Source organism: Medicago sativa, chromosome 6, assembly GCF_051527215.1.
Source record: "Medicago sativa cultivar Bolivia chromosome 6, Bolivia_mono, whole genome shotgun sequence".
Lineage (NCBI taxonomy): Eukaryota > Viridiplantae > Streptophyta > Magnoliopsida > Fabales > Fabaceae > Medicago > Medicago sativa.
This window is the reverse complement of record NC_140754.1, coordinates 10,182,009-10,324,954: the sequence shown is the minus strand read 5'-3', so window position 1 is coordinate 10,324,954 and position 142,946 is coordinate 10,182,009. Positions and strand designations below refer to the sequence as shown.

General features: G+C 35.6%; 13 protein-coding genes, 2 long non-coding RNA genes and 1 pseudogene across 24 annotated transcripts; 5 read left to right on the top strand and 11 right to left on the bottom strand.

The window, feature by feature from the left end:
• Positions 1 to 21,867: 21,867 nt before the first annotated feature.
• On the bottom strand, positions 21,868 to 28,626 carry LOC146912726 (toll/interleukin-1 receptor-like protein). 8 transcript variants are annotated; one of them, XR_015016851.1, is made up of 5 exons: positions 28,166 to 28,626; positions 24,909 to 25,988; positions 24,689 to 24,820; positions 22,469 to 24,419; positions 21,868 to 22,339 (listed from the first exon to the last, which is right to left on the bottom strand). XR_015016851.1 is itself a non-coding variant. In XM_085722223.1 (5 exons), the coding sequence occupies exons 3-5, from the start codon at positions 24,816 to 24,818 to the stop codon at positions 21,997 to 21,999; spliced, it is 954 nt and encodes a 317-aa protein (XP_085578349.1). In that variant the 5' UTR covers positions 24,819 to 24,820; positions 24,909 to 25,988; positions 28,166 to 28,626; the 3' UTR covers positions 21,868 to 21,996. The 8 variants fall into 8 exon arrangements, 6 of the variants coding, with proteins under 6 accessions (XP_085578349.1, XP_085578348.1, XP_085578350.1 ...); XR_015016850.1 differs by lacking the exon at positions 24,909 to 25,988 and having other exon boundaries at positions 22,469 to 23,619; positions 23,939 to 24,419; XM_085722223.1 differs by having other exon boundaries at positions 23,939 to 24,419.
• Positions 28,627 to 28,833: 207 nt separating this feature from the next.
• LOC146912725 (disease resistance protein Roq1-like) lies at positions 28,834 to 33,491 on the top strand. Its single transcript, XM_085720774.1, has 4 exons — positions 28,834 to 29,850; positions 30,033 to 30,314; positions 31,037 to 31,751; positions 32,661 to 33,491. The coding sequence occupies exons 1-4, from the start codon at positions 28,852 to 28,854 to the stop codon at positions 33,158 to 33,160; spliced, it is 2,496 nt and encodes an 831-aa protein (XP_085576900.1). The 5' UTR covers positions 28,834 to 28,851; the 3' UTR covers positions 33,161 to 33,491.
• A 1,651-nt stretch (positions 33,492 to 35,142) lies between these two features.
• Positions 35,143 to 45,846, bottom strand: LOC146912724 (disease resistance protein RPV1-like). The gene is made up of 7 exons (XM_085722217.1): positions 45,732 to 45,846; positions 45,521 to 45,641; positions 41,865 to 42,480; positions 40,293 to 41,397; positions 39,751 to 40,026; positions 37,517 to 38,320; positions 35,143 to 36,652 (listed from the first exon to the last, which is right to left on the bottom strand). The coding sequence occupies exons 1-7, from the start codon at positions 45,738 to 45,740 to the stop codon at positions 36,158 to 36,160; spliced, it is 3,426 nt and encodes a 1,141-aa protein (XP_085578343.1). The 5' UTR covers positions 45,741 to 45,846; the 3' UTR covers positions 35,143 to 36,157.
• Positions 45,847 to 51,975: 6,129 nt separating this feature from the next.
• LOC146912723 (uncharacterized) lies at positions 51,976 to 52,563 on the top strand. Its single transcript, XM_085720773.1, has one exon. It carries the CDS (start codon positions 51,976 to 51,978, stop codon positions 52,561 to 52,563), a length of 588 nt encoding a protein of 195 aa, XP_085576899.1.
• A 3,459-nt stretch (positions 52,564 to 56,022) lies between these two features.
• Positions 56,023 to 56,683, bottom strand: LOC146912722 (uncharacterized). Its single transcript, XR_015016854.1, has 2 exons — positions 56,571 to 56,683; positions 56,023 to 56,465 (listed from the first exon to the last, which is right to left on the bottom strand). It is a non-coding gene; the product is annotated as an uncharacterized LOC146912722 (long non-coding RNA).
• A 2,796-nt stretch (positions 56,684 to 59,479) lies between these two features.
• LOC146912721 (uncharacterized) lies at positions 59,480 to 60,649 on the bottom strand. The gene is made up of 3 exons (XR_015016853.1): positions 60,441 to 60,649; positions 60,023 to 60,339; positions 59,480 to 59,808 (listed from the first exon to the last, which is right to left on the bottom strand). It is a non-coding gene; the product is annotated as an uncharacterized LOC146912721 (long non-coding RNA).
• An 849-nt stretch (positions 60,650 to 61,498) lies between these two features.
• Positions 61,499 to 63,781, bottom strand: LOC146912720 (disease resistance protein Roq1 pseudogene; annotated as a pseudogene). Its single transcript, XR_015016852.1, has 2 exons — positions 63,126 to 63,781; positions 61,499 to 62,732 (listed from the first exon to the last, which is right to left on the bottom strand). The product of XR_015016852.1 is annotated as a disease resistance protein Roq1 pseudogene (transcript).
• An 8,709-nt stretch (positions 63,782 to 72,490) lies between these two features.
• On the bottom strand, positions 72,491 to 73,243 carry LOC146912719 (uncharacterized). The gene has a single exon (XM_085720772.1). It carries the CDS (start codon positions 73,241 to 73,243, stop codon positions 72,491 to 72,493), a length of 753 nt encoding a protein of 250 aa, XP_085576898.1.
• Positions 73,244 to 81,281: 8,038 nt separating this feature from the next.
• LOC146912718 (disease resistance protein RUN1-like) lies at positions 81,282 to 86,754 on the top strand. The gene is made up of 5 exons (XM_085722214.1): positions 81,282 to 81,880; positions 82,087 to 83,197; positions 83,425 to 83,700; positions 84,387 to 85,190; positions 86,027 to 86,754. The coding sequence occupies exons 1-5, from the start codon at positions 81,360 to 81,362 to the stop codon at positions 86,501 to 86,503; spliced, it is 3,189 nt and encodes a 1,062-aa protein (XP_085578340.1). The 5' UTR covers positions 81,282 to 81,359; the 3' UTR covers positions 86,504 to 86,754.
• Positions 86,755 to 89,209: 2,455 nt separating this feature from the next.
• On the top strand, positions 89,210 to 92,990 carry LOC146912717 (uncharacterized). The gene is made up of 4 exons (XM_085722216.1): positions 89,210 to 90,369; positions 90,538 to 90,813; positions 90,995 to 91,822; positions 92,181 to 92,990. Exons 1-4 carry the CDS (start codon positions 89,821 to 89,823, stop codon positions 92,640 to 92,642), a joined length of 2,115 nt encoding a protein of 704 aa, XP_085578342.1. The 5' UTR covers positions 89,210 to 89,820; the 3' UTR covers positions 92,643 to 92,990.
• A 1,840-nt stretch (positions 92,991 to 94,830) lies between these two features.
• On the top strand, positions 94,831 to 96,907 carry LOC146912716 (serine/threonine-protein phosphatase 7 long form homolog). Its single transcript, XM_085720771.1, has 4 exons — positions 94,831 to 95,281; positions 95,433 to 96,157; positions 96,241 to 96,492; positions 96,641 to 96,907. Exons 1-4 carry the CDS (start codon positions 94,831 to 94,833, stop codon positions 96,905 to 96,907), a joined length of 1,695 nt encoding a protein of 564 aa, XP_085576897.1.
• Positions 96,908 to 98,986: 2,079 nt separating this feature from the next.
• Positions 98,987 to 105,318, bottom strand: LOC146912715 (uncharacterized). Of its 2 annotated transcripts, XM_085722213.1 has the most exons (10): positions 105,149 to 105,318; positions 103,521 to 103,650; positions 102,767 to 102,905; positions 102,465 to 102,677; positions 102,121 to 102,259; positions 100,302 to 100,452; positions 100,092 to 100,201; positions 99,917 to 100,014; positions 99,700 to 99,769; positions 98,987 to 99,332 (listed from the first exon to the last, which is right to left on the bottom strand). In XM_085722213.1, exons 1-10 carry the CDS (start codon positions 105,239 to 105,241, stop codon positions 99,243 to 99,245), a joined length of 1,233 nt encoding a protein of 410 aa, XP_085578339.1. In that variant the 5' UTR covers positions 105,242 to 105,318; the 3' UTR covers positions 98,987 to 99,242. The 2 variants fall into 2 exon arrangements, with proteins under 2 accessions (XP_085578339.1, XP_085578338.1); XM_085722212.1 differs by having other exon boundaries at positions 99,700 to 100,014.
• Positions 105,319 to 106,699: 1,381 nt separating this feature from the next.
• On the bottom strand, positions 106,700 to 111,494 carry LOC146912714 (protein SPIRAL1-like 3). The gene is made up of 3 exons (XM_085722209.1): positions 111,440 to 111,494; positions 109,799 to 110,164; positions 106,700 to 106,906 (listed from the first exon to the last, which is right to left on the bottom strand). Exons 2-3 carry the CDS (start codon positions 110,129 to 110,131, stop codon positions 106,820 to 106,822), a joined length of 420 nt encoding a protein of 139 aa, XP_085578335.1. The 5' UTR covers positions 110,132 to 110,164; positions 111,440 to 111,494; the 3' UTR covers positions 106,700 to 106,819.
• A 5,152-nt stretch (positions 111,495 to 116,646) lies between these two features.
• LOC146912713 (uncharacterized) lies at positions 116,647 to 117,182 on the bottom strand. Its single transcript, XM_085720770.1, has 2 exons — positions 117,086 to 117,182; positions 116,647 to 116,954 (listed from the first exon to the last, which is right to left on the bottom strand). Exons 1-2 carry the CDS (start codon positions 117,180 to 117,182, stop codon positions 116,647 to 116,649), a joined length of 405 nt encoding a protein of 134 aa, XP_085576896.1.
• A 296-nt stretch (positions 117,183 to 117,478) lies between these two features.
• Positions 117,479 to 118,705, bottom strand: LOC146912712 (uncharacterized). The gene has a single exon (XM_085720769.1). The coding sequence runs from the start codon at positions 118,703 to 118,705 to the stop codon at positions 117,479 to 117,481; it is 1,227 nt and encodes a 408-aa protein (XP_085576895.1).
• Positions 118,706 to 118,840: 135 nt separating this feature from the next.
• LOC146912711 (uncharacterized) lies at positions 118,841 to 121,876 on the bottom strand. The gene has a single exon (XM_085720768.1). It carries the CDS (start codon positions 121,874 to 121,876, stop codon positions 118,841 to 118,843), a length of 3,036 nt encoding a protein of 1,011 aa, XP_085576894.1.
• Between the last annotated feature and the right edge of the window lie 21,070 nt (positions 121,877 to 142,946).

The window sequence follows — 142,946 nt, the reverse complement described above, 5'->3', positions numbered from 1 at the left end:
ATGTGTTTTTTTACTGGACATGTGCATGTGATGATTGGTTGCTTGCTTGGCAAGTTTTGTTTTGTGAATAAATGGTGCAAATAGGTTTAAATTCACATAAAAATGCAAAGTTTACGATGACACTTGGATCCTCATTTTAAAACCTGGGTTTTTATGCCTTGAAAGTATGTTGAATTGTGAGGATTATAGGTCATACTCAAGCCTTGCATTGGTGATGAGATTTTAGGCCTATTTCGCATTGTTTTTGCTTGTTTTTTATGTTAATTTTCATTACTTTTGTTCTTGTGCTACTAACACTTTCATTTCATGTTTCATTCATCCATAAGCATTCCCATTTCATTCCCATCTCTTTCTTCACTTTAATTTCTTGTACTTTAAGTTTCAATTTCATGCAAAAATTAGAATGTAAACATTTAGGAGTTCTTGTAATATTTTACTTCCATGCTTTTAATTTCTTGGCAAAGAGGCCATAGAATGTATCTAGGGTATGATGTAAAGGACAATGGACTCTAATGATGTACACCGACACAAGCACCGACACATGCACACACATCACTTTAGATATAGCTAGAATATGCATGTTTAGATGTATGTTTAGGATTGTATGTTTAGATGTATGCTTAGGCCTTATACTTAGAAAAATCAATTTCCCAAAAAAATGTGAACAACATCATTCAAACTCCTTTTCATAATAAACCTTGGGATCAAAATCCCATTGTAATTTTCCCTTTTATTTTCTTAATCAAAATTCAATGAAAATAATCATGTTTAGACCATATTTTGCAAATGACTAATCCAACCCCACTTTTTACAATCTCATGCCCTTGAGGCCTCTTTCTATTCTTCAAACTCCAATTTTCAAACTTAAAATCAACCAACAAAAACAAAAACATTTTTTGAAAGAGAACTACGGTGGATTTGATCCCTTAATCGGGTACGTAGGCAAGGAACAAAATTCCTTCAATTCAACTAAAATAAAAATCCAAAAACATTCTTCTCCCTCCAATTCTTCATTTAGTAACTTTTAGGTGTAAATAACATTTTCAAATAGCATTTAAAAATAGAGCGCGCGCGTAGAAATTAAAGACGGTTCCTATAGGATACTATAGTCGTTATGGGTGCCTAACACCTTCCCGTAGCGAAAACAACTCCCGGACCTCGATTCTCAAGGGTTTTGCTTACTTTTTCCCTTCCCAAGAAAAAATGAGATATCACCGGTTTAAAAGGTTCAGACGTAATCAATGTTTGACACCCGAAAACCAAGATAAAACAGCTGGCGACTTCACTGGGGAGATTCGAGAGTTACGCCTAGTCTTTATTTTTACGTTTGCGCTTGTATTTTTACTTGCTTCCTTTACTTGCTTTCCTATGTGAATAAATGTTTAATTTCTTGCAAACGTGTGGGGTGAGAATATCAAAAGTCCTGCACCCGGGCTGAGTGAACTTAGGATTTAGGAGGGATATAATCGACAATTCATTCCGGGGGTTGCCTCGTGTTTTGGATTATGCGATCAATCCCACATAGCTGAGGCATTTTGGGGGTGATGTTGTCGGCGCGTGTTGTCGCGTTTAGGCACTTTACCTCTAATTGTTCTATGACGCTATGAACCGTAGATAACCAAACCCATCCATGGCCATTTTTAGGACGTAGTGCGGAGGCTAAACCGAGTGTTGTCTCGAGTTTTAGTCGTCACGCGATACTACACTCAAGTTAGACCTTCCACGGATAATCATGGAGCGAGTGTTGTCTCGTGACACCATGATATACGTCGGAGAGGTTGCAACTTGGGAACCTTTTTTAGAACCCGGTTACTATTTCCTAAAGCCCTAGTTTCACCGGACACCGTGTCCACCCATGACTCCTCAACTTTGAACTTTAACCCACATGTTTTCTCCGAACCTGAACATAATCATGCATTCATGCATACATGCATACATGCATAAACTTTTTCCCATGCATTTATCGGAGGACTTAGACGAGTCATCTTTTGAACATCACGGATGTGAACACCAAGTGATACCATCTCAACTAAACTTCTAGTTTTGCTCAAGATCTTCAAATAAAACCGTGTTTTTCCGTGATGTTCACAACCACTTTGACAAAGTCCTCTGACAAAAAGAGTCTTTTCGCATATGCATTAGCACATTTCATGCATCATATGCATTCATTGGTCACAAAAAACTTCTCTCGTGCTCATTGCCTCCTGGTTTTGTCCGCCGCAGTCTGAAAAGTGGCTCGTGTTCGCAAAGTCTACCAACCAGACAGAATTCATCAAACAAGATTTCACAAGAGAAGAATCATGGCTAACTTTGAAGAAGAAAATGCTCAGCTCCGTGCCGAACTGGCCGCTATGAGAGAAGACTTGGCTAAGGCTCATGACGCTATGTCCACTATGATGGCTGCACAGGAACAACCAGCCACATCTATTCCAGCTACTACTGAAACAATTCCCTCTATCCCACTGTCTACTGTGGCTACTGATGCTCGTTTTGTTATGCCCAATGGGCGTCCTTATGGTCTCTCAGCTTACTATTCTCCTAATACTGCTGCTGGTGTCTCTGGTTTTGCTGGTCAAGGACAGATTCCTGTATCTACTGCTATGCCTCAGGTGACTACCGTTGTTACTGATCCTATTGTACACACTGTGCAACAGGTAATTGATGTCGATACTCCGCGTGGACAAGATCCCGCAATGGAAGCTATGAGAAGACAGTTGATGGAGTTGGCTGGAGAACTCCGTGAGGTCAGGGCTAGCCGAGGAAACAATGGTGCTCCTGCTAAAGCTCGTGATCTATGCTTGGTGTCCCGATTTGAGGTTCCTAAGAAATTCAAAGAGCCAGAATTTGACAAATACAATGGGACTTCTTGTCCACACAACCATGTTATCCGGTATGTCCGAAAGATGGCTAACTACGCCGACAATGATGCACTGATGATCCACTGCTTTCAGAGTAGCTTGACAGATGATGCAGCAGTTTGGTACACTAGTTTGAGTAAAGACAACATCCATACTTTTGAGGATCTGGCTGCTGCTTTTGAGAGTCAATATGAATTCAATACCCGTCTGAGACCAAATAGGGACTCTCTTAAAGCCCTATCTCAGAAATCAGATGAGACCTTCCGTGAATACGCTCAAAGATGGAGAGGGGCAGCTGCCCGTGTTTCTCCTCGACTCGATGAGGAAGAGTTAACACAGACATTCCTGAAGACTCTGAAGAAGGAATATAAGGAGAGAATGATAGTCTCTGCTCCGAACAACTTCTCTGATATGGTTACGATGGGAACTCGCCTAGAAGAGGCTGTCCGAGATGGTATTATTGTCCTTGAGAAGGGTGAATCTTCAAACAGTGCGCCAAAGAAGTATGGTAATGGTCATCACAAGAGGAAAGAATCTGACGTAGGAATGGTGTCTGGTAACCCGTCTGCAGCTGCTACACAATTACCTCTGCCTTATCACTACATGCAATACTCTCAACATCCTTTCTTCCCACCATTCTACCAGCAATATCCTCTACCACCGGGTCAACCACCAATGCCCGTCAATGCTATTCCTCAACAAGTACAACAACAGCCTTCTGCTCAACAGCAACGGCAGCAACAACAGGGTCCCCGACCCAAGCCTTCTTTTCCAACAATACCAATGCGGTATGGTGAGCTACTCCCAACTCTACTAGCTAAGGGGCACTGTGTCACCAGGCCAGGCAAGCCTCCGCCCAATCCGTTACCTCCCAGGTTCCGTCAGGACCTAACATGTGAATTCCATCAGGGTGCTCAAGGCCATGATGTCGAAGGTTGCTTTGCTCTGAAATATATTGTGAAAGATCTGATAGAAAAAGGACGTTTGACTTTTGAGAACAGTGTTCCTCATGTCCTTGACAACCCGCTTCCAAATCATGCTGCTGTTAACATGATTGAGGCCTTTGAAGGGGTTCCCGTTCCTCAAGAGGATCCCATGTTGGATGTCCGCAATGTCGTTACTCCTTTGGTGCCATTACATGTCAAACTTTGCCAGGCTTCTCTGTTCAAACATGATCATGATTCTTGTTCAGAATGTCTTCGGAATCCTATGGGCTGTTATGTTGTGCAAAATGATATCCAGAGCCTGATGGATGACAAGTACCTGATTGCCAGTGATGTATGTGTGATTGTGCCAGTGTTCCATGACTCTCCTATTGAAAGTGTACCTCAGGCAAAAAATGTTGAACCTTTGGTGATCAGGTTACCTGGTCCGGTATCTTATACCTCTACCAAAACAATTCCTTACAAATACAATGCAACCATGATTGAGAACGGAGTGGAGGTGCCTCTGATATCCCCAGCTACAGTTGACAATGTTGCCGGTGAAGTTACAACTCTGAGAAGCGGAAAGGTCCGTCCACCTTTGTTTCAAAAGAAGGTAGTTACACCCATTGCCACGGTAACTCCACCAGTTGTTCCTCCTGTTGACAAGAACACCGGCCCAGCAGGCCAATCTATTGAAGAGTCCAATCTGGACGAAATCCTGAGGCTTATAAAGAAAAGTGACTATAAGATTGTTGACCAGCTGCTACAAACCCCATCAAAGATATCCATCTTGTCTCTACTTATGAGCTCAGAAGCTCACAGGAAGGTGTTAATGAAGATACTGGAGCAAGCTTACGTTGACCACGAAGTCTCTGTGGATCAATTTGATGGGATAGTGAGTAATATTACTGCCTGCAACAACTTGGGGTTCGGTGACGATGAGCTCCCCGAAGCAGGGAAACACCACAACTTGGCTCTACATATCTCGGTGCACTGTGGGTCTGATATGATATCCAACGTATTGGTGGACACTGGATCGTCTCTGAATGTAATGCCTGAATCCACACTAAGGCAATTGAGCCATCATGGAATTTCTCTGAGGGGTAGCGGCTATCTGGTTAAAGCTTTTGATGGATCCCGCAAGGATGTTCTCGGGGAAGTGGACTTGCCAATCACCGTTGGTCCCGAGACATTTCAAATAACTTTCCAAGTCATGGATATCAATGCCTCTTACAGCTGTCTCCTCGGAAGACCATGGATCCGTGACGCTGGAGCAGTCACGTCCACTTTGCATCAGAAGCTCAAGTTCATGAGGAACGGTAAGATCGTCACTGTGCATGGTGAGGAAGCATATCTGGTTAGCCAAGTGTCATCTTTCTCTTGTGTTGAAGCAGGATCTGCTGAAGGGACATCATTTCAAGGCTTGACCGTGGAGGGTGCAGAACCCCGAAGGGCTGGTACTAGCATGGCTTCACTGAAGGATGCCCAGAAGGCTGTTCAAGCAGGGCAAGCTGCTGGCTGGGGCAAAGTGACTCAGATTCTGGAAAACAAGCGTAAAGAGGGCCTTGGGTTCTCCCCAACCTCTGCTATTTCAAAGGGAACTTTCTACAGTGCTGGGTTCATCAATGTTATTGCTGAAGATGCTGCTGAAAGAAGTTATGTGCCAACATTTGTTGTACCAGGAGGCACTGTGAGAAATTGGGAAGCCATTGATTTTCCTTTAGTCATGCATGCTTCCATGTAATGTGTTTTGTTGCTCATGTTTTCTTGTTTTCAAAATAACAATCCTTTCGCTCTGCCCAAGGCGAAAGTGATATCATTGTAAGGGCGTGTTTGTTTCGGCATTGCCGTTATCAATAAAAGTTGTCGTTTTTCTCCCGACTCTTTGTTTTTTACTTTTTAGTGCCTTTTTCTTGGAAATAATGGTAATGCCAGAAAAAACCAAAACATCTGTATTTTTCTTATTAATTTCAAAAATCTGCATGAAAAACTTTTTCTAAAATCATCCCAATCATATTATGCAGATTGAACCATAATAAACCCGTTGAACACAGTGACCCTATGGTTCCTCCAAATTTTGAATTCCCTGTATATGAAGCTGAAGATGAGGATGATGATGATGAAGGGATACCGTATGAGATCACTCGACTGCTTGAGCAAGAAAGAAGAGCCATTCAGCCTCACCAGGAAGAGATTGAGCTTATCAACCTGGGTACTGAAGAAAACAAGCGAGAGATCAAGATTGGTGCTGCACTTGAGCCAGAAGTGAAAAAGAAGATCACTCAGCTTCTCCATGATTATCCAGATGTCTTTGCATGGTCTTATGAAGATATGCCGGGACTAGATCCCAAGATTGTGGAACATCGGATACCGACAAGACCTGAATGCCCTCCTGTCAAACAGAAATTGAGAAGGTCTCGTCCAGACATGGCTCTTAAGATAAAGGCTGAAGTACAAAAGCAAATTGATGCGGGTTTCCTCATGACAGCTGAATACCCTGAGTGGATTGCCAACATCGTGCCAGTGCCAAAGAAAGATGGAAAAGTTCGAATGTGTGTTGATTACAGAGATCTGAACAAAGCCAGTCCAAAAGATAACTTCCCATTACCTCATATTGATGTGCTTGTTGACAGTACTGCTCAATCCAAAGTGTTCTCCTTTATGGATGGTTTCTCTGGTTATAATCAGATACGAATGTCTCCTGGAGATAGAGAAAAGACGTCCTTCATCACTCCGTGGGGGACATTCTGTTATAAAGTGATGCCGTTTGGTTTGATAAATGCTGGTGCTACCTATCAAAGAGGTATGACAACTCTGTTTCATGATATGATTCACAAAGAGATTGAAGTATATGTTGATGACATGATTGTGAAGTCAAGTGATGAAGAGCAGCATGTGGTGTATTTGAAAAAGATGTTTGAAAGACTGAGAAAGTACAAGCTGCGGTTGAATCCTAACAAGTGTACATTTGGTGTAACATCTGGAAAGTTGCTAGGCTTCATTGTCAGTCAAAGAGGCATTGAAGTTGACCCCGACAAAGTTCGAGCCATCAGAGAGATGCCGGCCCCTCAAACTGAGAAGCAAGTCAGAGGTTTCCTCGGACGTCTGAATTATATTTCAAGATTCATATCTCACATGACTACCACCTGTGGACCAATTTTCAAATTGCTCAGAAAGAATCAGCCTGTTGTATGGAATGATGAATGTCAGGAAGCTTTTGATAGCATTAAAGAATACCTGTTGGAACCACCTATCCTTGTCCCACCAGTGGAAGGAAGGCCTTTGATTATGTACTTGTCAGTGTTAGATGATTCAGTGGGTTGTGTTCTCGGTCAGCAAGACGAGACTGGTAAGAAAGAGCATGCTATCTACTATCTGAGCAAGAAATTCACCGACTGTGAGACTCGGTATACGATGCTTGAAAAGACTTGTTGTGCTTTAGCCTGGGCTGCCAAACGCCTGCGTCATTACATGGTGAATCATACAACTTGGTTGGTATCCCGAATGGATCCAATCAAGTACATTTTTGAAAAGCCTGCTGTTACTGGAAAGATTGCGCGTTGGCAAATGTTATTGTCTGAATATGATATTGTGTACAAAGCTCAGAAAGCAATCAAAGGAAGTGTCCTTGCTGAGCATCTTGCTTGTCAGCCTCTTGATGATTACCAGCCAATTAAATTTGATTTCCCTGATGAAGAAGTTATGTATCTGAAGGCAAAAGACTGTGAAGAGCCACTGATCAATGAAGGGCCAGATCCCAATAGCAAATGGGGATTGGTGTTTGATGGTGCTGTTAATGTTTATGGTAAAGGAATTGGGGCCATCATTGTAACCCCGCAGGGGCACCACATTCCTTTCACCGCTCGAATAACTTTTGAATGCACAAACAACATAGCTGAATATGAAGCATGCATCTTGGGCATTGAAGAAGCCCTCGATCTGAGAATCAAACACCTTGACATCTACGGAGATTCTGCACTTGTTATCAATCAGATAAAGGGTGAATGGGAAACTCATCATGAGAAGTTGATCCCATACCGTGACTATGCAAGACGTCTGTTGACATACTTTACAAAGGTTGAACTGCACCACATCCCTCGGGATGAAAACCAGATGGCTGATGCTCTCGCTACTTTGTCTTCTATGTTTCGTGTCAATCACTGGAATGATGTGCCTGTAATCAAAGTGCAGCGTCTTGATAGACCCGCTCATGTGTTTACTATTGAAAATATGCCAGATCAGGCTAATGAAGATGTGAATGACAAAAAGCCTTGGTATTACAACATCAAGCAATTCTTGCAGAATCGTGAATATCCACCTGGTGCTTCCTTCTGGACGGAGAAATCCTATACAAGAGGAACTACGACATGGTCTTGTTAAGATGTGTTGACAAACAAGAAGCTGAGAAATTGATGCATGATGTACATGACGGTACCTTTGGGACCCATGCTTCGGGTCACACCATGTCAAGAAAACTGTTAAGAGCCGGCTATTACTGGATAACTATGGAGCGTGACTGCCACAAACATGCTAAAAGATGCCACAAATGTCAAATTTATGCTGACAAGATTCATGTGCCTCCACATGCTCTCAATGTTATATCTTCCCCATGGCCTTTCTCTATGTGGGGCATTGACATGATCGGAAGAATTGAACCAAAAGCTTCCAATGGACATCGTTTCATTCTAGTGGCAATTGACTACTTCACCAAGTGGGTTGAAGCTGCTTCCTATGCAAACGTGACCAAGCAAGTGGTTGTGAAATTTATCAAAAATAACATCATCTGTCGATACGGTGTTCCCAATAAAATCATCACTGACAATGGTTCCAATCTGAACAATAGCATGATGCAAGCTTTATGTGAAGAATTCAAGATTGAACATCACAACTCTTCTCCTTATAGACCTCAGATGAATGGTGCAGTTGAGGCCGCTAACAAGAACATCAAGAAGATTGTTCAGAAGATGGTCACTACTTACAAAGACTGGCATGAAATGCTACCGTTTGCCTTGCATGGTTACCGTACTACAGTGCGCAGCTCAACCGGGGCAACCCCTTTCTCTTTGGTGTATGGTATGGAAGCAGTTCTCCCTCTGGAAGTGGAGATCCCATCTCTTCGAGTAATCATGGAAGCAAAGTTGACTGAGGCTGAATGGTGTCAAAGTAGGTATGATCAGTTGAATCTGATTGAAGAGAAACGTATGGATGCTATGACTCATGGACAGTTGTATCAAGTACGAATGAAGAATGCTTTTGACAAGAAAGTCCGACCTCAAGAATTCAAGGAAGGCGAACTTGTATTGAAAAGAAGAATAAATCAGCAACCCGACCCAAGGGGCAAGTGGACACCTAACTATGAAGGTCCTTATGTTGTCAAGAAGGCTTTCTCTGGTGGTGCTTTGATTCTTACACACATGGATGGTGTTGAACTCCCAAATCCTGTTAATGCCGATATAGTCAAGAAATACTTTGTCTAGAAAGAAAAGAACAGCGTGGTAGGTCGAAAACCCGAAAGGGCGGCCTAGGCAAAAATGCGCTTCCCGGTGGATCGAAAACCCGAAAGGGCGATCCAGGCAAAAGTTAGGGACAAAAAAAATGAATATGAAAAAGCTCGCTGAGATTGTACGCAACTCAGGCAAGAATGAGCGCCTCGATGAGCCGAAAACCCGAAAGGGCGGTTCATGCAAAAATGAGGTTGACAATAAAAGGCAAGTAACTATATCTGGCAAATCACCATCACCCTTGGGGCATCTGCAACTGTCAATGATCGTCTTCATCAGAGGTTTCTGTACTTGTGGATTCAAAATTTCTATGAAATGTAGCGGTCATCGTGTTCAATGTATCACCAACCAATAAAATTACCATTTTCCAAGCTTTGTAAATCTGTGAAGTCATGCCTTTGGCTGACCCTCACTCTTCTACATCAATTTGAGCCTTTCTACTGTTTGAAACTCCATTTTTCTTTCTACTTTCAATGCTTTATACACAAAACATTTTCTTTCTATTTTGATAATGTCAATATCTGAAACAAACATTTTTGAAAAATTGAAAAATCTTTTTCTGTCTATTTTGAAAGCAAACCTGAGCAATATGGTACATTTCAATGAGACATGCATGAATAAATGAGTGTCAATGTCTATTTCAATACATGTTACAAGCACGTTACTCCCCAGGATGATCTGTGGTCAATGGCAAGAATGAAAAAAACAGAATGAAAATGAAAAATGAAAAATGAAAAATGAAAATAAAAAGCTCGCTAAGTTGAAAACCCGAAAGGGCGGCTTAGGCAAAAATGAGCACCCCGCTGATTGACAACCTATGAAGGCAATTCAGGCAAAAATGGGGCAATGAAAAGAATCTTTACTCCCCGGTGAATCGAAAACCCGAAAGGGCGGTTCAGGCAAAAATGGGGTTTGAAAATGAAAAATGGAAAGAATGAAATATTGAAAAAAGCATTGACCACAGATGCGAACATCCAATGTTTACATAGCACTGACACGCCTAGCAGCGGCGACCTGTATCCAAGAACCTTCCAAGGGTCCTCCTTTACAAGCTTTATTGCCCTCAGCCATGGTTTCGATACGTCTCTCAATGACGGTCTCTCCAAAGAGGTTTTCCCCTGTGAATATGTTGCTGCACGAGCCACTACGTGCCCAATCTTCCAATGTTTCGTCTGCCTTCGTGAAACTTCCTTGTCAAACTGCCAATCAATCATGCATTCCAAGCATTCATACATGCATAATCATGCATTTTATGTGCTCATACATCCAATAATCTTGCTATACCATGCATACATGTTGCATATCCAACTGTCAACTGTCAAATTCAATTTCAATTTCAATTCCAAATCCAATGTCAAATTCAATTCAATTTCAACTGTCAAATTCGATGCAATCTCAACTTTCCAATCTCAATTTCAAACCATGTCAAATGTCAAATTCGAAGCAATCTCAATTTCAATTCAATGTCAAATTCGAAGCAATTTCCAATCTCCAATTTCAATTCCAATTTCAATGCCAATTTCAATGTCAATCTCCAATGACAATCTCCAATGTCAATATCCAATGTCAATTTCAATGTCAATTTCAATGTCAATATCAATATCCAATGTCAATGTCAATGTCAATGTCAATGTCAATGTCAATGTCAATGTCAAATGTCAATATCCAATGTCAAATGTCAATGTCAAATGTCAATATCCAATGCCAATGTCAATGTCAAATGTCAATGTCAAATGTCAATGTCAAATGTCAATATCCAATGCCAATGTCAATGTCAATGTCAAATGTCAATGTCAATTTCAATTTCCAAGCCAATGTCAATGTCAATGTCAATGTCAATTTCAATTTCCAAGCCAATGTCAATGTCAATGTCAATTTCAACTTTCAATGTCAATTTTCAATTCAAATCAATGTCAATTCACTCTCAATTTACTCTTGGGCCAACAAAAATGGTCATGTCTATTTTCAAATCAAGTCAATGACAATTTACCCTCAATTGGTATCTCGTTAAACCAGACTTTCAATTTGTATCTTGTTACTGGTCAAGTGCAAGGTTCAATCCAGAAAGAACCACTTGTACCTGCTTATATACCTATGCTTCCGGACAAACGGCAAGTTCGATTTGAAGAACAGTTTGTACCCAGCTTATGCTTTGTTATCGGTCAAACGGCAAGTTCGATTTGAAGAACAGTTTGTACCCAGCTTATGCTTTGTTATCGGTCAAACGACAAGTTCGATCTAGAAAGAACAGTTTGTACCCAGCTCAGGCTTTGTTATCGGTCAAACGGCAAGTTCGATCTAAAAGAACAGTTTGCACCCTCCCACATGACGTGGTGATAATCCAACAAGCAAGTTCGATCCAAAGAACAGCTTGTATCAACCCTTTTGTCTATAGCTCCAGCCAAACGGCCAGTTCGATCCGAAGAATAGTTTGTGTCTGTCTATCTGTTTGTATTTTCAATCAAGTGTCAAGTTCGATCCAAAGAACAGCTTGTATCTGCCTATATGTCTATGTTTCCGATCAAGTGTCAAGTTCGATCCAAAGAACAGCTTGTATCTGCCTATATGTCTATGTTTCCGGTCAAGTGCCAAGTTCGATCCCAAGAGCAGCTTGTACCTATCTCTTGTCTTGTATTCCTTGGTCAAGTGGTTAGTTCGACCCAAAGAACAGCTTGTACCCTTTTTCTATCCCCTGGTTTGTCTACCCGGTCAATGTCCACCTGAATCCCCAGCGACATGACAGGTTCCATAGACTCCAGTTGGTTGTCTTGCATTCATAATCAAAGTGTTGCATGGCATTCATATTTTTGAAAATCTGAAAGCGTATTTTTATGTCCAAAAGCAGTGCAAATGTTAATATTTAAGTATCTTCGTCCCGTCAACTCTAAGACTTCGTCTCTTGACTCTCCGGACAAAGAAACTTAAATAGGGGCAGCTGTTATACCCTAATTTTGGACCTAAAAATACTTATTCAATTCTTCTTTTCTTGCATTATAAGCCATTTAATCTGTCTCTGATCAATTACATCTTTCTCTGCATTTTATTTCAATATTATTTGCAAAATTCACATAAAAGGGTATTTTAGTCATTTCCTGCATTTAACTCATTTTAATCCTTGAAATTGTTTAAGTCTTTTAAAGTGGTTTGTGTAAGTCCTTGTTTCAATCTCATGTCAAAATTCATTTCAAAAAATATCAGTTAGGTCATTTTCTTTAGTCAATTTAACCCCTAGGGACATTTTAGTCATTTCCTGTGTTAAAATTTCTTTCAGTCTTTTAAAAATTTGGTTGAGTCCTTTCAAATAGTTTGAATAAGTCTTCATTTCAATTATATGTCAAAATCCATTTTTAAATTGCATTTGAAGTCATTTTGAGTCAGTTTTGCCCCTAGGGGCATTTTGGTCTTTTCATGTGTCAAAGCCCTGTTTAAATTCTAAAAATTGTCTCTGAGTCTTTTAATTCGCTTGTATAAGCTCTTGCTTTAATCCCTGTTAAAAAATCATTTTAAAATTTCATCTGAGTCATTTTTAGTCGTTTTAAGCCTCCAGGGGCATTTTGGTCATTTCACGTAAAATTGCTGATTCATTTTAATCTGCTTTGTTGTTTTTAATCGTCTCGCTTTACGTTAATTTTCATTTTTACTTTTTCAATTCAATTTTAGTTTTAATTTTCATTTTAGTCCGCGCACTTTCGTTATTTGCATTTTAATCCCTTTTAAGTTTGTTAGAGTCCAAGTGCCATGTGTCCAAATGCTATTGGTCCTTAAGAGTTTGTTACAAGTCTAGTGCCACATGTCTCATTCCAATTGGTCCAAGCATCCCTTTCATCACCTATATAAGTCAAAGTCTTAATCATTTTTTTTACATTAATCATTTCACAAAAACTCCTCAAAAAGTCACAAAATTCATAATTTATTTCCTCTCAATTTTCCCTCTCTTCTAACAACTTTCCTCCACCACTTTCAACCACCCTAACTAACTTTCTCATCCTCTATCTCCACCCTAACAAACTCTAACCACCACCTCTAACAAACTTTAACAACCTCTATCACCACCCTAACTAATTTTCTCCACCACTTCCACCACCCTAACAAATTTCCAACCACCACTTCAACCACCATAACCAACTCACACCACCAAAATTCATCACAAAAACCTCTCAAATCCTCATCCATGACCGATTCCACCTTCAATTTCGACAATCGCAGCTGATTCATCTGTCATCTTTCATCATTTCAGAATCGAATTCACCGATGGTTTCACCTTAATCATCGTCGTAACGCCGGAAAACGAATCAAGCAGCCGTTTCGTGTTTTCAATCAAGCAACAACCTCAACACACAGTTCCAAACCGAACGAAAATCATTACGAAACTTTCTCTCAATTCCGATCAGATTCCATTCTTCTTCTCCTTATCGATCATTTCACCATACGCTTCCAAGAAAGAGACTTGGTGAAGGAGAAGTTGTTGTAGAAGAACCGATTAACAACAACAGCAACAGCAACTTAGGTTCAGTTAAGAAAGTGCGGAACGGCGAATCGACGGTGAACGAGAGTGACAAGAGTTTCAGTAGCGGCGGCGATAACAGTAACGGTACCGGAAATTCGATTGCGGCGTCGAGTATGGCTGTTGGAAATTCAAACGCGCATAAGATTGATGAGGATTTGCATAGCAGGCAGTTTGCGGTGTATGGTAGGGAAGCTATTTGTGAAGCTGTACGTGAATTCAAGAGGTAACACGTTTTCTTCCTCTCTTCTTCCGATCTGCGCTGCTGCCATTGTTCTTGTGTGAATTTGAGTTCATAAAAGTGATTTTAATCCCTTCCATATTTCTTCTTTGACTGGATCTGCACTGTGTTCTTCATTATTGTGTGAATCCGAATACATGTTGAGAGAAAGTGAGTTTTTGGTGTAATCATTTTAGGAAGAACTTGTGAACAAATTGAACAAAGAAGAAGAAAGGAGTGTTTTTACGTGAAAGTTGAGGAAGAAGGGGTATTGACCCACTGAACCGGTTCGACCCGCTGGGTTAACCCATAACCCAGGCCCATCTCTCTTTTCTTGTGTTTTAAAGAAATCACTACAGTTTTGTTGTTCACACCCCCCTATGTCTGATGCTTTTGTTAATTTTCGCTATTTGCACCCCTGTCCATTTAATCTTTTCATGAAAAATCCTAAAGATTTTTTCTATGTATTCTTGGTTTTTCTCCTTAACATTTTGGTGACATTTTTTTGTGCTAAAACTTGAGAAAAGTATTTGAAGCATTTTTTTTCCATTTTTGTTAGAATTAGTAATTTTCTTGCACTTTTTAGCCTAAAAAATCCTTTAAAAATTCCTAAAAAATTCCTATGTGTTCTTAATCATTTTCTTGATATTTTTGTGATATTGTCATATGTTGAATCTTGGTTAAAAAATGTGTGGTATTTTCTTGTCAATTGATTGCTATTTTTGTTAAAAAATTGTGAAATTTTATGTGTTTTTGTGTTTAAAAATTCTCTAAAAATTCCAAAAATTTCATACATGTTTCTTGATAGTTTTGTGGTGTCATTGTGATAATTGTTGCATGTTAAAAATTGACAAAAATAATGTGGTTAATTTTCTTACTATTTTGTGATATTTTGTGCTAAAAATTGATGAAAATTTGCTCGTTTCCAATTCCAATCCTTGATAAATGTTTGTGGTTCATGATGGATGATTTTATGAGGTTTTTACTACTGTTTGAATGTGTTTTTTTACTGGACATGTGCATGTGATGATTGGTTGCTTGCTTGGCAAGTTTTGTTTTGTGAATAAATGGTGCAAATAGGTTTAAATTCACATAAAAATGCAAAGTTTACGATGACACTTGGATCCTCATTTTAAAACCTGGGTTTTTATGCCTTGAAAGTATGTTGAATTGTGAGGATTATAGGTCATACTCAAGCCTTGCATTGGTGATGAGATTTTAGGCCTATTTCGCATTGTTTTTGCTTGTTTTTTATGTTAATTTTCATTACTTTTGTTCTTGTGCTACTAACACTTTCATTTCATGTTTCATTCATCCATAAGCATTCCCATTTCATTCCCATCTCTTTCTTCACTTTAATTTCTTGTACTTTAAGTTTCAATTTCATGCAAAAATTAGAATGTAAACATTTAGGAGTTCTTGTAATATTTTACTTCCATGCTTTTAATTTCTTGGCAAAGAGGCCATAGAATGTATCTAGGGTATGATGTAAAGGACAATGGACTCTAATGATGTACACCGACACAAGCACCGACACATGCACACACATCACTTTAGATATAGCTAGAATATGCATGTTTAGATGTATGTTTAGGATTGTATGTTTAGATGTATGCTTAGGCCTTATACTTAGAAAAATCAATTTCCCAAAAAAATGTGAACAACATCATTCAAACTCCTTTTCATAATAAACCTTGGGATCAAAATCCCATTGTAATTTTCCCTTTTATTTTCTTAATCAAAATTCAATGAAAATAATCATGTTTAGACCATATTTTGCAAATGACTAATCCAACCCCACTTTTTACAATCTCATGCCCTTGAGGCCTCTTTCTATTCTTCAAACTCCAATTTTCAAACTTAAAATCAACCAACAAAAACAAAAACATTTTTTGAAAGAGAACTACGGTGGATTTGATCCCTTAATCGGGTACGTAGGCAAGGAACAAAATTCCTTCAATTCAACTAAAATAAAAATCCAAAAACATTCTTCTCCCTCCAATTCTTCATTTAGTAACTTTTAGGTGTAAATAACATTTTCAAATAGCATTTAAAAATAGAGCGCGCGTAGAAATTAAAGACGGTTCCTATAGGATACTATAGTCGTTATGGGTGCCTAACACCTTCCCGTAGCGAAAACAACTCCCGGACCTCGATTCTCAAGGGTTTTGCTTACTTTTTCCCTTCCCAAGAAAAAATGAGATATCACCGGTTTAAAAGGTTCAGACGTAATCAATGTTTGACACCCGAAAACCAAGATAAAACACACCATTGTACTTGACAAAAGATTTACATCTACCTTCTCTCCCCAACTTGAATCAAAATACCCTATTTGAATGTTCCTCTACTCTAAGGCAAAAGGGACAAATAAACAATGAAATTTTAGGGTTCAACAATTAAAAACATATCAGAGTCCTAAGTGCGTCAAAAATGAACTGGATCTTGAAAAATTTAAAGGCAACTCATCAAGCATTGTGCTTATGAATTGACAGTTCATAATTGATGACTCCGATTCATTTGGCTCAAATGGGTTAGCAAATACTCGCTCTTCTCACAAGGTAGGCTAATTGTGGTCAAGTATGTTTCACTCATTAACAAAAATGTGCCTTGATCACTTCCATGCCTTCACACAATTAAAAACAATTATTGGATTTAACATAAAACAACTGAGTTAATCAATGAAAGCCGGTCTCCTTGCATATGTACAAACATTTGAGGTTTCCTCACTTTTAGGCTAGTACTACGTGGTTCACAAACAAATAATTTATTGTAAAGAACTAAATGAAATGAAATTTGCACAAAGTACTCGTTCCATATTCGAGTAAAAACCTAGAAAAACTGGAAACTTGTACCTTGGCTTTGCGCTTTTAATCGTAACTATGAATCAATATCAATCACCTGAGAATTGAAATTTAAGCTTTGGCTATTAAAACCACAAGGGTACTTGATTATACCCAAAAAAATATATATATGCTAAACATGAATTTAACTAATCATAATACGAAAATAAATAATACTAAGATAAATAAGAACATCATAATACTAATTAAATTAATTGTGCCAACGAAACACAATACAACATAACACAATACGATTGTACTAATACAAAAATAAACTGAGTCATTAGTGCTAAATCAAAACACAAAAGAAGTAACATTGTTCAAAAAAGTATCAAAAGAGAAAGCAAATGAAATATAAGGAAGACAGCAAGAAATGAATGAAAGCTTGATAAAATCACTCTATGAAGAACTGGCTTTCAAGACTTTTCCTCCTCCTTAAGATTGCATATCATCATCCGAGCCATCGTGAGAAGATGTAGCACTCGGTACATTTGCTGGATCATCTCTATCATCATCCTCATCACCACCTACATCTTCTCCCATGGTTGCATTCTCATGCCCTGCAAAGTCTCCAACCCCTCCATATGGACCTGGCATGCCCTCAGGCCAATTAACATAGTTCTGAAAAGCCTGTGGTGTCATGAACTGATCCATCACCTCCTGTGGGTAGCCTACTTGCTGCTGCATGACATACTGCGATTGTTGGAAGTAGGTGTTTGCACGGTTTTGAGTTGTCAGCATATTCCAAGTGTGCATATTGCTTTGATGCTGCCACTGAACGTAGCTAGCAAAATCAAAGGCAGTAGTGGGTTGGAATGGCATGGGTTCTTCCTGTGGAGGAGGTGCCTGAGAAGATGATGCTTGCTTACCCTTACCTTTATCTTTCTTAGATTCACCCATGATGAAACGGGTGATGAAAATATCATTGATGGGGTTTCGAATTTTCTCATGAACGGCAGAAGGAAGCTTCATACCGGTATCCTTAATGAGTCCCATGATGAGACCGGGGAAGAATAGGCGGGCTGCTGGCTCATCCTTCCCTTGTAAAGCGACTTTCCTCAACTCCCAAGCAATGGTTCGAGCTATGTCCACTGGTTTGCCATTAAGGATATAGTAAATGAGGGGGCAGACTTCCACAACACAATCAGACATGTGGCTACTAGGCATGACATTATAAAGAATAAATTTCTGGATGATTTTGGCTGGGTTAGTCATGAATTTGTATTGGCAGCGATGCTCTCTCCCGGCTTCACTCTTGTCATAGTTGAAACCCTCAAGCAAAAGAAATCGTTTGATTTCTTCATGAGTTTCATCAACCTTAAAGTGCCCCAAGTTCCTCTTAGTGTGGTATTCATCATACTCATGGTCATGGGGTAGTTCAAAGGGATTGCCAAGGTATTTGTTGATGGCTGCCCTATCAAATTTAATGGTGTGACCCCGGACAATAGTCTCATATGGAAAGATATCAGTGAGGGGGTTTTCAGGAAGAGCATTGGCGTAAAACTCACGCACAAGCTCAGCATTTAGGTTGGTGATGGGGTTACAAAGCCTGTCCCACCCTTGATCTTTCAAAAGTTTCGCAATTTCCCCATAAGGTCCGTTAGGGCTTATGTTAAACACTCTCTCAGCCCACATGTTTTGGTCGAGTAACTCGACGTACCTATCCTGATGGTAACGGGTTTTAAATCTGTTTGAATCAAAACTTTGGTTTCTAGAGGATTGGGGTGCAGAGGTTTCACCCTTCTTTCTCTTTTGAGAATTCTTAGGAGCCATACCTGCAAAACAGCCAGGAAATCCATACACAATACAATATAACAGTTAAATATCAGTATGGAAACAAATCAGCATAACTGACATCACTAAAATGGAAACCAGAACAAAAAATTTCAAGTTCTGAAGCTACTCGCCTCGCGAGCAGGTCTACTCGCAGTGGCGAGTAAGCAGATGAATTTCTGGGTTTTAAGATGAACACTCGCCTCGCGAGTGATGAAGCTCGCCACGGCGAGTGACACAGAATTTGGCCAAAATTGAATTTTTACAACAGTGGTTCAGTTTAAAAGGTATCCTAACCCTAAATAAAGCAATTGCGCCCCTTTTAGTGGCAAAGAGATGAGTTAAATCATGTGCTAAGCTTGAAATTCGAATTTGATCCACAAACCCTAATTTTTTTGAAAATTTTTTAAACAAAAGGGTAATCCCAAAATTGTGGATGCAAATGGAAAAGAAATGAATCTCTACATGATTTGGTCTCATCTCAATCATTTGGGCATTAGTTTAGAAAAATAATCAGAAATTACCAAATCCACTATCCTAGGGTTTCATACAATCATCTTTGATTTAAAAGAAGTAAAGTACAAACCTGTTTACTAGAATAAGATGCAAAATGCAGAGATGATGTTCTGAATTATGGCTTGACTAGAATGCCAATTGATTTGTGTTGAGGGTTTGTTTTAGGGTTAGAGTTGTGTTGTTGTTTTTGAGAGAAGAAGGTTTAGTGATTTTTTTCTTTTAGAGAGAGAAGTAAAAACGAAAATGATTAAGGAAAATGTGGTAATGGGTGGTTAAGGAAAATAAAGGAGAGTTAATGTGAGTTAGAGACCTAGGAATGCGTAATTGCCCAACTGAGTTTACTCGCCTCGCGAGCAACTCTACTCGCAGTGGCGAGTGATTTGGTCTTTGACCATGTTGACTACCAGCTTGCTCGCAGTGGCGAGCAGATTGACTCGCCTCGCGAGTAATGAAAATTTTGAATTTTTGGTTCCTGCTTTGGATGTTTTGATGCATGCACATGACTCTAATACCTAATACGCCTTAAAAACAATAAACAGACTTACAAAGTTGGGTTGCCTCCCAACTAGCGCTTGTTTAACGTCGTTAGCTCGACGCCTTTTCCGTTAGGGTGGCCAAAATGAAACGGATAGCACATCATGCTTTGAAACCCTACGCTTTGGGAGGAATTCCATGAACTTTAGAAACAAAAGATTTGGAGTCCATGACCTCCCTAGCTTTGGTTTGAACAAGTCGTTAATTTCATCAATGACTCGATCGATTTCTACCTTGTTCATCTTCTTCCCTCTTGTTACCATTAAATCTTCCTTGATTAGTAACCGTTCCTTTTTCTCAACCACAGTTGCTTCTTCAATATCAACAATTGTAACTACCTCATTTTGAACAACAACTTCTTCAACAATCTCTCCGACTCTCCCAAACATGTTTGGATTATTTTCTTGTTCTCCAAGAGTGGATTGATTGTTGGCTTGGTTATCCATGATTTGTGCTTGAATCAACTCAATTTGAAGTGATAAAGTCTTCAATCTTTGGTTGGTATCTTGCATGTTTATCATGGATTGTTGCATGAAGATGTTCAAAGTATCTTCAATCATCTTGTATCTCTCATCTTCATAAGAATGTTGCTGATACTGAGGATAGGATTCATACTCGGGTGGAGTATAGAAGTTGAAGTAACCATGATCAGCCATGATTTTGGCTAGGTGGTGATCCTAAAACGGAAACAACTAACAAGAAACTTTTCTTTGTTTATCAACAAGGGGTTAGTACAAACAACTATCAAATAAAGAAAAATATTTACGGATTATATACAAATGCTTAAAACGATAAATCAATCGTTCTATCTATGATAACTAAACACCATTCCCCGGAAACGGCGCCATTTTGATGATGTGGTTTTTACATCAAACAAGATAAGTATTTTTGTATCGTCTCCACAGGGAATAGTGCGTTATCAATGACAGTTTAACATCGACTATCATTCCAAGTATTAAGAGTACTTGTTTGTTTGAATTGAAATGTAACTAACTAAACTAATTGCAAAAAGTAAAAGTTGAGATAAATAAGGATTGAAACTTGTTAGGAGTAGCGTTCCTTAACCAAGCGTCACACGTAACCTAATGATCCATACGAATTCTAGCTTTATAAACAACATTATCACAATCAATTCCAAACTATCCTTCGTGTCCAAAGTGATATAATTAATTCTAAGGTATCGTTTAAACATTCGTGTCCAAATCCCTTAAACGATAACAAAGTCGATCGGATAACGTAATCGACCGTGTCCAGCCTGATTAAGCATCCGAAAGCATTGAACTCTTGATTATGGTGATTATCACAAGATTAACAAAGTTGTCAAAGAAGTTAATCTAAGATATGTTGCTACTCTAGCTCTAAATTCAAGAGTTTGTATCCAAATCATCTTGAATCTTATTGAAAGCATTATCACAAGAATAACAACAATATTGAATATAAATTGCTAGAATCATATATTGCAAGATCAAAAGGATTACATGTTTAGCAAGATCAAGTACCTCTCATCCTAACAAAGAGTGTTTAGCTACACATCATCATGGAAGCCTTGCAAGGATGGATTGAAAAGGAAGGATTCATTACACTTGTGATGTCTCAACAAAGAAATAAAGATCCAACTTCCAAAACCAAAATCACTCTATGAAGAACTATCCTATTTTCTCTCTAAAAATATCTAAAGGTGAAAAACTAAGAAGAAAATAGAAACCCTAGATATTTCCTAGATATTTACAAAGAATAGCAAGTGGGCTATTTATAGAATTCCCACTATGCTTGAGCTCGCCTCGCGAGCAGCCTTACTCGCCATGGCGAGTGCTGTTTCCTTCACCATTAAGATTCTGCCACGTCACCCTGGGAGGGTCAAACCGCCCTTACTCGCAACGGCGAGTAGCTATGCTCGCCTCGCGAGCAAGGGGGTGCTCACGGCTTTGTGGCTTGAATTGAAGCTCGCCACTGCGAGCTGCTGTGCTCGCCTCGCGAGCAGTGTAGTACTTGCGGCCTTTTGCACTTTTCTTGGCTTTTTCATGCTTGCTTAGTGTCTTGAGGTCAAATCCTGCACAATTGGGTAAAGTAAGGCAATTAAAGCGTAATAAGGCAATTATCACTTTTATCTCGGCTTTTCCCTAAATTACTTGCAAAACAAGTAACAAAAGTGCTTAAAATATAACATGAAAATATCACTTCCTAGCACTTATCACTCAGTTGTTAACATTCACTTATTTTATTGATTATCAGCCATTTACGATTTCCACATAACGCATTTAGTTGCTCCAATGTATTCACATCATCAAGTACAAGAAGTACCCTTTTATGGAAGAGTCTATCATTTAGTATACTTTTCCCTGACTCAATGCTTTGAATCTTAATTTTCGTTTCTTTGCATATATCAAAGAGAAGCTGTTCTTGTAAACAAACTTGTCCAACATTTTGCTTCCAAATTTACAGCCAATTTTATTGTAAATCGCTTTCGCGATGGTGGTCTTACCACTTCCTCCCATTCCCCACATCCCTAAATGTAAAACATCATTTGATTGTTGGATGTTTAACAATTGAATAATGTCTTGTACTCGAGAGTCAACTCCCACTGGATTATCAGCAACAAACAAATTTGTCTTGTCAAACAAATATGTAACATTTTCAACAATATTCTCGATTGCTTCACTTTCATTCCTATAAAAGTTGGACAAAAGAGAAGGTAAACAAACATACACAATTAAATAGTAATAGAGTAGTAATTGTGAATATTAAAAACCTAATATAAGGAATCCGTTTTTAACATTAAAACATAATTTGCATTACTCTGATTATGCAAGAAGCTACTCCAAATCAGATGACTGGGACCAGCACCCAAGTAAAGTCTCATGCTATATCAAATTCAATGCCAGTTGAAAGCTACAACCTGGGTTCTAAATATGGTGGGAATGGTACCAAGGAAATGGAAGCAGCAGCAACATTTTATATTAACAGGGACACAAGTTCAAAGGGGAACCTTCCTGCATTCTCAGGAGATCAGGAAGCTTTGGATGATCAAAGTCTTGAACTCCATAACTCTTTTGATATTTTGGCTAATGAGACTGACAAGGATAGTGGGGCGGCCCTAACTGAGGTTCGAGATAACTTGGTTGTTCCTTTTGTTAGGCGGGAAGCTGTTGGGGACATTTCAACCAATATCCTAGATGTGGGTGTTGTGTCAGTAAGCCCCATCAATCTAGAGGTGTCCGTTTCTTCTCAAGCTAGACCCTCGGAGATTATGGGTAGCAACAATGATCAACAGATGAAGCTGAATGATGGGAGATGGTCATTCCCCAATGTCATACCTACTACATCAGTTAGAGTTGTGGATCCAGACAAGTTGAAAGCTTGGGTAGATACTCCAGTACTTACTCCTATGCCGCAGCCTATAACCACCAAATATGCTAGTTTGACAAGTGACAAGCTCCCTTCAAGCCAAACTTTGGTTTCTGCTTCCAAATCTTCTCTCCACTCTGCTGCAGCCTTAAAGAGTGTGCAGATTCTTTCCAAATTTTGGGGGGATGAAGTAGAAGAGGAGATGAAGGACACTCTCAGCCATGACAATGCAGAAGCCACCATATCAGACTTTGAGTAGCACTATCCAAGTCTCTCGGAGAGCACTAAGGCAGAGAAAAAGAAGAAGAAACAGGTAAACAAAGAGAAGTCGGCTAGCTTTAACTCAGCCGGAATGAGGACTCGTGCCCAAAAGAGTACCTCCAAAGCTACCTTGACAGATACGGAATAGTTGGTTCAGATGTAAAAGAATAACTGGGAATATCAATATTTTGTTTAAATTTTCATAGAGAGGATAGTTTTGTAGCAGTTGTATTAGCCTAGAATGGTCATAATCTGACTAGTTTTTCTGTACATTGGTGGTCTTTGACACCTTTGTAACTCTCTTGTATTGGTTCAAGCCTCTCCTGTCTTTTATTTTAGTGCTTTGATAAAAAAAATTATTTAAGTTATTAAAATTTCCACACAAAGAATATAAATTAATTAAAAGTTATGTAAAATGAAATGATATATCAACAAAGAGTTAAGAAACTACATTCCGGTCGCCTAGGAAAAGGACCCATGATAATTAACCTAATTAGTAAAATTTGATCAATAATTATACCAACTAGAGTATGAACTCGGTATTTTCAGATCAATTCGACATTTGTTGAAGCCCGTTGACAAGTTGACCCAATCGATTGGTTTAGGCAACTTAAATTTAGTTTCACGATCAGAAGTACTCCAACGGTTGAATTAAACTACCTGGAATTCAAAACTACAAAGCCAGAAAGGCCAGCAACATCATGAAGCGCATCTCTCCATTTCAATGAGTTATCTTCCTCCTCCTTTGAAATCCTATTCAAGAGACTTTTAAAAGCTTTTCCAAACTCACCAGTTTGGTGACGTACCTCTGAGGGTAGTACATCATAGAACACTGGCAGCACTATCTGCCGTATGGTTCTGTGACACGCCATTATTTCCACCAACTCTTGCAGACACCATCTCGACTGCGCATAGTTCTTTGAGAAAACAATAACCGAAATTCGAAACTTTTGGATTGCTCGCAATAGTGATGTTGAAATGTGATCTCCGCTTTGAAGTGAATGATCGTCCTTAAAAACAATAATTCCTTCGTTTCGAAGACAAGCATATAGATGTGAAGTGAATGACACACGCGTGTCTTGGCCTCGGAAACTTAAGAACACTTCATAGCTCTTTAATAATCCATAATCACGCAGATCGTCTAAAACAACAAGACAAAAACAAAGAATCAATTTGATGCTTCATAGTTCCTTACATATCTCTAGAAATATGTGTGTAAATTATTTTTTACAATATATATATAATTTATATTCAAAAAAAATAGGATTAAATATGCTTTTATCCTTATGAAATTGGCAAGTCACCTTGTTAAATTAACTTACTAAATCAGAAAAACAATCTCCAATTCTTCTTTCTTTTCTCCAAAAATCAGAAAAACAATAAATAAGATATAAATCTTATAAATCTTACGACGCATACTCTCCATCATACTAGGCTTGGGTTCGTAAAAGAATTCATATTCATGAGCCTTCCATCGATTTCGCTTCACCTTCTCACTCATCTCAACTCCAACTGCAACTCCACTCGATAGATCTGCCATAACTATACCAGATAGCTTAATTAAGCTCAAAACTATGCAAAAAAATAAAAGACTAAAATGATTTATTATTTAAAAGATGAATTTGTATACTGTTGTTCTTCTGGTGTGCAGTGTGGTGAAACTTAACATATGTTTCTTCTTTGTCACTCCATGGCTTGTTTTGATTTTAATCATTCTTTCCATAACGACAAAAATTAATTCATGATTAAATACTAATATGGATTGATATCGTCTTTTTAAATTGCTGGCTGACAACTTCAATGAGAAACCTTTGACAAAATGGACATCTATAAATTTCCATGTTCCTTCCTTGTTATTACATTTATTTATAAATTTTCTATTGGCATGTTGCTTCACACATTTATTTATGCCGCATGACCTTAAGACGTTTTGATTTGTGATTTAATTAAAATTTTCATATTCCTGCCAGTATATCGTGAAGAAAAGTATGAACATTAAGGTCCCTCAAATTTTTGAACGCTCTTTAGCTCACCAACAAAACTACCTACACGGGACTATTTTGAACATAGTTGAACTTCTACTAACATAAAAAAATTATCTTCGTAAAAGTGTTTGGGTACATAAAAAATATTAGTTTATCACAGTTTCGTGTCATATTTCAATAAACTCTCACTGTAAGCATATGGATCAGTTTCCTTCAAGAAAAAAAGCTTATGGATATATATATACACACAGACGAAGCTTGTGAACATTATGGATCAGCTTATAATATTTTACACCATTATTATATTACTTCTTGATTTGTTTTTATACAGGTATCTTTTTACCTTCTTTCGATGAACACATATCTTTATTTTATACACATACCTTTTAAAACAGCCTTATCTTTTCTTATTCTATGTATACGCTACTTTTGATAGCCACAAACCCATTATAAAATCTCCGAACTTTTATAAAAAATTTATATTAAATTCTTTTATAAATTTTTAAAGGATTTAGTTTCTATGTACTGAGAAATGTAAAATTATTTTAGATACACATTCAATCAATTTATGCCACATAGATATTTTTGGTGATATCTTAGTAACTAATATATAAAAAGTTTTTTTTATTCGCTCCCCACGCGAATCCATCTTGCTGCCCATTGAAAGGTAGTGGAATCTGGATGTTTTTTTGCGCTTCGGACGGAAGAAAAATATCATTGATCAGCTGCACATTCCATCCACCATGACCACTTGTAATTAAGTCTCTCATTTTTTTTAGGGTAAACAGTGCTTTTAGCCCCTGTAATATAGGTCACTTTTGGGTTTAGCCCCTGTAAAAAAATTTTTTTAGATTCCACCCTCATAAAACTTTTTTGTTTTGGTTTTGGCCCCTGACCCCTTGAGTCAGCAGAATCTTTGACGTGGCAGGCGACGTCAGCAGATTCTGCTGACGTGGCGCGCTGACTGTATAATTATTTTTATTTTTTATTTTTTTATTGGGGGTACACGTGGCATTTTCGTTTTTTTTTAAAAAAATTTAAAAAAATATTTAAAAATTCTGGAAAATTGAAAAATTAATAAAAAAATTTAAAAAAAATTAAAAAATTCTGGAAAAATTAAAAATTAATAAAAAAATTGAAAAAAATATTTAAAAATTCTGGAAAATCGAAAAATTAATAAAAAATCTAGAAAAATGAAAAATTAATAAAAAATTCTGGAAAATTGAAAAATCAATAAAAAAATTGAAAAAAAATATTAAAAAATTCTGGAAAAATGAATAAAATTAAAAAAACGGAAAAAATTAAAAGAATATGGAAGAATTAATAAAAATAAAAAATGACTAAAAAACTAAAATAATCCAATAAAATGAAAAATAATGAAAAAATTCTGGAAAATAAAAAAAATTCTGGAAAATATTTAAAAAAATTTGAAATTTTCAAAAAAAATTAAAAAGATTAATCATTCGTATTTTTCGAAATTTTGATTAGCTCAGATTTTTTCAGTGTATTTTTTCCCTTATTCTCGGTTTATAAATACACAAAAGTTTCCGGTTTATAAATACACAAAAATTCTCGGAAAAAATACTAATAAAAATTTCGAAACTTCGAAAGATACATAAAAAACCTAAGCTCGGTTTATAAATACACATATTTTTTCCCTTATTCTCGGTTTATAAATACACAAAAATTCCCGGAAATTTTTTGAGAAATACTAATAAAAATTTCAAAAATTTCAAAAAATTTTCATTAAAATTTCATTAAAAAATTTCAAAATGAAATTTTAATGGAAATTTTCGAAATTTTTAAAATTTTTGAAATTTTTATTAGTATTTCTCAGAATTTTTAAAATTTTCGAAATTTTTAAATATTTTCCAGAATTTTTTCATTATTTTTCATTTTATTGGATTATTTTATTTTTTAATCTTTTTTTACTTTTATTAATTTTTCCAGATTTTTTTAATTTTTTCCGTTTTTTTAAAATTTTTTTAATTTTTATTAATTTTTCAATTTTCCAGAATTTTTTAATATTTTTTTTCAATTTTTTTATTGATTTTTCAATTTTCCAGAATTTTTTAATTTTTTTTCAATTTTTTATTAATTTTTCATTTTTCCAGATTTTTTATTAATTTTTCGATTTTCCAGAATTTTTAAATATTTTTTTCAATTTTTTTATTCATTTTTAATTTTTCCAGAATTTTTTAATTTTTTTTAAATTTTTTTATTAATTTTTCAATTTTCCAGAATTTTTTAATATTTTTTTAAATTTTTTAAAAAAAAAACGAAAATGCCACGTGTACCCCCAATAAAAAAATAAAAAATAAAAATAATTATACAGTCAGCGCGCCACGTCAGCAGAATCTGCTGACGTCGCCTGCCACGTCAAAGATTCTGCTGACTCAAGGGGGTCAGGGGCCAAAACCAAAACAAAAAAATTTTATGAGGGTGGAATCTAAAAAAAAAAATTTACAGGGGCTAAACCCAAAAGTGACCTATATTACAGGGGCTAAAAGCACTGTTTACCCTTTTTTTTAACAAATCAAAATGATATATATAAAAATATTACGAATCCAATGGTAATTCCCTCCGCACAAGGTGTGCAAAGAAGGAACACCGAAAAATATTTACAAAATTAAGGAACCAAAAAGAGATCACCAACCAAAAACAAATTACATAAGAACACTCATACAATACATGGGGTGTTTCCATCAATCGTGGTAAGTATAAACAAAAGCCACCTGTTTCGATTTCAACCAAAGGAAGGAATGGAGTTTAACTTTTTCAATGAGAGTAATAGGAGATGAAATCGTATTATGGAAAATCCTATCATTCCTTTCCTTCCAAAGCACCCAAATAGTTGCAAACCAAATAATCCTGAAGAATGACTGAGTAGAGAACGGCATACCTGCCATTTTAGTAAACTGGATAAAATGATGTCGAAGCTCATGAGCATGCACAAAAGAAATGCCCAACCAATTCCGAACCAGCCCCCAAAGAGCAACTGAAAGCGTACAATGAAGGAGTAAGTCTCTCATTAAATTCACATTACATCCTATATAGGCTTCAGTGACCAAATTCCTTGTGACTTTGTTGAAAAGGTAACCAATTATCCTCCCAAACTCGAATAAGGGTTTTCCAAAACAAATTTCTTTTACAAGGGATAAATCAAAAAAAAAAAAATTACAGAGGAGAAAACCGAAAATAACTTCTATTACAGAATAAAACACCATTAATTCTTAAGTTGATGGTATAAATTTTCGTAAGCTATCAGACTCACTAGTTAAAGTTTGGATAGGTTTGATCTGGAGACAAACCAAGGTTGCAAGCCTCTTGTAGAAATTAATCAATTCTAGTTTATATATACTCTTCTTTTATTTTTAACGTTGAGACATTAATCAATTCTACATTAACTTCCAGAACTGTTTTTTTTTACATAACTAACCCACCTTCTCAATCCATCACGTGAAAAACACTTTCTCTAACCCAAGAAGTGGAGTGTCGTTTGTGATAAACGCGCGTTAAAATTAATTAATCAGAGATAAAAGAGGAAAAAAGAAGAGGTGACTTGCAGTTGAATCTCGAGTGCAAGATATGATTCAACTGCTGGACCAAGATATCCAACAATCAAATGAAGTTCTCCTACTAGGGATGTGGGGTATGGGGGGAGTTGGTAAAACAACCATTGCCAAAGCTATTTACAATAAAATTGGCCGGAACTTTGAAGGTAGAAGCTTCCTTGCAAATATTAGGGAAGTTTGGGATGAGAATGCTGGAAAAGTGAATTTACAAGAACAACTTCTCTTTGACATCTGTGAAGATATGACAATCAAAATACAAAGCATTGAAAGTGGAAAAATCATATTAAAGGATAGACTCTGCCGTAAAAGAGTACTAATTTTACTTGATGATGTTAATACATTGGACCAACTAAATGCTTTGTGCGGAAGTCATAAATGGTTTGGTCCGGGGAGTAGAATAATCATTACCACAAGGGATAAACATATACTTAGTGGGAATAGGGTTAATAAAGTATTCAAAATGAAACACATGGATGAAAGTGAATCAATTGAGCTATTTAGTTGGCACACATTCAAGCAAGCGAGTCCTACAAAAGATTTTGCTGAAATTTCTAGAAATGTAGTTGAGTATTCTGGGGGATTGCCACTAGCTTTGGAAATCCTTGGGTCATATTTGTTTGATAGAGGGGAAACAGAATGGAAAAGTGTATTGGACAAACTCAAAAGAATTCCTAATAATCAACTACAAAAGAAGTTAAGAATAAGCTATGATGCTTTAAATGATGACACTGAGAAAGAAATATTCCTTGACATAGCTTGTTTCTTTATTGGGATGGACCGAAATGACGTTACACTTATATTAAATGGATGTGGACTTTTTGCTGAAATTGGAATAAGTATCCTTGTTGAGCGAAGTCTTATAACTGTTGATGATAAGAACAAACTTGGAATGCATGATTTGTTGCGAGATATGGGAAGAGAAATCATTCGTGAGAAATCACCAGAGGAGCTCGAGGAGCGTTGCAGGTTGTGGTTTCATGACGATGTGCTTCATGTATTGTCAGAACATACGGTAAGAACTTCATTTTCTTTATTTTTTAAATCTGGAAAGAAAAATAAAAATTGATGATTCAATTGTTACCATTCATTAGTTTTAATGCAAGTTTCACTGCCTTGTAACAAAAGATTGGCTTTAATGCAAGTTTCACAGCCTTGTATCTTTAAGCTTTGCATGTTTTTCTTTTTGTTTCAAAGGGAACAAAAGCTATTAAGGGGCTGGCTTTGAAGTTGCCAAGATCCAATGAAAAATGTTTTAGTACTAAAGCATTCAAGAAGATGAAGAGACTTAGATTGCTTCAATTTTCTGGAGTAAAACTTGATGGAGATTTTGAATATCTTTCGAGAAATCTGAAATGGCTGTCTTGGAATGGATTTTCTTTAACACATATACCTAATAACTTTCATAGAGAAAATTTAGTTTCCATCGAGTTACAGAGTAGCAATGTCAGTCTTTTATGGAAAAAGGACCAGGAAATAGTTTTGATTTCTTATTTTATCCTTCATGAGTCGTTTTCCCTTTTCAAATTGTAATGCTACTTTATTACATGGTATTTGAAACATTTTTTCATCGTTATTTCTGCCAGCCTTTCAAATCTTATAAGTACATCAGTTAAACTATTCCAAATGTTCAATTTGACTATCATGTTAAATTGTTTAACACTGTTATCCAATGATGTGTCAGCACTTTTTTCAGAATCTCAATTGGTCCTATTTGGTGGTTGTCATAATGAGACTTGTCTAAGCATTTAACGATATATATATATATATATATATATATATATATATATATATATATATATATATATATATATATAATTGGTTGATAGTGTAAAGGGGTTTTAGACCAGCAAGAATTAAAATTAAACATCCCGCAGATTATCTAATCAACTGAATTTTATGATAGCTAAAATGAAGGCAAAGAAGATGGTGGCAAGTGCAACATTGACTATTTCGTTAAAGAAGCTTTAGATTTACATTTAAAACATTCTATCATTGCAAATTATTGATCTCTCGGTAAAATGGTCAAACATGACTTTTAGTAATTTCTGCAACACTGTGTACAGAAATTTAACCTTGGTTCAAAATTTTGCTCTGATATTGGTATTCGATAAAACAGCGCATCATATCATTGTAATTGTTTCCATTTATTTTTTGAAGAGTCTTCCTTAAGTTTACCTTTGACATGTCTGTTCTTGCAGAGGATGGAAAAGCTGAAAATTCTAAATCTTAGTCATTCTCATTGTCTGACGCACACCCCTGACTTTTCATACTTGCCTAATCTTGAGAAGCTGGTACTCAAAGATTGTCCAATGTTGTCTGAGGTTTCTCCTACCATTGGAGATCTCACTGAAATACTTCTAATAGATTTGGAAGATTGTGTTAGCCTTCGTAGCCTTCCAAGAAGCATCTATAAGTTGAAATCTTTGAAAATACTCATTCTTTCTGGGTGTTTAATGATTGACAAGTTGGAAGACGACTTGGAACAAATGGAATCATTAACCACTCTTCTAGCAAACAACACTGCAATAACAACAGTGCCCTTTTCAGTAGTAAGGTCAAAAAGCATTGGATATATCTCTCTATGTGGCTATGAAGGACTTTCACATGATGTGTTTCCATCTATCATCTGGTCTTGGATGTCACCAACAAATAATCTCCCACCCCTATTTCAAACATCTAATATCATGTCATCTCTTGTTCCTCTAGATGTACCACATAGTAGTTCCCACAAACTATCATCGATTTCCATGTACCTTCCAAGTCTTCGAAGTCTTTGGATGGAGTGCAGTTCAGAACGTCAACTTTCTCATGATGCAGCAATAATTTTGGATGCCTTGCATACCATAAATCGTAAGGAGTTGGAACCAACTGCAACTACATCACAAGTATCAAAACATTCCTTGAAGTCTCTTTAATATGTCTGTGTGTGTATCCCCTCCAACATTTATATACTTTAGTGTATAAGTCTATAACAACACATGTAAGTGTATACAATTATTTCATATAGGTGTAAAATACTTAAAAATCCAAATAATGAAAATTGTCTTCCAAATTTTCACAAAGTTTGCTATCAGTCATTGACAGCTTACTTGACACATGTGCAAGCATGTGGAAGAATTATAGTCTGTGCTATTTTTTCAAGATATACTCTTATTTTTCTTGCTTTTAAATAATTGATCCCAAATCACTAATATATAATTGAAATGCTTATTTTTTTATAAGCAATTTTTTTTATTAAACCTCAACAGATGCATGAGAATTGCCACTCTGTTAAGAGCAGAAAGTACATTTATAACTGAATTACTTCTTAGGATGAGACATGAGAGGGCACATTAGAAAAAATATATTCATTGAAACTACATTTGATGATAACAAAGTATATATCAATTGAAATTGATGATTAAATATGCTTACCAGTTAAAATTAACATTCATAAAATCACTTTTATACGTATCGTTTTTCAAATTAACAATAAAGACTTCTTACTCATAAGAAGAACATGAGTATACATCTTCCATGCTAGTTATGTATTGGATTTTCAAGTAATCGAAGAATATGAGTTGTGACATCATTTGTATGAACTTTGTTTCTATGAAGAAAAAAACTGTTACAAACTTACAGGCTTCAAAAAGCGCATTTTAGAGCGGTAAAATTTGTTACTATCGTTATCTTCCCTCACTATTATTTTGGTATGTATGAAGTTCATAAGTAGGACTGATAGTTGGTTTTATGAATCCAAGCAAATATTTCTCTGTACGTCAAAATATGATTAATTACCTTATGAGGAAAAGTTAAATCTTTAATTGTTGAATAAAGGATAAGTTGAAGTTAACATACATTTCGATGAAATTTTGCAGAATATAGATGTCAATAGGAGTGGTGGTTGTTTGCTTCCTGGTGATAGTTATCCAAATTGGTTAACCTTTCTTTCGGAAGGTTCTTCTGTAACTTTAGAAGTCCCTCAAGTGGAAGGGCGTAAGTTGAAGACAATGATGTGCATTGTCTATACTTCAACCCCAGATAACATAACATCAAGTGGCCTTAAAAATGTGTTAGTGAAAAATTACACAAAGGCCACCATTCAGCTCTATAAGAGCGAGGCATTAGTCTCCTTTGAAGATGAGGAGGCTCTGAGGGTAGTATCAAGTATAGAACCCGGTAACAAAGTGGAGGTCGTTGTTGTTTTTGAGAACAGTTTCATTGTGAAAAAGACAGCAGTTTATCTCGTATACGATGAACCATCTGTCAAGAGATTCTCTACTGAAGAGGAGCCCACTGATGACTTCAATCAGAACCGAAAGAAGAAAAACCGAGTGAAATGAATCAATGAAAGATAGTAATGCAATGGCCGAGCAAAAATCAATATTTTGATGACTGCTAACAATTGTTTTCCATTTTTGGCTTACAGGCTGCTCTGTCATTGTCTGATTTTTGGTCTCTAGTTTCTAGATTTTATCCTTGGTGAATTTTTGTATTCACAAAGAGTTCTGAAAGATTCTAATTTGTTCTGTTACAATTCTTCCATGTCATATACCATTTAAATGTCTTTTAACAAAATAGACTCAAATAGTTATAGCATTTAAATGGTTAGCAAACTTCTGTAGTCCTAAATAATAGGATATATAGCTGCCAAGAAGAAACTCTGATTTGAACAATGAGCATTTTACCTCAGCATCAGATTTTATAGTTATATGGCTCAAGCTCATTTCCTTTGCTGCAGAAACCTTCATAACTTTATTTTTGAGTAAACATTTATTTTTGTCCCTAACGGTGTAAGGCGCTCTCATTATGGACCCTGAATGATCTGCTATTTGAACCGACTATGAGTTATAACATTCATATGTCTTTTAACAAATTGGACAGGACAGTCTTCAACCTAGTTTAGCAATGAGTTCATTCACCATAAAATTTGTCTCTAAGGTTGTGACTTCTTACTTTTCACCAATATGTTGGATATGTATACTTGAAACGGTTGATCAGTTTTTGAAAGGGGGTTAAGTGCCCACCATAAATCTTTCCTTGATTGCGATTATTGACAAGAGAGTATTTGCTCAATGTGGGAGAGTTATGCTACCTTCCACTTCAATTCATAAATTAGTGCACCCTAAACTAGTTGAATGAGTGTGCAGTTTGGAAGCCACCAAGGGGTAAGCTGCACAAAAGAGGAGTTTGCCGAAACCATGGGAGGCAGCATCCTGATACTGAAATGTGATGCGTATTATAAGTTGTATTAGGCGACGCTAAAAGCTGAACAATCTGGCTTCAACTATGTACTGAGTAGTGGCTAACAGTGTCATAGTCGTGATTCGGGTTAAAAGCTGCTTATAGCAGCTGAGAATCAGCCAAAACCTAACACAAGTTCACCACACCTTTCATAATGACTACCCCGTTTGACACCACACTCATGGCACCACAATCAGCACATTCATTCTTATGTGCAATTTTAATAGCTATAATTAAAGCCATCAACCATCAATTTAATACCTAAATTATTATCAAATCTTAAATTTAGTCTTAAACTATGAAAATATAATTAGTCCTTAAACTATATGAAATCCGTTAATTTAGTCCCTAAAGTATATGAAAATTCATCAATTCAGTAACATCATAATACCAAGGACTAGATTGATGGATTTTAGATAGTTTAGTAACTATTTGGTATGTTGTTATAGTTTATTGATGGATTTTAGATAGTTTAGGAACTATTTGGTATGTTGTTATAGTTTAGACACTAAATTGGTGAAAGTGTGGTAATTTAGGGACTGATGATTCATTCAATTAAAGTCAAACAGTTTATTATGTTTGAATGTGTAAAATCTTTTACATTAAAAATATGTAACAATGCATATTTGGCATCCTTCTCCAGCTGCCCAACAGCTGGCATGTCTAGTAAATCACACTACGCCATGAAAATCAAAATACAATATTATGAATGCTCTACCAGAAATTTGCTAAGAACATAGTACCTACTAGGTTCAATCTAGGAAGAGAAGTTCACCTATTTATGCACTGCCAGATGACATAATTGCCTGGTTCACTTCACAATTGGGGGTTCATGCCCCAAACAGTACTTATCTGGCAGCTAAAGTGACTTACATGTTACATATGCAAGCAAAATTTTCTATGAGGGTCTAGAACTTGGGTGAGGAATGCCCTATCCAAAAATCAAACCAGTTTTATGCACTGAATTGCGTTATATTTAATGAAATCTTGTCAAATTTTGATTCATTTAGATTTCTATTGAGGAAAATCAACTTTTACTTTATCAACTAAGAATTCAAACACAATATGTTCAACATAGATATGTCAAATAAAATTTCAAAACTGTACATTCCTCGCAGTCGGTAATACAATTAGAGTGACCTGCCAAAAGCTATATATGACATGGAAGAATTGTAACAGAACAACTTACAATAGTTCACCTCTATTTAGGATTACACAAATTTACCATGTATAGAAACTTCAATAAAAAGGTTTGCAGGCACCATAAGAATTGATTTTACTCGGCCATTGCTTTACCATCTTTCTTTGATTCATTCCACTCAATTTTCTTTCTTTCTGGTACATCATACAGCCATGGGCGGAGGCACATACAACTCAGGGGATTCAACTGAACCCCCTCAATTCTATAAACTCTACCCAATTTTCTATACTATTCATGTGTTGAATCCCCTGAAATTTAATACTTGCACCTCCTATGAACCAATTACCTCTCCATGATTAAACAACTTGCACTATCTCCTCTCTCCAAATCCCACTATCTCCAAATTTAATGCACTTCCATTCTTCTCTAGATGAATCTAAAGCCAGCGTGAATTAAATAAAACTAAAGTAATACAAAACATTCAACTAAAATGGATATTGTGGGAATCTAACAGCTGCTCAAGAATGTAATTTAATCAAAAACTTACCACTATACTAAACGCGTACAACTGAAAAAGTTTTGTTTAGAGTTATACATATTTAATAGTGGAAAACATATACATAGTTAACATGATTTTCACAAGTTATAACAAATACCGTAAGATAAGTATATTATAGTATATAAAAAATTAAGTGTATGATCTATAATATATAAAAAATTATACAAATAATAATAATAATAACAAGCAAAACTTTTTTAAGCGAAAAATCATTTTTTATGTTCATTGAATAACTTATGTATCAGATCTATGATATTAAAAATTTGTATAATTTTTTCCATACGCATATAAAATAATAATAATAAATATTTGAGATATTTTTTTTTTCAAAATGACAACATCAATAATGAACCGATTATTCAACGATTTGAAGAAATGAAACCACATAGAAGACAATCATAAAGTGTGTGTGTGTGTGTGTGTGAATATGTGAAAATTTAAAAATTTGAACCCCCTGACCCAGGGTCCTGGCAACGCCACTGCATACAGCTCCAATTTTTCGCCAATTTGTTCATCATATACAATATAAACTGCTGTCTTTTTCACAATGAAACTGTTCTCGAAAACAACAATGACCTCCACTTTGTTACCGGGTTCTATACTTGATATTACCCTCTGGCTCTCCTCATCTTCAAAGGAGACCAATGCCTCACTCTTATAGAGCTGAATGGTGGCCTTTGTGTGGTTTTTCACTAACATGTTTTTAAGGCCACTTGATATTATGTTAGCTGGGGCTGAAGTATAGACAATGCACATCATTGTTTTCAAGCTACGGCCTTCCACTTGGGGAACTTGAAAAGTTACCGAAGAACCTTCAGAATGAAAGGTTAACCAATCTGGATAACCATCAGTGGGGAGCAAACAATCACCGCTCCCATTGAGATCCATATTCTGTATGAATAGAGATAAAATCAAAGTTTTACTGACAAGTATAATAATAACACCTTATCATTTATTCAACACCGAAAGATATAATACTTTTCATAAGGTAATGAATCATATTGTTGATCTTGTGTAAAAGTTTTTCATAATCCATGAATCATATTCAGCCAAAAATAGATCCATAATCTTGTGTAAAAGTTTTTTTTATTCATTATATAAACAAAGTTCATACAAATGATGTCACAACTTTACATGCTACCATAACCAAAATTCATATTCATGGATTACTACCGGTCCAAAAAAAAATTCTGGTCAAAATATGTTCATGGAGTACTTGTAAATCCACTATATAACTACCATGGAAGATGCATACTCATGTTCTGCTTATGAGTAAGATGCTGTTTCTGTTAGTTTGAAAAACGACTCATAAAAGCTATTTATGAAATTTAATTTTGATTAGAAGTTAGAACATATTTATGAGCATGATCATGACCAGTAGTAAAAATAAAAAAACAAGACTTTTAATTATAGACTTGTGATTTAGTATCAATTGTGTAAAAGTATGCAAATTTGAGAGTATATCTTGAAAAAAATGTATATACTATAATTTTTCCAAACGCTTGAACATGTGTCACGTAAGCTGTCAATAAATTATAGCAAAATTTGATAGAACTTGGAAGACAATTTAAAAATAATACGTTAAGGATTTAATTATTTTAATTTTCAAGTATTTTACACATATAGCAAATAATTGAATACACTTACATATACATGTATTGTTATAGACATATACACTTAAGAATTCAAATGTATGAGGTGATACAAACACAGACAAACATACAAGGGGGGCAAAGAGAGATAGATAAGACAAACCTGTACAATTTTCTCTTTCAAAATATTGGTGACTTGGCAATTCGTTCCCATTTGAATTAAAAGAGACTTGAAGGAATGTTCTGATACTTGTGATGTAGAAGTAGTCATATTTGATACCTGTGATGTAATTGCAATTGATTCAAACCCCTTATAATCTGTGGCATATAAGGCATCCAAAATTATTGCAGCATCATGAGAAAGTTGAAGTTCTGAGCTGCACTCCACCCAAAGACTTTGAAGACTTGGAAGGTACTTGGAAATCGATAATAGTTCATGGGAACTACTATTTGGTACATCTACAGAAACAAGGGATGACATGACATTAGATGTTTGAACTAGGGATGAGAGATTATTTGTTGGTGACAACCAAGACCAGATGATAGACGGAAACACATCACGTGAAAATCCTACATGGCCACATAGAGAAATGTATCCAATGCTTTTTGACCTGACTACTGAAAAGGGTACTCTTTTTATTCCAGTGTTATTTGCAAGCAGAGTGGTTAATGATTCCATTTGTTCTATGTCCTCTTCCAACTCGTCAATCATTATACACCCAGAAAGAATGAGGGTTTTCAGAGATTTCAACTTATAGATGCTTCCTGGAAGGCTACGAAGGCCAACACAATCTTCCAAATCTATTAGAAGAATTTCACTGAGATTTCCAATGCTAGGAGAAACCTCAGACAACATTGGACAATCTTTAAGTACCAGCTTCTCAAGATTAGGCATGTATGAAAAGTCTGGGGTGTGCGTCAGACAATGAGAATGACTAAGATTTAGAATTTTCAGTTTTTCCATCCTCTGCAAGAACAGACATGTCAAAGGTAAACTTAAGGAAGACTCTTCAAAAAATAAATGGAAACAATTACAATGACTCACTAACCTTGACAGTGGAAAGTAAAATATTTAAAATAATATAGTGCTGCTTTATTGAATACCAATATTAGTGAATTTTTTTGTTAACAGGCTAAATTTATGTACATAGTGGCAGTGACGGATCCAGAAATTTTGGAAAGTGGGGGGCACCATATAAATTTCAAAGCATAAATATAAGTAATTAAACATTGAATGATTTTCTCATTTTCAATACCAACAAAAGTATCTCTCTCTATATAAGTAACTATACAATCGTTTAACCATTTATATTTGGAAAAGGCTGTGATGTTGTGTCAAGGTGTGCGTTCATGTGTGGGCTAAGAGAAAAGTGTTGTGTGGGCCATTTAGTCAACATTTCAACTATTACTATATATTACTATATCTCTACTACCTAAAAAAAAAAAATCCTCAAAATTTAGTGCAGGCATAAGCCTACAGACTTGTGCACATGCATCCGTCCCTGCATAGTGGTGCAGAAAAGATTATTAAAAGCCATGTTTGAGCATTTTGCCGAGACATCAATAATTTAAAATGATAGAATGTTTTAAATGTAAATGTAAATTTAAAGCTTCTTTAATGAAATAGTCAATGCTGCAAAATTCTTTTGATTAGATAATCTGTGGGATACAACAACAATCAAACCTTATCCCACTAAGTGGGATCGGCTACATAGATCAAATTACGCCATAATGTTCTATCATAAACCATATTTTGATCCAACTCATTAACCACTAAATCTTTCCTAATAGTTTCTCTTCTAGTTTTTCTAGGTCTTCCTCTACCTCTTCTGATCTAACTCTCTTCCATCTGATCTACAGGTCTTTTCTATACATGTCCAAATTCATCTTTTCTACTATAGGTGATATCCCAACACTCTCTCTAATGTAGTCATTCCTAATCCTATCCCTTCCAGTCTTACCACTCATTAGATAATCTGTGGGATATTTAATTTTAATTCCAGCTTGGTGTAAAACTTTTTTACACTATCAACCAATTATCTATTGCTAAGACAAGTCTCATTCTCACAACTACCAAATAAAGTGATAGCACATCGTTGGATAACAGTGTAAGATAATTTAACACTTGAAAAAGAATCAAATTGAAAATCATTTCCTAATTCCTTAAGTTTTTTCTTTTTTAAAAAGTGAACAATTTATAATTTTAAAATTTAGACAAACTAATGTTTCATAACAAAAAACAATATGCTTCACAACTTGAATATTTGGAATAGTTTCACTGAAGTACTTGTAAAATTTGACAGGCTGGCTGAAATAATTTTGAAAAAAAGTTTTAAAGTACCAAAGATTAAAGTAGGATTACAATTTGAAAGCAAAAAAAGAAATCAAAACTTATACCTGGGCCTCTTTCCATAAAAGTTTGACATTGCTATTCTCTAACTCGATGGAAACCAAGCTTCCTTTGTAAAAGTTTGTAGGTATATGTGTTAAAGAAAATCCATTCCAAGACAGCCATCTCACATTTCTTGAAAGATATTTAAAATCTCCATTAAGTTTTACCCCAGCAAGTTGAAGCAATCTGAGTCTCGTCATCTTCTTGAATGCTATAGTACTAAAACATTTTTCATTGGCTCTTGGGAACTTCAAAGTCAGCCCCTTAATAGCTTTTGTTCCCTTTGAAAGCAAAAAGAAAAACATCCAAAGCTTAAAGATACAAGGCAGATAAACTTGCATTAAAGCCAATCATTTGTTACTAGCTAGAAGTGAGGAAGCACCAAACGATTCATAACCAGACTAATTTTCAAAGTTCTGATGGTAATCAGCAAAACAAATTACTTCAAAAAAAAAAAAATCAACAGAACAAATGAATGCTAACAATTGAATCATCAATTTTTGTTTTCCTTTCCAGATTTAAATGATAAAGCAAATGAAGTTCTTACAGTTTGTTCTGATAATACATGAAGCACATCATCATGAAACCACAACCTGCAACGCTCCTCGAGCTCCTCTGGTGATTTCTCACGAATGATTTCTCTTCCCATATCTCGCAACAAATCATGCATTCCAAGTTTGTTCTTATCATCAACAGTTACAAGACTACGCTCAACAAGGATACTTATTCCAATTTCAGCAAAAAGTCCACATCCATTTAATATAAGTGTAACATCATTTCGGTCCATCCCAATAAAGAAACAAGCTACATCAAGGAATATTTCTTTCTCAATGTCATCATTTAAAGCATCATAGATTATTCTTAACTTCTTCTGTAATTGATTATTAGGAATTCTTTTGAGTTTGTCCAATGCACTTTTCCATTCTGTTACCTCCCTATCGAATAAATATGACCCAAGGACTTCCAATGCTAGTGGCAACCCCCCAGAATACTCAACTACATTTCTAGAAATTTCAACAAAATCGTTTGTAGGACTCGCTTGCTTGAATGCATGCCAACTAAATAGCTCAATTGATTCACTTTCATCCATGTGTTTCATTTTAAATACTTTATTAACCCTATTCCCACTAAGTATATGTCTATCCCTTGTGGTAATGATTATTCTACTCCCCGGACCAAACCATTTATGACTTCCGCACAAAGCATTTAGTTGGTCCAATGTATTAACATCATCAAGTAAAATTAGTACTCTTTTACGGCAGAGTCTATCCTTTAATATGATTTTTCCACTTTCAATGCTTTGTATTTTGATTGTCATATCTTTACAGATGTCAAAGAGAAGTTGTTCTTGTAAATTCACTTTTCCAGCATTCTCATCCCAAACTTCCCTAACATTTGCAAGGAAGCTCCTACCTTCAAAATTACGGCCAATTTCATTATAGATAGCTTTTGCAATGGTTGTTTTACCAATCCCCCCCATACCCCACATCCCAAGTAGCAGTACATCATTTGATTGTTGGATGTCTAACAGTTCAATAACATCTTGCACTCGAGAACCAACTCCCACAGGTTTATCAGCAATGAACAAATCTGTCTTATCAAGCAAATGAGTAATTTTTTCAACAATATCCTTGATGGCCTTATTTTCATTCCTATTAAAACAAACCAAAGAAAAGGTGCTTATACAGATGTGTACATGCATGCATGGACATACATATATATGTACATGAACCAAACCGACAGCAAATCATAATTTAACTATTTTTCATTTATTTATAATTATAAAAGTCATATTTATTTTTTGAACAGAGATAAATTTAATTATAATTATAATTTTTTCTATGGAGCCCCTACCCTAATATGCACCTTAAAAGGAAGGTCCAACGGTGAATCTCGTAAGTTTTACCTCAGGTTAATATTTTTTAAATAAGTAAAGAATAAAAATATTGAAAGTAAAGAAGTATGTTAACCTGCTATAAAAGGTCAAATTCAAGATGTCCAACATTGGACTTCTCTTATGAGGTGCATATTAGGGACGCCATTATCCACGACTCAAAAACATTTTCTATTATTAAATGCAATGAAGAATTTGAAAGCACTAATTGTAAAATTAAATTACTTGGAATCTAGGACTACAAATCCTGCAATGTTAGTCACCCCTCGAAGCGCCTCTATCCAGCTCAACTTACAATGCAGCAACTCATCTTTCTCCTCCTCTGAAAGGGACTCATCTTCATCCTTCGAAATTCTATTTAAGAGATTTTGAAATGCTTTACCAAACTCGCCTTTCTGGTGACGTACTTCAGAGGGATCTACATCGTAGAACACTGGCACAACTATCTGCCCTATGGTTCGCTGACACTCCATTACCTTTACTAACTCATCTAGACACCATCGCGAATCTGCATAATTTCTTGAAAAAACAATCACAGAAATTCGAGACTCTTCAATCAATTGAAGTAATGATGATATTTGATCTCCTCTTTGAAGCGAATCATCATCCCTAAAAACATTAACTCCAGCATTTTGAAGTGAAGCATAGAGATGTGAAGTGAATGATGCACGAGTATCTTTTCCTCTAAAACTTAAGAACACTTCATAAAGTTTATTTTCCGTGGAAAGCACAACCTTCCTCTTAGATTTTCGCTCTAGTTTATCTCGCACCTTGTCGGGGTCCACTTTTCCAATAACCTTCAATGTATTACTAGAGCGGTCAGATTCAACGCTCTCTACACCTGCATCGTGAACCAAATGAATTAACTCTACCAATCAATGTCCTCGAAGAAATAGCTTAGTGGTATGGGCCGAAATACTAAAAGAATTCAATGAACCTGTTACTAACATTTCTTTCTTCCCTACTAAATTAATTACTTTACATTTTCCTATAAAAAAACAACACTGCAATGATCTGTGGTCAATTTAATTTACGTTCCGGGACACCAAAAATTCTAGAGGAAACTGAGACCAAGAGTAGTTTTTAAACACCCATGCTCCTCAACCCACCAAAATGACTTTTAAGGATTTGTTTGGATTGACGAAATAGGGTGGAATGGAGTGGTATGAAGTGTTGTTCCATTGTTTGGATTTTTAAAAATGAGTGAAATGGAGTGGTATATGATGAAATCCATTCCATCATCCTTTCTTATTTTTCTTCCCCTCCAATTTGGGGTGTATGAGATGGAATCAAGCCATATAATTAGCTAATTACATTTTTACCCCAGTTTTATCTTTTACATCAGCCCTGTATTCTGCAACTCCTGTTTCTTCAACTTCATACCAGTTTCTTATACATTGATGGATTAATTTATTGACTAGTGTTATCTAATTTTATCATCACAAATTAATTTCCATATTTATTTATTTATATTAAACTAGATTAATCCTTACTCCTACTATTCACGAGGGTCATGTCAGTTTATTTTTTGAAGTCTGCAATTCCTCTATTTCCTCTGTCTTCCTCAAACTCCATTATGTCGCATGGACCGAACCATGACCCTTTACATATAATGTCGCATGACCCTTTACATTTTGATTCATCCCTGAAAGAAAACAGTGCAAGGAAAGTTTTTTTTTTTTTTCTTCTATAACTAAGCAATGTAGACTTGGTAGAGCTAGTTGTTCTCCTTCCAAAATTTGTGAATATCACCAACAGTTACATATAATGTAGGCTTAAATGTGGGACCCATGTGTCTCATTCTTTCCTTTGTTAGTTTCACTTGTTCCAAACGATGGAAAATGCTTCTTTCCCTCGTCTTTCTCTCCCCCTCACTACCTTTCCACAGAAACAAACACAATAAATCCCACTGGATCGCGGTCCGGACGACCATCCATTCAGATCCAATGTTTTGACTGCCACAAGATCATTATAAACGCCTGTTTGGGTGAAGGCCTAGCAGCTAAAAACCCAACTCATTCTATATAAATACTAATGCAGTGTAGCATTTGATGGGTATCTCCAGGCACAGATGCAAGTATAGCATATTGGAGTCAGCTGACCCCACACTTAGCTTTCTTTTTCAACCAATAATAGTGTATTTTTCTATATTGACCCCACTTTAACTATTATCTTGCCCACACATAATGACATAACCCAGTTAATACACTAGAGACATATTATATAAACTAATATTATATTGTATGTGTCAAAATAGTTGTATTACTAATTTACTTTATATGTTGGAAAATGAATCAGTAATCGTTGGGCTTTAAGCCTCTAGCTTAACATTTGGTTTTATTTAAAGAAAATGCCACAAAAAGAAAAAGAGAAATGGTACTCATTGTTCGGTGGAAAATGAAAAGTTGAAAGACTTTGTAGTTGTACGTGACCCGCTTACAATACCAAATCATAATCTGAATTCCAAGGCTCGAACCGTCAGGATTTTCTTTTTTGGAGATTATGAAAACCGACATTCATTTTTGTGAACAATGTTCTAATTTGGGTGGGATCAGTGTTCATTCAAGAATGTTGGTGGAAACTAAAAAACACATTGCTTATGCAATGGTGTACTTACTTTTGAAGTTAGCATTACTTTTGCAAATGGAAAATGCAACTGTTGAAAGGAGTTTCTCTTCTATGAATTTTGTTAAGAATATGCGCAACCATATGGAAGATGAGGTTTTGAATCATTGTTTGGCAACATGCATATAGAGCGATATATTTTATAGTGTTGAAAATGAAAAAAAAAAAAAAAAAAACTTTCAAAATATAAAGTTACAAAGCGGGTAATTATAATTCTTCGTTATTAAAGTATCTTTAGTTTTTGGACATACAATGGTATAATTATTGTAATCTTCAATGTTTTGCTTACACTGTGTTTGGTAGAGGAGAAATATGAAAGAGAGAAAGAGGGGAGAGAGAAGTTGGGGAGAGAGAGATGCAATCTCTCGTGTTTGGTTCAAAAGAGAGATTGATGAGAGAGACAAAATCTTGTGGGCCCCACGTCTGTTCCCTTTCTCTTCTGAGGTGCGAAGAAAGGGAGTGGAAGTGTGATATTTTTTTTATTTTCCATATTTCTCCCTGGTGTGGACTATGGATGACATACATGCATACAAAGTGTTTATTTTTATTTTTATTTAACATATTATGTTTCTAAGATTTTTGTTCTAGCATGTCGAAATGAAAGCTGAACAAACATACCACAAAAACAACTTATCTTTGCTTCTCCCTCATGCTTCTTACATTATTGTAAAATAAACTATCGGTAACTCACGAAATAGTTAACTATTGGATTATTTTAACTGACTAAATTTTAAAATATTTTAAATAATTAAGTAAAAAAGTGATAATTTACTCCTGTTTAGAAAAAATAATTTAATTTCTTAATTAAATTAGAATAAAAAGACATTAATATTTATTTGAAATTAAATTCAAATTGATAAAATTGTATACTATCTTTCTTAGTATAAGGATATTATGGTCTTTACAAAAGTAAACACGTTTCTTTCTTCTCTAGTTCTCTCATTTCTCTCTTGTACCAAACAATATGTCAAATCTACTCTATTTATCTCCTTTCTCTCTTCACACTTTCTTCTCACAACCAAACATGACTTCATCATTTTATTTGTTATGAATTCATAGATTTTTGTAAAAATATTTATGATAAATGACTTTGACACCACTTATTGAAATTTCTGCATCCGTCCATGTGTATCTCACTCTCTTACTCACTGACTTCAAAGAATCAATTCCCTTCCCTCCCATCCCCTCCATCTATTCCCAACCAAACGGATTGACAAGGAAAGATCTGAAATTATGAAAAGTTACAGTAATCATACCGTTCAATTTAAGAACCATTCGTTGCACCTTTTTGGCGCATCCATCACAGTGCATATCAACTTTCAAAACGAAAGAGGCTCGTTTCTCCTTTGCTCCTCGTTTGAACAGCTTCGCTATTACCTAATTTATGAATAAAGAATAATAATGCGTTGACAAGTGAACCAAACACGTGAACCATAGAAACTGTTACTGAAAAGGAAACTGACTAACCTTGTTCATCTGGTACCTACTGTTTGTTTGTTTGTTTGTTTGGTGGATGAGTACTAAATGCTGGTTCAGTGGTTCCTTATGCTTATCCTTGTTAGATCTCAAGATTTTCTAACTTGACGACAAGTGACAGAAAGATATATCATATAAACGAGGTTCGTCAACGATAGATAACTCAGTCAACTCAAGATAATATATATAAAGATGCACTTGTTTCGCAACCCATTTTCATAGAGAGAGAAATGATCCTTGCACAAATATTTTTTTTAACAATTTTTAAAAAGGTTAAATATGATTTTAGTCCCTATAAAATTGGGACATTAATACAACAACAACAACAACCAAGCCTTATCCCACTAAGTGGGGTCGGCTACATGGATCAAATGACGCCATAGTGTTCTATCAAAAACCATATTTGGATCCAGCTCATTGACCTCTAAATCTTTTCTAATGGTTTCTCTAATGGTTTTCTTAGGTCTTCCTCTACCTCTTTTAACCTGGCTCTCCTCCATTTGATCTACTCTTCTTACAACGGCATCTACGGGTCTTCTCTCTACATGTCCAAACCATCTAAGCCTATTTTCTACCAACTTTTCTACTATAGGTGTTACCCCCACTCTCTCTCTAATGGTGTCATTCCTAATCCTATCATGTCTAGTCTTACCACTCACCCAACGCAATATCCTCATCTCCGCTACGCTTACTTTACTCTCGTGTTGGCTCTTAACCGATCAACACTCCGTACCATACAACATTGTCGGTCTGACTGCTGTCCGATAGAACTTTCCTTTCAGCTTAAGTGGTACTTTCTTATCGCACAAAACACCTGAGGCTCTTCTCCATTTCAACCACCCAACTTGAATACGATGATGTACATCAGCTTCTATTTCTCCGTCATTTTGTACTATGGACCCAAGATATCTAAACCGCGTAACTTGGGGTATGATATGATCTCCAACTTTCACCTCCAAGGTAGACCCATTTCTCCTTTTGTTGAAGTTACATTCCATATACTCTGTCTTGCTTCTACTCAGGCGGAAGCCATACGCTTCTAAGGCTTGCCTACAAGTCTCTAGCCTCCCGCTTAACTCCTCCCTCGACTCACCAAGCAAGACTACATCATCTGCAAAAAGCATACATCTCGGTGCTAACTCTTGGATGTGTTCTGTCAGTACATCCAAAACTAAAGTAAAAAGATAAGGACTTAGGGTTGACCCTTGGTGCAGTCCTATTGTTATGGGAAAATCTACGGTATCCCCATCCTGCGTCCTCACACTAGTCGAATCCCCCTCATACATATCCTGGATAGCTCTTATATAGGCAATCCTCACCCCTTTCTTCTCCAAGGATTTCCACAAAATCTCTCTAGGTACTCTATCATACGCCTTCTCCAAATCAATGAAAACTAAGTGTAAGTCTTTTTTATCCGTCCGATATCGCTCCATCACGCGTCGAAGTAAGTAGATCGCTTCCATAGTCGTCCTCCCATGCATAAAACCAAATTGGTTATCCGTAATGTGAGTCTCTTTTCTTAGTCTTCGCTCAATTACCCTTTCCCATAACTTCATGGTATGACTCATTAGCTTAATTCCCCTATAATTCGCGCAATGTTGTATATCCCCCTTGTTCTTAAAGATTGGAATTAAGGTGCTTCTTCTCCACTCGTCTGGCATTTTCTTCGTCCTCATAATCTCGTTGAAAAGTTTTGTGAGCCACACAATCCCTCTATCGCCAAGACTTTTCCACACTTCGATAGGTATGTTGTCCGGCCCAACTGCCTTGCCATTACTCATCCTTATTTAATTTTAACAATCATTTTAGTCCCTAAAAAAAATTCTGCATTCAGTATTAGTTCCTACTCAATTCAAATATGTTTAATTTATGTTTAAACTCTTGAGTTTTTGAACAATTTTTTGTAGACGTGTTAAGAACATTACTAAAAGTTCCTCAGCAAAAAATTGTCGCAAAATTTTATTTCTACGTCCAGATTTTGTTAATTTTATCTTTAACTTTTGCCGTTTTAAAAAATTCTAAATTTTAGTAAATGAATATTTCATAGTGTTATAAACTTGTCTAAAAAAACCGTTCAAAAATTTAAGATTTTAAACTTTTAAGATATGATTACAATGAGCTAACCAATGAATACATCTTTCGCGAGATATCAGCACTTACAAACACCAATGAATACGTCTTTTGCAAGATAACAGGACTTACAAACACCAACAGAACAAAAACTAAACTGAAGGTATACATTAACAGATTCAAGAGCAACATTATAGCACTAAGATCACAACTTCGGAATCAAGCTCAAGGTCAACTTGACTTTCCCCAGCACTCCACTAATTTACACATGAAATCTGTAATCCACTGTCTGAAACTATATTTGATCAATCCACAACAACTAACAGCGCCAACATTTTCATCCACGGGTTCCACTTGCAGACAGCTTGTCCCGACAATACATTCATTAGGATCACAACTAAACACAATATCATTTTTTTCTTGTTCTCGACATTTCTCCATTTTTTGTCCAATTGGTTGATCATATACAAGATAAACTATTGCTTCCTTCACAATGAAACCTTTCCCAAAAACAACAACCACCTCTACTTTGTTTCCCGGTTCAATACTTGATACTATCCTCTCACCCTCCTCATCTTCAAAAGAGACTAAGGCATCTCTCTTATAGAGTTGAAGGGTGGCCTTAGTGTAATTTTTCACCAGCATGTTTTTAAGGCCATCTGATGATAGGTTTTTGGCATTTGAAGAATAGACAATGCATATCATTGTCTTTAAGTTACGCCCTTGCACTCGAGGGACTTCAAAAATTACAGAAGAACCTTTGAAATTGAAGCTCAACCAATCTGGATAACTGTCACCGGGGAGCATATGTTCACCACACCCATTGACACCCATATTCTGTAAAAGTGAAAATTAGTTTAAGATTTAATGGACAAGTTTATCAATATTACCTGTAAAACCTTATAATTTGGTTAAAGATTTAACGAACAAGTATATCATTAAAAGTGAAAATTAGATTAAGAGTTAAATGTGAAACCTGTAAAATGTTCTCTTTCATAATATTGGCAATTCATTCCAATTTGAATAAACAAAGATTTTAAGGAATATTTTGATCCTGAACTGTGAACTTGACTATAATATTGCATTAGTGCAGAAGTTTTCATATTTGATACTTGTGAAGTAGAAGTTGATTCCAATTTTTTAGGATTTGGGGCGTATAAGGCATCCAAAATTATTTTTGTGTCTCGAGAAAGTTGAATTTCTGAGTCGCACTCCACCCAAAGACATCGAAGCCATGGAAGGTATTTGGACATAGATGACAGTTCACGGGAACTACTATTTTGTACCTCCAAAGGAACAAGAGATGACAAGCCAGAAGATGTTTGAAATGGCGATGGGAGATTACTTGTCGGTGACATCCAAGACCAAATGATAGCTGAAAACACGTCATGAGAGAATCCTTCATAACCGCACAAAGAAATATATCCAATGCTCTTTGACCTTACCACTGAAATGGGAACCCTTGCTATTGCAGTATTACTTGCAACTAGTCCTTGCTGTAACGCTCGTCTTAATTATTCGATTATTTAAAAATATATTTATATATATGATTTACGTGATTTTCATGACTGATATGTGTGAATTTTATGATTTATGAAGTTGAATGGGTTATATGATTTATAACTGAATTATGAGGGATATTTTGTTGTGGTGAAGTTGTTATGTTGTTATGACTTATTTTATTATTAAATAAAATAAGATTTGATAAATAAAATAAAAATATTAAAAATTGGGCTGTGTTGTGAGATGAGCAATTAGTAGTGATAAGAGTAATTAGGAGAGATAAATAGACAACAAAAGTTAGAAAACATAATACGTACGTTTTTGGAGAAAAAGGGAGAAAAGTCAGAAAAGAGGAGAACCAGAGGGAGAGCTGCGATTTCATCATAACCAGGTAAGGGTGAGACTAATTTTCAATATTATTAAGGGTATAATTCTATAGGATGAATTTAGCATGATTAGGTTAAGTTTTGGTGAGAATTGAGAATTAGGTTTAGGATCACTTTTGATGAATAAATCAAGAACAGATGTTAGATTGATGCAAAATTAGTATACAGACCTTAGATATGACTTAAGATGATAATTAGATGCTATTTGGATGAAGGGATCATGAATATAGGTGAAAAGTTGTGATTTTTAGGTTTCTGGCCGTACTGACATTCATCGCTCGCACCTGCGAGCAAGAACACTCGCATCTGCGAGCTAGAACCCAGAACTCGCAACTGCGAGCAATGCAACTCGCAACTGCGAGTGACCTGTGAGCTCGCAACTACGAGCAGAATAACTCGCCACTGCGAGTAAATACGTAGGAACCCAGAATGCACACTTTGCTCGCCAGTGCGAGTGAAGTTACTCGCCACTGCGAGTTAAGCTGTTAGTTGCCCAAAATTGTCCCGATGCGATCCTTTCGCACGTGTAGTCTTGAGATGACCTTAGAAGTAAGTTAGAGAGCTGTTTAGGATGCTTTCATAAGCTCCAGAAGTCTGTTATGGTGACTGAAAATTAGAAGTGTTGCTGCATGAATGCTATAATGATGTTTTATGATATTTATATTGATGTAATTAATTCCTTATGTGAATGTTAACACATTCAAGCGTTGTTAATTGTTGTATGTTGCTGCTGTTTTCTGTTGTCGACTGTTAGTGTCTTGAGGTTGCATGAGTCGGTCTATGTTGTTGGAATTTAAGAAGTTGTCTATGATTATGAGTCGTATGAGTTGTACACGTCGTTGTCTAAGTTGTTGGAAGTTGAGTCCATTGCATACTCATATAAGTTGGTTGAGGGCTTGATGCCCTGGAATGCTTAGTCATTCACATGATTGGTGAGGGCTTGATGCCCTGGAGCTTTTGCTCACTATGTTGGGGGCTTGATGCCCTGAAGAGCCTAATTACGCTCATATAAGTTGGTTGGGAGCTTGATGCTCTGTATTGGTACCAAATGCATTTGCATATCAAGAGGTTCATGATGTTTAAGTTGTCAAGATGTTGTCGAGTTGATAGAGTTGCATGGTCAAGGATGAGTTGTGTCGTCAAGTTGAGTGTTAAGTTGATTATGATTTGTGATGAGAATTAGTAATGGTATTGATGATTGTATTTGTTATGTAATGAAAAATTATGCTAATTGTTAATTGTTGATATGTTATTAATGTTTAAGTTGTTAAATGCATTTTATTGGATTATATGCTTAATGTATTGATTATGAAATCTCACCCCTTCTGCGTATATGTTGCCTCGACCGTGGGTAATGTGCAGGTAATAAAGATTAGAGGCGTTCATGAGTGGACTCTCAGTTGCTGTCTAGGTGCTCTGATACGTAACGGGATGAGGGCTTGCTTTTACTTCTATTCCTTACGTGTCTCTTTTATGAACTAATTTATGAGATTTTTCAATAAGGCCTGCGTGCCAAGACTTTTAAATGTTGAACTATTTTCCGCTGCAATAGTTTAAGATTTTTCATGATGTTGAATTTGAAGGATAATTATTATTATCCATTTTATGATTTAATTGAAGTATGTGACATTCCGTTGTGATCAAAATACTCTGATTTTAAATGAAATTTTCATGTTGGGAAAACGGGGTGTTACAATTGGTATCAGAGCAGGTCGGTCCGTCCGGCCAAGTAGTGAGTCAAGTTGTGTCGTTTTAACAGTTAGGATACCCTTATTGTGTTATTCTAATTGTTGTGTGTTGCGCAGTGAAGAAAACTGGAAGCTGCAAATCTTATCTGTTATAAGAGAACTAGAATGGCTGGAAGAAATTATGCTGCGATGGCTGCTGCCTTGGAAGCCGTGGCCCAAGCTATAGGACAACAACCAAATGCTGGTGCTGGTGTTAATGCTGATGTGAGAATGTTGGAGGCTTTTCTGAGGAATCATCCTCCTACTTTCAAAGGAAGGTACGACCCTGATGGAGCACAGACGTGGCTCAAGGAGGTTGAAAGAATTTTCAGAGTTATGCAATGTACTGATGATCAGAAGGTGCGTTTTGGTACGCACATGCTATCTGAGGAAGCTGATGACTGGTGGGTTAGTCTTCTACCTAACTTAGAGTAAGATGATACGGTCGTTACTTGGGCTGTGTTTAGGAGGGAGTTCCTAAACAGGTACTTTCCGGAGGATGTTCGCGGGAAGAAAGAGATTGAGTTTCTTGAGTTGAAGCAAGGTGAAATGTTGGTGACTAAGTATGCTGCTAAGTTCGTGGAATTAGCTAAGTTTTATCCACACTACACTGCTGAGACTGCTGAATTTTCTAAGTGTATTAAGTTTGAGAATGGCTTACGTCCTGAGATCAAGCGGGCCATTGGATATCAGCAGATCCGTAATTTTTCCGAGCTGGTGAGCAGTTGCAGAATTTATGAAGAAGATACTATAACCCATTACAAGATCAGGAATGAGCGGAAGAGTAAGAACCAACAAAATCGTTATAAGCCTTACAATGCCCCTGCTGATAAGGATAGTCAAAGGGTGAATGATGAAAGGAAACCGGGAAGGAAAGATACTAATGCTGAGGTTGTTTGCTACACATGTGGTGAGAAGGGCCATAAGCGTAATGCTTGTACTGGAGAGGTGAAACGATGCTTTCGTTGTGGTAGAAAGGGACATACTATTATAGAGTGTAAGCATGATGATGTGGTGTGTTTTAATTGCAATGAAGAAGGTCACATGGGTTCACAGTGCAAGAAACCTAAGAAGGCTCAAGCTAGTGGGAAGGTGTTTGCTTTATCTGGTACTCAGACGGAGGGTGAGGATCGTTGATCTGAGGTAAATTTTCGAGGACGAAAATTCTATAAGTTGGGGAGAGTTGTAACGCCCGTCTTAATTATTCGATTATTTAAAAATATATTTATATATATGATTTACGTGATTTTCATGACTGATATGTGTGAATTTTATGATTTATGAAGTTGAATGGGTTATATGATTTATAACTGAATTATGAGGGATATTTTGTTGTGGTGAAGTTGTTATGTTGTTATGACTTATTTTATTATTAAATAAAATAAGATTTGATAAATAAAATAAAAATATTAAAAATTGGGCTGTGTTGTGAGATGAGCAATTAGTAGTGATAAGAGTAATTAGGAGAGATAAATAGACAACAAAAGTTAGAAAACATAATACGTACGTTTTTGGAGAAAAAGGGAGAAAAGTCAGAAAAGAGGAGAACCAGAGGGAGAGCTGCGATTTCATCATAACCAGGTAAGGGTGAGACTAATTTTCAATATTATTAAGGGTATAATTCTATAGGATGAATTTAGCATGATTAGGTTAAGTTTTGGTGAGAATTGAGAATTAGGTTTAGGATCACTTTTGATGAATAAATCAAGAACAGATGTTAGATTGATGCAAAATTAGTATACAGACCTTAGATATGACTTAAGATGATAATTAGATGCTATTTGGATGAAGGGATCATGAATATAGGTGAAAAGTTGTGATTTTTAGGTTTCTGGCCGTACTGACATTCATCGCTCGCACCTGCGAGCAAGAACACTCGCATCTGCGAGCTAGAACCCAGAACTCGCAACTGCGAGCAATGCAACTCGCAACTGCGAGTGACCTGTGAGCTCGCAACTGCGAGCAGAATAACTCGCCACTGCGAGTAAATACGTAGGAACCCAGAATGCACACTTTGCTCGCCAGTGCGAGTGAAGTTACTCGCCACTACGAGTTAAGCTGTTAGTTGCCCAAAATTGTCCCGATGCGATCCTTTCGCACGTGTAGTCTTGAGATGACCTTAGAAGTAAGTTAGAGAGCTGTTTAGGATGCTTTCATAAGCTCCAGAAGTCTGTTATGGTGACTGAAAATTAGAAGTGTTGCTGCATGAATGCTATAATGATGTTTTATGATATTTATATTGATGTAATTAATTCCTTATGTGAATGTTAACACATTCAAGCGTTGTTAATTGTTGTATGTTGCTGCTGTTTTCTGTTGTCGACTGTTAGTGTCTTGAGGTTGCATGAGTCGGTCTATGTTGTTGGAATTTAAGAAGTTGTCTATGATTATGAGTCGTATGAGTTGTACACGTCGTTGTCTAAGTTGTTGGAAGTTGAGTCCATTGCATACTCATATAAGTTGGTTGAGGGCTTGATGCCCTGGAATGCTTAGTCATTCACATGATTGGTGAGGGCTTGATGCCCTGGAGCTTTTGCTCACTATGTTGGGGGCTTGATGCCCTGAAGAGCCTAATTACGCTCATATAAGTTGGTTGGGAGCTTGATGCTCTGTATTGGTACCAAATGCATTTGCATATCAAGAGGTTCATGATGTTTAAGTTGTCAAGATGTTGTCGAGTTGATAGAGTTGCATGGTCAAGGATGAGTTGTGTCGTCAAGTTGAGTGTTAAGTTGATTATGATTTGTGATGAGAATTAGTAATGGTATTGATGATTGTATTTGTTATGTAATGAAAAATTATGCTAATTGTTAATTGTTGATATGTTATTAATGTTTAAGTTGTTAAATGCATTTTATTGGATTATATGCTTAATGTATTGATTATGAAATCTCACCCCTTCTGCGTATATGTTGCCTCGACCGTGGGTAATGTGCAGGTAATAAAGATTAGAGGCGTTCATGAGTGGACTCTCAGTTGGTGTCTAGGTGCTCTGATACGTAACGGGATGAGGGCTTGCTTTTACTTCTATTCCTTACGTGTCTCTTTTATGAACTAATTTATGAGATTTTTCAATAAGGCCTGTGTGCCAAGACTTTTAAATGTTGAACTATTTTCCGCTGCAATAGTTTAAGATTTTTCATGATGTTGAATTTGAAGGATAATTATTATTATCCATTTTATGATTTAATTGAAGTATGTGACATTCCGTTGTGATCAAAATACTCTGATTTTAAATGAAATTTTCATGTTGGGAAAACGGGGTGTTACACTTGCACCCGTGCTGCCGCACGGGTCATAAAAATTGCATATGTGTAAATCCTAAAAGCAAATTTTAATAGTAAATATCAAACCTTGAAACATAAAGTTTATAAGTGACTTAATACAATTGGGACACAACAAAATTCAATTCATGATAAATTGCAAAAAACTTCTTTGTAAACAACATTTAAAGTATTGTTGATGCAAACCCCGTCGTCGTCTGTCAGAAGTATTTTCAGCCCACTCCTAGAAGTCACGCACGAAATAGCAACATAAAGTTGACCATGAGAGAACACAGGTTGTGAGAGATATACTCCAACTTGTTTGAGAGATTGGCCTTGACTTTTGTTAATAGTCATTGCAAAGCATACACGGATGGGAAATTGTCTTCTATTGAATTTAAACGGAATTCTTGTGTCAGATGGTGAAAGAGATAATTTGAGAGAAATTGAATTAATAATTTGTGTAACTGATGGGAGATTGCTTTGTTGAACAAAAAAATATGTTCCTTATTGGATTTTAGGGCATTGTTTGTAGGGTTGAATACATGATTTTCCCTCATTCTCCTTTCCTCCGGTTTGTTAACAACTTCTTGCCTATTTGCTTTGGGTGCCTTTGTTATGATGTCGCATCAAATCTCTTAGACTTCTATCAAGTGCTTCGAACAAATGTTTGTGCATCATAGGTGCTTCATCCCAAATGATAAGCTTTGCGTTGATGATAAGCTCGACTAAATTTGTTTTTGGAAAAATGCCGCAAGTAGAGCACTCGTCAACCATAATTGGTAAACTGAACCTTGAATGAGCAGTCCTTCCCCCAGGTATGAGCAGTGCTGCGATTTAAGTCATTATTTGAACCCAAATATGTATACCTTATTTCCAACAGACGACACATTGCCTTATTTCGTAAATTAATTATTCAAAGGTATAATTTTTTATTAACTAAATAGTGAGTTGAATATATAAACTAAACAATATATTAAATATGTTAAGTGCAGAACACAGCTTTAAACAGTGGATGAGTGAACCCTTTATCTTGTAAATAATACACCGTTTCTCCTTGAGAATAATTAATTTTAGTAGGCTGCGATTAATTATTAGACATCGTTAAAAAACTGAAGAAGAACGGAAAGAATCACAGTTCTGATCTAAATATGTTTTTGCTCTATTTACTTGTTAAAAAATTAAATTTCGGAAAAGGTTTGATCTATAAGTGCAGCTTCTAAAGGAGGATACACATTTTACTTCACGAAATATGCTAGTCCATGCACCATTTATATTTCATAATCTATATTTACTTGTTACTCATAAAAACATATTAGAAAAATAACATTCATTGATCAATAGATAGAGCTGAGTACATTCGAACCAAAAGTCTACATCGACCAATCCATAAAAGGACAATTATTGAACATAATTAAAATCAAAAATTGAGTTGTAAGCTCAATATTAACCAAAATTTTGGAATTAAACAAACACTAAAAAAGCAACAAAATTCAAAACAGACAGGACTGATAAAAGTTGTTCATAATTTTAGTCCTTTTTCTCAATCTTACAGATTTGAGCTTGACAGTCTTTGTAGCAGACACGTCTCCAGCATCAGCAGAGAGAGGGGGTGAAATCCATCAAAACTTTTTCAGCAGACCTTTTCCCAGTAATCTTGCTGCATGGGGTAGTATCCATTTCTTTATCCTTGTCATCGTTGTTAGTCACATGGTCCAAAGCATCCGTAAGGTTAACCATTGTATTGGATGAACCAGCAAAATTGTTTTCTTGGGTCTGAATTAAAAGATAATAATAACATTATAAAATGAAGATTTACAAATAGTAGATGTCTCAAATCAAAAGTCAAAAACAATTCACAAAAAAATAAAAATAGTTTACCTCATCAGCAGTCAATGTCAATGGCGGCTCCCATAAACACGATTGTAACCCAAGAATCAAATTGCACTTTGTAAAATTCACAAAGAGCATTGCAACCCGTTGTCAAGTAAATTCCCTGGTTATTCCTTTCCATGAGTACCTCAAACCGATTTTGTTTTGGGTCTACCAGAATTGCATATTGATTGATCTAGTCTCCAAAATCATGGGAAAACATCATTGGCAGCATAATAGCACCATGTGTAAATGAACAGTGTTGTTAGGGTTTTGGTGAAGAATAATAAACAAACGGGCTAATTGACTGTACTTAGCAACTCACATAAACAATTCAAAATAAGTTTGGAAAGTCACTCTGCCTCTAAGAAAAAATGGAAACAACAAAGATCCAACTATAAAATACTGTAGAAACTCTAATATGATATCTTAAAACAAAACAAAAAAGTATTTTATATCTAACAAATTTGAGATGCGAAATTTCTCTCATATAATTTACGCTGAATCATTAAATTAGCTTCATAATGGCATATTCATCTGTTATATATAAGCTATTATTGTATTGTATTTTTAAATTGAAAGTAAGTGTTCAAGAAAAGTTATAAGGATAGCTTTATTTTGTTTTTCGCATGTTAACTTGATCTGTTATAGTGGTTAGTAACAGTTGATGGTTGGCCCTACAGTTCTCACTTTTAGTGAATTATATATAATGATCACTGTTATCTTTGTTAAAGCAACTTAGGTATTAACTGAGCTAGTAATATATATACATATATGATTCTTTAGCACAAAAAAAGACCAAGGATCAGGTGCATATAAATTACCTTTACTGCATGAAACCAAACTAAGTGTGAAGAGGATAAAGTAAAAAAATTTAAAGATATTGTTAGCTGAATCATTACTGGTGGTTATATGTAACCAATTTGTTCAACAATATCTCTCTTTATGACCTTGAGATGAAAAAAAATAACAAACTGAGATTTCTTCTAGATTCATTTCTAATAGAGAATAAAAGTTTAATCACCAAACCATGAAGAACTGCCAGATTACATAAATAAGAAGAAAGGGTTAAACTTTCTTCAAAACAAAAAAAGAAGATCAAACTGTTGACTTGTATTGTTTCCAAAACATGGAAAACTTTTTTTTTTCTTAAGCCACTTCATAAAAATGTCTCATTTGCAATAAAAACCTACATAGAGAATTCTTTGATTGCACTAATAAATATTAAGCATTAGCAACCTTACTTCAGCCTTGATTGCAATGCAATATGAAGAAGTGTAGTACATATATGCAATATGTGTTATTATCATCCAGTTTTACCATTGTCATCCTTGGTTGCAATGGATCCTTCAATAAGCTTTATAATGATTTAGTTAGTTTACATGAATATTCAATCTAATTTTGATCTAATGCAAAGAATGATAGTTGATGATAATAAAAAGATTGCCTTTGCTTCTATGATCACAATTTCAATATATTCATGGGGCTTAAATATGATTTTCGTCCCTGTAATATAGACGCGTTTTGATTTTCGTCCCTGTCAAAAAAAAAGTTTGAATTACGTCCCTGTAAAAAAAATTTTGTTTGAAAATGGTCCCTGGGCCCACTGTTCAGCTGAGTTGGCAAGGGTTTGGCCACGTGGCAGTTGCTGACTGTGCAACTTTTGCCACGTGGGGCTGACGTGGCGTGCCACATAATTAGAAAATAAAAAATAAAAATAAAATTCTGAAAATAATTTATTTAAATTTAAAAAAATCTGAAAATAAATTTAAAAATCATAAAAAATCTAAAAATAAAAAAAAAATTCCGAAAAATCCCAAAATAAATTTAAAAATCATAAACAATTTTGAAAAAAATCTGAAAATTATAAAAAATTTCCAAAAAATCTGAAAATAAATTTAAAAATCATAAAAAAATTTCGAAAAATAGATTTTTTAATTTGAAAATTATATATTAAATTTTTTTCGAAAAATATAATATATATTCTGAAATTAATATATTATATTCAGTTTTTTCGAAAAATTTCAGAATATATATATTAATTACAGAAAAAAATCAGAAAATATATTTCATAATTTCAGAAAAAATTTATTTTAATATTTCGGAAAAAAATTATAATTTTTTAAATTTTTTTTGAAAATTTAAAAAAATTTCGAAAATTTATAATTTATTTTTTTCGGAATTTTTAATTTTTAAAATTTTTTCGGAAAAAAATTAATTCTTAGCCACAACATTCTTCGAAAATTTTCACATTTTTTAAAAATTTTCGGAATTTTTTTCACATTCTTCGAAAATTAATTTTCGAAATTTTCAAAAATTTCAAAATCTGAAAAATCCCGAAATTTTTAAAAATTATAAATTTTCGAAATTTTTTAAAATTTTTAAGTTTTCGAAATTAAAAATTATAAATTTTAAAATTTTTGAAATCTTTTTATGATTTTTAAATTTATTTTCAGATTTTTCGGAAATTTTTTATGATTTTTAAATTTATTTTCAGATTTTTTGGAAAATTTTTATAATTTTCAGATTTTTTCGGAAATTTTTTATGATTTTTAAATTTATTTTCAGATTTTTCGGTAATTTTTTATGACTTTTAAAATTATTTTCATATTTTTTTATTTTAAAAACAATTTTCAGAATTTTTAAAATATTTTTTAAAATTTAATATTATGTGGCACGCCACGTCAGTGCCACGTGGCAAAAGTTGCACAGTCAACAACTGCCACGTGGCGAATGCCATGCCACATCAGCGCTACAGTGGGCCCAGGGACCATTTTCAAACAAAAAAAATTTTACAGGGACGTAATTCAAACTTTTTTTTTTACAGGGACGAAAATCAAAACACGCCTATATTACAGGGACGAAATTCATATTTAAGCCTATTCATGGCCATCCTTGTTCACCACAGTCCTAAAATCTTTGGTTTTTTTGTTAACATCATATATTATATATAAAAGGAGCTTCCACAAAGGTAGTGGGAAAAGCTCAAAATTACACAGGAGGATAAAAAAGATCCCCACGCCCCAACATAACAGCACCTAACAAACCAGCCAAACAAATCCTGCTACAAAAGGGCCTAGAAATACAAATTCTGCAGAAAAAAATCTGCCAGCAGAACAGAAACAGACCAGAACACCCCTTAAAAACAAAACACCCGCAAAAATCAATGATTGTTATAGCAATCTTCCAACAAATTTCCTTTGCTAATGTCTTTAATATCAATGGTCTTAACATTGTATTTGCACCACTGCATTAAAAAGGCATAGTTAAACCCTTTGGTCAAAAGAAAGTTACTTTTAAACCTAAATTGTGGACAAATTACACTCAAATGAAGTTCTAAATAATTTTTTTAAAAAAATGGCACATCAAGAAGTTTCATGGATCCAATTTATTTTCCACTGACTTCATTCATCCTTTAAGTGATATATGAAATTCAGTCTTAGTTTCTTGTTAAAACATACTTGGAAGTGTTATCAAATTTCCATGCCAGCAATTCTTCTTTCAAGGTTCTACCATAATCACTTTGTATTGCTTCCAGTTTTGAAACCTGTATAAGATGACAAACACACAAAATTATACTTATGCAACAACTTAAAGATTACAATTACATTCTTTAAAGCTTACCACAACATGTATAGGTAGTTTAAAACAAAAAATCAATGAGAGAGGAGAAGAGCAGCGATAGAGAGAGAATGAGAGAGAAGATCGTTGATGAAGAGAAAAACCATCCGCGAACATGTCGATTCACTGAGAAATCCAGCTTCTTCAAGCTCCTTTCCTATCAAATCGAACAAATTAATCAAAACAACACCGGAGATACCAAAACCCTAATCGTGAAATCAAAATCAATCAAAACGTAACAAAACTGAAAACGCATACCGAGGGATCGAAGGTCTTGAAAATGTTGTTGCATAGAAGCATTCTTTTTCAATAAAAATTGAAGAGGATTATTGCCTTGGCTGACCGACGGCGATGAAGAGAACACCCAAACCTAAAGACACAGAGAGAAACAATGAGAGAGAGAGAGAGAGGGAGAATTGAAGAAGAATGTGGAAAAATGAAGGAAAAACGGCAAAGCAATTGGGAAATGGCAAAGCAATTGATTACTGATTGGGATACCAAGATAAAGTAACGTTTTTCGAAAATGTAAAAGAAATTAAAGTGGGGGACACAAAGATAATTGTGAGATTAATTGCCTTTTAAAATGTGTGTTTGGTAAAGGATATGCATTAGTGGAAGCGAAATTATAACACCAAAACAGCTACTGGTCAAGTGGTTAAAGTGATTGGATGGAGGCTATGGGTTGTGAGTTCAACTCCCTGCAGAGACTTTTCTCAGAAAGATTTTTTAAACAACCTCTCAAAAAAGGCAAGATTAGGTTTAGGTTTAGGGTTTCACAATGAGCATGCATTGTGAACCTTAGTATTATATATTAAGATTAGGGTGGTTAAAGATTCCATATCCTAAGTCTTCTTCCAACTGGTCAATCTTTAAACATCCTGAAAGAATAAGAGTTTTCAGAGATTTTAACTTGTGTATGCTTTTTGGGAGTCTACGTATGTTAATACATCTTCCAGATCTATCAGAAGTAGTTTATTGAGATGTCCAATGCTAGGAGAAATCTCAGACAACATTGGACAATCGGTCAATACTAGCTTTTCAAGATTAGTCATGTTTGAAAAGTCCGGCGTCTGTGTCAGAGAATGAGAATGACTAAGGTTTAGAATTTTCAACTTCTCCATCTTCTGCAAGAACATACATGTTAGGTCATAGTATTATGTGTGGAGTTCTAATGAAAGATGAAAAATGAAATCAAAATTAATACCTGAGTCTCTTTCCATAGAAATTTGACATTGTTGTTTACTAAATCAATGGAAACTAAATTTCCATTATAAAAGCTTCTAGGTATGCATGTTAAAGAAAATCCATTCCAATAAATCATGCATTCCATGTCTGCCCATATCATCAACAGTTACAAGGCTACGCTCCACAAGAACATTTATTCCAATTTCTGCATAAAGTTCGCACCCATTTAATATATGTATAACATCATTTCGGACCATCCCAATAAAGAAGCAAGCTATGTCAAGGAATATTTATGTCTCAGTGTCATCATTTAAAGCATCATAACTTAGTTTTAACTTCTTCTGTACTTGATCATTGGGAATTTTTCTGAGTTTTTCCAAAACACTCTCCCATTCCTTTATTCCCCTATCAAACAAATATGACCCAAGGACTTCAAGAGCTAGCGGGAATCCCCCGGAATAATCCACTACATTTCTTAATATTTCGGAAAAATCTTTTCTAGGGATTGCTTGCTTGAATGCATGCCAACTAAAAAGCTCAATTGATTCACTTTCACCCATTTTTTTCATTGTGTATACTTCATCAACTCTATTCCCTCTAAGTATATTCATATCTCTAATTGTGATAATTATTCTACTACCCGAACCAAACCATTGATGACTTCCACACAAAGCATTCAATTGATCCAATGTATTCACATCATCAAGTACACGAAGTACTCTTTTATTACAAAGTATATCCTTTAACTTATTTTTTCCTTCCTCAATGTTATGTATCTTGGTCGATATTTCTTTGCAAATATCAAATAGAATTTGTTCTTGTAAATACACTTGATGAATATTTTGCTCCCAAACTTCCCTAATATTTGCGACGAAGCTCCTACCATCAAAATTGTGGCCAAACTTATTGTAAATGGCTTTTGCAATAGTGGTTTTTCGGATCCCTCCCATACCCCACATCCCTAGTAGAAGAACATCTTTTGACTGTTTGTTTTGAAATGGATCTTGCATTTGTTGGAATTGTTGCTGTTGAAATGGATTGTTCACTTGTGGGGAGAGTAGTGGTTGAAAGGAAGCTTGCATTTGTCAGTCTTGTAGCAGTTGAAATAGAGTTTCCATTGGCTTCAAGTGTAGTGGTTGAAATGAAGGTTGCACTTGTTGCGCTTGTAGCGGTTTAAAAGAAGCTTGCCTTGGTTGGAAGTGTAGTAGTTCACTCGTTGGTTGCGGTATTTTTTTGTATATCAGTTGAATCATATCTTGCACTCGAGGTTCAACCCCTACTGGATTATTAGCAACGAACAAGTCTGTCTTGTTTAGTAAACCCACAACTTTTTCAACAATATCCTTAATTGCCTCACTTTCGTTCCTGTTTTAAAACCCAAATAAAGGATCATATATTCCGTCAATGTTCATTTACTCGGTTACATGGTTAATGAGTTACAAAACATTGTGCAATTTATCAACCATCTACTGAAATGTAATTAGCCACATGTTTGAATTATGTTAACTATGTCATGAAGAAATGAACATTATTTGTGTCAAATGTTCATTGTAATCAAATATACAAGATATCAATTAATCATTCATTAAACATAATTAACAATGTAAATAAATACTGAACATTTTTCCAAAGGTAAGCCCAAATTTGATCAAAAATATTTTAAAAATATCCAAAAAAATAAAAAAAATCCAAGGTTCGACCTTTTTTCTTTCAAAATCATTCTCTAGAAAGAATGCTCGTTGAGATGAATTGCATTACCTTGAATTTAGCACTACAAACCCTGCATACCCGGCTACCTCATGAAGTGCAGCTGTCCAACTCCGTTCCTGCTCCATATTCGATGACCTGGATGTGAAGGTTAACACTTTGAAAAGTCTTTTCGTATTTGAAAGTTTAGTCAATAGACTTTCAAATGCTTTACCAAAATCACCCTTTTGGTGACGAACTTCCGAAGGATCTACACCGTAGAACACTGGCAAAACAACTTGCCCTATGGCTTTGGAACACTCCATTATCTTCACCAACTCATCCAAACACCATCGTGAATCCGCATAGTTCTTTGAGAAAACAATGATAACAATTTGTGATAGTTCTATTGCTAGATTTATTGATTTTGAAATGGCATCTCTCCTTTGAAGTACTTTAACTCCAGCATTAATAAGAGAAGTGTTTAAATGTGAAGTGAAAGAAGCACGAGTATCTTCCCCTCGGAAACTTAGGGTGTGTTTGGGAAGAGGGTTTAGGAGGGGAAGGGAGGGGAGGACTCACTTTTATTTTTAAAATTATGAACAATGTAAAATGTCTTTTTAAGATAAATTAAGTGTTTTTGAAGTATTATATAATCATTTATCATGTTGTTAATTCAATTTTTTAAAAATCATTTTATAATGTCTTTAAATTAAAAAAGGAATGTAAGCCCTCCCCTTCATTCCCCTCCTAAACCCTCTTCCCAAACACACCCTTAAGAACACGTCATAAATCCTTAATGCTTTCGACAGATTCATTGTGTTTTTGTTATATAGGGAGGGAAACGTCTTAAGATTGAAGTTTAAGGAGGAAGACATGGATGGATGAGAGGGAACTGATTAATTGTTGAAACAGCAATGTAAAGTGTTGTGGTGTGAAATTATGTGTGTGAACTCTGAAGCTTGAAAATCTATTATGTATATGAGAAAACAAATGCCTATCAAAAACTCACAACTGTCCCTACTTCAAACAAAAAAATTTCACTGTAATTTCCCTTTATTGGAGGGTAACGTGATCATTAATTTTGAAATGGGAGAACCCTGAGTTTTTTACCACACTCTCACCTTTTTACCCTTTTCATTACACTGTGAGTTCAATAAATTGCAGGCTATATATGTAACAAGCAGTTGTGTCTTGAAATGATTCATTCAATTTTCCTTAATGCGGGTCCAGCTACAAATTTCATCATTTCACGGGTCCAGCTACAAACAACAAAGCATGGTTTCTAGCATAAAGCATGGTTTCTAAAAAATACCAAATAAACAATTTGCATGTTTTCACGGTTCCAGCTACAAAGCACAAAGCAACCTATTTCAAATTCAAACTTCATTTACTAAAAATTTCCCTCTCTTCTTTTTCTTTATAATTTCATCTTTCCATAACATTTTATTGTTAGAATTTCTTCTAATATTTTGTGGGCTACAATCAATTGTTGGTTTTGATTTTAATAAAAAACGGACTGATGTTGTGATCCATTTGATGATGCCTAGGCCCTAATAAAAGTGATCAATTAATAATGGGCTTTTGGGCACTTAATCTGATTTGTGTAAAAATATAGTTGTCGCGTCATTTTTCGGAGATCAAGGCTATTTGATTAGCTTATTGACTCACTTGATTATTTCACGACCGAACATTTTTATTTTTTAAGAAAAGGGGAAGAAAGTTCAAACTACCCCATATTTTGAAAAGATTTAGGGTTCGAGGGTTAGTTACATAAAGGGAAGGTATTAGCACCATTTATGTCCGTAGTACTCTACGGGAACCTCTTGATTTCATTTAATTAATGTGCTATAACTTGCTTATTTTGGAAAAAAAAATGGAATTTTAAATGATTAAAAGAAGAAGACCTAATTATCTACATTTTATTGATTTGGAAGGACGAGTGTCCTCTGCCTACGTACCCGTGAGGGATCAAAACCTCGTAGTTCGGGGTTAAAAAACTGACGTTTGATTGGTTATGCGTTTTTTATTAGTTTGAAAAAGGTTTTAAAATGGAAAAGCCAAATGGCAAAATGAATTCGTTTGTATTTTTTATATTAAAGAAAAGAGACTCAAAATGAAATTAAATTGATTATTGTTTGACTTAAGAAAAGAAAAAATAAAAAGACGGACACTTATCTAAGATCAAGGTTTATTTAAAAAAATATTTTTGTGATTTTTGATACTATTTGCATGTTTTTGTTGTTTTTGAATAATAACCAAACTAAAAATGAACACTAACGGAGCAGGAAAATAAAGCGCGTAGGTACTTTGTAGTGATATTGGATCACCACAAAGACCAATAACCTAAGCTAGAAAGAGAGATAAAGGCATACACACACGCACGCACACATGCACCTAAGCTATTACAAAAAACCTATTAATACATTCTACGGTCTGCGATAAAAAATAAATTACATTAAAGCCTATTTACATTCTAAATTATGTGCAAGAAACGAAAATAAATAATTAAGTTACATGGAAAGCTATATACATTCTAATAATTTAAAAATGCATAACGATAAAATAAAATATGCAACTGCAAACTAAAATGATATTAGATGCAGCAAAATAAAACGTAATTAGGAATAAAAATGCATGATAAATAGGTATGATGATAAAAATAAAGTAAAAAAAAAATGAATGCAGGTGGGGGTGCAGCAATAATAAGAGGGTGTAGTAATTAAAAAGCTGGGATTAAAACAGAAGCAGATTGGGCCTTGAACAGGGTAAGGCACGTTGGGCTTAAAGGGTTAGACCGGTTCGGTTCAACCCTGGTTCGGTCCAGGAGAACCGAACCGGTTCAGAGAGACATATATATAGGGTGTAAGAGCATCCACAATGGTAGTTTCCTAACAAGGACTCCTTAAATGGACCCCACGTGACACATCACTTATTTATAATTTTTTAATAAAAGTACCTATTAAGGACTCAATGACTCCAATGACAATACATTAATAAGGACTCCAATGAAAAATATTTAAATATGTTCCACTATCTTTACATATTAAACAAAATAATTTATCTATTACTCATTTTTACAAGTGGGACCAAGTAGTACACATTTTATTACTTCTTTATGCAAGTGGGACCAAGTAGTACACATTTTATTACTTTTTTAAACGTGGGACCCGTTAGTTACTCAGGAGAGAGAGGGTCCTTATATAGTTGCCCGTTCCTTAACGGGGACTCAATTTTTCTTCCTCCAATGGAGGGTCCTTAACGGGGAGTGGTCCTTGTTAAGTAAGGACCCCCCATTGGAGATGCTCTAAGACCCTTTTTCTCATTTGATTCATTTCTTTCTCTCTCTTCTTTCTATCTTCTTCCTCTCGTTCACGGCTTCTGACTTCTTCTTCTTTCCTTAAATTTTTTTTGTTCTTTTTTTATTCAATCCCCTTCTACTCTAACAACTTATCACAATAAAAAATCAACAAAACAAACACATAGATGAAGCGAGACTCATACCTTTCCTTCCCTGTCTGTTTCGATGATTCGGATTTGAATTCGAATCCGGTTTGGGTTCTTCTTGTTGCGGGATCGCTCACTGCTTGTGTAGTGCTGAGTTGTTGGACCGTGATGCGTCGGTTTCGTGCCTATTGCTGGTTCTGAGTTTGCGTTGGGTTGTGCGTCGCCGCCGCTGCCTCTGTGTCGTGCGTGGGTCACCGTCCGTATGTGTGTGTGTCAGGTTCGTGTCGGTTTGAATGGATGTGGTATTGCAGGTTCGATGGTGCGATTGCGGTGTTTGTCGATTGAAATCGGTGTGGGTTCGTGTGATGTTGGTGCTGGTTTATGTATCGTGAATATGGTTCTGATGTATTGTTTTTGCAGGTTTCTTCTGGATCGAAAATTGGTTCCTGGTGTAACGCCCTCCTTTTTATTTAATTATTTTTATTAAGTTAGGGTTTATTTATGTGATTTATTTTAAATATGCGATGTGTTGGTATTATATTAGGTGGCTTTATTCTATTATTTATTAGAATATGAGAATTATTAGTGTAAGTAGAATTGGTGGTTAGAATAGAAAGAAGAATAAGTTATTGGGCCTAAATAGATTTAGGAAGAGTATTTAGTATTATAAATAAAAAAGTTTAGGTTAGAAAGAGTTTTTACGTTAAACCGTTTTTTGGAAAAGAGGAGAACAAAAGAGAAGAGAAGAAAGAGGAGAACTCAGAGAGAGAACCCTAGGAACGAAGAACGCTGCTTTTGATTTCAGAAAAACAATCTAAGGTAAGGGTGAGACTATCTTTCACTAATATTAGGTCTGTGAATCATTAGATTGCATCTAACGTGTTTTTTTAGGATGAGTTTGTAAGGGGGGAGTCTCTATTCACCATAAGGGTTGTTTGATCACATGAGTAGTGAAGGGTTCGTGTTTTTCTTTTTGTTTTAATGACTCTTTTTTTAATGATTTCATGTTTAATTTTAGTTTTGAATTATGATGTTTTTTTTATTAAATTTGTCATTGAATCATTCATTCGAATCTGATTTACTTATAGCAAGGTATTTTGTTGTTCGCACTACATTGTTCTTCATGATGACATGATCATTTATTTGTTTATATGTGATATATTATTGTATTTATCATGACCGATATAGTACCGTATGTCGTTTTTTCGGAATTACTTTGCACTTGTTTTGAACCTTTATATTTTGAATCAAAGCCAATAGCCTGTGTGTTTCACGGTAGCCATTACATTTTTGTTTTTTGTTTTTGACTTAATTCAAAAAGGTTTAAAAAGGATAGCAATGTTACTAGTTGATTTCTAAAGGTGTTTTCAGTTTAAAAAGGATAGCAATGTTACTAGTTGATTTCTAAAGGTGTTTTCAATTTAAAAAGGATTATAGTATAAGTATGATTTTGTAATTGCTACAGGACGGCTCCTTATAATGATAGCAGGTTATATTTGAGTAAAGAACAATATAACCCTTACCAATTCAATTAACCTTAAGAGCTCATAAATATCATTACTTGTGCTAAAATCAGTTATGTGATTATATATTTGGTAATATGACTAGTATAGAACTATAGTTTCGGTGCATTTATATGTCCCTTCTATAGGTATTAATATGTTAAATTGAATGAATTTTTGCTATGTCTTGAGATGTTGTTGATTATCATTTGATGCTGTTGTACTATGATGCTGATATGATGTGACTTATAAGTGTTGCATATGTTGTTGTTGATCTTATTTAAGATGTAAATGTCGGTCTAAGTCAAAGAGTTTGTTAAGTCGTCGAGTCGTTATGAAGTCATCAAGTTGTTAAGATGTTATGTTGTCAAGATGTTAAGATGTCATAGATGTTCATGAAGTTTCTAAGACGTAAGATGTTGAGTCCATGCATACTCATTTAAAGATGAGGGCTCATGCCCTGGAGCTTTTGCTCAAACACGACGATGGAGCTTTTGCTCAACCACGACGATGGAGCTTTTGCTCAACCACGACGATGGAGCTTATGCTCAACCACGACGATGAGGGCTTATACCCTAGGAGTATATTTATGCTCAACCACGACGATGAGGGCTTATGCCCTAAAATGGTACCACATGCATTTGCATTTCATGATGATTCAAGATGGTTTAAGACGTTAAGAGTTGCATAGTCGAGTTTAGATGCATTGTCAAGTCAAGTTGTTAAGTTGTGATGTTTTAACGAATTACTTTGTGATGTTTTAACGAATTACTTTGTTATGTCTTTTAGTATGATGATATGTGACGATGACTGTGACTGCTATTTGATGATATTTTGCTAAGATAAATGATGATGTTTATGTATTTAATTATAGTTGTTAAATTATAAGATGTTTATGTTGTTAAATGTAATTTATGATTTATAAGCTTAATATTATTGTTTGAGAAATCTCACCCCTTCTGCGTATATGTTGCCTCGACCGTGGGTAATGTGCAGGTAGTAAAGACTAGCTGTGTTCGTGAGTAGACTCCTCACATCGTGTCGTCTAGGATGCTCTGATACGTAACGGGATGGGGATTTTAATACTATTTTCTGTTCCTTTACGTATTGCTTTTGAAGTTTAAGAATTATTTTTGAACTAAGATTTATGAGACTTTTATGATGAGGCCTGCGTGCCTTGTTGAACTAATTCCGCTGCGAAGTTTTAAAGATTAAGCTGAATAATTTTGAAGGATAAATATTTATTTATTCAATTTATGATTTTTATGAAATGTGACATTCCGTTTACGATGAATACTCTGATTTATTTACGAAATTTTCACGTTGGGAAAACGGGGTGTTACACCTGGTAGTTATGGATTCATGTTTTATGATTTGTGTTATGCTGATGGTGATTGTTGGTTTCAAGCAGGTTTGAGGTTCGGTTCTGGATTATGGTGTGGGTTTGTGAATTGGTCGTGAAAACTGTGTTGCTGGGGAAATTTTGTGCGTTTGTGATGAATTTTGGCCCCCCTTCTGTGTTGTGATGCAGGTTTGGTTTTATAGTCTTAGGATTTGAGATTAGGGTTTGTTAGGAATGTGCACCAATTCTGTGGCTTGGAGAGGAACGAAAGGAATTGTTACTGGATCTTTGCAGATAAGCGCGAGCTGTTGCTTTGGATTTGGACTGAGGAAGCTGTGACTGACTGATATGAATTTGGACCCTTTTTGGACATTTTGAACTTATCACATAATAAAAATAAATAATGATAACAATAATAATAATAATAATAATAATAATAATAATAATAATAATAATAATAATAATAATAATAATAAAAAAGAAAAGATAACTATGCATATTTTTTTGGATTTTTGACTTATTTTGAAAAAAAAAGTAGTAATTAATTAAAAAAAATGAATGACTAACTAAAATAAAAATAAACTAATTAAAATCGATTAAAAAAAATAGAAGATGGAAATAAAGACTAAAAATAAAATTGAGAGAAGAGGGCCCGACTCGGAACCAAAAAATGAGGTATTTTAAAATACCTCTCTGCCGATTTTTTTCACTGAAAAAAGTCAAAGACTGATCAGGATCGAAGGGCACGTGTCGGTGTATGAATGTAGGATCCTCAGGTCAAAAATTAGGGTATGACAATAGTGTAGGCCCAAACACTGGGCCCATGATGGGTGGTGCCTAGGGTTGCACGGTTATAAATAGAAAGGCTAGGTCCCCTTTGCCATCACTCTGATAATACGCTCATTAGTGGTTTGCCCCATCGACAACCCTAAGAACCGGAGCACGTGAAAGGCAAAGGAAGACTCAGCCATGGCATCCAATCCGACAAGTAAATGTGTTCTATCTCGTATAATATTGAATAATTTTCTTACATTTATCATTAACTCATTTTCAAAAGTCTCAACTATGCTCTTTCTCATTCATTTCTTTCCTGCATATTTCTTACATGCACTTTCTCATATATGCTAACATCACTTTTCCTGCATATTTCTTTTTGTAGATTTAACAGGTTACAAAAGATCTACAAATATGGTGACATTCTATCTTCAAATAAATGGTATTGTTACTAACTTATTCTTTCTTCAATTATGAATAATTTTCAGATTTTGTTTATTTTCCGTAGGAATGCATGAGTAAAATTATGAGATAAGTCTCCAACAAAAAATATATTGGTAAGCGTATGAAATTCATTACATTCTCAGCTATCAACTATGTTACTTTCTTTTTCCTTACACAACTCTATTTTGGTCAAAAGTGTTTTCTAACATTTCATTGATTTATTTTGCAGAAAACTTGAAAGTTGTTCATTCTTCAACTAAACAAGTAGCTAGAGTCCTATAAAAACAAGTTGTTCATTCTTCAACTACAATTTTTTGCTGAAAAGTATGTTGCTATATTTTGCAGGAAAAGATGAATGATGCTTCAACCAAAAGAAATAATCAACCAAAAGAAAGTAGATGAAGTTTATAGAATAAAATCAATGACAACAATTGTGTTATAAATGTTAAAAAAATATTTTTTCTGCTCATTGTCCTTTATTGACAGGTTTATGTTGGTTGTCTATCTTATTTGCTATAAAAATTCATGAACATGTCATAATATATACTACAATTTTTTTATTACAAACATCATACAATTTTATTATAATAAACTTTATACTATTATTTTTTTTTTTTTTTTTTTGAAGGAACTTTATACTATTATTGTTAAATCATAAATGTCACTAATTTTTTAACTTCGAAAATAACATAATCTTCTTGCGTTTGTCAAAATAATATTCTTCTTTAAAGATGATAAGAGGAGAGATGGATATTGTTGAATGTAAAAGACAAATCAAATATAATAATTTTTTAATGTCTCTAATCATGTAAATCACACTCTAAATCATGTAAGTGATTCCTGTTAAATTTACATTCAAGCATGACAAAATATAAAAATTTCTGCATTAAAAAAATACACAAAAATACAAACAAATAAAAAAAAAGATATGCGATCCAAAGAAAAAAAAAGTTTCTTTCTCAGCTATTAACTATGTTACTTTCTTTTTCCTTACACAACTCTATTTTGATCAAAACATTTCATTGATTTATTTTGTACAAAACTTATGTTTTTCTTTTTTACAAAAATTCATGTTGTTTTGTTACATATAAAATTTTCACTACCAAAATCAACCGAAGAGTGTATACTTGATACACGGGAGCGAATTTGAACACTAATCTAATGTATACATAAGAAACTTAGACCATCAAAGTTATTGTGTTGTCCTAACCTAATACTTTGGTTTGCTTTAATAACTCAGTTTTGAGGATTAATTTTGATATTTGCTAATAAGATGAACTAAGAGTTTATAAAAATGCTATATCAAAAAAAAACTCCATATAAAATCTCCACTACCAAAATCATTTGAGGAGGGTATAATTGATACACGACACCAAATTTGAACACTAATCTAATGTATACATATACATAAGAAATGTAACGACTACAAAAATTATTGATACTATGATTATTTTTATTTATTAGGTTTTTAATATCGTCAATACTGAAATTTAATATATAATTTTTCATATTAAAATTTAATTATTTTATAATTTTTTATTACTACCGATCAATAAATACATTATTAATTGACATACTTTACATATTTTCACTATGGACAAAAAAAACACTATACCAACCACAGCCAACAAACGACACGCAGCGGAGCTGCGACCATACATCGCGGCGAAGACACGCTACCCGTGCTTAGCACGGGTATATCGACTAGTGATAAAGAGAGTAATATCATATGGATAATATTGATTGCCACTACTTTGCATTATTTTCAACTTTTTTTTTTTTTGAGGAAATTATTTTCAACTTTTTTTTTGAAGACATAAAAATGATATATATTAACACTGGCGATGTGAGCTTCTCAGTACAAGGTGTACCAAGAAGACCATCCCGAAAAACAAAAGAGTCTTACAAAGTATATACATAAAACAGGTTCAGTCGATACCCAAACAAGTCATAGGGTCCGACCACCACCTGTGCAAACCATACACAAACTGGGCATTATTAGCCTTCAGCCACCACAATGAATGAAACTTTAATTTGTCTATAAGCTGAACGATTGGAGTTTCAACATTTTTGAAAACTCTGTTATTACGTTCACTCCAAATAAGCCAAACAACAAGAAGCCATAATAATTGAAGAAACGAACGGCGAGCTCTTGAAGAACCTGTACAATGAATAAATTGGGTAAAATGGTCAGTAATATTTAACGGGTCTACTCCCGCCACTCCAATCCAGGCCCTAAGATGCTGCCACAAAGAACCAAAAACACCGCAATGTAGAAATAAGTGCGTTGCGGACTCCTCGTTTCCACAATCTGCAACACACCTATTCCCCGCCACTTGCAATATACCGCGCCTGACAAGATTGTTTCTGGTTGGAAGCCTATCTTTCAATAAACGCCAAGCAACAATGGAGACCTTTAAGGGAACATGCTTATGCCATATTTGATCGCTATGCATGTCAAGAGCTACCGCCACCGGAGATGACAGGATATGGTAAGCACCTCTTACTGTATAGCCATCATGAATGTCTGGATCCCATTGCCACCTGTCAAGAATATTATCCTGCAGAAAAACACCATCAAGTAATAACCTACACTCCGCTAACATCTCTTCTTCCCACGTCCACAATCTTCTCCTCCAACTCCAAGCTTCTCCCTCGTCCTCCCCACCAGTAACACACATTTCCGCCACCGTACATAATTTTGAATATTTTCAACTTAAATCATCATCACGTTGATATAATGTGTCGGGTTCACATTAGCTGTCAATAGCATACCAACCAATAACCCATAAATATCTCCAAATTTTGAATATGTAGGAGTATTATTATGTACATGAGAGTTCGTGATAATATTATTTTGGGAATATATATAGTTATTTTGGTACTTAAATATGAGAGACGTTGTCACAATAGTTACAACTGAACGTATCAAAATTACAAAAATACATAAATTTGTATTTTGATTGTCATTTTAGTCTATGGCTAAACTTTTTGTGAATAAGTTATGTACTCAAATGTGTCTATCATTAGTCAATTTGATCTAAAAAACTCGTAACAATAGAGTCACTTAAAAATGTGTTTGTAATTTCAATACATTCAAAAATTAGAGGGACATCATTTAAGATATATTTAAAAATTAAAATCACAAAGGGATAATAGGTTTTGGATTGACGTGCTCGATGCTCAATCATACTCCCTCCATTTCAAAATATAAGCAATATTGACTCTTTAGGTTCATTCATTTAATGATGTATGTGGTCATGGACCACATAGACTGTAACACCCCGTTTTCCCAACATAAAAGTTTCATAATAAATTATCCGAGTAATTCACGTAAACGGAATGCTACATCTCTTTATTCATAAAATCTTAACAAAATAGATAATAATTTATCCTTCAAAATTCATCAACATAATATTTAAAAACTTCGCAGCGGATTTAGTTTAACAATAGAAATAGTCTCGACACGCAGGCCTCATCATAAAAGTCTCATAAATCTTAGTTCAATAATAATTCTTAAACTTCAAAAGCAATACGTAAAGGAACAGAAAATAGTATTAAAATCCCCATCCCGTTACGTATCAGAGCACCTAAGGACACAGTGAGAGATAGTCACCCACGACCGCAGTTAATCTTGATTACCTGCAAGTTACCCATACGAAGAGCAACATTTTCAAGCAGAATGGGTGAGATTTCTCAAACAATAATATTAAGCTCATAAATCATAAATTACATTTAACAACATATACATCATATAATTCATTAATTATATCTAACAACTTAATTTCTTTAATTAATATCATTAATCTTCTTATATTGGTCATAAAACTATCATAATACTAATTATAAACTACTTCATATATCATCACTTACTAATCTTAACATCATCATGTAACATCAAATAATAGTCACCAACAATCATCACATAGCATCAATATTAATCACAAACGTCACCACATTTCATCAAACATTATTTATAAGCATCAACATCTAACATCAAATATAATCATTCGTCTTCATTCATCATAGCACTTCATTAATAACTTATCAACTTGACATCTTAACAACTTGACAACTTGACATCTTAACAACTTCGACTCGACTATGCAACTTCTACTTCTCGAATCATCTTAAATCATCTTAGACATCTTCAATATGCATGTGGTACCACCAGGGCATTAAGCCCCCTTCGCTAAGGTCATATTTGGACCTGTCGGGCATTAAGCCCCCATCGCTAAGGTCATATTTGGAGCTGTCGGGCATTAAGCCCCCATCGCTAAGGTCATAAGGGACCTGTCAGGCATTAAGCCCCCATCACTGACTATGCAACGACATAACTCTAAATGCAACAACTTAGACAACTTCATGAGCATCTCTTATAATTCCATTATTATGGACAACTTTTCAAATCTTTACAACTTAGACCGACATTTTCATCTTAAATAAGACTCAGCAGTATATGCAGCATATAAATAATTCATCTCATATCAGCATCATAATACAACAGCATCAAATGATAATCAACAACATATTTAAACATCGCATCAACATAAGCATCATAATTAACACAGATAGTGCATAAATAACAATATCACATCTTTATATCACTCAACTTTAAATCACACATCTTCAAATAACACATCTTAAAATAACACATCTTTTTCACATCATCATTAAATCATCTAAAACTTATATTCCAAACACATTTAAAAGAGTAGAAATAATGATTCTAAACTGATGTAATAGCAATTCATTGTTAACATGTGTGTACGTATATACAATATGTGAATCGGCATAAAAATAGATAAGGTGTAATGCAAAATCACACATATATGTAAATACATGAATATGTATCTCCTAAACTATGTAAATCGGTGTCTTTTTAAATTCATGCTAGCAAAACTATAAAAAATAGATCAATCAATTTATTAAAACAATAACTCAGAGAAGGATGTAATAAGTCTCGAAGCACATAGGCATATAGGTATACATGAAAATGTACTTGGAATACAAAGTAGCTAACTAGTCACAATTATTCATCCATATATTCAAGGAGTTACAAGTAATAGCGATTAATGATTGACTGCATAAATTACTTTAAACGGTATAACATGACTTGATGACGTAGAATTATTTTGGCACTAGGTGATGTACTGTATATGTTCAAACTAGAAAGCCATAAAGCATAAAGGAGGTCCCTGACACTTTGAGAATTAATAAAGCTGAACGTTCTTACCCTTCATAAATCTAAAACAAGTAATCATGATTTTAGAGAACGGTACCTAAGGTTTTATTAGCACCGGAAGAGAGAAAAGAAACACCATCCGCGCACGCAGAATGATGTTGTGTGGTGGTAGTTTATTTGTATCACTTAAATTGAAACTAACTCCCTTACATCAATTCAATAGTTTTCCATCATCTAATCATCAATTCTCACTCAAACCCTAATTTCTCATAATCTCACAACGCATCCTAAAACATGTTAGATGCAATCTAATAATCTACAGACTTAATATTAGTGAAAGATAGTTTCACCCTTACCTTAGATTGTTTTTCTGAAATCAAAAGCAGCGTTCTTCGTTCCTAGGGTTCTCTCTCTCTCTCTGAGTTCTCCTCTTTCTTCTCTTCTCTCTTGTTCTCCTCCTTTCCAAAAAGCGGTTTAACGTAAAACTCTTTCTAACCTAAGCTTCTCTATTTATAATACTAAAATATTCCTCCCAAATCTATTTAGGCCCAACAACTTACTCTTCTTTCTATTCTAACCTCCAATTCTACTTACACTAATAATTCTCATATTCTAATAAATAATTGAATAATGACACATAATAAAATACTAACACCTCATATAAATAAAATAAATCACATAAATAGACTCTAACTTAATAAAAATAATTAAATAAAAGGAGGGTGTTACATAGACCACATACATCATTAAATGAATGAACCTAAAAAGTCAATTTTGCTTATATTTAAAAACGGAGGGAGTATGTCCTTGAGCGTGCGATACCCATGCTACTTGAGTGGAGAGTGGCTTGGATTACTCGGCAGCCTTCTGGTAATTTGCAAAGGCCTATCGGAAGCTCGAAATGGGTGAAACGAAAGGAAGATAAATCTAAATGTAACATCAATGCATCCTTTTCAAAACATACTAACAAAGTTGGAATAAAGTATGTGTAGCAGAGACAAAACAGGTGCATTCGTGATTGCCAAGACTGAATGGTTCACACCTGTTTGCGATGTGCACATTGGAGAAGCTCTTAGACTTTTATCAGCTTTAGAAAATCATTTCAACTTTTTTTGAATAGAAATGGAATTTCAGAGGAAGATGAGTTGAAATGGAGAGATGTGCTTCGTGAAGCCGCTGGCCTTTCAGGATTTGTGGTCCTAAAATTCAGTTAATTTATTTAATTCAACTATTAGAGTAGCTACGTTTGTGGTGCGGTTTGTAGGGGTGTAACAGTTTGGTTTATATCAGTTTTCAATACATTCAAATATTATAAGGACAACATTTAAGATGTTTAAATATAAAAACCACAAAGGAATTGTCGTGAATTCGGACTCAAAATCACACCAATACAAACTATGATGTGTGGAGCAAAGGAAAGTAGTAACCAATTTCAAAGTAAACACAAGCAATAACAACAATAACAACACCTAGATCTAATATAGGAATCAAAGTGAAAAGCTTAAAACCACAAGCATATGAAAGCAAGAAAGAAAACAACAAACACACCAAGAGATGATTACCCAGTTCGGTCCAACTTGACCTACTCTGGCGGAGAGATTGATCTCTCCAATCCACTATCAATGAGTTCTTACAAAGGGATACAAATGGGTTACAAGAAATTAGCTTCAACAAGCTCACAAAGAACAACCCTAATTTCTACCCATTTTCCCAATCTCACCAATGAACAAGACATTGAATGATTTTCACTCACCCAAGGTGTTTACAATGTTTCCCAACCAAAGAGAACCTCACTACAAAGACAATCAACCCTAAAGTTCCATCCTTTGCAGTCCCAAATTTCTCTCTCTTCAAGCTCTCCTTCAAAATCTGCAAAGAACACTTAAATAGTACCCTGCAACTGTCAAAATCGTGTCAAGTTTTGCCAAATCATGACACGATTGGTGCGTACGACCCAAGGTACGACCAACCTTATCCTGAAAACTTGCCCAGCAAGCCAAAAATCGTGACACGTTTTCCCAAAATTGTGTCGCGTTTTCCCTCCAAGACAAACATGCATTCGGCCCTCAGAAATCGTGACACGGTTGCCAAATCGTGTCACGTTCTTCACTTTCTCAAATCTCATTTTTAGTCACTATACAACAGGAATAATAAGTTTTGGAATGACGTGGTCGATACTGATCAATCCTATGTCTTTAAGCGTGTGAAAACCATGCTACATGAATGTAAAGTGGCTCGGATTACTCGGTAGCCTTATGTCAATTTGCAAAGGCCTATAGGAAGCTTGAAATGGGTGAAACCAAAGGAAGATATATTTAAATGTAACATTCATGCATTCTTTTCAAAGCATACTAAGTTAGAACATGTATGTGTATCAAAGAGGAAGCATGTGCATTCGTGATTGCCAAGACCGAATGGTTCACACCTGTTTGCGATGTCCACATTGGAAAAGCTTTAAGACTTTTATCAGCTTTAGAATGGGTTCATGACCTAAGTTTAGGACCCATAAATTTTGAGTTTGATGTTAAGAGAGTTGTTGATAGCATTTTGTCCCCTAGACATGATGTTACTGAGCTTGGGGTTATTATCCGAAATTGTAACTCAATTATCGAGTTTGTGCAGAGACAAACAAAAGAGATTGTCTACAAATTAGCAAAGGCGACCCCATTATCAACTAGTTTTTAAATTGTGGTTGATATACCTCATTGTATTAAAAACATTTTAAATAATGATATGCTATAAGCCTTTTCTCTCAAAAAAAAACAATATGAAAATTACAAAACACGGTTGCAACCAATAATGTCTCAACATAATAGATTGTTTTGTTTGAAGTCATATGTGGGATCGACACGAGGATCCACTCTTTCATACTCCCTCCCTCTATTCTTTAACCGAAATTAAGTTAAAGAAAGAAAGAGGAAATAGCTAAGTGCAAACAAATCAGTTTCCAATAAAGTACTACAAAAATGATGAATTCTAGGGTAACAGTCCAATTAAGTCCCTCGTCTATGGACCACTTTTTATATATGTCGAATTTGATGAAAGGTTTGGATTTTTTAAAAATAAAAATAAATCTTTGTAAGGTCGAAGGAAAAAGACGTTCTTAAAATTAAGTTTATTTTCTTTTTTAAAAATAAAAAGACGTTCTTCCCCAATTCCAAAAACTCCAAACCCTAATTTTTTTATTGAATCCGAAAACCAAATCCCCAATTTTTTTTTGATGGAATTGGTGCTGGTCATGGAAGAAAGACAAGATTGATGGAGAAGGTTCAGTCCATGGTTAAGGCTAAGGAAAGAACAATGATGAGGTTTGGAGGGCAAGGTTGATGGACAAAGTTGATTGCATAGGAAGTGAGCTTAGGCTGATTAAGTTTTTGATAATCATAATTTGTTTGTTTGAGTTTTTTAACATGCTAGTGTATTGATATGGGTGTGTGTAAAGTTATAATGAAAAGAGGTTGAAGATGAATGAAATGTGGCCTTTCTGTAATAATTTTACCATCATATTAGTCCCTGCATTATTTGTCTAACTGTCAAATCGATCCATGCAATATATTAAAAAACCATCAAAAAAGTCCTTGAATTATATAAACAGAAATCAATTTGATCCTTGAAGTAGCCTTTGCAATGTCCTACAAACATAACTCATCAACATCCATTTTTTCCCAAACACAGAATTCACCACGAACATATTGCAACCTCTGATACTCATCTCGCTCTAAACCACCACTGTAATGCAGGATTACCGTAATATTTTCTTCCATCCTACGGATTTTGGCAACATTGGTCTTAATCATAAACAAAACAACATCAAAATGCAAACCCTAAAAATCTTCAAAAATTGTTTTAATCAATCAGTAATTTCCTTCGTTACTAAGTTAATCTTCATCAATTTTAGTAACCAACTAGAAAAAAAAATCAAATTTTAAGTCTTAAACTAAAAACCCTAAAATGAATAATCTAAACAACCGTCTTAAAAACACAACACTCACAAACAAACAACAAGCGTCGAATGAAGTTTAAAGTTTCATTTGTGAGCTTTAATTGAGAATCAAATTGGTATACTTGTCATCGATCCGATACGTCATACATCATACGGGTTAGAGTCTAATTGAGAGTTTTTTTTTCCTTAACTATCAAACCCAAAAAAATTATCTGCTCTTTGTTGAGATTAATTTTTTCTTGGCTAAAGTGCAACTTTGGCCCCCTATCTTTCAAAAAGTTGCGATTTTGGCCCCCTAAGTTTGAAAACTACAATTTTGGTCCCTATGTTTTAGCCCCTTTGCATATTTGGTCAATTTTGACCAAGTCAACGCATACGTGGCATGCCACGTGTGTAATTAATTAATTAAAAAATAAAAAATCGAAAAAATCAATTTTTAAATTAAATAAATGAAAAAAATAATAAAAAAATATTAAAAAATTTTGGATAAAATGAAAAATAATAAAAAATAATGAAAAAATTTAAAAATTTTCCAGATTTTAAATTAAATAAATGAAAGAAAATCCAGAAATTCAATTTTTAAATTAAATAAATGAAAAAAATAATAATAAAAAATAAAGAAAAAAATCGAAAAAATAATGTCAAATTTTCCAGATTTTTTAAAAAATTCAAAAAAAATACGGAATTTTTTTTAAAAAATCTGAAAAATTTGACATTATTTTTTTCGAAATTTTTTCAAATTTTTTCCAGAATCTTTTACAGAATTTTCTAATGTTGAAAATTTGACATTCTAAAGGCGCAAGGAAATGAAAAAAGTATACACAAAAACACCGACGAGAATACAACTTGGCCACAAATTTGGTACATATTTCTTCTTTAGGGAAATGAATGTTTCCATGACATTACTTTTTCGAATAAGTGATTCTTGGAATTGTCCATGAATTTTTGTGAAATTTTTTTCGTTTTTTAGTCATTTTTATTAATATTTTTGTTTTTCAAGAATTTATTTCATTTTTTTGTAATATTTTTTCGTTTTTTAAATTTTAAATTTTTTCATTATTTTTCATTTTTTCAAATTTTTTTAATATTTTTTTATTATTTTTCATTTTTCCAGAATTTTTTAATATTTTTTTATTATTTTTCATTTTTCCAGAATTTTTTATTATTTTTTTCATTTATTTAATTTAAAAATTGATTTTTTCGATTTTTTATTTTTTTAATTAATTAATTACACACGTGGCATGCCACATATGCGTTGACTTGGTCAAAATTGACCAAAAGGACCAAATATGCAAAGGGGCTAAAACATAGGGGATCAAAATTGTAGTTTTCAAACTTAGGGGGCCAAAATCACAACTTTTTGAAAGATAGGGGGTCAAATTGCACTTTAGCTTTTTTTCTTTTTTTGACGGTCGGGGTTGAGATTATATTATCTGCTCAAAAAAATTATATTATCTGCTCTTTGTTGAGATTAATTTTTTCATTTGTGACGGTCGGGATTGACTTGATTGTTAAAGGAAAGACATCAAGTTTGACCGCATGAGCGCCCACCACAAACAAACGCATCTCTTATCTCTTCATTTTCTTTCTTACCCTTCTTGATTCATTCATTTCAGAGTCTTAATAATACTAATAACTTTCTAATTAGTTAATTCTCTTTCATCCATTCATGTCTTCCATAATTTCGAAGGGTAAAGTTGTTAGAGTATTAAAACAGAGAAGACTTAGAAATCAACATCAATATGAACAGGTGTTCCTAAGTTTTCGAGGGGAAGATACTCGTGCATCCTTCACTTCACATCTTTATGCAGCTCTTCAAAATGCTGGAATTCAAGTCTTTAGGGACGACGATTCGCTTCAAAGGGGAGATCACATTCCAACATCACTATTTAATTCAATTGACCAATCTCAAATTTCTGTTATTGTTTTCTCTACTAATTATGCCGGATCGCGATGGTGTTTGCTAGAGTTGGTAGAAATAATGGACTGTCAAAGAATTCAACGCCAAGTTGTTCTGCCGGTGTTTTACAATGTAGATCCATCTGAAGTACGTCATCAAACAGGTGAATTCGGAAAAGCTTTTCAAAAGCTTTTAAATGAGACTGGGGATGATAGGGATCAGCATGAGTGGTGGAGAGAAGTACTCCGTCAGGCAGCTGATTTTGCCGGGTTCGTAGTCCTAAACTCCAGGTAATTTTTTCCAAAAATACGATATCAGTCGTTGGGGATTTAATATACTTTAAGGATTCCGCTAGGATTTTTCATAAGCTATCTGACTCGCTCGTTAAAGTTTAGATAGAGCCTCAAAGCTTGAGTAGATATTTGGTTGTTTAATTAAAACTCTCCATATTTTATTATATGTATATATTTATGTACCTTTTCTTTGGTTTATGTAGGAATGAAAGTGAGGCTATACAGGATATTGTTAAAAATGTTACGCGTATGCTTAACAAGACAGACTTGTTTATTGCTGATAATCCTGTGGGAGTTGACTCTCGAGTGCAAGATATGATTCAACTGCTGGACAGAGATACCCAACAGTCAAATGAAGTTCTCTTACTAGGTATGTGGGGTATGGGGGGAGTTGGTAAAACAACCATCGCGAAAGCTATTTACAATCAAATTGGCCGCAATTTTGAAGGTAGAAGCTTCCTTGCAAATATTAGGGAAGTTTGGGATGAGACTGCTGGAAAAGTGAATTTACAAGAACAACTTCTCTTTGATATCTGCAAAGATATGACAACCAAAATACAAAGCATTGAAAGCGGAAAAATCATATTAAAGGATAGACTCAGCCATAAAAGAGTACTAATTTTACTCGATGACGTCAATACATTGGACCAGTTAAATGCTTTGTGTGGAAGTCATAATTGGTTTGGTTCAGGGAGTAGAATAATCATTACCACAAGGGATAGACATATACTTAGTGGGAACAGGGTTAATAAAGTATTCAAAATGAAACACATGGATGAAAGTGAATCAATTGAGCTATTTAGTTGGCACGCATTCAAGCAAGCCAGTCCTACAAAAGATTTTGCTGCAATTTCCAGAAATGTAGTTGAGTATTCTGGGGGATTGCCACTAGCTTTGGAAGTTATTGGGTCATATTTGTTTGACAGAGGGATAACAGAATGGAAAAGTGCGTTGGAAAAACTCAAAAGAATTCCTAATAATCATGTACAGGAGAAGTTAAGAATAAGCTATGATGCTTTAAATGATGATACTGAGAAAGAAATATTCCTTGACGTAGCTTGTTTCTTTATTGGGATGGACCGAAATGATGTTACACATATATTAGATGGATGTGGACTTTTTGCTGAAATTGGAATAAGTATCCTTGTTGAGCGAAGTCTTGTCACTGTTGATGATAAGAACAGACTTGGAATGCATGATCTGTTGAGAGATATGGGAAGAGAAATCATTCGTGAGAAATCACCAGAGGAGCTGGAGGAGCGTTGCAGGTTGTGGTTTCATGAGGATGTGCTTCATGTATTATCAGAACAAACTGTAAGAACTTCATTTTCTTAATTTTTTAAATCTGGAAAGGAAAACAAAAATTGATGATTTGATTGTTAGCATTCATTTTTTGATTATCATCAGAACTTTCAAAATTAGTCTGGTTATGAATCGTTTGGCGCTTCCTCACTTTTAGCTAGTAGCAAATGATTGGCTTTAATGCAAGTTTAACTGCCTTGTATCTTTACGCTTTGCATGTCTTTCATTTTGTTTCAAAGGGAACAAAAGCTATTAAGGGGCTGGCTTTGAAGTTGCCAAGGGCCAATGAAAAATGTTTTAGTACTAAAGCATTCAAGAAGATGAAGAGACTCAGATTGCTTCAACTTTCTGGGGTAAAACTTGATGGAGATTTTGAATATCTTTCGAGAAATCTGAAATGGCTGTCGTGGAATGGATTTTCTTTAACACATATACCTAATAACTTTCATAGAGAAAATTTAGTTTCCATCGAGTTAGTGAATAGCAATGTCAAACATTTATGGAAAGAGGACCAGGTAATAGATTTGATTTCTTATTTTACCTTTCATGAGTCGTTTTCCCTTTGCAAATTGTAATGCTACTTTATTACATGGTATTTTAAAAAAATATTATCGTTATTTCTGGCATCCTTTCAAATCTTATAAGTACTCCAGTGAAACCATTCCAAATATTCAATTTGACTCATGTTAAATTGTTTTACACTGTTATCCAATGATGTGTTAGCACTTTTTTCACAATCTCAAATGTCCTATTTGGTGGTTGTGACAATGAGACTTGTCTAAGCATTTAACGATATATACACACACACACACACACACACACATATGTATATATAATTGGTTGATAGTGTAAAGGGTTTTTGACCAGCAAGAATTAAAATTAAACGTCCCACATATTATCTAATCAACTGAATTTTATGATATCTAAAATGAAGGCAAAGAAGATGGTGGCAACATTGACTATTTCATTAAAGAAGCTTTAGATTTACATTTAAAACATTCTATCATTACAAATTATTGATCTCTCGGTAAAATGGTCAACATGGCTTTTAGTAATTTCTGCAACACTGTGTACAGAAATTTAGCCTCGGTTCAAAATTTTGCTCTGATATTGGTATTCGATAAAACAGTGCATCATATTATTGTAAATATTTTTCAAGGCGTCTTCCTTAACTTTGCCCTTGACAATTATGTTCTTGCAGAGGATGGAAAAGCTGAAAATTTTAAATCTTAGTCATTCTCATTTCCTCACGCACACCCCAGACTTTTCATACATGCCTAATCTTGAGAAGCTGGTACTCAGAGATTGTCCAATGCTGTCTGAGGTTTCTCCTACCATTGGAGATCTCGCTGAAATACTTCTAATAGATTTGGAAGATTGTGTTAGCCTTCGTAGCCTTCCAAGAAGCATCTATAAGTTGAAATCTTTGAAAATGCTCATTCTTTCTGGGTGTTTAATGATTGACAAGTTGGAAGAGGACTTGGAACAAATGGAATCATTAACCACTCTTCTTGCAAATAACACTGCAATAACAAGAGTACCCTTTTCAGTAGTAAGGTCAAAAAGCATTGGATATATCTCTCTATGCGGCTATGAAGGACTTTTACATGATGTGCTTCCATCTATCATCTGGTCTTGGATGTCACCAACAAATAATCTCCCACCCCTATTTCAAACATCTAATATCATGTCATCTCTCGTTCCTTTAGATGTACCACACAGTAGTTCCCACGAACTATCGTCGATTTCCAAGTACCTTCCAAGTCTTCGAAGTCTTTGGGTGGAGTGCAGCTCAGAACGTCAACTTTCTCATGATGCAGCAATAATTTTGGATGCCTTATATGCCACAGATTATAATGAGTTTGAACCAATTGCAATTACCTCACAAGTATCAAATACGACTACTTCTACATCACAAGTATCAGAACATTCCTTCAAGTCTCTTTTAATTCAAATGGGAATGAATTGCCAAGTCACCAGTATTTTGAAAGAGAAAATCGTACAGGTTTGTCTTACCTATCTCTTTGTCCCCCTTGTATGTTTGTCTGTGTTTTTATCACCTCATACATTTGAATTCTTAAGTGTATATGTCTATAACAATACATGTATATGTAAGTGTATTCAAATATTTGCTATACGTGTAAAATACTTGAAAATTAAAACTATGAAATCCTTAACATATTATTTTTAAATTGTCTTCCAAGTTCTATCAAATTTTGCTATAAATTATTGACAGCTTACGTGACACATGTTCAAGCGTGTGAAAAAATTATGGTCTGTACATTTTTTTAAAGATATACTCTCAAATTTGCATACTTTTACATAATTGATACTAAATCACAAGTCTATAATTAAAAGTCTTGTTTTTTTTGTTTTTACTACTGGTCATGATCATGGTCATAAATATGTTCTAATCAAAATTAAATTTCATAAATAGCTTTTATATGAGTCATTTTTCAAACTAACAGAAACGACATCATAAGAAGAACATGAGTATGCATCTTCCATGGTACAAGTACTCCATGAACATATTTTGACCAGAATTTTTTTTTTTGGACCAGTAGTAATCCATGAATATGAATTTTGGTTAGGTAGCATGTAGAGTTGTGACATTATTTGTATGAACTTTGTTTATAAAATGAATAAAAAAACTTTTACACAAGATTATGGATCTATGTTTGGCTGAATATGATTCATGGATTATGAAAAATCTTTTACACAAGATCAACAATATGATTCGTTACCTTATGAAAAGTATTATATCTTTAATTGTTGAATAAATGATAAGGTGTTATTGTTATACTTGTTAGTAAAATTTTGATTCTATCTCTATTCATACAGAATATGGATCTCAATGGGAGTGGTGATTGTTTGCTCCCCACTGATGGTTATCCAGATTGGGTAACATTTAATTCTGAAGGTTCTTCGGTAACTTTTCAAGTCCCCCAAGTGGAAGGCCGTAACTTGAAAACAATGATGTGCATTGTCCATACTTCAACCCCAGCTAACATGAAATCAAGTGGCCTTAAAACCATGTTGTTGAAAAACCACACAAAGGCCACCATTCAGCTCTATAAGAGTGAGGCATTGGTCTCCTTTGAAGATGAGGAGGGCCAGAGGGTAATATCCAGTATAGAACCCGGTAACAAAGTGGAGGTCATTGTTGTTTTCGAGAACAGTTTCATTGTGAAAAAGACAGCAGTTTATCTGGTATATGATGAACAAATTGGCGAAAAATTGGAGCTGTATGATGTACCAGAAAGAAAGAAAATTGAGTGGAATGAATCAAAGAAAGATGGTAAAACAATTGCCGAGTAAAAATCAATTCTTATGGTGCCTGCAAACCTTTTTATTGGCAACAATTGTTTTCTATTTATTGTTGAAGTATCTATACATGGTAAATTTGTGTAATCCTAAATAGAGGTGAACGATTATAAGTTGTTCTGTTACAATTCTTCCATGTCATATATGGCTTTTGGCAGGTCACTCTAATTGTATTGACGACTGCGAGGAATGTACAGTTTTGAATTTTTATTTGACATATCTATGTTGAACATATTGTGTTTGAATTCTTAGTTGAGAAAGTAAAAGTTGATTTTCCTCATAGAAATCTAATTGAATCAAAGTTTTATAAGATTTCATTAAATATAAAGCAATTCAGTGCATAAAACTGGTTTGATTTTCGGATAGTCCACACCCAAGATCTAGACCCATGTAAGTCATTCTAGCTGCCAGATAAGTACTGTTTGGGGTATGAACCCCAAATGTTAAGTGGACCAGGCAATTATGTCATCTGGCAGTGCGTAAATAGGTGAACTTCTCTTCCTAGATTGAACCTAGTAGGTACTATGTTCTTAGCAAATTTCTGGTAGAGCATTCATAATATTGTATTTTGATTTTCATTGCGTAGTGTGATTTACTAGACATGCCAGCCATTGGACTACTGGAGAAGGATGCCAAATATGCATTGTTTAGCTTTTAACCCCAATCACGACTATGACACTGTTAGCCACCACTCAGTACATAGTTGAAGCCAGATTGTTCAGCTTTTAGCGTCGCCTAATGCACAACTTATAATACGCAGCACATTTCAGTATCAGGATGCTGCCTCCCATGGTTTCTACAAACTCCTCTTTTGTGCAGCTTACTCCTTGTTGACTTCCAAACTGCACACTCATTCAGCTAGTTTAGGGTGCATAACTCTCCCACATTGAGTCTCCTGTCAAAATCGCTATCACGGAAAAATTTATGATGTGCACTTACCCCCTTTCAAAAACTGATCAACCGTTTCAAGTATACATATCCAACATATTGGTGAAAAGTAAGAAGTCACAACCTTAGAGACAGATAATATGATGAATGAACTCATTTACTAAACTAGGTTGAAGACTGTCCTGTCGAATTTGTTAAAAGACATATGAATGTATAACTCATAGTATGGTTCAAATAGCTCATCATTCAGGGTCTATAGTGAGAGCGCCTCACACCGTTGGGGACCAAAATAAATGTTTACTCAAAAATAAAGTTGTGAAGGTTTCTGTAGCAAAGGAAATGCTTGAGCAAGATAACTATGGAGTCTGATGCTGAGGTAAAATTCTCATTGCTCAAATCAGAGTTTCTTCTTTGCAGCCATATAGCCTTTCATTCAGTACCACAGAAGTTTGCTTGACATTTAAATGCTATAACTATTGAGTCCGTTTTGTTAGAAGACATTTAAATGGTACAAGACATGGAAGAATTGTAACAGGACAAATTTGAATTTTCACCACTTTGTGAATACAAAAATTCACCATGTGGATAAAATCTGGAAACTACAGCCAAAAATGGAAAACAATTGTTGCCAATAAACAGGTTTGTGGTCACTATAAGACTTTATTTTTGCTCGGCCGTTGCATTACTATCTTTCATTGTTTCATTCCACTCGGGTTTTCTTCTTTCTGTTCTGATTGAAGTCATCAGTGGGCTCCTCTTCAGTAGAGAATCTCTTGACAGGGCGTTCATTTTCATCACTTCTACAAGCGATGTCATTCAAATCTGGTACATGATATAGCTTCTTTTTTTCACCAATTGGTTCATCATATACGAGTTAAACTGTTGTCATCTTCACAATGAAACTATTCTCAAAAACAACAACGACCTCCACTTTGCTACCGGCAGTTTCTATACTTGATACTACCCTCTGACCCTCCTCGTCTTCAAAGGAGACTAATGCCTCTCTCTTAGAGCTGAATGGTAGCCTTTGTGTAGGCAGAGAGAGTATGTCAAAACTGTAAAATTATCTCTTTCAAAATATTGCTGACTTGGCATTCCAACTTGAATTAAAAGAGACTTGGAGGAATGTATTGATTTTGAAACTTGGACTAGACCGCAACTTGTGAAGCAGTTGCAGTTGATAAGGGACCTATAACAGCTTAACCACTAATCCCATCCAGACAAACATCTGTCAAAATAACTTGATATATCCTCAAAATCAGATCATGGAGAAGCACACCTCTTTGGTTTAAACGTCCGAATATGGAAATGAAAAACTAATTTTATACTCAACTGCTTTGATATTCGGAAGACAAAAACAATCTGTCCACAACCTAAATTGATATTCGAAATGAAAACATTGAGATCGTTCAATTTGTGCTCGTTTGCATAATAGTCAAAGGCTTTTCTAATAGTCTTATAGTGATTCCTTGATTTTATTTGACCTTTTTCCTGGTACTCAGTTGTATAAGCACTTAAAAGAGAATCCACCAAACAGTTTGCATTCAGCTGAAATAGAAAACTATCTAAACTGAATAACACAGAAATGAACTTGCAGTCAAATAGTTGGTATCATTCAAATGAGATTAATGAGAAGAAAGCAGGGAAAAAATGAATAACAGAATCACTAAAAATTACTTTGAATCTCAGGCAACCAGTGACATCAAATTTAATATGCAATATATGGATCGGGCTCCTCTAAAGTGAGCAATTTACTTTAGAGCGTAAAGTGTGTGTCTATATATATATGATTACATATAAGATAAATATACATGTACTTGTGTATGTGCGCGCACGTGTATGTTCATCTTTTCTTGGGTCTTCTTTTTCGTAGGAATGAAAGTGAAGCAATTGACGATATAGTGGAAAATATTTCACGTTTGCTTGACAAGACAGATTTGTTCATTGCTGATAATCCAGTGGGAGTCGAATCTCGAGTAGAAGATATGATTCAACGGTTAAACATCCAACAAACCAATGAAAATGTACTACTAGGGATTTGGGGTATGGGTGAGATTGGTAAAACCACCATCGCAAAAGCCATTTACAATAAAATTGGCCGTAAATTTGCAGGTAGGAGCTTCCTTGCAAATATCAGGGAAGTTTGGGAGCAAAATGATGGACCGGTTTGTTTACAAGAACAACTTTTTGATATTTGCAAAGATACGAAAACTAAGATACGAAGTATTGAGTCGGGAAAAACTATATTAATGGATAGACTGTGTCATAAAAGAATTCTTATTGTACTTGATGATGTGAGTGAGTTGGAGCAATTGAATGCTTTGTGCGGAAATCGTAAATGGCTTAGTTCAGGGAGTAGAATAATTATCACAACCAGGGATATGCATATACTTAGAGGGAATAGAGTTGACCAAGTGTGAAAAATGAAAGAAATGGATGAAAGTGAATCAATTGAGCTTTTTAGTTGGCATGCATTCAAACAAGCGAGTCCTATAGAAGATTTTGCTGGAATTTCAAGAAATGTAGTTGAGTATTCTGGGGGATTGCCGCTAGCTCTACAAGTCATTGGGTCATATTTGTTTGATAGGGGGATAGCAGAGTGGAAGTGTGTATTGGAGAAACTCATAAGAATTCCTAATGATCAAGTGCAGAAGAAGTTAAAAATAAGCTATGATGGTTTAAACGATGACACTGAGAAGAAAATATTCCTCGACATAGCTTGTTACTTTATTGGGATGGATCGAAATGATGTTACACTTATATTAAATGGATGTGAACTTTTTGCTGAAATTGGAGTAAGTGTACTTGTTGAGCGAAGCCTTGTAACTGTCGATGATAGGAACAAGCTTGGAATGCATGATTTGCTGCGTGATATGGGAAGAGAAATCATTCGTGAAAAATCAGAAGAGCCTGAGGGGCATAGCAGATTATGGTTTGATAAGGACGTGTCTGATGTATTATCAGAACAAAATGTAAGAACTCCTATACTTATTTATACCGTAAACAAATGCTTTTGAGTATGGTGTTAACATTCATATGTATTGTTGATTATCAAATAAACTTCAAAAATTAGTTTGGCTGTGAATCTTTTGTTCTTTCTGGTTACTAATAACAACTTTCTCTTCCCATCATATTCACAGGGAACAAAAGTTGTTGAGGGATTGGCTTTGAAGTTGCCAAGAGAAAATGAAAAATGTTTTAGTACTAAAGCATTTAAGAAGATGGAAAAACTCCGATTGCTTCAACTTGCTGGTGTACAACTTGATGGTGATTTTGAATGTCTTTCTAAAAATCTAAGATGGCTTTCTTGGAATGGATTTCCTTTAACATGCATTCCTTCAAGCTTTTATCAAGGAAATTTAGTTTCCATTGAATTAGTAAACAGCAATATCAAACTTGTGTGGAAAAAGACCCAGGTATTAACTTTTCTTTTCCTTTTTTAGATATTAACTTTCATTTAGACGTAGTTTTCACCTTTGCTTCTGTCTGTCAAACTTTGCTATCAGCAAAAATGGCATTGCAGTAATTTTTTAATTACTTCCGTTTTTTTATCTTAATTCCTCTGTAAGTATTCTAATTAACATTTGGTGGTTTCAGAGGTTGGAGAAGCTGAAGATTCTCAATCTTAGTCATTCTCATTATCTGACACAAACTCCAGATTTTTCAAACTTGCCTAATCTTGAACAACTAGTACTCACAGATTGTCCAAGGTTGTCAGAGGTTTCTCATAGTATTGAACATCTCAATAAAATTCTTCTGATAAATTTGGAAGATTGTATTGGTCTTCAGAGCCTTCCAAGAAGTATCTATAAGTTGAAATCTCTAAAAACTCTCATTCTTTCCGGGTGTTCAATGATTGACAAGTTGGAAGAGGACTTAGAACAGATGACATCTTTAACCACTCTGATAGCAAATAACACCGCAATAACAAGAGTGCCGTTTTCAGTAGTAAGGTCGAAAAGCATTGGATATATTTCTTTGTGCGGCTATGAAGGATTCTCACGTGATGTGTTCCCATCGATCATTTGGTCTTGGATGTCACCCACAAATAATCTCACTTCCCCATTTCAGACAGTTGCTGCAATGTCATCCCTTGTTCCTTTAGATGTACTAAATAGTAGTTCCCATGAACTATCATCTATTTCCAATTACCTTCCATGGCTTCGATGTCTTTGGGTGGAATGCGGCTCAGAACTTCAACTTTCTCAAGATGCAGAAAGAATTTTGGATGCCTTATATGCCACAAATTCGAAAGAATTGGAATCATCTGCTACATCACAGTTATCAAACGTGAAAACTCATGCATTACTTCAATATTGCAGTCAAGTGCACATTTCAGAATCAAAAACTTCCTTGAGATCTTTTCTTATTCAAATGGGGATGAATTGCCAAGTCGCTACAATGTTGAAAGAGAACATATTACAGGTTTCACTTATAAGTCTCTCCTCTTATATGTATATAATAGTTCCAACTCTCATTTTTATAACACACATTTAAAACCTTTTAACCGTACGAACGTGGCAGATGCATATTGTATTTCTATTCATTGTTAGGAATATGTAACATCATAGCTCGTTATTTACAATTTTATTTAATTTTTTATTTGTAAATTATCACTACTTTACGTATTTTTGTTAAAATATCACGAACGATTGTATTTACTAAAAACGTGATTTTTTATCTTATAAGGAAATATAAAACTAAATCTTCAATTGTCAAAAAGAATATACCAGTTTATTGTTAAATACAATTGAGACTATTTTCGCTGTTTTCACTGTTACAGAATATGGTTGTCAAGGGGTGTGAAGGCTGCTTGCTCCCCGGTGATGGTTACCCAAATTGGTTTTCCTTTAATTACGAAGGTTGTTCGGTAAAATTTGAAGTCCCTCAAGTGGAAGGGCGCATATTGAAGACAATGATATGCGTTGTCTATTCTTCACCGCCAAATAATGTAGTATCAGACGGCCTTAAAAACTTGATGGTGAAAAATTACACTAAAGCCACCATTCAACTATATAAGAGAGAGGCATTAGTCTCCTTCGAAGATGATGAGGGCGAGAGATTAGTATCAAGTATAGAGCCTGGTAACCAAGTGGAGGTTGTCGTTGTTGTTGAGAACGATTTCATTGTGAAGAAGACAATAATTTATCTCATATATGATGAATCAATTGGTAAAACAATGGATCAAAGTCATGTTATAGTTAAAGATAACAGAAGGAAGAAAATTCTCAAGTGGTGTTGCTAGTTTTGTTCGATCGATCAAGTAATGTTTTGAACTGTGGATCACAAGTTTTATGCTAGGTTGGTAGGTTCAAATGCTCAAGTCAAAGACATTGTTACCTCCAAATGAAGTTTGCAGCCTTCTGTTCAATGTCATTATTGTGCAGTCTGCCTTTGGTTCATTTTTCTTCTGTTGGGCTTTACAAATTCCATATGTATATATTTTTTGGTTATATTGTTGTAAAATCATCAATGAAGAGGTTTGATACATTCATTATCAGTGTACATAAATAAGTATGACAAGAGTTATCTGACTGAGAAATCTATAGTATAGTGTCATACAAGTGCCATATAATTATTCAATTCATTTTAATTTCATTGTCTTTTCAATTATTACCATTTCAACTTATGTCATATCATACTATTGTTTATTTATGAATTTATTTATTTTTATCATTTGTTAGTTTTGCATTTCATGGTCAAAGAATTTTTGGAGAAATCTAACTTGAGATTATTCTAAAGCCCTGTTTTTAGGGGCCCGTTTGGATTGAGCTTATGCAAAACAGCTTATGCAAATAAATATGTTTTTATTATTATTCATGAGCTTGTTAAGGTAGTTTATGAAAAAACAACTTACGAAGATAAAGTTTTCGTTAGTGAAAACTTAAGAATTAATAATATAAAAGCTTATTTATTTGCATAAGCTATTTTTCATAAGCTCAATTCAAACGGGATCTAATTCTTCAAGAGGAACAAGATACGGCAGATAATAGATATGTACTTTGCAACTGATCAAGAAAAAGATAAGTATGCTCAAATATCAAGTGTAATTTGCAGGTAGAAACCATCTTTTAAGGGCATAATTCAAGTAGAGTTTTATGTGACTATGTCTAAGACATACATACCTCTTATTCTCCTAATGAAGTTTACTGTTTTTGCTATTTACTCGTGTTACTTTGAGTTCTTAGTCTGTGTGTGGCTGGATATGCATTATCTTTTCAGTCTGTTAGAATTTATAAGAGCTGTTATATCACAAAAATGTATTTATTTGTTGTCTTGTTGTAAAATTATCCCTTAGGCTATGGGTTATCTTTTCGGTTTGAACATTCACTTTGTGCTGAAGTTTTAAAAACTGTATTGAAATGGGAATTTGCTTTGGCTTATTGGAGTAACAATATATGAAGCATGACCAAGCAATTGAAAAGTGGTTAATGAGCTCCACCAAAAACGAATTGTTTAGAAGAATATGTGTTCTATTCTTAGGTGGAATATTTTTTAGCCGAACTCCGGCTTACCAAGGCCCCTTTCTTTTGAGAAATGGGGTGTTAACATAAAAAAAATGTTATTTTTTTATAAATGTTTTACTTTAATTATAGATTCTAAAAAACAACGAATAATATATAAATGTAGTTTATCATATATACTAGTAAAAAAATATTGCAAGAATGTTTGACTCAATAATAATTAGTTTTTATGGTATAAATTTTCTCTATTTTAGCGACCAACAATGAATTGATCCATACTAGTAAAAAAAAATTGCAAGAATGTTTGACTCAATAATAATTAGTTTTTTTGGTATAAATTTTCTCTATTTTAGCGACCAACAATGAATTGATCCAATTGATAAAGGATTTGGGTCATTTTAGCAAGTGGACAGTGCTCCAGCCTATAGGATAAAGAGAATTACTTTTTCCACCCTATGGCCTCCTCGCGCGCCCTATGCAAATTACCAACATGCCCTCCGGATTATGTATTCCGGAATACCTATGAAAATTCCGGATTATATAATCCGGACAATTGCGAAGTATAAAAGCAACTTCACCCCCCCCCCCCCCCCCCCATTTTTACAGTTTTACATTTTATCTTTCCCATTCTCTCTCTCTCTCTCTCTCTCTCTCTCTCTCTCTCTCTCTCTCTCTCTCTCTCTCTCTCTCTCTCTCACATTATCCCAAATTCCGAACACCACAAATCTTGTCCAAATTTGGAGTTTTCTTGCTCAAAAGCACCGCATTTCAACCCTTGACAAACATCATGGAAGGTAAGTTCGATTTCTGTACACATGCAAGTTCAATTAGTTCGTTTTTTTTTTTTTGAATTCTATTCGAATGCAATCCGGATTTTGTTTTCCGGAGTAGGTTGTTGCTCATCCGGATTACGGAATCCGGACAAACCCAAAATGTTGTTTTGCTTCTGTTTTGTGCTGTTTGATTGTGATGTTTGATTACCCTAATTTGAATGTTACAGAAGGTTCAACGTCTGATACTCAGCGCGTAAGGGAGGCAGGGCATGCTTCCCGTAGGAGAGCACGTAGGGAACAGATGGAGGCTGAAGATGTTGTTCCTCCGAGGCTTCGGAGTGCTAGAGGACGCCATGCTAATGTCGAGCCTGATGTCGAGGATCAGCCGGAGCAGCAAAAGTATATGCCCATGGAGGAGGAGCAGGCTGATGTGGATTTGCAGCATACGGAGGAGCAAGAGCTTGAGGAGGAGCTGCAGGGTATGGACGAGGACATGGAAGATGCCGAGCCACAGCAAAGGCGAAAGAAGAAGGAGAAGGTGGTGGACCCTGAGCCACTAGATGACTATCCCGGTGGCCCACACCAGACTGACCTGCTGTGGAGGTACCATGTGCACGTGGCCAGGAAGGCGGCTGATGGCGTGGTATGTACTATTTAACTCACTTTATATATGAAGCTCACTTTATATCTGAAACTGCTTGGTTATGTACTGTTTATATCTGACTAGTTTATTTATTGTTAAATATGTTTGTGAAGCCATGAGTTTAAACTCACTTTATTAATTTTAAATATTTGCAGTGGCGTGGAAATTAAAATGCATCAACAACGGAAAGAAGGTAGAGGCGATGCATGATGATGACACCAGACCTATCATGGCTGCACGGTGGTGGGAGAGCAGATTGCGTCGCACAGGCCTTGGTTGGCTCCAGGATACAAACTACATGATTATTGATCATGGGCTGATTTGTGCGTTCGTGGAGAGGTGGCACGAGGAGACTTCCAACTTCCACCTTCCGTTTGGGGAGATGACAGTCACACTTGATGATGTGGCCTCTTTGCTGCATATCCCCATTGACGGCATGCTCCTGTCCCACGGGTCCATAACACGGGACGAGGCGGTGGAATGGATGGTGGAGTACTTGGGGTCTGATCTGGGTGATGCACTCAAAGAGGTCGAGAAGACCAAAGGTGCACATTGCAGATTTAACTACTTGGAGAGGATATTCAAGGAGCGGTTGAAGGAGCAGAGGGATTTGGCGGATGAGTATGGTGTGACTGAGGAGGTGGAGAGGTTGCGGGACCAGGCTGTCCTCATATATTTGTTGTACTTGGTGGGCATCACGATCTTCAGTGACAAAAGCCAGTGGAATGTCCATGTTGTCTACCTGAAGTACTTCAGAGACCTTGATATTTGTGTTAATTTTTCATGGGGAGCTGCGGCACTAACTCAGTTGTATAAGGAGCTCAACAATGCTGCACGTTGGAACACCAGTCAGGTGGCAGGATACCTGAGTTTGTTGCAGGTATAAATTAAGAACTATGTTTTATTTTTTTTAATTTAAGTGTATATGGTTTGTATATTTATATGTGGTTGTCTTTGGCGCAGGCTTGGGTGCTTCATCACTTCATAGGTATGGGAAGCAAGGATGTCTGGGACGGATATGTTGAGAATTTGTATCCACGCGCGATGCTTTTTGTGTCACTGCATGGTTTAGGCACGGTGGACAACTACAGGAACTATCTAGATGCGCTGGATTTGACGAGGGTTGTCATGGCCCCATATGCTGCACACCGTCAGGCACGTCCGTTTGAGCGGGTCAGTCTTTACTCTGGATGGCTGAGATGCGGAGACCGCATGGTGAGATATCTGCCGGAGAGGGTGCTTCGCTAGTTTGGGTGGGTTCAGACCATACCGAGACATCCCGTTCAGAGTGCACCTGTTGATGTTACTTGGCGGAGATCACAAACCGCTTTCAGCGTGTCCTTGATATACGCTGACACCTCAGGAGTTGGGACAGATTGCAGTTCATGGTGTGGAGGTAGAACATGGATACATCGAGTGGTTTTACCAGGTGTCTCATCCACGCATGATTCTTCCAGACATGCCGGTACCGGTGCCACAGCCACCAGAGTGCGAGGTCCTTGATGCCCGAGCTGCTCAAGATGATGAAGACCTTGCGTACTTACAGCTTAGCGGAAGGATGACCCGCATCAGAGACCACATCTATGCTGTGATGAGAAGCGATATGGTGCCGAAAGGAAGTGAGGAATGACAGCATTTGAAGGATGTTTTGAGAGAGGTGCATGATGCAAAAGTTTACCGTCGTCGGAAAGCTACTGAGGGTGGCAGGGGTGGTGGCAGAGGTGGTGGCAGGGGTGGTAGCAGAGGTGTAGTTATTAGGGACTGATACTATTTTATGTAATTTTAATGTTTGAATATTTTGGATAATTATGTTATGTACCATTTGGATAATTATGTTTTATTAAAGTTTAAAAATTATATTATGTTGTTAATTTTGATGTTATAATTTGATTTCTGGTTTGCGTATGGTCAAAGGCCAAAAACATTGACTGAATCTGCTCTAAAACAGAGGCTCAGCCAAAACAGATGGCTTCTGCCTCTGTACTGATGCATTCCAGATTATATAATCTGGACATGTATAGCGCATTCCGGATTATATAATCCGGAACTGTCGTTCACCACCCCTTTTTGTTGACTTTCAACGGGGTGATTTACATGTTTCGGATTATATATTCCAGAATCTCTCTAACATTTTCGGATTATATAATCCGGACCCATATTTTAATAACTGGTATCATCATCCATCAGGGTGAATGGATTGCAAAAATACACTAATGGATCCGGATTATATTTTCCGGATTCAGTTCGGATTATATAATCCGGATTATGGGTATTTTGGAAGAAAAAAAATAGGACGCGCGAGGAAAGGCATGGGGTGGGAAAAGTAACTCCCTAGGATAAATTCGGGCGAGAGATTAAAACTCATCTTATGTGTTAAACAGGTTCTACAATAGTGATTAATCATGACCTACTAAACAGTGGGGATTCCCAACATAGTAAAAAAACATTATTCTACTTTTTCAGTTGAGAGATGAGAACTCATCATATGTGCTAGACAGGTTCTGCGATAGTGAAGATTCTGTGCTTATTACATGCTAAAAAAAACAATATTCTACTTTTAGCAATACCCTTTCAACTTAGTCGTGATAATATTAACTTCAACCATATTGTTAATGTAATTGGTCGACATTATCCATAAATATTTGCTTCAACTTTTGACTTCGTACATAAGATTAGCTACTGATCGTTACTAGGGGTGTAATTTCCCGGAGCTGAAGAAGAAAAAGATGGAGTAAACATTACGTAGTATTTGTTTTTGCTGTGAAATTTCTCTGAACGTATTTTCATCTTGGAGCAACAATGTATGGCTTCTCAATTTCTAGTGTGTATTTGCTCAGCCTCTATAAGCAGCTTTTACCCCAGTCACGACTATGACACTGTTAGCCACCACTCAGTACATACAGTAGAAACGCTTTAAATTAATACTCGGTAAATTAATAAACTCTCTAAAATAATAAATTTGTCCGGTCCCGACTTAGGCCAATGTAAAAAATTGAAAAACTCGATAAAATAATAAGATAATAATTTTTTGGGAGATCCCTTTATAATTTTCGGTCCAAAGAAAATCATAAATTAATAAATAATTCATAGAAATTGAAAAAAAAAAATATTACTAATTTATTGTACTTCAAAAGTCATTATTGATTTCCTTGATTTCCAATGCATATGAACACAGTAGTTACTAATTTACGTTGAGTCTTAAGGTTCGCTGCAACGTAATTCTAAGAGGCATAGACTGATTTTCCTTTTTGTTTGGTATGTACAGTATAATTACTTAAAAACTCTTTAAATTAATAATTATTAATTTATCGATAAATTAATAACTCTCTAAATTAATAAATTTCTCCAGTCCTGACAATATTAGTTTATAGAGTTTTAACTGTAGTTGAAGTCAGATTGCTCAGCTTTTTCATACACAGCACATTTCAGTATCAGAATGCTGCCTCCCATGTTTTCTCAAATACCTCTTCTGTGCGGCTTCTTCCTTGGCGGCTTCATTCAACTAGTTTATGCTGCCCTAATTGTGAATTGGAGTTGAAGGTAGTATAAAATTATAAATGTCCCACATTTACCAAAATAATTGCAATCAAGGAAAGATTTTATGGTGGGGCCTTGCCTTCCGAGAACTGGTTTATTTAATTCTTTTTCATGTTCACTATTTTTCTACTCATTTTTAATTCTGTTTCCATACACTGCATGATAATATATCTTCAGTGAACACAAAACCAAATGGTTCCACAGTTCATTATAAAATATACTTGAAGCAAATTCCAATCAAAAATTTAAAATGGCTTCTCTCCTAAAGTTAGTAGTACAATTAGAGTCTACAGCCAAAAACTAAAATGTAAATATAGTAAACAGAACAAAATTACAATCTCTTCCTTACTCTCTCTCTCTAAGATTTAAAAAAATTCGACTTGGATATAATCGAGATCCTTGACAAAATGCTTCAGATGATCAAGTCCTCAGCGAACTGCCAAACCTTGGGCTGCCTGGGACCCATCTTCCGATACTTTGTTGGCCTGAATGGTACTGATCACATTTGAAATATTTCCCTACAAATAGAGCAAAAAATGAACATATAAGTAACTCGGTTGAAACAAAGGAATTTCAATCTGACTGAACACAAGACCAAACTGTTATTAAGTGCACAGGAACTATCATCATCTAGAACAAGTCCTCGAATCAGCAGTATAAAAAGTGTGTACGACAGGCATAAAAATTGCATTCAGGAATGGTTTCAGAACCAAGTAATTAGCTCCTGAATATATTCAACTTAACCTCATTTAATTTAATTGTTATATATGTGGTAAAATTTATTTTTCGAAAATACCTGTATTATAGGGATCGCATCACTAAACATTTCTATGCATAAAATATCAAATTTATAATTCCGGGAATTATAGATGAGAAATTATTTACCCTCCAAGTCGCTAGCTTTGTTCTCAGTGTTTGCCATTGATGCTGACCAAACACCCGATCAGTGTGATGACTGCACATATCAACACTTGCATTAAATTGTGTATAATATTTTAAAACTAGAATCGAATCTCCGAAGAAAAAAAATGCTACAGCCATAAGGTGCATGTCTACATGCCCTATAGCCAGAAAAAAGGCTAGAAATTGAGATATAACATACCTAACAAGGACAACTTGATTCATTTGGTCCATCTTACAGTCAATTAACTTTGCAGTTATAGCTTTAAACACCCATAGTTCAACTTCATCATCATTGATCTGAAACGGAGTTGCAACGTTAGAATTATGCTAGGAAATATGCAAATACAAAACATACAGAGTAAATTGAAATTTACCTGAAGTGTGTCCCTGATAAGTTCATAAGGAATTTGGCCAGATCCATCAGAGCTGAGATCAACCAATGACATCAATCTCATTTTTGCAATGCATTCTTCATGCACAAGGCCTAAACAACATTATTTCATCAAAACATTTAGATAGAAACACAGCGAAAGAGCTCTGTAAATATAACCAATGATAACCAATTGTGCATGAACAGTATTTACCATAGTCATTCAATAAGGTGGAATTTGCAGTGTGATACTCTAAGTATGCATCAAGCCTCTGAGTAAGAAAAATCTTGAGAAGCTGATATAACAGAGCATATTTGGCATCATTCTCCAGTTGCCCAACAGCAGGCATGTCCAGTAAATCACACTACAACATGAAAACAAAATACAAATTTATGAATGCTCTAGAGAATATTCAACACTGCAAGACAAAAATTATATACAATAGCAGACTTCGTCATCTAAGCAAGGTAGTCAAACTCGAGATGTTCCTCAGAATTTGAATAATACTAATATTAAATATTCATCATTAAAAAAAATACATTATTTAGATATTTGATTTATAACATTTCCCACTTGCCGATTTTAAAGATTAAGATAAACCATAGTCACATAATTCGCTGGTTGAGTGGCGAACCGCGAATTGGTACGCGCGAACCGATTCGCGGTTCTTTTGCGTATTGGTTCCCGCAGATTCGTGAAGGAATTCGCGGAAATCAGCGAACCCATAGAACCTGCAAAAACGACCATCGCAAGAGTGAGGTGGAGCACTGTGAGTGTAGGAATTTTGTCTGTGAGTGAAGAAACTAGAAGGCGGCGGACAGAGTTTCACAGTTTTTAGGAAGAAGATGATGAAACTGGATCAAAGAGGCGGAAGGAAGAAGACGATGCTGAAATGAAGTTAGGGTTTCTTGGGCTTGGGTTGGCTTGCTGGACTATATTAATATTGGGCTTTTGCTTGGGTTAATGAAGCTGGACTATATTAATATTGGCACTCTATTTTTTACTTAATCAACGTTGTAGTTTCTATTGAATGGTGGTGCTAAAGTTGGAATAAAAAGTTCTTTGACAATTTAAAATATAAATTTATCATTTTTTTTATCTACATTTTAAAATACTAATTGTTATTTTTTGTTTATGTTATGAAATTATGTTTGTCAAAGTTGAATTTTATTTATGATATCAATTTTTTTAATCATATTTTTGTTTATTTAATTATTATTTTTCATAACGTATCGGTTAATATATTAGAACGTACCGAAGCTCTATACTCTCATACGTATCGAATTCTTCTCATGTAGCGTACCGCGTACCAGAGCGAATTGCGAATTATGTGACTATGAGATAAACACAAATGCAAATTCACAAATGTCGCAATTATGAACATTTCTCAATATTTGCTTTATCCTGAGTCATAAATAAGGCAGCAAGGTATGCAACGCATTATTATGATTACTAGCGAGGTCATGGCTTCATGTCACACAATGGACCATTCCTAGTCTCTCTTATGGCCTCACTCTAGGCATCAAATAAAACTGCCAAATAAAGCACACTGCTTTCAATGTTCTCGTGAAGTTGAGTCACAAAAAGAAAGAGGTTGGAGTCGCAGAGACTGCAACGGAAAGAACTGGAAAAGATGTGTCGCAAAGGAAGAGACGCGGCAGGTAAAAGTGGCTGTCTGAGAATTGTAATCATTGAAGATGATTTTGCAACTCGGATTTTAAATTTTCACAGCGATTCCACTGGTTCGGAATCTCTCACCAAAACAATCATAAAGATGGCAATTCCAAAGTATATAAAATACAAGTTTGACTGCCATGTCTATAAGAGAAAAATAGATATCCCAAGATGATAGACGGTCCAAAAGGCAAACAGAAGTTCTAAACTAAGTTGCAGATAACAACATGAAAGTCGCCTTATCATCTTTTGAGAAGATATTATGTTTTCCAGCTGCGACTAATAACTATGATTGAATGTAAGGGACGGAAACAATAATTTCATGCAATAGTTTAATCCTCATTTTTACACAAGTTACCTGAAATACGTCAGGTGCCTTCACAAAATCAACAATTGCACGCACAGCTTCCTCCTTAGCTTCACTCAAAACATGCGCCTCTTCTCCAGAAAAAGTAGCAAGATAATTGGTGAGGAACTTGAAAGAATCCTTTGACATGCTGAGATAAAAAAAAAAATGCAACAGTAATTAATATTTTTTAACACTGAAGAACAGAGATTGTGTTGTGGATATATGACTACTGGCCGAATGGATGGTGAGCCCGATGACAATAAACTTATGTTATATTCTTATTCCTACTCCAAAGAGAAGTAAAAACAAAATATACTAAATTAACTGTACAAGGATTAAACTATGTGCTATACCTTTTGTTTTCCTTCAAAACATTAGAGATGGTGAGAAACAGCTCTCTCTGTTCTGGTGTCCCAATTTTCCACTCTTTCAAGAAGCTATCAATCTTTTTGAATGAAGGTATAATGTATTCTGTGACTTTTCCATCAACAGCCAAATTCAATGCCTTCATGTAGACATAAAACTGGCAGTATGGAGTCTCCAAAAGATTATACAAATTGATCAAACTGCAAAGAAAGAAGATTTATTAATAAAATAAGTAGTCACAGTGGTAAGCATTTTCAAAATTTCAAAACCAAGTAGGATGTAATATTACATCTTCAATCGCACCGCAGGCTTTTCATTTGGCTGCTGAACTAATTTTGCAGTTATAACTTTCACAATCTCCATGACTTCATCTGGATTCTCAGTCTTCGTAACAAGATTGCAGATAATAGTGAAGATGGACTCTACATCTGGTATAACAAATAACAGATATTGTAAGCACGGTGACATTCTGCCCAAAAAATTCATCACTCATAATATCATGCCAATCAATTATCTGTGAAACATCAAATTGGATTTCTAACTAGAAAGTGAAAAATGTGCTACAGAATAAATGCCACAGATACAACATCATCAAGCAGCAAAACAACTGAGGAAATATCACATAGCATGTTATCATAAATGCTAAATTCAACCAAACTATCAGAACTGGATAATAAATTCTGGCTAAAATCAGATGATCATAAGACATGTTTACTTTACACCAATTTACTATGGCATGTTAGAAATCCACCATTGATGAATGTGGATAAAGCTTGAACATAGTGAAAGATGAGAGAGTAAAGATTGTAACTGAATCTGTAACTATTTTGTATTCCTCAATTGTTACTGAATACAAAGGGTTCACTAGTGTATATAGGACAGCTGGCTTACACAGATTTGCCAGCTGTACGCAGTTCAATAAAGCTAGCTTAAGACTAATTGATATAAGCTTAAGTTCTACTACTTAACAATATTAAGACAGCTTGGTCTATATCTCTAATATGGCAAAGTAGTACATGTATCAAGCAAGAAGAACATCCTACCTTTTTCAGAAATTTTTGAGAAAATCAATTCAGCGGAAGTAATCATCAATGATGCCAGCTCCAACCACTTTCCCATAGCAATGAATTCTTCAGTCTCCAAGCAAAGTCTGCTAACTTGAGGCTCAGCAACCTAACAAACCAAGATAATACTAATAAATTCACAAATGACAAAGCAATAAATCAAAACAAAAACATAATCATCCGCTCACAAATAACATCAATTCATGATTAATGATTTTACATAGCATACATACAAAAACTACTCTAACATTTGCTTTGTTTCCTTCAACTTTTCCCATGCCCTCTCTAGCATCAACGACACCCCCACCCCAAAAAAATAAAAGCCCATTCCAAAAAAATTCCAACCCAACCACTGTTGCATCATTCCTCTCTTCTGTCATCCAACCTTCAATTGAATCTATCAACAACATCCAAGTCTTAACCTACTAAGTGGGGTCGGCTACATTGATCAAACGACGCGGCAATGCTTTATCATGTACCATATTCCTATCCAACTCATTAATCTCTGAATCTTTAGCAATAGTTTCTCTTATAATTTTCTAGGTCTTCCTTTGCCTCTAGTGATTTGACTACCCTCCGCGTTAAGTACTCTACTTCCTACATAATCCACGTGTCTTCTCTTTATATGCCCAAACAACCTAAGCCCAGTTTCCACCATCTAGTCTTATTATAGGTGCTACTCAAACTCTCTCTCTAATGTTGCCATTTCTAATCCTATCACTTCAAGTCTTACCACGCATTTGGCAATAATACAAAAGAAAGAAAAAGGAAGAAAAAAAATTAATCAAAAATTTGATCTGTTTCCTTCAACTTTCACATTCCCTAAGCCACAAACAACACAGCATCATCCCTCCTCACAACAACCGCCGCCGCCACCCCCAACAAAAAAATTAGACCATTTCAAACCCAATTACTGTTTATCATTCTAACTTTCCAATTGAATCTGACAATTAGATAATATTTTTTAACAGACGCCTTAATTTTATTTTAAAAAAAAAAAAAAAAAAAAAAAAAAAAAAAAAAAACTAAACTTTCGCCATAGCACAACAAACACATTTCTGATTTCCATCATACACAACACACACCGAACACAATTACACTCAATCCAACACCAAAAACAATCAAATTAAGAAAATTACCAAACCATTTACATTCACTTGTATAGATTTTCGTAATCAGAGCCACCACCCAACAAAAAAAAAAACATTTCAATCATTTCCAACCCAGCCACTGTTGCATTGCATCATTCCACTCTTCCATCCAACCTTCCAATTGAATCTATATAATATTTTCTGAACATCTCAAATTGGTATCAGAAATTTCTAGAACAAATTCTAAAAAACACACTTGATTCAATTAAAAAAATGCAAATTTCACCATATCACAAACACAATTTTCATTTTCACTCATACACAACGCAAATTGATTACAAACACATTCAATCTAAAATCTCATCATAACACAAACACATTTTCCAATTTCACTTATATACAACACAAATTGAACAGAAACACATTCAATCTAACCCCAAAACCATCCAAATCCCCAAAATCAAGAAACCCTAAAAATGATAGATTTGGGAATGGGATGTTACGATGTTACGTTACCTCGGGACCAGCATCAGCCCAGGCAAGCTCAGAGGCGAATCGGACAACGGAAAGAGCGGCGTCTTCTTCGGAAGTAGGAACCACCGTCGTCATGGTTGTTTGTGCGGCGAGATTCGAAACGCTAACAATCTCGCACAGCACAGAAATTTCACAGACAGTGTATAGTAGCTGAAAACCCTAGCTTCTTATTCTTTCGTTATTTAAACTATGCTACAAGTGATAATAGTGAAAATGTTTGGACTTAAATATAAATATTTTGTGGCATGTTAGAATCTTGAATTAAAATTATTTTAATTAAGTCTCTCTACTTTTAGAAATTGACAATTAATCCCCTCATGAACTTTTTTTTTTTTTATATTTGAAATAAAAGAGGGCGGAAATTCAAAGAAAAAACTATATTATATCATCCGGTCACTATCATAAGCAAAAATTTACATTTTAGATTCTTTAATAAATGAACCTAAAATGTAAATTTTTGCTTATAACAGTGACTAAACGGTGTACATGTATTTGGTCTTTAAATTGAGAACCTGGAAAAAAAATTATATTCGGATTGTGCCAAACAATTCATTTTATGTTGAATTTATTAATCGCACGAACTTAATTGTTTGTTGTTATATAGTTGGTACTTTGAACTCGTGTAATAACATCTACAAGTTTCAGATCAATTGAAAAAAAATGTCGAAATTGTTAGATCGGATGTGGTGATCGAAACTCGAACCTCGTCCCTTTCAATTGTTTATGTAAGTTTCAATGGTTATTTGTCATTTCATCTATTACCAAAAAAAAAATCTCATGTGATAAAAACACTCACGCATTTAGAAAATATAATAAAATAAAATACATTTCTTTTAATAAATTTATATCTTTTTTTTTAAGGAATAAATTTATATCTTTTATAATTGATCTTCGTAAAATTTTGATTTTCTTTTTATTGAAACTGAAGTGGTTAATATTTTGATACACCAAGTGGAAAAGTGATTTCTTTTTTTTTTTTTCTTTTTACATGGTTAATATTAAAGTGATTTTCTTTTTCTAAGGTTCCATTATTTCATTCATGCTGAATTATTAACTACATCTCATTAACCAAAGGAACGGTTGGATATGCCGAATTGCAATGAAAATTATTTTTTCCCTCATTCAATTTTACTAGCAACTAATAGTAAAGATTTCATGCAAGATCACAAAAACTCATACAATATAGTCATTAGGGAGAATATTTTCCTTCAAATTAGAAAGATATATAAGATTGCAAAACATACAATATGATAAATGATAAGTTACTGAAACCGAGTGTCCGAGTCAACATTATGATTTTTTTTACCAACAACATTATGATATTAAACACACAAATAATTATAAAAGAATAATTCTGAGTCACTAAAGCTCATACATACAATGCAAATTCATTGACAGAAACCATGAATCAGCTTAGTTCCTTAAGCCATTCCAACACTGTCAAAGGTTCACTTGCACAAGAAAGATAAAAGAACAATTGCACAGAACAATAGGCCAATGAACCAGCTTAGTTCCATTAAGCCATTACAACACTGTCAAAGGTTCACTTGCACAAGAAACAACTCCAATGTTCTAAACACAATGCGACAATACCATCTACTTTACACATGGTAGATTTGAATGAGAAGCATTTTTTACAGTCACGCTGATGAATTAGTTACTACCAGGAGGACCGCCAAAGAGATAGCCTAAGGAAGATCCGCCACCGGGGGCCGCGTGAACCTTGGTAGATGGTCGATCCTGCACTCAAAATGAAACCATGATTAAGAATAATTCCTCATATCATACAAAAGCCTATAACCAAATCTAGTGCGTAATATGGAAAAAAGAAGTACAGTAAGTCATACCCCTGCATTATCAAATGCCTATGCTAAATTCTACTCCCTCCGTCCCTATATCTAACCACCCATTTGACTTTATTTTTGTCCCTAAATCTAAACCCCTTTTCAAATTACTAGATGCATTTATTATTTTTTCCTAAACATACCCCTAATTAATACTACTAACTTATCTTGAAATTTAAAAAGTCAAATTTAATACATATACAAACAAAGGACAATATGGTAATATTAACACACAAAACAGACATAATAATTACACTGACAACTTTTCTTAAGAAATGTGAAAAAAGCAAAGGGGGGTTACATTAAGGGACGGAGGGACTATTATTTCATTCATGCTGAACAACATGCGGTTATATTATTTCATTCATGCTGAATACTATAAGTACATTGCACGATCAAATGCCTATGCTAAATTCATTTCTTTCTTTTCATTCAACCCTTCGGTTTCCAGAGAGAAAGAGACCTAATTAATCCAGGGTTTGGTCAGAGAGGTAAGTAAGTCTGACCAAAAATTATTCCAACTAAGTATCAAACTCAGGTAGTACCCAAATGATTCGACCTTAGATGAAACACAATAAATACTTGCGCGCCCAACTGCTTGGTTCTATACTTAATACACTTAATCACTCAACTACAATATGTGTTTCTGTTAATAAAAAAGTCAGGATCAAACACATAGACTTTCATCGTCTGAAAAGCATTATGAAAATGATTAATGAAGAAAGATTCTATTGAAAGCCACTGTAAAAATTAAAATATGTAGTTGCTACATTGCAAACTACAAAGAGACAGAAGTAGCACGATTTTTCTTCGGTATGCATCATAGTATTCATAACCCAAATGACAAATCAGATTTCAAGCTCATGCACTCAATACAAAAAAAATGAGGACAGATGAAAGAAGGTTAAATTAGAAGAGGGGTGCAGCGGAAGGAAGGTTAATTATTAAGATTGATATTTGCATTATGTTATCTGTCAATCAGAATCCAATAATTCAGATCAAGGTAACTACAAATTTAAACATAATCCACACATGATAACCAAGAAAAACTAAGAAATCATGTATGAAGTTCAAGTTATATCATTGTTGTTGGAAATTCCGCCTTAATTGCAGTCCGCCCCTAGTCGCCTAAATTGCGACCTTTGGTTAGCCTTCATTGCAGCCTCCAACACCTTCATTGTGTTGGCTTTGAGGGGGTGGATTTAGTCCCACATCGGATAGATATCACTCTTGAGAAGAGTTTATAAAGAGGAGGCAATCCTCACCTTACAAGCCGGTTTTGTAAGGATGAGTTAGGCCCCAAATTTCAACAATTGTCATATGGATATGGAAGAAAGGAATATCTGGTACTCCAGATAACTCATGTAATAATACTATTATAACTCATAATCATGTTACTCCAGCATTGTTGAGAATTATATGGTTTTCTTCCTAGCGAAAGGGAAAGGAATTCTTCCTAGCGAAAGGGAAAGGAACCATGCTTATGTAGTTGGGTCACGGCATTGTAGTTTTCACTAGAACTTTGTGATGTAATACTATTATAACTCATAATCATTTTTACTTACTTTATGAGCTTGTTTTACGTCTACTGATGTAAAAATCTCAGTGTTGTCAAATCGCAATTGTCCCACGATACACTATTTAGTAGAAAGTGTTGTGGATATGGAAGAAAGGAATATCTGGTACTCCAGATAACTCATGTAATAATACTATTATAACTCATAATCATGTTACTCCAGCATTGTTGAGAATTATATGGTTTTCTTCCTAGCGAAAGGGAAAGGAATTCTTCCTAGCGAAAGGGAAAGGAACCATGCTTATGTAGTTGGGCCACGGCATTGTAGTTTTCACTAGAACTTTGTGATGTAATACTATTATAACTCATAATCATTTTTACTTACTTTATGAGCTTGTTTTACGTCTACTGATGTAAAAATCTCAGTGTTGTCAAATCGCAATTGTCCCACGATACACTATTTAGTAGAAAGTGTTGTCAAGTCGTAGCTAGAGCAGCTTTCTAGTACTGTAGCAAAACGGAATTTGAACTGATCGCTATATTTCGCGATTGACAACACTGATGAAGTTTTCAAGTATTTCCTAGGCTAAGTTAAGTGGCAGCAATATTTGGAACAGAGATCAAGGATGCCAATTATGCACTACAATTAAAAAAAGGGTAAAATATGCTTTTCGTCCCTGCAATTATAGGTCATTTGAATTTTCGTCCCTAAGCTTACTAATCCTCCCATTTTGTCCCTGTAAAAGTTAATCACTTGAAATTTCGTCTCTCTCCCATTTTAATCACTGCCACGTCAGCAATTTACCAAAATGGCATGGGGAATTGACGAAAATACCCCTGGCTTATTTTTTTTTCCTTAAAAAAAATTTCAAAATTTTGAAAATTCTTTTTTTAAATTAAAAAAATCTGAAAAAATAATTAAAAATCATAAAAAATTTCGGAAAAAAAATGTTAAAATTAAAACTGAAAAAACTGAAATTTTTCGGAGAAAAAATCGTAAAAAAAAATTCGGGAAAAAACAGGGAAAAAAAATTTTGAAGGAAAAAAAACAAGCCAGGGGTATTTTCGTCAATTCCCATGCCATTTTGGTAATTTGCTGACGTGGCAGTGATTAAAAGGGGAGAGGGACGAAATGTCAAGTGATTAACTTTTACAGGGACGAAATGGGAGGATTAGTAAGCTCAGGGACGAAAATTCAAATGACCTATAATTGCAGGGACGAAAAGCATATTTTACCCTTAAAAAAAATGGAAAAAGTTTCAAGGGCCATACAGTGAGGAAGTTGCCACAGTTTTGCCCATCAGCGCGATGGTAGTTGTTCTTGAGACACCCAGGAATTCCAGCTGGAGTTTCCTTATCAATTGGCGGTGAAGCAACCCTAGCAGGTGAAGCAACCTTAGCTGGTGAAGCAACAGCAGCTGGTGAAGCAACGCTAGCTGGTGAAGCAACGCTAGCTGGCGAAGCAACGCTAGCATTTTGTGCTCTCCCGCCGTTTAAAGGTTCACCTTGAGTATTTGTACGTTGAACATTGTTGGTAGTCTCTCCAGTGCCAAAGAGATATCCCAAGGAACTCTGACCGCCACCGCAACTGACTCCACGACCCATTTCCTGTCGAGTTCAAAGTTTGCGTGACAAAACCTACACAGCATCATCACATTTTTTCATGAGAAAATTAACATCCAGCATTCGTGAAATGGCGAATAGATAACCTTAAAAGTAGCAAACAGAACCAACCAAGAGCCGTCAAAACTTGACAGAAAGTAATAACTAACCAAAATGTTTATGCTCAATGTATTAAGTTGATTATTATCGTGGGACAGAGATAAAATTTCAAGTTTTATACATCATCCATCTTTTTTCATAAAACTATAAGACTCTTCAACCAGAGAAAATTTGACAAGTAAATGAAAAGTCTGCGAATGGGAAAAACATAGTTTTGGGCATACAGAGGCGATCACTATGATTGAAATGGTATTCAAGTCAATGCTGTCAATTGTGGATCATGGAAAATATCGGTTTAATCAAATTCTGCAACACAACAGTACTACAGTGCTGCTATAGCTGTTATTTGACAATATTTTGTACTAAATAATTTATTATGGAACAATAATGATTTGTCCAAAGTAATCATAATTGTGAAAATAGGCACTGTTCCTGTTTCTTCTATCTTACAAAGTAATCAAAATTTCATCTCATTGAATCTCTTTTAGTTCCATCGACGGACACTACTTTGTGTACAGATCTAGTGAAACAAAATCAGTCCATACTTTTCATCAGATCTGCAATGCTCAAATTGCAGAGACTCAAGTCAACATCATGCAAAAAGGACATAACAAGCTAAATTAAATGAGATGCTAAATCTCATAACAAGTTTAACACCCCATCAACAAATTCAAGCTAAAGAATCCAACTTTAGGTAAAAAAAAAATTATATGTTTGGCTTAACACTCAAGTTCTTGGAGGAACGGAGCGGTAATCCAGATTTCGATTGTGGGGTAAGTAAAGTCTGATCAAGTATAATTCTAGCCAGGAATTGAACTCGGGTTCTCCAGATCGATAAATTTAGATAATTTAAGCATGAAAAACACATACAAGAAAGCATGCAACAACAGTGATCCTAAAATCTCATTTGAAAAATCCCAATTCACAACCATCCCTCCAAAATAAATTAATAAAATTAACAAATTTAATCAGAAAAAAGTTAAACCCCACCATTAAAATAATTGACAAAAATTAATCCAAACAGACACAAAAAAGAACATCATGAGTCAATTAAAGACAGTAACATAGTACAGTAGAAAACAACAAATGAAACATTATTAACAATGAAAACACACAAGTGTAATTGAGTAGCTCATGGTATAGATCTACATTGAAAACGAATAAAGGAAATGAGATCTAAAGTTTCTGTACCTTGTTTGAGCAATGAAGTCGGTGACTTGAGAATTGAACTACACCACTATGTAACAGTTACGTTAAAAGTAGATATACTATTTATTAAGGAGCCAATATTTTTTGAAAATATAAATATTCAATCAGTTTTTTTTTAACATCAAAGTTTCAAATTGTGCTGATATATTTTAAAAATTTTAGATCCGTAAAATAATAAATATCATTGAAACTCACACGTAAAGATGGAGGATTCGGAATTCAAACTTCGGATACGATGTTGGTCTAACAATATCGACATTTTGACCAGTTGAGTTAGGACATATGAACTATTTTTTATGTTTATAAATTAGTGGCTATGTGATTTTCAATTATTCAAATTTAAAGTTATCATAATTAAGCAATTAAATTATGTGGTTAATGAATTCCATCAAATAACCAAACATTCAAAAAAAACAGAATTTAACTTTCAGATGAAACGATTTTTTATCGAATTATACTAACATCACGACTGAACTTCGGAGGGTTAACATATTCCGATTAAGATACGGTTTGTTTTAGATCGGATGACCGGATTAAATGCATTACCCTAATCTATGAACACCCTTGCTCAACACAAATCCAATTGGGTTGTGAAAGAGGCTCAATCAGCTGAGCTGGCGTTGGGGTCTACATCTATGTCATGGATGGACAAGGGTCCATATTCCATAATGGCTCTCACGTGCACCATCTTTGGTTTGGTATATGTTCATATTTGGCTGTTTTTGGCACGATGAGTTGCATTGCATTTCTTAGTCACTTTGCCTTAGTTACAAGCAACTAATGGAATTGGATTCAAAAAAGCAAAAGGTATTGTACCACTATGCTAGCTTTATCAAGAGATTATTGCAAGGTGGTGTTTGAAACTTGATTGAATTTGTTCAAATCTAATATTCAAACTGTACTTGCAGAAAAGTACGGTAAGGAATACTAGGATTCTAGGGTTTGGACTGATGATTAGATACCTTGAGACTGTTCTCAAGAGTGTTATTTATAGCCTGTTTATGGGTTTGGGCTTCGGTTGCTTGGTTTCCAAGCAACCGGGGTATTAGCGTACTTTCCATGATTTTGGAGGGTTCTAGAGACTAAGTGAGGCGGCGCCCTCATGGAAGACGCGCCTGGGCCTGTGGCCCTTCTGGGGGGCGCCCAGGTCCTTATGAAGGGATTTTCCTTCTGGAGTGCGCCCAGGCCCTTACGGAGGGCGCCCAGGTCTTTGCGAAGGGATCTTTAGCCTTTAGGAATATTATGACGGTCCACAGCCCCCCAAGCACGAATCTTGGAACAAGGCGAAGTGATGATGTCATGACCGATGTTAGCTTTTGGCGGACGTCCGTTGTGGGCGCTTACTGATTTACGCGTAGGGGCTTGCTTGAAGTTTCGGCGAGGCTCTCTGTGGGGCGATCAACGTTAGCTCGCCTTCTGAACGTTTCGTATTCCCCTCGTCCCCGATGATCGCCACGTGTCAGGATCCCAGGGCGTTGTTCCACTCAATCGTTCCAGACACGCTTCCCGAGGCGACCTTACCTTTTAAAGGACGTGTTTGGCTTTTCACTTGTTTTCATTTCTTTGCTTCGTTTACGGTGATAAAGCTTCCTGCTTCTAACTCTCTTCGGACTTAAGCGGCTTCAGCAGATCTTTCTATTCTTCCTTCACAGGTATTCTTCAATTCCTTAACCCTTCTCAAACTTTACTTTATTTGTTGCGCTTCGTGAGAGTTCGGATTTTAGGTATGGTGTTGATTAGGGAGTGCGATGAGAAAGGGAGGTTGATTCGACCCATTGATCCAGTTGAGAAAAACCGTTTGAGGAAGGAATGCTTGAAACATGCCACAGGTCCCGATGGGATAATAAACTGGGATACTTACTATGATGGTTTATTCGGGGAGGAGTTGTTTAGTGATTTATCTAGTGAGTCTAGCGCCAATTCGGGTAGCGATAGTGATTGTGTGTTTTTGTCTGCCACTTCAGGGCCGAATCATAAGGAGGACGAGTGCCAGGAGATTCGTCCGTTTCAGGCTTCTTTAGAGTTGGTTGGAGACAAAAACGCTTTTAGGTCAACAGAAATGGCCTCATTTGCCGAGGAGGTAAGGTTGGAAGAGTCTTTGTTCGTGGATGTTTCTGCTCTTGACAGCTTCAGGAGTAAGTTTAACATTTCTGCGACTAAAAGGGAGGAGGACGTGGTTTTGTTGTCCTGCGATCCTGACGAGCGCGCGTGTGACCAAGAGATGATGGGAGAGGGTGACGAGTCCTACTTCGTCTATACCGCGTTTTTGGAGGAGTTTGGCGTAAAAATTCCTTTCACGCCCTTTGAGATGGATGTCTTGAGGCTCCTCAACGTGGCGCCCACTCAAATACGCCCTAACAGTTGGGCTTTTGTGCGCGCCTTCGAGGTTCTGTGCAAGTCCCTGGGTTTCGAGCCTTCGGTGGGCGTGTTCTTCCACTTCTATGGGACAAAAGATGTTAACAAGGGTACGTGGATCTCTATTTCGGCCCATTCTGGAAAAAGGCTTTTTCCTACTTATGCATGTAACTTTAAGAAAGAGTGGCGAGATACGTTTGTTAGGGTACAGGGTGCACCGGAATGTTCTATCTCTTCTGTGTTGGTGAATGGAGTACCTAAGTTTCCGCTTAGGTGGACTAGCACTCCTTTGGTTGTGAAAGGATACGCTCGTGAGGCCATGTCGCCCTATGAGCGTGCTCTCGTGGATTTTTTGGAGGAGGCCCCTTTACTTAATATTCATGAGCTGTTAAACAGGGAGGGCGACATGGTTCGTCTGAATGCTTATTTACGTGAGTGTTCTCTTAATTCCTTATGTTGGGCTCCGTTCGAAGATTGATCATATGTTTTTACTCACTGGTTGTATTTGATTTTTTTTTTTTTTCAGAGGAGATGTTGCCCCTAACTGGAGCCGAGATGAGGAAGTATCTCGCCGAGGTCGAGAAGAACAAAAACCCGGATGGCTATGTGTCCAGCAGCCCGGCGGGTGTCTCCTTGAGGAAGCTAAAACGCAAAGAGCCTTCCGGAAAGGGCGAGGTCGGGGTCATAGAGGTGGATGATCTGGAGAGCGTTGGCATGGCTCAGAATGTTGTTGCTGTTGAATCCCCTTCATCGAAGAAGGCGAGGACGTCCCGAGGTGCTAAGGGTGTTGGAGGTCGCCCTCCGTCTGGGAAGGAAGTTGGTGGGACGTCGCTGAACGATGAAGTTATGGAGTCCTTCTGGCATTCTGAGTTCGACATTCGTCGGTATGCTTTTTCCTTTTGGTCGTCTTCTAGTCGATTTTCTTCATTTTTCTGAGAGTTGACTCATTACGCTGTTAATGTCCGGTGCCCTGCAGGTACATGAGAGAACAAGTGCCTTTTGCAAAGGTTGATGTTGAAGCTGGGGTGAAGGCCAAGTGTAGTGACTTGGTTGCTGATATTGGTACTGCTGCTTTGAGGACTATGTTGCTCACCCATTGTCTGGAGGTGAAGCAGGATCTAGTGGAGAAGAAATATAAAGACGCTGCTGAGGATGTTGAGAAGTGGAAACACAAGTCCACTGGGCTAGATGGCCGCCTGAAGGAGGCGTTGAGGGACAAGAAGGCCGCCGAAGACGCTCTGGAAGAGATGAAGAAAGCCAAAGAGGCCGCAGAGGCGGCGAGGGATGAGACTAAATCCGCTTTAGAGAAGTCGGAGGCGGCCGTGGATGAAGGGAGGCGAGCTCTTGCGATTTATTTTAATGATGGCTTTAGGCGTGCTAAGGAGCAGGCGCTTTTCTTCAACCCTGAGGCCAAACTGGAAGAGCTTGATCCTTTTAAGGTGATCATTGATGGCGAGTTTGTTGATGATGAGTGATTCCTGCCAGTCCTGATCGTTTTTGTGTTTTTTGCTTTAAATTATGGCGGCTTACTACAGCGCCCTTGCGAACAATTTAATGTTGGCTTTTCTTTTGGATTTTGTACGAATCTCTTTGGTTTTATATTTATGATGCATTTTGATCACATTATCGCACTTGTATGAGCCTGCCGTTTGTTTTTACTTTATTGTCTTTACGTTGCGCGAATGCGTCCTAGCTTTTTTGAGGTTTCGTGATTGTCAAATTTACTTAGAACTTTTCTAAGGTTAATCGTTACATTGATCATAATTATGCGAGCCCTTATTTTGGGCGACTATCGAAGTCTTTCCAGTATTGATGTAATTATCTACGTCAGAGCCCTTCCAGGGTTGACGGAACTTTCAGTCGAACCCCACCAGAGCCCTTACAGGGTTGGCGTTTTTGGGCGAGCATCAGAGCCCTTACAGGGTTGAAGTTAATTATCTACGTCAGAGCCCTTCCAGGGTTGACGGAACTTTCAGTCGAACCCCGCCAGAGCCCTTCCAGGGTTGACGGAACTTTCAGTCGAACCCCACCAGAGCCCTTACAGGGTTGGCGTTTTTGGGCGAGCATCAGAGCCCTTACAGGGTTGAAGTTAATTATCTACGTCAGAGCCCTTCCAGGGTTGACGGAACTTTCAGTCGAACCCCGCCAGAGCCCTTACAGGGTTGGCGTTTTGGGCGAGCATCAGAGCCCTTACAGGGTTGAAGTTATTTATCTACGTCAGAGCCCTTCCAGGGTTGACGGAACTTTCAGTCGAACCCCGCCAGAGCCCTTACAGGGTTGGCGTTTTGGGTGAGCATCAGAGCCCTTACAGGGTTGAAGTTAATTATCTACGTCAGAGCCCTTCCAGGGTTGACGGAACTTTCAGTCGAACCCCGCCAGAGCCCTTACAGGGTTGGCGTTTTTGGGCGAGCATCAGAGCCCTTACAGGGTTGAAGTTAATTATCTACGTCAGAGCCCTTCCAGGGTTGACGGAACTTTCAGTCGAACCCCGCCAGAGCCCTTACAGGGTTGGCGTTTTTGGGCGAGCATCAGAGCCCTTACAGGGTTGAAGTTAATAATCTACGTCAGAGCCCTTCCAGGGTTGACGGAACTGGCGAGCCTGCGTATAAATTTTTGACAATAACATTTCATGCAACAGTAGGAGCTAGTAACATTTGGAAAAAAGGAGAGGGTGCCTCGTTAAAAACCCCTGCCCTTGCAGGGGAAAAGAGTGCTACCCTAACCCTCTGTTTATTCAATTTATTCAAAGGAATCATAAGTCATAATGGTGGTCTTTAGGCCAGCCTTATTCAAAAAGATGACAAATTACGAAAAAAGGAAGGAAAAGTGAAAAATCAACTGTAATAGTGGCGTAGATTAGCTATATTCCAAGTGCGGGGGATAGCTTCTCCGCTCAGTTCTTCCAACTTGTAAGCTCCATGGGAACATTTCTCTCGAACTCGATATGGGCCTTCCCAATTGGGGAACAATTTTCCCATCCTTGTAGGGGCTACCACTTGCTTTAACACGAGGTCGCCTTCTTTCATCTCTCTGTGCGCCACCTTTGAGTTGTAGCGGCGGGCTGCTCGTTGTTTGGCGGCAAATTCTCTTATGTGAGCTTGCTCTCTCACCTCGTCGATCACATCCATGCTTACAGCGAGACCTGTCTCATTAGCTTTTCAAAGAAATAACCCATGAATATATATGGTGGGGTTGCAAGAAGTAAAACTATAAAAAGGAAATCTGTGTGCCTGCGAAACAAAAAGTTAGAAGCATAAATATAAGACTTGATACCTTCTTCAGAAAAGGTATCTCTCCGCCAAGTGGGGGTATCAATTTCTACTGGGAGCATGGCGTCTGTGCCGTAAACCATCGTAAATGGCGTTTCCATTGTCGAAGAGTGTGGTGTAGTGTGGTAAGACCATAGTACCTGTGCTTATTTTGACCGGGGCGACGTTTATACGTGTGGAACATTGTATTGGAAGTGTGAAGAAATTGAATTGAAAATGAAAATTAAATTGACCATGTCCTTACCTCGTGGAGTTGTTCCGCCCAGAGACTCTTGGCGGCCTCCAACTTCTTTTTGATGCCGTTGAGGATGACCTTGTTGGCTGACTCGGCCTGCCAATTAGCTTGCGGGTGTATTACTGATACGAACTTTGTCTGTATTCCTAGGTGCTTACAGAATTATACCACGGATGAGCTCGCGAATTGGGTCCCATTGTCAGATACTATGAATTTGGGTAGACCGAAACGGCAGATGATTTTCTTCCAGTAAAACTTTTTGACTCTCTCAGCTGTTATTTTGGCGACGGCTTCTGCTTCAATCCATTTAGCAAAGTAATCGACTCCCACTATGAGGAACTTCAGTTGTCCTGGGGCGAGAGGAAAGGGTCCTACGATGTCAACCGCCCATTTATGGAAAGGCCAAGGGGAGTATACTGAAGTAAGTTCTACTGCTGGGGCGTGCTTTTTATCAGAGAATCTTTGGCATTTATCACATTTTTTGACGAAGTCTGAGCTGTCTTGGAGCATAGTGGGCCAGTAATATCCTGCGCGAAGGAGCTTTGCAGCTAGAGCTCGCCCTCCTATGTGGCTGCCGCACACGCCTTCATGAACCTCAAGAAGCACCAGGTGGGTCTCGCTCTCCGCTAGACAACGCAACAGGGGGCTTGTTCGACCACGCTTGTAGAGTTTTCCTGAGATGATAGTGAACTTTGAAGCCCTCTTTCTGACTATCTGCTCTTCGTCTTTGTTCTTGGGTGTAAAAGAGCCGGTTAGATACCTGAGTATTGGCTCCATCCAGCTAACACCTTCTTCGACGATGTGGTGAACTGTTTCAACGTTGGTATTGGGCGCTGAGATTACCTCTTGGATGACGGTTCTGTTGTTGCCCGGACGTTTGGTGCTGGCGAGCTTTGCCAGTATATCTGCTCTGGAGTTCTGTTCCCGGGGCACGTAGATAGCTTCAAAGAAAACGAATCTTTTGGCTAGGGCTCGCACCTTCCCCAGATATTTGGTGAGTTGAGGGTCTTTCGTCTGGTATTCGCTCGTAATTTGGCTTGTTATGAGCTGAGAATCACTTTTTGCTCGTAAGTTTTCAGCCCCCATTTCCTGCGCCAATGTCATGCCGGCGATTAGAGCTTCGTATTCTGCCTGATTGTTGCTTGCTTTGAATTCAAACCTGAGGGATTGTTCTATGATAATATCGTCGGGACCTTCCAGGATAACGCCCGCGCCACTTCCTTTCAAGTTGGAGGAACCGTCAACAGATAAAAGCCATACAAATGGGACCTCCTCTGGGGGCGGGGAGGTGAGTTTTACCACGAAATCTGCTAGGACTTGGGACTTTATGCTTCCTCTTGGTACGAACTGGATGTCGTACTCTGATAGTTCTACGGACCAGGCGACCATCCTTCCTGCCAGGTCCGGTTTCCCAAGCACTTGTCTGATGGGATAGTCTGTTTTTACCACTATCCTGTGACTTTGGAAATACGGACGCAGTTTCCTTGCTGTGACGACTACGGCCAGAGCCAGGCGCTCTAACTTCTAGTAGCGCAGCTCGGCGCCTTTGAACACTCTGCTGACGAAGTAGATCGGATTTTCTCCTTCTTCTGAATCTTCGACCAATACCGTACTCATAGCATTTGTGGAGATCGCCAAGTATAGAAAGAGGATGGAGTCTGGGTTTGGTCGCTGAAGGATTGGCGGGCTAGATAAAAACTTTTTTACTTGTTGAAAGGCATCCTCACACTCTGGTGTCCACTCGAATTTTTCCTTCCTTCTAATTGAAGCGAAGAAGGAGAAAGCTTTGTCGCCGGCGCAAGACAAGAAGCGGGACAGGGCAGCCAGCCTTCCTGTCAACTGTTGGACTTCCTTTATGTTGGACGGGCTTCTCATGTTGATGATCGCCTGACACTTATCTGGATTTGCTTTGATACCCCGCCTAGTTAAGAGAAAACCTAGGAATTTCCCAGCCTGCACTCCGAAAGAACATTTTGATGGGTTTAATCGTATCCGGTACTTCCTTACTTGCCCTAAGATTTCTTCCAAATCTTCTGTGTGGCTTCCTCCTTCCTTTGTTTTTGCTACCAGATCGTCGATGTACACTTCCAGGTTACGTCCAATCTGTTGTGTGAAAGCGGTGTCCATAGACCTCTGGAAAGTGGCTCCAGCGTTTTTTAGGCCGAAAGACATGACTTCATAGTGGTAGTTCTTGGTGTTAGTCATGAAGGCTGTTTTGGGGGCGTCTAAAGGGTCCATTCGTATTTGGTTGTAACCAGAGTAGGCGTCCATGAAGCTCAAGGTGTTGTAGCCTGAGGCACTGTCAATCAGATGGTCAATGTTTGGGAGCGGGTAAGGATCTTTTGGGCATGCGGAGTTCAGATCCGTATAATCCACGCACATCCTCCACTTCCCGTTCGCCTTCTTTACCAGGACGGTATTGGCCAGCCATGTTGGGTACTTTATTTCGCTGATGAAGCGGGCGTCTACTAATTTCCGCACTTCGTCGTCCACGGCTTTCCTTCTTTCCTCGCCCATCTTCCTTTTCCGTTGCACTACCGGTTTCACTCCAGGCTTAACTGACAAATGGTGACAGGCGATGTCGGGGTCCATTCCTGGCATTTCAGATGGGTGCCAGGCAAAGAGATCCAGGTTTCTCCGTAGTAAATCGACGAGGGCGATCTCTTCCTTCTGGTTTAGAGACGTGCCGATCTTAGTTGTCTGATGTGCTTCTGGACCAATAGATACTTCCTTCAAGTCTTCGATGGGCTCGAGGCGCTCTTGTTGGAAGTCTTCTCTAGGATCGAGGTCTATCATGTTGACCTCGTGAGTTTCTTCATTACTAGATTTCTTCCTTGTCTTCTGTAGTCTCAGGCTATTGTGGTAGCATTCTCTGGCGGTTTTCTGGTCGCCTCGAATGGTTCCGATCTTTCCGTTATCCAGGGGATACTTCATGACCAAGAACTTTGTAGATAGGAAACCCCCCAAAAAGTTGAAGGCTGGACGACCAATGATAATGTTGTAAGAGCTCGGCGAGTTCACGACGAGGTACCTTACTCGGATGGTTTTTGAATGAGAGCCGCTCCCGAACGTTGTTTTGAGTGTGATGTAACCTCTTACGTGTACCTGTTCGCCTGTAAAACCTGCCAGGGTTCCCTTGAAAGGATGTAGCAGTTCCGGGTCCAATCCCATTCGATCGAATGTATCGTAATATAGGATGTCTGCCGAACTTCCTGGGTCAATTAATACTCTCTTCACATCCCACTTGAATATTTGCAAAGTAATGACCATGGGGTCGTCGTCGTGCGGTATGACGTCTTGGAAATCTCTGGCAGTGAAAGAGATGTCAGGTTCACGCCCAGAGTTTGGGGTTTCGTATTCTTGGCACAACATCACCTGCCTGACGTATTTCTTTCGTGATGAATTGGACTCTCCGCCATCGGAGAAACCGCCCGAAATGGTGTTGAGCGTGTGTCTCTTTCCTTCGCTCCCTTCATCTTTTTTTCTTTCCATCTTGTGTTCGCTCTCGCCCTTCCTGTCCTGAGTGTATCCTCTTAATTTTCCATTCTGTATCAGCTTCTCTATTTCTTGTCGTAGGTGTATGCATGAGTCAGTGTCATGTCCCCGTATTCGGTGGTACTTGCACCATTTGTTTTTGTCTTTTCCCATGACCTCGTATCGTGGCGGAGGCGGGTCCGGGATCAATTTGGCTTCATAGACTTCCTTCAAAATGCGCTCCGGTTTTGTGTTGAGAGGGGTGAATTCCTCCGGACGCGGGTAGGGCCTGTAATTAGGTCTTCGGTAAGGAGTGCGATCCCTACTAGATGATGGTTGGTAAGGTCGCCGCTCCGAGTTGGACGTTCGTTCCTTGGCGTCTCTCGCCCTCTTCTCAGCGTTGCTCTCTTCTCCCTTTATGTAACAATCTGCCCTTGCGATTATTTCCTCCATGGAATCAGCGGGCTTTTGAGCGAGTGATTCATTGAACTGTCCTGCCTTCAAACCGTTCTGGAAGGCGCCCACAAAAACCTCTTGGTTAGGATTGATGACCTTTATGGTCGTATCGTTGAATCTCGCTAGATAGTCTTGCAGGGACTCATTGTGTCCTTGGCGAACATTGAAAAGGCTGGTTGCGGGTACTTTGCGATGGCGACTGGCAGAGAATTGTTGGATGAGTTTCCTCGTCATGTCCGGGTAGCTGGTGACAGAGAAACGAGGGAGGTTCATGTACCATCGTAATGCGGCCTCAGAAAAAGTACCCGCCAGTAATTTGCACTTGAGGGAGTCGGGGGCTCCGACTACGGACATACGAGTGTTGAAAGCTGTCACGTGCTCCATAGGGTCGCTCTTCCCGTCGAAGACGGAGAGATGGGGTGGTTTGAAGTTCTCTGGAACCGGCGCTCCCCAGATCTCGGCGGACAGAGGCTGCAGCTCTGGATCGTCCATCTCGCCGTGGTGGGATTCCTCTTTTTCCTCCAGTTGTTTCTGTTGTATGTTCTCCATCGAAGCCTGTAAGGCGTCGTTACGATCCTGTAATTGAGCGAGTTGAGTTCGCATGGATTCTAACTCTTCGGCTGTCGCCATGATGAAAGTCTTTTCTCTAAATCGTACGTGAGGTGCGATTTAGGTTTTTAAAGGAAAAGGGGTTTCCAAGTCGTAAGGTGGTCTTACGATTCAGAGGTCTGGTTTTAAGTTTTCCAAATCTCACGATTTGCGATCTAGAAACGTGGTCAAGGCTAGTTTTACCTTTTCCCACAGACGGCGCCAACTGTACTTGCAGAAAAGTACGGTAAGGAATACTAGGATTCTAGGGTTTGGACTGATGATTAGATACCTTGAGACTGCTCTCAAGAGTGTTATTTATAGCCTGTTTATGGGTTTGGGCTTCGGTTGCTTGGTTTCCAAGCAACCGGGGTATTAGCGTACTTTCCATGATTTTGGAGGGTTCTAGAGACTAAGTGAGGCGGCGCCCTCATGGAAGACGCGTCTGGGCCTGTGGCCCTTCTGGGGGGCGCCCAGGTCCTTATGAAGGGATTTTCCTTCTGGAGTGCGCCCAGGCCCTTACGGAGGGCGCCCAGGTCTTTGCGAAGGGATCTTTAGCCTTTAGGAATATTATGACGGTCCACAAACCAATGGTTTAGATTGTGCGTTCAACTTGTACTTTTAAAACTAAAATCGAACCAAACCAAACCAATCCACTCATTTAAATTTTAAATAAAAAGAAATTCAATTAACACATTTATGATAACCAAACATTTGAAAAATTGTACAATTGAAATCAAATACTACATCATTCAATGCTTAAAAAATCTCTCACAATTTAAATAAAATACAAAAGTAAATGCATGTTATCTAAAACAAAAGTGAAAGGCTTAATAGGTCTCTTAATTTTAATGAAGTCTCTCAAATTAGATTTACGTTTCGGTTTTTACAATTAATAAAAAGGGTTAATTAAGTTTTTGGTCTCTATAAATATCTGCAGTTTTGTTTTTAGTCCCTATAAAAATAAATCACACTTTTTAGTCCTTACAAAAATTTTCGTTAGTGTTTTTAGTCCCTGTTAAATTAAAATTTGTTTAATTATGCTTAAAATTTTAAATTTTTTAATGATTTTTTACATACTTGTTTAAAACATTATAAAACATTCCGCCGCAATAATTTAGCTCAAAATTTTATTTTTTGGTCCAAATTTTCGTTAGTTTTATCTTGAATTTTTGGGGTTTTAAAAAAATTATATTTAATTCATTACATGTTAAAAAATTCTAATTTTTTATAAAAGAGATTATTATAATGTTCTTAACATGTCTGTTAAAAATCATTTAAAAATATAAAAGTTTAAGTATAATTAAACAAATTTTAATTTAACAGGGACCAACACATACTTTTAGTCCGTGTAAAATTAAAATTTGATTAATTGTGCTTAAACTTTTAAATTTTTAACATATTTTTTACATACTTATTTCGAACATTATACAAAGTTCCTCCGAAAAAAGTAACTCAAAATTTTATTATTAGGTCCAAATTTTCATTAATATAATCTTGAAATTTTGGTTTTTAGAAAAATTCATATTTAATTCATTACATGTTAAAAAACTAAAAGATTTTATAAAAGAGTGTCTAACGATGTTATGAACATATCTGTAAAAAATCTTTCAAAAATTTAGAAGTTTAAGCATAATTAAACAAATTTTAATTTAACAGGGACTAAAAACGCTAACGGAAAATTTTGTAGGGACTAAAAAGTGTGATTTGTTTTTATAGGAACTAAAAACAAAACTGCAGATATTTATAGGGACCAAAAACTTAATTAACCCTAATAAAAATTGTAATTGTGTACCCAAAAAAAAATTTGTAATAAAAATATTAGATTTATGGTAGGGGTGGTTTTCACAATTTATTAAAAAATAATTTAAAATTAATATGACATGTGACCCGATTAGTTCTTTGGCTGGCATGTTCAAAACATAAAACCCATAAGTTGAACCAAAGACCATTTTGTTTGACTGGTTTCGTTCCGTTAAATTTGAACTTGATTAGATTGAATTAAAATGTTGGTTGGATTGATTTGGGTGATCGGGTTCATGGGTTGAGTCGTATACGTGAACACCTTTAATTATTAAAGTTAAATTTCACTAACAATAACATCGACATTATGTCCAGCTGTGTTTGTAAATCTTGATTTCAAATCTTACTAGTCATAATGTACTTATCATAAGGCATGCATGTGTGTTGGTGCTCTAGCCAGATTAGACTAGGGTTAATTATGTTTTTGGTCCCTACAAAATTGCGACCTTGTAAGTTTGGTCCTTACTTAATTTTAATAGCATTTTTAATCCCTACAAAAAATTTCTGTACTCAATATTAGTCCTTACTCAATCCAAATTTGTTTAATTTATGCTTAAACTCTTAAGTTTTTCAACAATTTTTTACAGGCGTGTTAAGAATGTTATTAAAAGGTCATCCGAAAAAAATCTCGCAAAAATTTGATTTCTACGTCCATATTTTTGTTACTTATATCTTAAACTTTTGTCGTTTTAAAAAATTCATATTTAATTTATTTCATGTTAAAAAATTATAGATTTTAGTAAATGAACCTTTCATAGTGTTCTAAACTTGTATAAAAAGAATCGTTAAAAAATTTAAGAGTTTAAGGATAATTAAACAAAATTTATTTTAGCAGGGACTAAAATTATAAGTAATTTTTTTTTTGTAGGGATTAAAAAAGCTATTAAAATTAAGTAAGGACTAAACTTAAAAGGACGCCATTTTATAAGGACCAAAAACATATTTAACCCATTAAACTATAATTTGAGCTCTCCTTTGATTTTTAATGAGTCATGTTCGGTTCTTTTTTCTTCTTTTTTTTTTAGAGAGAGTCATGTTTGGTTCTTAATTCTTATTAGTCCTTTATTATTTACTAATTGATGTTTCTCAGGTTTCTATCTCTTGTTTGATTTTGGTTTAGTTTTTTTTTCTGGCCTTCGATCCTCTATTTAACAGAAAAAACTGTGAGAGAAAATGGACATGAGATTCAAGAGTGGGAATTTGAGAACGTGGAAAATGAGATAATTAATTTTGGACATTTTGAGTCATCAAGAGAGAAAAAAAATCATTAATCTGCTAAAAAAAATATCATTAAGGATCCTACAAGCGAGTTAAACTTTATTTTTTAAAAGGAAAACAAGCTTAAGATCACTCCTTTATTATCATTTTACAATATTTTAATTGACTTGTGGATACAGAAATAATTCATTTTTACAAGAGTTGAAGTTTTTTTTTTTAAATGTTCTATTTAGATTTGTATATTTGTGGTCAACAAAACTTCATTGAATAATCACCTAAAAAATGAATAATCCAAAAAAAATAAAAATAAAAACTCCATCAAATAAGAAAAGTTTGATTAAGCAATGCACTTCAAAAATAGAGATAGAATTTACCAAAGAACAAGAGAACGAAATTTGATCACCAATGAGTGGTCCAAGTTTAAAATCATTTTTATTTTAAGTCCTAGCAAATATATATCCTATATATTTTTCTTACAAAATATCCTATATTTTTTAAAATATATATACTATAAATTTATTCTTTTTTTTTGTGGTGGCTGGGGTTTGAACCCTAGACCTTGCATATTTAAAAAAAAAAAAAAACTCAGACCTTGCATGTATTATGCATTGTTCCTACCAACTGAGTTAAGTTCACGAGCACATAAATTTATTCATTTAGTTGTGTACATATAAATTCAAACATCCTCTCAATAAAAATATATAATTTCAATATTATTTTATTTTATTGTTGTTTGATAATTATTATTTTATGTCTTTCGAAAAAATTACTTTAAAAGTTACCTCTAAAAAAATTGTTACTTTATAGGTTTAAAAAATTATTATTATTTTATTATATTAAATATAATATTTAATTTTACCATTTTTAATATATAGCGAGGCGGAGAAAACCGATCTCAATCGAAGGTAGGGTTTACAAATCCCGCCTTAACCTACCCCGTTGCAATACCTACTCACTAAAATTATTTTAATTTAAAGTCCTAGCAAATATATTACTTTTTATTGTTAGTGTTCATTTTAGTTTTGATCTCTACAAAAGATCGTATTAAAAAATAATTAAGTCAAACTAGCCCACCGAAATTGATACCTAATAAACTTGAAATCTTGTAAGAAGCGCAATCCAAGGTATCAAGCCAACACCACCAGAACAACCCAAATGATTATGATCATATTAGAATTAGTGTTTAAATACTTATTTTAGTCATTTTTTAAAATAAATAAATATTTTATTTATTACACAAGGATAGTTTAGACACATATTGAGGCCTAAGGAAATTTTTAAAAAGAAACTCTTTTAAAGCTCATAATAGTAATTCAATAAAATGTTAAGATGAGTCCATATGATCTTTCTTGTACCGCCAAGATCCTCTTGTTCCTTACCCTTTTATTCTCTTGTTCCTTTCCTTTTCTTCCTTTCTTCTTGGTTTTTTCTCCTCTTTTCTCTAATGAATTTTCTCTCTCAAATATTTTGACTGATTTTCGCTCTCCAGCCTCTGCCACTTTAGTTTGAAACTAGTCGAGTCTTCAAGCCACAAATCTCTTAATGGTTTATCTTTCATCCTTTCAATCTCCTCTACCAGCTCACTATGTTTAGCAACAAGAACGTCCTTATTTTCAGCTAGAAAGACCTTATCATTACGTCAAAAAGATATTCATAATCAATCAATCTTTTTTCATTTGAACCACAAGTCAAACTGAATTCATCCAGCATCCAAGATCTTCTTACTTTTCATATAGACTATAAAACAATAATGATCCGAAGTCACGAATTTTATAAATGAGATGACGTTGTCCAAATGCTACAAATCATGTTAAAGCGATCACAATATCACTCGATGTTTAGTAAAGTTAAATTGGCTCAATTTAATTCTTATTAAAAGTATCTATCTGTCTATCTATCTATCTATCTATCTATCTATCTATCTATCTATCTATCTATCTATATAAAGTAAGGATCCCCCTAATATGGACCCTTTTAAAAGGGTTCAAAGATGAACCTCTCTAATTTAACCGGCTACAGCCTGTTTCTATTTCTTCCATTTTTCTTAACGAGACTTCCCATATTTTAGCTTGCTCCTTTCCTGTTCCATCTTTTTCGTGCAGCCCATCCTCTTAGTCTCCAAAATCAAATACCTTTCACATACTGATTAACTAATTAATAATATTCACATCATCTTGTCATTTAACTGATAAGTTCTAACGCTTCTTCATTTGATTTCTGCTATAAACTATATAAATTAGATTTGATAAAAATTCATAAGTGATTTAGGACCTTTTATTTTTTAAATCAAACATTCTATTGTGACTGTTTTCACCATATCAAGTAAAACTAATTTCAGTGCACGTACGTCAAGGTTTAAACTTGGAAAAAAAATAAAAAGAGCAGAGTAACTAATGCATTGCAAACAATGCTACAAGATAAGTGGTTAACAAAAGTAGTCTACATATCTCATGTACCACCCAAGGGATGTACCCATGAGTATTAAAGCTTGAAATTCTCTAATCTAGCAAAGGGAAAGTTGAGGACGGTGATAAAGATCGCAGTGCATCTTGCACCGAGCAAACGGGTCAACATTTTTATCACTCTGTTACATTACCTGTTGTAGCCGGTTTAACTAAAAGGTCCATGGGTGGACCCTTTTTTAAAAGGTGCATATTAGGGGCTCCCATAAAGTAAACTTAGGTTATTCTTAGGCAAACATTGTAATTATGTGTCATACTTAGAAAAACTCTTCACTCTCTAAACTTAAGTTATTCTTAGACAAACATTGTGACAATGTTTCATCTATCAAAATAAATTTAGTTATGATCCACTCAAAAATAATTGTACAACTCCTCACTCTCTATTGAAACAATATAATTATTTCACGAGATCAATTAAATGTCTAATGGTACAACTCTTTGAAATAAATGTAGTTATGATACATAGGCAAATCTTTTTTGTCTTTCTAGCTTTCATATGTTATGAAACTTTTGTCAGAGCATGAGAACAAGTAGCAAAACTTAATTTGATATAAAAACTATAAGCATGTGGTATTGCAACAAAGGATAATAAGTTTAAAAGGTTTATATCATTTAAGGAATAACATAGAAAAAAGGTTTAATTGCACCAATTCTCTCTAAATATAAAATTCTATTGAACTTTGCAATATTGTTCCCATGTGCCTTTCAACTACCATATATAGTTAATAACTATGATGGCAGATGCCAATTCAAGTTGCTCTTGATTTCCGTTATTATTTTAGGACATACAACACTTACTAATTTAAATTGTTTGCAGTACATGTTATTTATTTTGTATTCAACAAATTATAATGACGTCCTACGTTCGAATCCAACTTTGGGCATGCAGCAACATTAAAACTCTTAAATAAATCATGCCGCTCATTTGGGTCCCATAAGGCTCGAGGGATTAACACTTCTTAAAAATCATAATCTATAATAATTTATAAAGTGAATATATGATTTTTTTGGCTGAATTTTTTATTATTCCAGTTATACCCTTAATTAAATTAGCTTTTAAGAATGGTATACTATTGGTGTTATTAAAAAATATAAGATTTTTTTATTATATTAATTATATCGATGGTAAAAGATAAACATAGTTTGTTATTATTTAAAAGTCACGAAATCTATACAAATAATTGTTTACAATTACACGCGTTAACGTAGCAAAAAAAGCAGACATATAGGAACATGGTCCCGTCTGAACGCTAGTGTTCATAAAGTTTATCAACTTATTTTGGGGCAATCTTCTATGCCGTAAAGCAACATTTGTAAAACTTAACATTCTTTTATGACAATCATGTGTTAAACCATGTACATGTACTATATTATACGATAATAGAAAAATTTTGAGCAGTTATTATATATCAATCTATTATTTCTACTTCTATACTATGTTGTAAAGTAAATTTGAGTTGTTTTCAAGCAAGTATTATGGTGATGTGGTACTCTTAGGAAAATTTCTCACTGTCTCTTATTTTATCTGATCTTAAACTCAAATTATGATGATGTGACACCATTAAAAAAATTCTCTTCGCTAATAACCTCTGATATTAATGCAATAATAATACGTTGAAGTTACAAAAAAAAATATCCACCTATTCTTATTCAATTAGTGGAGATATAATATATTTCTTTACAAAAATTAAAATTATATTCATTCATTTAAATTGATAGAGTATATCAGATACAATAACACGTTCAACATTGCTAAATAAGTAAAAAGTAAATTTACGAACAAATATTTAAATTGATAGAGTATATCAGATACAATAACATGTTCAACATTGCTAAATACGTAAAAAGTAAATTTACGAACAAACTCACAACAAGTTAATAACATACTACGATAAAATGCCTACAAATAATGTAATAAACAGCAAATAAATAGACCAATGAAACACATTAGTTTAACCCTAGTAACAAATAAAATAAATGAGTTACAAAAAAGTTTGTTGTTTTTAAATTCACCTTCCTCTTATGATAACGTTGTCTGCGATACGCAACAAAATCCATAGTAACCATATAATAAATGATAAATAAAATGTTAAATATTGCACATAAAATTTTGTAGTTACTCTTTAAAATGGCAGTGAGATGCAATGTAAGAAAGAGAAAGGGTGTAGTTGAGAGAAGGGTAAGTGGGAACATGTTATCCTATTTTTTTCTTTTATCCATTCATTTTTTTTCCTTAAAAAAATGGCAGTGAGATGCAATGTAAGAAAGAGAAAGGGTGTAGTTGAGAGAAGGGTAAGTGGGAACATGTTATCCTATTTTTTTCTTTTATCCATTCATTTTTTTTCCTTAAAAAAATAATTAATAGACAAAAAGAAAAGTAAAATAGAAAGTGGAAGGATCCTATGGTGATGCATACGCGGTTAGCCTATTGCATCTTTTTATATCATTATATTATATATATGTGTGTGTGTCGTATTACCAAAGATTTGGTCAGTATTGTAAAACATTGATTCATTCAAAAAGTTACCTACTTTAAGTCATTGTGTATTCAACAATATGTCACTGCTATCATATTATTGATCGAATTATTTGTACACAACTAACCAACTATCTTATTATTTAACGTAAAAAAAAACATAACAAACTTGTTTAAATTTATTTAAACTGCAACAATCTTTCTTAAATTTCCATCAACCTTTTAATAATCATATATATATATATATATATATATATATATATATATATATATATATATATATATATTACTTGCATTTGTAAGCTTGCCGTTCAAAGGAAATACACGGTATCCGTGTTAAAGTGGTTTTGACAACATAAATATGGTCAATTTCATCTAATATAAAAAAAGATTATTTGCAACAACGATTGAATGAGAATGTTAATAGATATATATTAAGGACAAATCTTCTTTATTTAACATTGTGTTTATGTTGCTAAAAAAAAAACATTGTGTTTATGTTTGTGCATTTATTTCGAATAAACAATTGTTTGTGTTTTTAGGTATTGATGTCATCATTTTCTAAAAATAGGTTTGTTATAAAGTCTAAAAAAAACAATTTTTTAGAGGTAGTTTTTTCTAGTTTCTCTTATAGACAACTTTTAAGAACAAAAAATAAAAATTATTTCAAACAAACGTTTAAGAAATATCTCTATCAAATAATAATAATAATAATAATAATAATAATAATAATAATAATAATAATAATAATAATAATAATAATAATAATAATAACCTTTATCATGATGTTAGATATTGATTTGTTGTTATTAATAAATAGATATATTTAAAGACAATTGTTTATTTTTTTTAAAACAAGAAAAGACAATTGTTTATTAAGTAATGTCAAACCAAAAGCATGAATAAGATCGTTGATCAATCCGTTCTCTACCAAATCTTTAACTTTGTTTTTTACATTTAAATGATTGACATACTAAAAAAATTCACCATACCGATTTTAAGAGTTTCGCAGAATACAGATAGCCAACAATCTAATATAAAAAAAACATTATTTTTTTTGTTACAGTGATTGAATAAAAATGTTATGAGGCCAGATAATAAAAAAAAATTGTGTTCAAACCTAGAATATGCATCAGGTCGTTCATCAATTTATTCACTAATAAATTTTTGATTTTGCGTCATGCATTTGGAAGCTTGACATTCAAAAGAAATACACTAACCAATTAAAAAATGTCTAGAGAGAGAGAGAGAGCGTGGTCTAGAGAGGGAGCGTGGTGGTTTTCCTCCTCTTCGTGGAGGTCACCCGCGTCGGTATTCACCTTCACCGGAAGTAAGGTACTACAGGGGGGAAGGGGGCCAAGCAGGGTGCCACAAAAGGGGGGGAATAGGGGAGAATGGGCCGATGCGAGATCGAGAAAGTGGAAAGCGCAGGAACAGGTCGACAGACATCGGGACAGACTTAGGGTTGCTCAGCGGCATCGAGGGTCAAGGTTTCGACGACAACGGTAGCCTAGGGTTAGGTTACGGTATGATGAAGCAGACTGGTATGATTCAGAGGAAGACAGTGATATTGGCTACCAAGATTTGTCAAACGACGGTAGGGTTACTGTCAAATATTTTCGTCCATCTAGGGCTAGGGCACATGATGATTTGCGCTATGAAGATGTGCACGTGCTGGAACATCGTAATTCAAAATCCAGAACGCGAGACAATGCTGAGATTGACGTGAATGTATCAGTTCTTGATCAGCCTCATAATTTGCAGCAACGTACAGATGGTAATATTTAGGTGCGGTCAGATAGAACTCAGGTGAACCAGAGACGTGATCAGCCTCGCAATTTGCAGCAACGTACAGATGGAAATATTCAGATGCAGACAGAAAAAACTCAGGTGAACCAGAATGTAGTTTCTTTCTATTTTACCAATATACCGCATGATATATCGTATGTTGCGTTGAGACAAGGGTTTGAGGTGTGTGGAATTATGGAGGATGTTTATTTGGCACGTAAACGAAATGTTAATGGTGGAGCGTTTGGTTTCGTGCGGTACGGTAAGGTGAAAGATGTAGAGAAGCTTTTGAAGGCTCTGAATAATGTGTGGTTTGGTGATTGGAAAGTGGTGGCTAAGGTGGCGAGTTTTGATAGGGATAGTAACAATAGGGGAGAAGGTAGGGAGCAGGGAGAGGGAGATAAAAGACAAGAGGGAGGTAAAAAGCTTGAGGGAGAAAAAAGTAAGATGGGGAAAGGGAAAGAAGACGAGGGTGTGGAACGAGGAGTTTGGGGAAGGAAGGGGTCTGAGGGAGTTACGGGTAGGAAAGGAGGGGTGGATCTTGTTGGAGGTGGAGAGGAGGTAGGGAAGGAGAAGAGGGTGAGTGTGAAAGAAAACGTAGGTGGTAAGGGGGATGTGGTGGAGGATTCGAAGGTGCACATTCCAAAATATACTTCGACGGAACAAGATTTATCATGGGCTAGTAGGGGAATGGTTGCTACGGTATTGAACGGTGAGGCTATTCCGGTGTTGCAACGACGGATTTTTGACGCGGGATTTGAAAAGCTAGATATTATTCCCTTCGGTGCTGACAAGGTTTTGTTGAGAACGGAAGGTGATAGTGATGTTAATTCTATTTTGTCGGAAGCTTCGGAATTTTTTGAAAAGTTTTTTACCAATATTGTTAGATGGAAAAAGGACGTTGTGGGTCGTGAAAGAGGGGCTTGGGTGAGGATCTACGGAGTTCCGTTACAAGCATGGAATTTGGAGTTCTTTAAATTATGTGTTTATGACTGTGGTCGGCTGTTGAAGGTGGATGAATCAACGTTGGAAAAAATTCGTTTTGATTATGCACGTGTTCTTTTATCTACTTCTTCAATGGAGTTAATTATGGTTGAGGCAAAGGTGATGATAGATGGTGAAACTCTTGACTTTACGATTGTGGAGGAGGGAGGTTTTTCGTTGGGGGAAGATGCATGTTTGTCGGATGATGGAGTGTTGCAAGAAGAAGATGAAGTGGGGGATGAGAGAAACATTGGAGATTTAAATGTTAATGGTGATGTTGATAACTTGATACAACATTTATCGGAGGAGTGGCAGAAGGAGCAGAATGATATTCAGGTGGATGGGAATACTATAGCACATGGTGCTCCTTCGGGTGCGGATAGTCCAGTTGCGGATTTACATAAGTCAGATTCTGCAGTACCGTCGGGGATGGATAGTGCAGCAGCGAGTGTAGAGGCTGGTCAGAAGGCTTCAGTTGAGGTACTTGAAAAAAATCCAACCAAACATCAGGCAGTGTCTCTTCAGCAAGCCATTATAAAAGATACAATTGATGGGGAGGCCGTAGGTCAACATTTAAACAGCCATTCCTTTAGTGGTGTAAAGAGAAAGGTTCAGCGCACTTCATCCTGTCCTCCTGGTAGAGTGCATTCACTGTCGGCGGGTCCGTGGAGTTTGGAATGGGTTCGTAGGCATAAAGATGTTGTGATGAGTAATGCAGCGCAACCAGCTCCTTCAAGGAGTAAAAAGCAATCTTCAGGTGGCAGCAAAGTTCTTAGAAAGAAAGGAAGTGGCTACCTTCGTCACTGTGCATCAAATTTGAAACGTATTGCACGGCTATCTGCGGATGATCGGAAGGAAGTTTTACGTGCATTGCGTAAGACGCATAGGAGACATAAGGTGGTTTCGGTGGCATCTAAAGATAAGGTAAATTTGACTGATAGCTCTTCTGTTAATGGGTCACAATCATCTGTTAATAATGACTGGACGAATTGGTTGGTTCTTCATGGGTGTAGTAAGGTTATGTCAGATGATGTTAGGGATTTGGGGAAGGTCGTGGGGCTGAAGTTCAATGGGGATAAAAACAATAGGTTCGATGTGTTGTCAGGTGTGCGCAGAAAAAATAAAGAGGGTGATGTGGAAGGGTAGTGTGTCCAAGGGTTGGTGGGAGGAAGGGAGGGAGTTTGGTGTGGTGGTGTGAGTAGGAGTGATGAAAATTATATCTTGGAATGTAAGGGGATTGGGTGGTGGTGAAAAAAGAAGGGAAGTTAGTCAATTGGTGAGGGAGTGTATTCCTTTTATTTTGTGCATACAAGAGTCTAAATTGTCTGTTGTAAATGATTTGGTGTGTAAAGCTTTGTGGAATGATAATAGTGTCGATTTTTCTTATCAACCTTCAAATGGAGCTTCGGGAGGTATAATTACTCTTTGGAATCGTGATGAGGTCGAGGTGTGGTCTTCTTTCAATATGGAGCATGTGTTAGGTATTCAAGGCCAATTTGTGAAGTCGGGTGAGAAGTTCACTATTTTAAATGTTTATGCTCCGTGTGATAATAATCGGCAACAAATTCTTTGGCAAAATATTTCAGCTCGTATGGTGACTTTGTCGGATGAAAATGTTTGTGTTTGTGGAGACTTTAATGTTGTTCGGTGTGCCGAGGAAAGATTAAGTGTGGGCAACGTTATTAATTCTGCAGGTAGCGCAAGTTTCAACGAGATGATTGATGTCAATTGTTTTGTCGACTTACCTCTTCGGGGTCGTAGGTTCACTTGGTACCGAGGGGATGGGAGATCGATGAGTAGGATTGATTGGTTTTTGTTGTCAGAATCGTGGTGCTTGACGTGGCCTAATTGCTTTCAGATAGCTTCGTCGCGGGGGTTGTCAGACCATTGTCCTATCCGGTTGTGTATTGATGAGGCAAATTGGGGACCTAAACCGGTTCGTATGTTGAAATGTTGGGAGAACTTCACAGGTTATAACTCGTTTGTCCGTGAAACTTGGCAGTCGTATCATTTGGATGGATGGGGTGGTTTTGTTTTGAAGGAAAAATTAAAGTGGATCAAATTAGCTTTAAAGGAGTGGCATAGGAAACACTCTTGTAATCTACCAACTAGAATTACTTCCTTGAAGGACCGTGTTGAGGCTTTAGAGGTGAAGGCCGAGACTTTAGCCTTGGTGGATGAGGAGATAGAAGAGATGCATGGTTGTTCCGAGGAATTGTTTTCCTTATCTCGGGTATCGGCTAGTATTTGTTGGCAACAGTCGCGTTTGCAATGGTTACGTGAAGGGGATGCAAATTCAAAGTTCTTCCACAAAATAATGTCTCATAGGAGTCGTCGGAATGCTATCCCATTTTTTATGGTAAACGGTGTGTTAGTGGAAGGGGTAGAAGATGTCCGGGCAGCGGTTTATGATCATTTTTCTTCTCATTATCAAGCTCACAGAGTTAACCGGCCAAGTATGGATGGGTTGATTTTTCGATCTCTAAATGTTTGTGAAGGGACAGATTTGATTAAACCTTTTACCGAGGAGGAGGTTAAGAAAGCTGTTTGGGAATGTGATAGTTATAAAAGCCCGGGCCCTGATGGAATTACTTTTGGGTTTTTAAAAGATTTTTGGGATATGTTAAAGTGTGATGTTATGCGTTTTTTGGTGGAATTTCATAGGAATGGAAAATTGGCTAAAGGAATAAATAGCACGTTCATTGCTCTTATTCCTAAGATTGATAGTCCTCAAAGCCTGAATGATTTTCGGCCCATTTCGCTGGTTGGTAGCATGTATAAAATTTTGGCGAAGGTCCTTGCTAATCGACTCCGTTCTGTAATTGGTTCTGTGGTTTCTGATACTCAGTCGGCGTTTATTAAAGGCCGTCAGATTCTAGATGGAATTTTGGTGGCGAATGAGGTGGTTGATGATGCTAGAAAACGCAAAAAGGACTTATTAATTTTTAAGGTTGATTTCGAGAAAGCGTATGATTCCATTGATTGGAAGTACTTGGAGGAAGTGATGGTGAAAATGGGTTTTCCTAGTCTTTGGCGTAAATGGATCAAGGAGTGTGTGGGGTCGGCCACATCGTCGGTGTTAGTAAATGGCTCTCCAACAAATGAGTTTTCTTTGGGTAGGGGCCTGAGGCAAGGGGATCCTTTATTTCCCTTCTTGTTTCTTTTGGCGGCGGAAGGGTTTCATGTGCTTATGGAGGCTATGGTTGCTAACAATCTCTTTACTGGTTACTCTGTGGGTAGATATGATCCGGTGGCGGTGTCGCATCTTCAATTTGCAGACGACACTATTATTTTATGTGACAAATCATGGGCTAACATTAGAGCTTTGCATGCCACTTTATTACTTTTTGAAGATCTTTCTGGTCTTAAAGTGAATTTCTCTAAGAGTCTTTTGGTAGGGGTAAATGTTCTTGGATCTTGGTTGTCAGAAGCAGCAATGGTTCTAAATTGCAAGGTTGGTTCCATACCCTTTATATATCTCGGATTGCCAATTGGAGGGAATGCAAATCGGTTGGTGTTTTGGGATCCTCTAATTAAAAGAATTCAGTCTAGATTGTCGGTTTGGAAGTCGAAACACTTGTCTTTGGGTGGCCGCTTGGTTTTATCGAAGTCTGTCCTATCGTCCCTGCCTGTTTATGCTCTTTCTTTTTTCAAGGCTCCGTCAGGTATTGTTTCCTCTATTGAATCTATTTTTAATAAATTTTTTTTGGGGGGGGGGGGGGGGGGAGTGTAGACCACATGAAAATAATTTGGGTTGATTGGAAATCTGTTTGTCGGAGTCAGGAGGTTGGAGGTTTGGGGGTAAGGAGATTGAAAGAATTTAATTTAGCGTTATTAGGGAAGTGGTGTTGGCGGGTGTTGGTGGATAGGGATAGTTTATGGTTTAGGGTGTTGGTGGCGCGGAATGGGTTGGAGGATGGGCATTTGAGAGTTGGAGGGAGTGAAGGTTCCGCGTGGTGGCGGAATATAGCGGCCTTGCGGTCGGAGGGGTGGTTTTATAATAATGTGAGCCGGTCTTTGGGTGATGGTAGTAATATTTTGTTTTGGTCAGATGTTTGGGTGGGAGAGTTGTCGTTGCGTGATAGATTTAGTAGGTTGTATGAATTGTCTTTATTAAAGGGGGAATCAGTAGCTTCGATGAGAGCTTTAGGGTGGGGAGATGACGGTGAGGCGTGGAGGTGGAGGCGTAGGCTGTTTGCGTGGGAGGAGGAGTCGCTAGGGGAGCTTAGGCTTTTACTTCACAATATTTCTTTACAGGTTAATCGAAGGGATAGGTGGAAGTGGAATGCAGATTCTTCTTCTTGTTACACAGTTCAAAGTGCATACAATTCTCTCATGGTCCAGATTCAAGTTGATAATATGCTGCCAACGTACCCCATTTGGCATAAGGATGTTCCGTTGAAGGTGGTGCTTTTTGTGTGGCGGATGTTTCGTGATCGGCTTTCTACAAAGGATAATCTCCATCGGCGTCATGTTTTAGCTTTTGATGCTCAAATTTGTGTTGGTGGGTGTGGACTTATAGAGACATCCAATCATCTTTTTTTACATTGTAATCTTTTTGGTTCGGTTTGGAATGTCATTTTTCAATGGTTAGGTGTAGTTTCGGTTTTGCCTTATGATGTTAAAGGGCATTTTAATCAGTTTAGCGCGTTATGTGGAGTCTCTAAATCGAGGCAATCTATTCTTCAGGTGATTTGGTTTGCAACTATGTGGGAAATTTGGAAGGAAAGGAATAATAGAATTTTTAATGCAAAGGAAAGCTCTATTTTGCAAATGGTGGACAGGATTAAGTTATTAACTTTCAAGTGGTTGAAGGTGAAGTTTGTCACTCTTCCCTTTAATTATCATGGTTGGTGGCTTAGTCCGCTTACTTTACTAGGCATAGGCTAATTGTTGTGTCTGCTTTCTGGTGGTTCTATGGTGCAGACTCTTGTCTTGTTTGTAAATTTCTTACATTGTATCACCTTTGAGGTTATTATTCCTTGGCACACCTTGTGCTAGGAAGGCCTTTGTTGAGTTTATATATATCATTTTAGCTTCTTCAAAAAAAAGAAAAAGAAATACACTACTTGAAGAATACAAAAAGACAAACTATCTTATAAAAAAAAATAGAAAAAGATTTTTTTGTAACAATGATTGAATGAAAATGTTATCGGGTTAAATAATTTACGGTAAGGGTATTGGTTGAATCTTCTTTATTTAATTTTAAAGTGAATCAAAGTCTTTGGATTTATATTAAAATGCAATTAGAAACTTACGATCTTGCATGTTTTGCTTCTACAAATTTCATTATGTCACAAACACGACTTTGATTGGATTCTAAATTAGAAACAATATGTAATTTATAATAATAGTACAAAAACAAATATATTTGAAAATTAAAAGATTGATCATAGTAGAAAAAACATGTTTTATATAGTACGTAACTTATTCACTTATTTTCTTTTATTAAGATAAGTTCCTTACGATGCATACATTGGAATTATCTAATTAATCTTTTTTCCTTATTTCTTCTCTTAAACCTAAAATCCAAACCAAACCCATACCCATATTTCCACATTTCACCACCTCTTCAACCATAATAAAATCAAACACATAATTAACATAACAAAACTCATAAATTCATTGCTTCAAAAAAATTACTCAAAATCATCAAAGAATTTCTCAAAATCAACATCATAAAAAAATTCCTCAGAATTAACAAAACCTATCATTTTCATTCATTCTCAGTCCATTCTCAATTTGCGATGAATTGTTTATCAAAGACCCACAATTTTTTCCCAAAAAATCACAAAAGAAGGGAACATATTGTTGGTGTGGCGATATGGATATGATACACAATAGAAGAATATGAAAATTTATGCATAAAGATGAGTATTGAAGAAAAGTTCTAAAATGGGTTTGAAGCTTAAATAAATGGGTTGAGATAGTTTTTCCTAACAAAATAACATATTTAATTATTTTTAGGGTTTTGTTTGTTTTAATGTATTTTTAAAGATATGATTTTTCGGTTGGAAAAATTTATGGTGTGAAATCAAAGTTAGCAATGACCATATTTTTTTAAAAGGCTAAGTGAATATATTAATAAACCAAAAGAAGCTCCTATAACACAACATGTATCAGAGAAAACTTTGAAATTCAGTAATTACACAAAACAAACAACGCTACAACAAGTAGCCAAAGCCCCAAAATTACAAAGAATTACGAAACAATTTGTTAGCATAATAAAGGAGTTTAACATTTTTAGATATAAAAATAAGTTGTTCCGTCTTGTTATGAAAAATCCTCCCATTACGCTCCTTCGAAATAATAAAAAACACCAAAATCCAAATTATGTTAAAAGTCAGGCAAAAATTCTTGAAAAATCCTACCAGCAATCAAGTTATTGCAAGCGCTATTAACTGTATACCGTTGGGAAGAATGAAGCTTCCAAACTCATTGGTCTGCTACTCCAACGAAAAAGAATATTAGTTACTAAATAATTCTACTTTATTCACACGACCATATACACTTTAAACTAATACGCTATAAACTAATATCATGTAAACTAACATGACACTACCAAATAAAAAGACTTAGAGACGTGAGATTCTGAAAAATTATTATGAATTAAGAAATTATATGGTAATATGACATTTTTTTTGTTGATGAATAAAAATTATATATATTAAAAAATGTTATTTGTTCATGAGAAAAAAATATTGTAAGAATGCTATTTAAATTGTATACGGTACTTCATGAATTAAAGTGAATGATACTGAAATGATTCATTGAATGAAAATTGTATGATCATCTCGTAGAATGTGAACAATGTCATAAAATTTACACTCCTTTGATTATGTTATATTGTGGAGTGTAAATGTATCTCCTCGAATATGTGTTGTGCATGGAATTTACATTGGTTTAATGAATTAGAATTATATTCATGAAATGTAAATATATCATAAAATTTTCATTCGTTTGGTTATGGTTTGTTGGAACACTAGTTAATTCTAGTGAAGAAAATTGGAAAGAAAAACACTATGAAAAAAACTAGTGTGTGGGTGTGACTTAAAAATGTCCCACATTGAAGGGTCACCCCAACTAGTAAGTGTTTATATATGGGAAAAGTGACCTCTAAGGGTGTGCCCTTGGGGTACCCAATTTTGTGAACGGGTGAACGCTTAAAAAAATTGATATATTTTTTTTTGTCACTTTAAAATGTTAAATTAATTAATTAATTAATTAATTAATTTTTCATTATACGAAAGCGTTACGCGTAACAAATTGATGTGTTACATTCCGACCCGATCCAAACCCGTATCCAGAAGCTTCCGGATATTTCCAATTAAGAAAACACGTTTGCTTGAGGATTAAGCAAACTTAATCCCCAAGTCACGCGTAAAACGCGTTTGCTTAAGGATTAAGCAAACTTAATCCCCAAGTAACTCTGCCTATAAAAGGAGAGCTCGCCTCACTCATTCTTCACACCAAAATCTCACAGTTGATGCTTCCTGTGCGGTTTTCTCTCTTCTCCCTTTCGATTTTAACAAATCGTTCTTCTTCTTCTACTCCTTTCTGTCCCTTCGGTATTAAGAGTGTTCTTAAGACCATAGTCCCTTGGTCTTAGGTTCATATTCCCTTCGATAATATATGATTCTTCGGAATATAGAGTGCTATTAAGATCATATTAAAGAATGATCTTAACAGTATATATATTATTTTAATAATTTTAAGGAGAAATGGTGGTATCACCATATTTGAGTGGTCGTAGTGCCATATTCATGTTTTGGAGAAGTTAGAATGGTGGTAACACCATATTTGAGTGGTCTCAGCACCATAATAGAATGGTAATAATACCATATTAATTTGAACGGTTTCGAATAGAGCGGTTACGTACCGTATCGAGTGGCTTCGATCAAACGATTGAGCCATATTTTGAGGGTGTAATTCTCGAACGATTTATCTACAGTGCAGTAGTTAATCGAACAGTTGTAGCTGGGCTTGTTTTATCCTGGAGGCGGCGTGGTTGATAGTCTACCTTGCACAACTTTGGGTAGTGCCACGAAACGTCTTAAAGAGAGCGACCTGGTCGTGACTCAACCTAGTAACAACTTCGGTAGATGATAGAATTTGGAGATTCAAATTTAACAGTTTGGAAATCCAAAAACAACAATTTTAAGACGTTTCTATATGCTATGTCTACCGAAGAAGTTACATATTGAGGTTAAGTTGTCCCTAAATACATTAAGGATAAATCAAGCTATAGAATTACATCTTTTGACTGAAACGACGAAGTGCTTGTTGTTTCAAACAATAACACTAAAATTCATGAGATATCAATGTTGTTCTTATTTGATATTAAAAGCCACGGTAGCTCCATTTAATTTTGCCTGGCTTGTTTACCTTTCATATTGATTAAGAATATAACTTTTGACGATGTTAAAGAACTTTTATGCAATTACATAAAAGCATGATGAACCTATATTGGATATGAATTCATTCTTGCTATTGAAAAACCAATATATGCAGCGAACATCTTCTGTGCTAATAATTTGTTGGGATGGATTCGACCGTAACATTAATGAATTGTTCTATACCATCCTGGAATAACCATTTGAAAAAATGCGCAGATTTAATATTCTTAAATTTGTGTCCTTGGTTAATTGGTTGAAGGAACTAACATGATTTTAGTTCTAAGGGAGTGCTAAAATTCGGAAGTTAGTTACTCTAAGAAAGAATCTGAATTTCAGATTTCTATTGAATAAGACTGAGTTAACTCAGACTTAAAGAAAGACTTGTGTACCATGCATTCTTGTGGGAAAAGACTGCACTTTGATGGTATGTTAAAAATTAAATTCTCCTTCTATGTTATTAGTTGTGTGATTTTAATATTTGACATATCAAAATTGATCATGAACAAGTTTAATTTTTGAGTAACTTGGACTTAATTCCAACGTTATATAATTAAACAATTTTATTTATTGCAGTCAAGATATATGAATCAAAAATTCATATAAATTAGAATTTAGAGGATATGAATCTCTAAACATAATGATATGTGTTAATTTAATGACACATAAATTAGAAATGATAAAATGATATTTTTATCATATTTATTGATGACTGTAAACTTTGGAAAAATAAAATTGATATGCTTGAATGTTCAATTTTTTATAACGAAAATTGAAATTTATAGAGTACCCAAGTTTAAGAACAAAAATTCTAATTAAGAAATTTTTGAAGAAAAGACAATCCAACTTGTCTTATTTTTCGAACTTGGGATTGTCTGGACTATATTAAGATCCTGGACCCCAAGAGAGTTGAACTCACTAGTAGAGCCTATGAATATGTATTCATCGGGTATGCGATAAATAACGAAACATATAGGTTTTATGACCTAAATGTTAAGGTGATCATAGAATTTAAAAGATGCCGAATTCTATGTAAATATTTACCCCTTTAACTAAAGAATAGTGGGGGCACTAGTGGGGGCTCTAATGGGAGCACGACATTAGTGGGGGCAAAATAAATTTCCCTTTAAAAATTAAGAACTAGTGGGGGCACTATATCTAATCACATTCATGTAATTAGAAATAGTTATGAAAACATCATACAAGATGTTATAGAACCTCAAGGAGGTAAGAAAGCTAAAATTGCTAAAGAGTATGAACTTGGTTTATACATTGGAAGAAGATTCATTAAGCCTTAAAGAAGTTATATCCTCATTGGATGCATAATCATGGCAAAAGCAATAAACGATGAAATGAATTTTCTAGAGTCTAACAAAACATGACACTTGGTTGACTTGTCTCATAGTTGCAAAACCAATCGGTTGTATTTGGATTTTGGAAAAAAAAAAAAGAACTAAAACCTGATGGTACGGTTGATGAATACAAGGCTTTCCTTGTAGTCAAAGGTTTTAAACAGAGAGAAAAATATAGACTTCTTCGACATTTATTCACCAGTCACGAAAATCATATCCATAAGAGTACTAGTCCCTTTAGCCGCCGTTTATAACTCGATAGTACTCCAAATGGATGTGAAAGTTGCCTTTTTATGGTGAACTAGAAGAACAAGTCTATATGAAACAACCTGAAAAATTTTGCAATTCATGGACAAGAAAACAAGGTCTGTAAGTTAGATAATTATTTGAATGGTCTAAAATAAACTCCTGAGGAATGGCATGAAAAATTTGACATTCTAATGTTATCGAATGAGTATAAAGTGAATGAAAGTGACAAATAATATTTGCACGATCATATGTCTCTATGAAGACGACTTGCTCATATTTGATTTAAAGATTCATGTTATGAATTATGTGAAATCATTGTTTATCAACAACATTGATAAGAAAGACCTAAACAAAAAAAAAATTGAAGTAATTCTTGGTTTCAAGATT

What these genes read in the sequence shown, in the direction of transcription:
- LOC146912717 (XM_085722216.1), top strand. Translation starts at nt 89,821, where the DNA reads ATGAAAGAAATGGATGAAAGTGAATCAATTGAGCTTTTTAGTTGGCAT. An exon ending in TTGTGTGGAAAAAGACCCAG is followed by an intron (nt 90,814 to 90,994) that starts GTATTAACTTTT and finishes TGGTGGTTTCAG; the next exon opens with AGGTTGGAGAAGCTGAAGAT. An exon ending in TGAAAGAGAACATATTACAG is followed by an intron (nt 91,823 to 92,180) that starts GTTTCACTTATA and finishes TCACTGTTACAG; the next exon opens with AATATGGTTGTCAAGGGGTG.
- LOC146912724 (XM_085722217.1), bottom strand. An exon ending in TTTGTAGTCCTAGATTCCAA is followed by an intron (nt 41,398 to 41,864) that starts GTAATTTAATTT and finishes TTGTTTTAATAG; the next exon opens with GAATGAAAATAAGGCCATCA. An exon ending in TGAAAGAGAAAATTGTACAG is followed by an intron (nt 36,653 to 37,516) that starts GTTTGTCTTATC and finishes CTATTCATACAG; the next exon opens with AATATGGATCTCAATGGGAG.
- LOC146912726 (XM_085722218.1), bottom strand. Translation starts at nt 28,490, where the DNA reads ATGGTGTTTTATTCTGTAATAGAAGTTATTTTCGGTTTTCTCCTCTGT. An exon ending in TATGATGGAGAGTATGCGTC is followed by an intron (nt 24,420 to 24,688) that starts GTAAGATTTATA and finishes TTGTTGTTTTAG; the next exon opens with ACGATCTGCGTGATTATGGA. An exon ending in TTTGTAGTTTTGAATTCCAG is followed by an intron (nt 22,340 to 23,938) that starts GTAGTTTAATTC and finishes CAACTTTTATAG; the next exon opens with GAATGAAAGTGAAGCAATCG.
- LOC146912712 (XM_085720769.1), bottom strand. Translation starts at nt 118,705, where the DNA reads ATGGTCGCCTGGTCCGTAGAACTATCAGAGTACGACATCCAGTTCGTA.
- LOC146912719 (XM_085720772.1), bottom strand. Translation starts at nt 73,243, where the DNA reads ATGTGTGTTACTGGTGGGGAGGACGAGGGAGAAGCTTGGAGTTGGAGG.
- LOC146912723 (XM_085720773.1), top strand. Translation starts at nt 51,976, where the DNA reads ATGTTGGTGACTAAGTATGCTGCTAAGTTCGTGGAATTAGCTAAGTTT.
- LOC146912725 (XM_085720774.1), top strand. Translation starts at nt 28,852, where the DNA reads ATGATTCAACTGCTGGACCAAGATATCCAACAATCAAATGAAGTTCTC. An exon ending in GGAAAAAGGACCAGGAAATA is followed by an intron (nt 30,315 to 31,036) that starts GTTTTGATTTCT and finishes CTGTTCTTGCAG; the next exon opens with AGGATGGAAAAGCTGAAAAT. An exon ending in ACATTCCTTGAAGTCTCTTT is followed by an intron (nt 31,752 to 32,660) that starts AATATGTCTGTG and finishes ATAAAGGATAAG; the next exon opens with TTGAAGTTAACATACATTTC.
- LOC146912715 (XM_085722212.1), bottom strand. Translation starts at nt 105,241, where the DNA reads ATGACGACGGTGGTTCCTACTTCCGAAGAAGACGCCGCTCTTTCCGTT. An exon ending in CCTGCGGTGCGATTGAAGAT is followed by an intron (nt 102,678 to 102,766) that starts GTAATATTACAT and finishes CTTTCTTTGCAG; the next exon opens with TTTGATCAATTTGTATAATC. An exon ending in CACCTTATTGAATGACTATG is followed by an intron (nt 100,202 to 100,301) that starts GTAAATACTGTT and finishes AATGTTGTTTAG; the next exon opens with GCCTTGTGCATGAAGAATGC.
- LOC146912718 (XM_085722214.1), top strand. Translation starts at nt 81,360, where the DNA reads ATGTCTTCCATAATTTCGAAGGGTAAAGTTGTTAGAGTATTAAAACAG. An exon ending in TTCGTAGTCCTAAACTCCAG is followed by an intron (nt 81,881 to 82,086) that starts GTAATTTTTTCC and finishes TGGTTTATGTAG; the next exon opens with GAATGAAAGTGAGGCTATAC. An exon ending in ATTTATGGAAAGAGGACCAG is followed by an intron (nt 83,701 to 84,386) that starts GTAATAGATTTG and finishes ATGTTCTTGCAG; the next exon opens with AGGATGGAAAAGCTGAAAAT.
- LOC146912711 (XM_085720768.1), bottom strand. Translation starts at nt 121,876, where the DNA reads ATGGCGACAGCCGAAGAGTTAGAATCCATGCGAACTCAACTCGCTCAA.
- LOC146912716 (XM_085720771.1), top strand. Translation starts at nt 94,831, where the DNA reads ATGTTTGATTACCCTAATTTGAATGTTACAGAAGGTTCAACGTCTGAT. An exon ending in GGCGGCTGATGGCGTGGTAT is followed by an intron (nt 95,282 to 95,432) that starts GTACTATTTAAC and finishes AAATATTTGCAG; the next exon opens with TGGCGTGGAAATTAAAATGC. An exon ending in GATACCTGAGTTTGTTGCAG is followed by an intron (nt 96,158 to 96,240) that starts GTATAAATTAAG and finishes TCTTTGGCGCAG; the next exon opens with GCTTGGGTGCTTCATCACTT.
- LOC146912713 (XM_085720770.1), bottom strand. Translation starts at nt 117,182, where the DNA reads ATGGAAACGCCATTTACGATGGTTTACGGCACAGACGCCATGCTCCCA. An exon ending in AGATACCTTTTCTGAAGAAG is followed by an intron (nt 116,955 to 117,085) that starts GTATCAAGTCTT and finishes CTAATGAGACAG; the next exon opens with GTCTCGCTGTAAGCATGGAT.
- LOC146912714 (XM_085722209.1), bottom strand. Translation starts at nt 110,131, where the DNA reads ATGGGTCGTGGAGTCAGTTGCGGTGGCGGTCAGAGTTCCTTGGGATAT. An exon ending in ACTGTGGCAACTTCCTCACT is followed by an intron (nt 106,907 to 109,798) that starts GTATGGCCCTTG and finishes TTTTGAGTGCAG; the next exon opens with GATCGACCATCTACCAAGGT.